This window comes from Triturus cristatus, chromosome 2_2, assembly GCF_964204655.1.
Source record: "Triturus cristatus chromosome 2_2, aTriCri1.1, whole genome shotgun sequence".
Taxonomy (NCBI): Eukaryota; Metazoa; Chordata; class Amphibia; order Caudata; family Salamandridae; genus Triturus; species Triturus cristatus.
The window spans coordinates 955,601,613-955,745,791 of record NC_140582.1 but is presented as its reverse complement, the minus strand read 5'-3'; positions in this window follow the sequence as shown (position 1 = coordinate 955,745,791).

The following is a 144,179-nucleotide window of genomic DNA, read 5'->3' as shown; positions in this document are numbered from 1 at the left end:
GACATAAAACTGTTTACTCTTCCTTTTGAAAGAACAGGTCGTGGAAATCCAAATCGACATTTTGTGTAGAATTTATCTTTACTCTTGTACTTTCGTCGACAGTATTTTCCACACCGATGTCTTTGGAAACGTAAAACTTGCTCTTTTAAGTTTTTTTCTTCTGTGCTTTTAGGTATAGCACATGTTGCATATTCTTCAACGAATGATAAAACTGCATCATCAGAATCTGTTCCAAATTTTGGGGCATCCTTGATCCACAACAGCATATGAATATGAGGAGCACCTCTTGCTTGGTACTCTTTTCTCCAAAAGAAATCCACAACTTCTCCAAGAGGTGGATTTTTTTATTGCAGATGAAGGACATCATAGCCTCAAATCTATGATTGAAATATCTGCAAACATTAACCGGATCCAATGAGCACAATTTTCCTGCTGTCTTGTATTGGATGTTTTCAATATTTGAATTTGCCTCTCGAAGAAAATCCAGTAAATCATCCCAAGCTTACTCAGCACAGCTTAGGGTAAGGAACCATGTAGGAGTTCCTAAATTCCGTAACATACATTTCAATTCTCCATTCATTAGTTCCTCGCTGACAAGCCATCAAATTTATCAATTGAGATTCCAAATGATCATCTCGCTGTTGCACTTTGTTCATAAAATCCTTTGCAGACACAATATGTAGATGTACTCCAGTTTTTAAAATGTGATTTACTGCATAATATAGTGCAGACAAGTCACTTTCAAATAAAAGATGGAACAAGTATGGAATACTTTGACGAAATCTTGGATCTTCTGCATATAACCTTCTAGTCCGATACTCAGAAGCAGGAATCTGTACTGGACGTTCATCATATTGTCCACCTTTTCCGGTAGGAAACAGCTGGGGAAAACAACGAGCTTCCAAGCTCTCCTCCCATACACTCACGGGAGTTCCTTGTGCTTTTTTCATCTGAAAAAGATCAATAGTGTTTCCCATAACTTCTTTAGAATGAAGAGGGTGTATGCTGAAATGTTCATAAATTTATTCTTCTTTTGACTTATCCACTTTTTCAATTTGCCCAGCTGGTATACCTGAGTCTGCTAGTAAAACTTCTTCATCTTCATCCATATCAATTGTTTCATACCATTTAATATTTCTTTTCAAATATAAATTTGCTCTTTGTACTTTTCGTACATCTACCAGCTCCTGCCAAATTTTCTTATTCTTTGTTGGTACTCCATTAACCAGAATAACTAATGGTTCAGTTTCCAATCTATCTGCATCAATTGTTTCCATATTTTTTTTCAATTCCAATGGCAAATAGACAACTCTTCCTTTTAAACCACTTTGTAAATCCGAAGGAGGTAATTTACCTGTTTTTGGCTCCATACGCACTATGGTCTGAAACGGATGGACACATTGAATGAGTATAGACTCATACGTATTTAAATCAGAAAGTTCTGCAGGAATATCAACCAATTCTAAATTATTATGTACAGCTCTGGCTGGCATTCTATTTTCTTCTAACTTGTTATAACAGTATTTACAAATACGCTGATCTTCACCCAAATCAAAACTATTTTCCCGAAATATATATGTTGCAAAATCCTTCCACTTATAATTATCTTCATTTTCACTTTTTTTATACAGATCAACATTTCTTGTTTGAATTTTATAATGGCTTCTCCGGCAACAAATACAAGTAATATTTGGTCTTTCATTAGAGATGATAGCGAATTTTGTCATTTCATCTTCAAAATTTTTACTAACAGTGAGTTCTACATTCTCTTCCACATTTTCCTCAATAACTGTGTCATTTCCTGCACTTTCTTGCTCTGGACCAAAGTAACAAAACTGACTATCATCAGTAACCTTCACTACATCTGATACAGATCCACGGAACAATGCACTATTCTACTCATTTAACTTTAGTGCTGGACTTTTAGCAAAATACAATGTTCTCACAAACTTTCTCATTTCAGTATGATGAACAGCCAGCATCCTAAAATGGTGAAAAACACTTGGGCAAACTTTCCTAGATAGACAAGCAAGAGAATTTCCTTGCAAACCAGTATTCTCTCTCACTCTGCATGGGTCTAGTCTTTGAAGCACCTTAATCTTCTGTTTAACACTCTTTTTACTATATTCTCTTAGGAAGTCACGTAATTTATCAATAGATTCCTGTCGCACAGTGCAAATACTACTACAAATCCAAGTGTACACTGGGGCTTTAGGACGTCTCCCCATAACCTCATCAGCTAACACTTCTTCCTCATTTCTTGGAACCATTTTCTCCTTTTCCATTACACAACCATCTTTAACTTCATAAGCTCGGCCATTGGTGTCAACTGCATGCAACAAACTATTACTTTGAAGATAACTCTCTTCATTAAAAAATGGCTCAGTACTTGAACTATGCTTCCATTCTCCTAAGAACACTTTACAAAAGTTATTTTTTTTCACTACTCTTTTCCTTTTACTAATTTTTCTAATCTACGCATCCTGTTCAAAATTAAAATGAATAGTTTTCGTTTTATTTCCAAAGCCTTAGCAACAATTGTTTCAATATATTTCTTTTTTTTAATAAAATTTGGTTTTCTTCTTATACTTTTTAACATCCTTTAGCAAATTTAACATCACTCTTCTCTGAAACATTTTTCTACGAATGTTTTTAAAATCTATTTTTCGTGTTAAGTCACTCTTTCTTACTTCTGATTCAACATTGGCTTTTCGTATTTTCTGTCGACTCTGTTGTTGTTTTGTACTTGAAACACTATTTGCAGTGGATATATTCTTAACATTTTTTCTTTGTTTGAAGATATTTTTAAAAAAATCCTTAGTCTGCTTACCAGAAGACTTTTTCTTTTTTCCAACACGAGGTTCTTCAACTATTTCTTTTGGTCCAGTTTTCTTCAAATATAGATGTTGTTGCTGTTCTTTTCTCTTTCTTGACTTTATAGGCATCTTTAATAAATTTCACTGTTGTTCAGCAATACCTGAAAGAAACTAAAAAAAAAATACCTTTATGTAATTTGAATACATTACGAATATTTTCCAGAGCTTTTCAAATCCTATCATATGACCTGTCCCTTTCCTACAACTGCAAGTCTGACAGAACAAGAGCAACACGTATCAAATCTCTAACATCAATTCCTGTGTGCACACAGACTCATGGTGTGATTCTAGGCACAGAACAGTATTTCTGGGTGATACCAGTACACCTTAACTTATGGTGAAGGCATACTCCATAATATCTTTCAAGTTCAAGGCACTTAAATATCTTCCTTAACATAAAATGTAAAACACAACTTTTAAAGTAGTAGGAAAACGTACCATGCTATTTTCAAATGTGTTTGCATTTGCCTCTCATTTGTGAGAAAGTGATTTCTGCTGAATGCTAACCATCACAGTTCTTGAAAACAAGCTGCCCCTTTCCTGCGAGTGCAAGTCTAACAGAGCAAGAGCAACACAAATTAAATCTCTGTGAAAAACTTCCTGTGTACAGAAAGACTCATGGTGTGATTCTAGGCACAAAACAGTATTTCTGGGTGATACCAGTACACCTTAACTTATGATGAAGACATACTCGATAATATCTTTCAAGTTCAAGGCACTTAAATATCTTCCTTAACATAAAATGTAAAACACAACTTTTAAAGTGATATGAAAATGTACCATGCTAATTTCAAATGTGTTAGCATTTGCCTCTCATTTGTGAGAAAGTGATTTCTGCTGAATGCTAACCATCACAGTTCTTGAAAACAAGCTGCCCCTTTCCTGCGAGTGCAAGTCTTACAGAGCAAGAGCAACACAAATTCAATCTCTGTGAAAAATTCCTGTGTACAGACAGACTCATGGTGTGATTCTAGGCACAAAACTGTATTTCTGGGTGATACCAGTACACCTTAACTTATGGTGAAGACATACTCCATAATATCTTTCAAGTTCAAGGCACTTAAATATCTTCCTTAACATAAAATGTAAAACACAACTTTTAAAGTGGTAGGAAAATGTACCATGCTATTTTCAAATGTGTTTGCATTTGCTTCTCATTTGTGAAAAAGTGATTTCTGCTGAATGCTAACCATCACAGTTCTTGAAAACAAGCTGCCCCTTTCCTGCGAGTGCAAGTCTAACAGAGCAAGAGCAACACACATTAAATCTCTGGGAAAAATTCCTGTGTACAGACAGACTCATGGTGTGATTCTAGGCACAAACCTCAGCCGAGCACACCATTGGCAGCTCAGCCGAGCACTTCTTTTGCGGTGGTGCCTTCTCCTACTTCTACACCTCTGGATATACGCCCTTCTTTTGGGAGGCTGTATACACAGTGCATGGACTGTCATTCTCTCATTTCTCTGGGTGAGACAAGTATTGATCTCATTGAGAGGAAATTAGAGCAGCACTTATGCACCAGGCCATAGTTTTTTTCATTTTTTCGTTTTTCTCTTCCTCTGTCCCTACATTAACACAAGGGCTCTTTTTAGAGCCACCTAAAATCTAAACACAAAAACTTGTTTTTTAAATCTATTTGTCGATTTTTTTTTTAGGGTGCGCGCACCCTATGATTTTTTTTTAAAAAAAATAATCATTTTTTTCACCCTTTGTGATCCTTCAGGGACTCCCTGACAAAGACTAGGGGGTTAGGAAGTCTCTACCATGCCCCCTTTCCATGTTCTCCACCTTTGTTTTAAATTTAAACACATTTTTAAATGTTTTTTTTTAAATTGCAAGTAAAATGGATTACATTTCCTAAATTTTCTTCCAAGATCTGAAAAAAAGAAAAAAGTATTAATATTCAACAATACATTTTCTTAAGCAGTACATATTTTTTCATATTTATCAAAGCAATTTTTTGCCCTTTTTTGCTGTTTTCAGAATGTATTGAATATCACTGAAAATAGTGATATCAATTGTTTTCATCATTTAACAGCGGGCAAAAAAAAAACAATCTGAAAGATTGTTTAAAAAAAGCCCAGACTTTCTTCTCACTGAAACAGACCTTGATAGAAATGTCACAAATATATTAAAAATACCTTGTAAGAACAATAACTATTTGCAATAAATAACGTCTGTAAATCTTGCTGCTTAAGCACGTACACCAAAATAATATCTGTCAAACAAGTCCACAGTTGTTACCTTTACCTTTCCTTGAGGCCAAATGGTAATTTTAAAATCCTTTGTAAGTGAAATATCCAATGTTAATCCTATAAAATTGAAATAATGGTTTCTTCAGATGCTGGAATTTGTATCTAAAATTTTGGTTTTAGAAAAATTAAGTAACAATTTGGTAAATCTTAAGGCAAATGTTGCTTGAAAATCAATTGAGAATCTTTACACAGTGTCCATCCTTTTTCACATTTAAGATAAACTGTGTAATGACCAGAAGTTATAGAAGGTCCATCATGAAAAATAATTGCAACTGCAACAAATGCTTTACCTGATATAGATAATTGATTTCCTACAAACTTCTTTAGTAAAGTTTCCATTTTAGTTCCATCTGCTCTACAACGTTGCATCATTAAAATTACATACTGTCCATATTTATGTAAAAATAACGTTGATAACATGTCTGATTTACATTGAGAACATTCCATGTTGTGATTTGCATCTTTAACTAATTTACTAAAAGTCACTGTTTTACTCTCTGGTAATGTTAAATATATGAACCTTTCAGAATCAACATTACTGCTGCATGTGTTCATACAGTTTTCACAACAATGTTCCCATTTACATGAGACATCTAATATATTTTCTATTTCTACCCCTTCATCTTCCAGTACCATAAGCATATACATCAAGAATTCCTGTGCATCTTGCTGGACATCTTGTGTAAACTGTGTACATCCAGAACATTCATCTAAAAGATTTCTAACATCAGAAGCACTTTCTATTTAAGTTTTATCATTACTCAGCTTCTCATAAAGGAGACTCAGCAGAGAACAGAATCTTTTTTCATGATTTAGTATTATCTGCTTTTGCAAAATTTGAAGATAAAATACAACATTGAGCACTACATTTGCGTATCAGTTGACACCAGAGCTATTTTCAAAATGACAACCAACAACCTCTTCAACACTGTCCTTTTTCTTTTTGCTTGCAGTCACATCACTCTCTTTTTGTTTTCTCTTCTGTACATCCTCATTACAGATATTCTCAAATCTCCTTTTCCGACAAATAACACGTTTTTCAAACACAGGATACTGACATAAATGAGGAACATAGCTTCTTCTTAATCTATTATACTCCTTTACACAGTTTGCATCAGCACTTACTTTTGAGTCATCAAAGTCTATCATGCATAAACCAGATAATTTTTTCACGCGTGACAAAGCAACATATGCTTCTTTAAACACAGTAGATCCAATGTTTACAAATGCACTATCTATAGTTAATCCTTGAGATTTGTGAATAGTTACTGCATATGCTAGAGAAAATGGAAACTGCTTCCTACGTACATATAAGTCTTTCACCAGCAAGAAACGAACTGAACAACGACAAATGTCTTTAACCTCTTCAATCTGATCAAATTTTTTTTTTTTAATTCAATTCCAACTTTTTTCTGGTAATTAACAAAACCCACAACTTTACCCATAGCTCCGTTCACTAAACCTTTCTCTACATCCAAATTACGTCTTAAAATTACTCGACAGTTCATACATACATAAAGATTCTTTTCTAAACCGGCTGTTTGAGATGTTTTTCTCTAGAGAATCCAATTTACTTGTCAATTTGTTTGTCAATATAATAGTTATTCCTTCATGTTGTATTTTATCCACAGCTTCCAATTTGACAATCTCTTCATTTTCCAATTTCAAAAGTTCTTGATTGAATATAGAGCATTCATGTAGTGTTGGCATTAAGCAGATTACAGTATTTTTTCCAGCAATGTTCTTGTATATTTTCTCTGGAACTATTTGTTCTGTTGGAAACACATTACATAGCAATCGACTCTGTAAAGCTTTTCTGACATGTTCTGTGAGTAGTCCAATTCTGATATCTTTGAGAATACTTGCATAATCCTCATCATTGGTGTGCCGCATATTGGTAATGAGTTCTTTATACTCAAAGTATGTCCAAATATTCACATTACCTATACTTCCTAATGACTTTTTCGTGTCTTCATGTGTAAGGGTTTGAAATACTGGTTGTCCTTTAACTGGAGTAAGCTGCAGAAGATCCCCAAAAACTATAACATGTTTTCCTCCAAATAGCACGTCATAGTTTGTCTTTAGAATTTGCTACATTCTTAAATGCACAAAGGCAAGCATTAAGTTTGATACCATGCTTACTTCATCAATGATGAGAACTTTCATGTTTTCAATACTCTTGCAACTTCAAAACATGCTTCTCCTGTTAGCTTGTGGTATTGTATTTTGTTCTCGTGCTCTACTGGTAACATTAGCAATCGATGGAGGGTAATTCCTTTTATGTTATATGCTGCTAACCCAGTTGGAGCAGTAACAACACAAGACAAAGTTGAATCTGTTTTTTGCTGTAGGTAGCTTCTAATTACTTTAATCAAGAAACTTTTTCCAGTTCCGGCTTGTCCACTCACATACATTCTGATTGGTTGAAACGATGTGCATGAGCACTCTTTATTTTCATGTAGTAATCCGTGATCAATTTTTTTTCTGACTTCCTCATAAATTTGTTGTTGTTCATCATTCAGTTGTTGTTCCATATTTGGTAAGTTTATTAAATCTTCCTGAGCTTGATTCATAGCTGTTTCGACTTCAGTCATGGCTATTGCAGCTTCATTTTCTACGATTGGTTGTCCTAGAGGATCTTGACTGAACGTCCCAGAACTTTGACTGTCTTGAGAACTGTCTCTAGCTACTTCAGCTGCAATTGTTGCTTCTTGTTCAATTTCTTCATTTAACATTTGAACATAAGTTGAGAAAGTACTGCATTCTATGCTATCTTTGCAAGCATTAAATGAATCTTCATAGCTCTGAAAATCTCCAAGTAGTTCGTCCTCTGAACGCCATGGTTTAAACAGCTGTAAAAGTGCCAAGTAGTAAAATTCCTTTTTGTCAGTAGTGTCACAACTCAGCTTCCGGTCATTATTCAAACTTCCCTTTGTTTGTTTTACCAAACATCCTTCCTCACCAGTGACTTTATATTTTCCATTGTTGATGTCTTCTGTGGTATTCCGTTTATAAATGTAGTTCTGCAGCACTTCATATAGACACATGTTCTCAAGATGATGACTTCTTTGCGGGTAATATGTGTCCCACATGTTTGTTCTTAAAATGTCTGTACTTTCAGGTTCGTACTCTGCTAAATATTCAATTTCTCAAACAGATTGCAGTACCCGATTTCTCATTCCTGCAAGGCCTAAACTTACCCAAATTATTCTTCTGGATTTGGAGTACAGACTTGCAGATGATAACCTATCTGAGCATTCGTAGGATCCAATTTCTCGATGCGATAACATCTTTAAACTGAAACTGTATAGCTTTTTACTGACAGTCTTCTCGTGAGAAATCTCTTCCCACATTTCTTTCAATTCTGTTTTCTCAGATTTAGTGATGTAAGATGTGACATACCGAGCAACAGCAATAGAATTGTCAGCTACATACAGTATTTCCATGTTAGCATTCCACATGGATAAAATGACTGGGTTGTAGTCATTTATATATTTTGACTCTTCTTTTCTTCTTAGGTTGTAGGTATTCTTAGGCGATTTTCTTGTAATAGTATGTCGCACAGCTGACATAAAACTGTTTACTCTTCCTTTTGAAAGAACAGGTCGTGGAAATCCAAATCGACATTTTGTGTAGAATTTATCTTTACTCTTGTACTTTCGTCGACAGTATTTTCCACACCGATGTCTTTGGAAACGTAAAACTTGCTCTTTTAAGTTTTTTTCTTCTGTGCTTTTAGGTATAGCACATGTTGCATATTCTTCAACGAATGATAAAACTGCATCATCAGAATCTGTTCCAAATTTTGGGGCATCCTTGATCCACAACAGCATATGAATATGAGGAGCACCTCTTGCTTGGTACTCTTTTCTCCAAAAGAAATCCACAACTTCTCCAAGAGGTGGATTTTTTTATTGCAGATGAAGGACATCATAGCCTCAAATCTATGATTGAAATATCTGCAAACATTAACCGGATCCAATGAGCACAATTCTCCTGCTGTCTTGTATTGGATGTTTTCAATATTTGAATTTGCCTCTCGAAGAAAATCCAGTAAATCATCCCAAGCTTACTCAGCACAGCTTAGGGTAAGGAACCATGTAGGAGTTCCTAAATTCCGTAACATACATTTCAATTCTCCATTCATTAGTTCCTCGCTGACAAGCCATCAAATTTATCAATTGAGATTCCAAATGATCATCTCGCTGTTGCACTTTGTTCATAAAATCCTTTGCAGACACAATATGTAGATGTACTCCAGTTTTTAAAATGTGATTTACTGCATAATATAGTGCAGACAAGTCACTTTCAAATAAAAGATGGAACAAGTATGGAATACCTTGACGAAATCTTGGATCTTCTGCATATAACCTTCTAGTCCGATACTCAGAAGCAGGAATCTGTACTGGACGTTCATCATATTGTCCACCTTTTCCGGTAGGAAACAGCTGGGGAAAACAACGAGCTTCTAAGCTCTCCTCCCATACACTCACGGGAGTTCCTTGTGCTTTTTTCATCTGAAAAAGATCAATAGTGTTTCCCATAACTTCTTTAGAATGAAGAGGGTGTATGCTGAAATGTTCATAAATTTATTCTTCTTTTGACTTATCCACTTTTTCAATTTGCCCAGCTGGTATACCTGAGTCTGCTAGTAAAACTTCTTCATCTTCATCCATATCAATTGTTTCATACCATTTAATATTTCTTTTCAAATATAAATTTGCTCTTTGTACTTTTCGTACATCTACCAGCTCCTGCCAAATTTTCTTATTCTTTGTTGGTACTCCATTAACCAGAATAACTAATGGTTCAGTTTCCAATCTATCTGCATCAATTGTTTCCATATTTTTTTTCAAATCCAATGGCAAATAGACAACTCTTCCTTTTAAACCACTTTGTAAATCCGAAGGAGGTAATTTTACCTGTTTTTGGCTCCATACGCACTATGGTCTGAAACGGATGGACACATTGAATGAGTATAGACTCATACGTATTTAAATCAGAAAGTTCTGCAGGAATATCAACCAATTCTAAATTATTATGTACAGCTCTGGCTGGCATTCTATTTTCTTCTAACTTGTTATAACAGTATTTACAAATACGCTGATCTTCACCCAAATCAAAACTATTTTCCCGAAATATATATGTTGCAAAATCCTTCCACTTATAATTATCTTCATTTTCACTTTTTTTATACAGATCAACATTTCTTGTTTGAATTTTATAATGGCTTCTCCGGCAACAAATACAAGTAATATTTGGTCTTTCATTAGAGATGATAGCGAATTTTGTCATTTCATCTTCAAAATTTTTACTAACAGTGAGTTCTACATTCTCTTCCACATTTTCCTCAATAACTGTGTCATTTCCTGCACTTTCTTGCTCTGGACCAAAGTAACAAAACTGACTATCATCAGTAACCTTCACTACATCTGATACAGATCCACGGAACAATGCACTATTCTACTCATTTAACTTTAGTGCTGGACTTTTAGCAAAATACAATGTTCTCACAAACTTTCTCATTTCAGTATGATGAACAGCCAGCATCCTAAAATGGTGAAAAACACTTGGGCAAACTTTCCTAGATAGACAAGCAAGAGAATTTCCTTGCAAACCAGTATTCTCTCTCACTCTGCATGGGTCTAGTCTTTGAAGCACCTTAATCTTCTGTTTAACACTCTTTTTACTATATTCTCTTAGGAAGTCACGTAATTTATCAATAGATTCCTGTCGCACAGTGCAAATACTACTACAAATCCAAGTGTACACTGGGGCTTTAGGACGTCTCCCCATAACCTCATCAGCTAACACTTCTTCCTCATTTCTTGGAACCATTTTCTCCTTTTCCATTACACAACCATCTTTAACTTCATAAGCTCGGCCATTGGTGTCAACTGCATGCAACAAACTATTACTTTGAAGATAACTCTCTTCATTAAAAAATGGCTCAGTACTTGAACTATGCTTCCATTCTCCTAAGAACACTTTACAAAAGTTATTTTTTTTCACTACTCTTTTCCTTTTACTAATTTTTCTAATCTACGCATCCTGTTCAAAATTAAAATGAATAGTTTTCGTTTTATTTCCAAAGCCTTAGCAACAATTGTTTCAATATATTTCTTTTTTTTAATAAAATTTGGTTTTCTTCTTATACTTTTTAACATCCTTTAGCAAATTTAACATCACTCTTCTCTGAAACATTTTTCTACGAATGTTTTTAAAATCTATTTTTCGTGTTAAGTCACTCTTTCTTACTTCTGATTCAACATTGGCTTTTCGTATTTTCTGTCGACTCTGTTGTTGTTTTGTACTTGAAACACTATTTGCAGTGGATATATTCTTAACATTTTTTCTTTGTTTGAAGATATTTTTAAAAAAATCCTTAGTCTGCTTACCAGAAGACTTTTTCTTTTTTCCAACACGAGGTTCTTCAACTATTTCTTTTGGTCCAGTTTTCTTCAAATATAGATGTTGTTGCTGTTCTTTTCTCTTTCTTGACTTTATAGGCATCTTTAATAAATTTCACTGTTGTTCAGCAATACCTGAAAGAAACTAAAAAAAAAATACCTTTATGTAATTTGAATACATTACGATTATTTTCCAGAACTTTTCAAATCCTATCATATGACCTGTCCCTTTCCTACAACTGCAAGTCTGACAGAACAAGAGCAACACGTATCAAATCTCTAACATCAATTCCTGTGTGCACACAGACTCATGGTGTGATTCTAGGCACAGAACAGTATTTCTGGGTGATACCAGTACACCTTAACTTATGGTGAAGACATACTCCATAATATCTTTCAAGTTCAAGGCACTTAAATATCTTCCTTAACATAAAATGTAAAACACAACTTTTAAAGTAGTAGGAAAACGTACCATGCTATTTTCAAATGTGTTTGCATTTGCCTCTCATTTGTGAGAAAGTGATTTCTGCTGAATGCTAACCATCACAGTTCTTGAAAACAAGCTGCCCCTTTCCTGCGAGTGCAAGTCTAACAGAGCAAGAGCAACACAAATTAAATCTCTGTGAAAAACTTCCTGTGTACAGAAAGACTCATGGTGTGATTCTAGGCACAAAACAGTATTTCTGGGTGATACCAGTACACCTTAACTTATGATGAAGACATACTCGATAATATCTTTCAAGTTCAAGGCACTTAAATATCTTCCTTAACATAAAATGTAAAACACAACTTTTAAAGTGATATGAAAATGTACCATGCTAATTTCAAATGTGTTAGCATTTGCCTCTCATTTGTGAGAAAGTGATTTCTGCTGAATGCTAACCATCACAGTTCTTGAAAACAAGCTGCCCCTTTCCTGCGAGTGCAAGTCTAACAGAGCAAGAGCAACACAAATTCAATCTCTGTGAAAAATTCCTGTGTACAGACAGACTCATGGTGTGATTCTAGGCACAAAACTGTATTTCTGGGTGATACCAGTACACCTTAACTTATGGTGAAGACATACTCCATAATATCTTTCAAGTTCAAGGCACTTAAATATCTTCCTTAACATAAAATGTAAAACACAACTTTTAAAGTGGTAGGAAAATGTACCATGCTATTTTCAAATGTGTTTGCATTTGCTTCACATTTGTGAAAAAGTGATTTCTGCTGAATGCTAACCATCACAGTTCTTGAAAACAAGCTGCCCCTTTCCTGCGAGTGCAAGTCTAACAGAGCAAGAGCAACACACATTAAATCTCTGGGAAAAATTCCTGTGTACAGACAGACTCATGGTGTGATTCTAGGCACAAACCAGTATTTCTGGGTGATACCAGTACACCTTAACTTATGGTGAAGACATACTCCATAATATCTTTCAAGTTCAAGGCACTTAAATATCTTCCTTAACATAAAATGTAAAACACAACTTTTAAAGTGGTAGGAAAATGTACCATGCTAATTTCAAATGTGTTAGCATTTGCCTCTCATTTCTGAGAAAGTGATTTCTGCTGAATGCTACCATCACAGTTCTTGAAAACAAGCTGCCCCTTTCCTGCGAGTGCAAGTCTAACAGAGCAAGAGCAACGCAAATTAAATCTCTGAGAATAATTCCTGTGTGCACACAGACTCATGGTGTGATTCTAGGCACAAAACAGTATTCCTGGGTGATACCAGTACACCTTAACTTATGGTGAAGAGATACTCCATAATATCTGACATGTTGAAGGCAGTTAAATATCTTCCTTAACATAAAATGTAAAACACAACTTTTAAAGTGGTAGGAAAACGTACCATGCTATTTTCAAATGTGTTTGCATTTGCCTCTCATTTGTGAGAAAGTGATTTCTGCTGAATGCTAACCATCACAGTTCTTGAAAACAAGCTGCCCCTTTCCTGCTAGTGCAAGTCTAACAGAGCAAGAGCAACACAAATTAAATCTCTGTGAAAAATTCCTGTGTACAGACAGACTCATGGTTTGATTCTAGGCAAAATAAGTATTTCTGGGTGATACCAGTACACCTTAACTTATGGTGAAGACATACTCCATAATATCTTTCAAGTTCAAGGCACTTAAATATCTTCCTTAACATAAAATGTAAAACACAACTTTTAAAGTGGTAGGAAAATGTACCATGCTAATTTCAAATGTGTTAGCATTTGCCTCTCATTTGTAAGAAAGTGATTTCTGCTGAATGCTAACCATCACAGTTCTTGAAAACAAGCTGCCCCTTTCCTGCGAGTGCAAGTCTAACACAGCAAGAGCAACACAAATTAAATTTCTGAGAAGAATTCCTGTGTGCACACAGACTCATGGTGTGATTCTAGGCACAAAACAGTATTCCTGGGTGATACCAGTACACCTTAACTTATGGTGAAGACATACTCCATAATATCTGACATGTTCAAGGCAGTTAAATATCTTCCTTAACATAAAATGTAAAACACAACTTTTAAAGTGGTAGGAAAACGTACCATGCTATTTTCAAATGTGTTTGCATTTGCCTCTCATTTGTGAGAAAGTGATTTCTGCTGAATGCTAACCATCACAGTTCTTGAAAACAAGCTGCCCCTTTCCTGCGAGTGCAAGTCTAACAGAGCAAGAGCAACACAAATTAAACCTCTGTGAAAAATTCCTGTGTACAGACAGACTCATGGTGTGATTCTAGGCACAAAACAGTATTTCTGGGTGATACCAGTACACCTTCACTTATGGTGAAGACATACTCCATAATATCTTTCAAGTTCAAGGCACTTAAATATCTTCCTTAACATAAAATGTAAAACACAACTTTTAAAGTGGTAAGAAAATGTACCATGTTAATTTCAAAATGTGTTAGCATTTGCCTCTCATTTGTGAGAAAGTGATTTCTGCTGAATGCTAACCATCACAGTTCTTGAAAACAAGCTGCCCCTTTCCTGCGAGTGCAAGTCGAACAGAGCAAGAGCAACACAAATTAAATCTCTGTGAAAAATTCCTGTGTACAGACAGACTCATTGTGTGATTCTAGGCACAAAACAGTATTTCTGGGTGATACCAGTACACCTTAACTTATGGTGAAGACATACTCCATAATATCTGACATGTTCAAGGCACTTAAATATCTTCCTTAACATAAAATGTAAAACACAACTTTATAAGAAAAATCACATTTCTATTATTTATATCCAACTACACCACATACATCCCTCTCAAATTCATAACTCACCTTTAAAAGTAGTTAGTTGAGAAAGAAATGTGCCACTCACACAGCAGATTATCAGAGCCAGAATCTCTGAACTGTACACCTCTCAGCAGAACCAGTAAATGTTTCCCACATTTTTTCAAATGGAATCACACATTTCTATTGGTTGCAAAGTTCAACCCTTATCCAAATGATCCCTTCCCCCAACATGACTTCTGCCTGCTACCATAGCAACAGGTCATGGAACACTGGTGTGAGCAGAGAGGTCAGAAGTTCAGCACACAATGTTTCAAATCCAAAGAGCAAGAGTGCTTGACTTTTCAAACCTAACAGCAAATCCAAACTAATGTTCTGTGGGAACCCATTTTTCAGAACCAATACAAAACATGTTTTTAAAAATTTAAACATACAGCCTAGTTTTTAGTGTTGAATGGTCTGAAACAGCCAATGATTTCTTTTTATTTTGAAAAAAGTATGTAAGCCTCCATTTTACATCTATCTTTCTTTTCATATTGCCATTCTACTGAAAGACACCTTCTGAGTGCATCCAGATCTCCTTGGAAGATGTTCACAGTGTGGATTATAGGTCACAGCTATGTCTTCTGGAGTGAAAAGTTTGCAGAAAAAAGAGGTATTGTGAAAGATCTTGCTTTGCCAAATGTAGACATTAAATGGATTGGTCAGAGAGGGTTAAAGTGGCACCAATTAATGCCTTTGGTGAAAACCTTTCTACATCTCCCACAGCCTAACCTTATTATTGTGCACTGTGGTGGAAATGACCTAGGCACTTTAACTGGGGTAGGTCTGGAAATGCTTATTAAGGACACCTTTGTGCAATTGATGTCACTTTTTCCACAAACTGCCTTTGTATATTCTAATATATGCCAAAGGCAAAAGTGGAACTGGTCCAACCAACATTGTCCGCAGATTGACAAAGCAAGAAAGCACGTCAATAAGTCTGTTTCTGCTTTCCTCAGTGACTATGGTATGGGTTCTATATACCACAACAACTTGCGTTACAACATGCAAGGCATTTATTAGAGGTGACGGTGTACATTTCAATGATGAAGGGAACAGAGTCTTCCTCTTGAACTTTAGACTCTGCATCGGTACTTACTTGTAGGTACCAAAAAAAACACTCAATAAACACAACAGCTCTTTTTAGAGCCACCTAATATCTAAACACTTAATCTTCTTTTTTAAATCTTTTTTTTTTTAAATGTTTGCCGTGCGCACCTCGCGAATTTTAAAAAAAAATTAAAATCTTTTTTTTTGCCCTTCGGGGTCCCACTGTGACCCCCTGACAAACGCTAGGGGATCAGGAACTCCCTACCCTGCCCCCTTTTCACGTTCTCCACCTTTCCTTTTCAGTGCGACAGACAAAATGGCGGTCGACACTTCCTGATTTCGACCGATTCGAATGTTTACAGACATATAACAACCAATCTGAATTTCGCTTGCGCACGTTAGGGTGCGCTCATGGTACGCTTACGGTGCACGCACGGTAGGCGCTTATAGATATTTATATGCTTTTAAATGCTATTTTCTCAGGAACTACTGAACAGATTGACACCAGACCTGCAAAAGGCACTTCCCTGACCTGAGGACTACTTCTCTGCCAAATTTCAAGTAATTCTGTTCAGCCGTTCGGGCTGTACCTTCGACTAAAGGTCCTATGGAAAAATGCATGGGACCCCCCTTTTTTCTCAGCCCCCGCTTGACGAATCACCCCGAGACTTTCAGGGTAGGAGCTGAGCGGAGCGCCCCATTAGTTTTGAAACTTTCGCGAGGATTCGCCAACCGGCGCAAAAGTTATTCAAAATAGAATTTTGAGATTTCCTATGGAAACACGGTCCTAACTATAACTGCCAGTAGATTATATATATATATATATATATATATATATATATATATATATATATATATACCTTTGGCTTGAATCACATTAAAATCTTGTGAAAATCTTCGGATATGCTGTGTCGTTTTTGGGGAGGAGTGCCTCTGTGTACGAGATACACTTGGTGAGACGTTTTATATATATATATATATATATATATATATATATATATATATATATATATATATATAAAACGTCTCACCAAGTGTATCTCGTACACAGAGGCACTCCTCCCCAAAAACGACACAGCATATCCGAAGATTTTCACAAGATTTTAATGTGATTCAAGCCAAAGGTTTTACCCAACGCGTTAACGCGTTTCGACTAACATATCGTCTTGGTCACGGGTAAGTATCTGTTTGATTTCAACAGTTAAATACAGTTACACGAAAAGAAAAGGACAACGGCACTTTGCACGAGTCTGGCATTCATTAACATCAAAAGAGGACTATTGTTAGTGTTCATGCCTGATTGAAATTTTGGCGGCCATCTTTGAATGGTAATGTACTCGTAATGTTGCCGACTACATTCTCAATAAAGTTTATACAATTCATAATTAAGACTTTAGCGGCCATCTTTAAACGGTAACATACTTATAATGTCAACCTTTGTAATTCCATCTTAATAAAGTTATATCTTTCGAAAACAACCGTAACGCGAACAAAATAATGACGAGAACAATTATTAATTCATGTTACTGCAAACATATCAGTATGAGCAATTTACCAATAATCAATTAATCCTCTATTCTCTTTTTTATGTGTCATTCACACATTTTAAATTCATTCAACTTTGTTCTCAGGTTACATTTCCATCGTATTATGGGTCTAAAGCCAGAAGGCACACATCATCATCGTTGTGTCCTACCCAAGTGGGTGAATATTCCCAGACTTAAAATAAATGAATAAAGGAGTGTTCTATCCAAGTGGTTGGCCTGAACTAATATCTGAAAACAAGATATCCCTATAATAATCCTTTTCTACTATACATAATATAATTTTAGTACCAACTTGCATAGTCGATTTGACTATTTCTTCTTAATTCAATAACAAGAGTCTTTCAACTTAAATATTGTATCTTGAAACAAGATCATGCCCAAGTGGGCAACAATTAATTCTATACCGCTTATTCTGACTCTTGTGATTATGCTTCTATTGGCACTTTCAATCTTGATTGTTGCCTCTTTCATCCTTTATTCTACGTCTGGGGTCACCTAATAACAAAACAAAATTCAATCAGACTAGTCCTCTTAAAATTCTAGCGCCGATATTGTCCAACTAAAAGGATTAATACAGATTAAACGTAGAGCAGTTCAGAGCTAAATTACTGGCAGCTTAACAAGAGATAATACATGAGGTTAAGAACATACGCCAAGAAATTAGAAATGGAAATCTGAACATTTCAATTATACAGCAAAGTCTTACAAAACGCCAGTCAGATAAAGGCGGGAACGTTGTTATTTTAAATGTGTATGATTATATACAAGAAGGGTTGAGTCAAGTGAATAATCAAGAGTGCTATGAACAAATATCAATCAGTGCCATAGATGAATCCAATGTCACATTTCACAATATGCTTAAAGAATGGCATTCGAAGGGAATCTTAGAATGGGATGAGTACTCTTTTCTTTTGAACCGTAATCCCAAAATACCCATTCTTTATTTATTACCTAAATTACACAAAAATCCCATCTCACCTCCAGGGAGACCCATTGTCTCTTCGATAGGGTGTCTAACAGAGAATACTTCCAAATACATTGATTTCTTTTTGCGTCCATATGTTCAGACTATGCCATCATACTTACAAGACAGCAAAGACTTCCTTAACAAAATCAAAGAGGTTAGATGGGAGGACAGCTTCCTGCTAATTTCGTTGGATGTTTGCAGTCTATATACCTCTATCCTACATACTGATGGAATAGAGGCTTGCAAACAATTCTTGAATACTAGATCGGTCTCATTTTTGGAACACAGTGAGATGGTGTTAAAAATGATGAAATTTTGTCTGGAGAATAACTTTTTTATCTTTAATGATAAATTTTACAGACAAATACAAGGGACAGCCATGGGCACCTGTTTTGCTCCCAGTTTTGCTAATCTTTTTATGGGCTGCTGGGAGCAGCAGGTGTCCAGAACAAATGAGCTATACCGCAGCCATGTGAAAATATGGCTGCGGTATATTGATGACTTATTCATCATCTGGGATGGCTCACATGAACTAGCTGAGAGTTTCATTTCCAGTCTGAATAAAAATACTAAGAATTTAAAATTGGAAGGAACAATCAATAGTCAGAAAATCCAATTTTTGGACTTAGAAATTGAGGCTGTAAATAAGAAGCTATGTTCTCGCCTGTATCGTAAGATCACTGCAGGTAACACCTTACTACACGCAGATAGTAACCATCCCAAAAATTTAATTCGCAGCATTCCGTATGGGGAATTTCTCCGGGCTCGGAGAAATTGCAGCACGGATGCGGATTTTAAAAATGAAAGCGAGTGCATGACTAAAAGATTTGTTGAAAGAGGGTACAAATTAAATGTGATCTTAGATGCACTCTCGAAGGCAGACCAGTTCACACAATCTGAACTATTGAAATCAAAGAATAAAGTGCAGATGAATGATGTTCAAACTGTGAGATTCATCTCGACCTTTAATTCTAGTTCTCATGAGGTAAGAAGTTGTCTAAATAGACATTGGGGGATTCTAAAAACTGAACCCACATTGGAGGACATTATAGGAGATGCCGCAATTGTCACCTATAGAAAAGCTAACTCTCTAAAAGACAAACTATGCAGTAATGAGGTACCCGGCAAAAGAGGATCTTATTTGGATGTTCAGGGTTTTTTTACATGCATGTCGTGCAAGGCTTGCAAAACCAGTACCAATGTCAAAACAGTGTACTTTCCAGTTTCTGACAGCAATAGACGCATTGAAAAACATTTAACATGCTTGTCAGATTATTGTGTCTATGTGTTGGTATGCCCATGCCCCAAGAAGTATGTGGGCAGCACTATGTTTGCTGCTAAGAAACGCATCTTGGAGCATATGAGGGCAATTCAAAATAAGGATAAATTGTCCCCCATTGCCAGGCACTTTGAGGAGTTCCACAAAAGTAACCGTAATCTTTTAAAGTTTTTTGTCTTAGACCGAATCTTGCCCTCCATGAGGGGAGGCGATAGAATTCGCAAATTACGCCAACTTGAGTCTAGGTACATTATGGAACTCGATACCAAGATTCCAGTAGGTTTAAATTCAGAGGAAGAACTGTCCTGGCACTTAGGCGACTGAGTTTAACATGTGTTAATTAGGAAACTGTAAGTCCTTTCAGAATTGGGATGTACATTTTAACTGTTATGGCTATCATTTTTCCTGAAACCCCAATGGTTTTGTAAGACTTTGCTGTATAATTGAAATGTTCAGATTTCCATTTCTAATTTCTTGGCGTATGTTCTTAACCTCATGTATTATCTCTTGTTAAGCTGCCAGTAATTTAGCTCTGAACTGCTCTACGTTTAATCTGTATTAATCCTTTAAGTTGGACAATATCGGCGCTAGAATTTTAAGAGGACTAGTCTGATTGAATTTTGTTTTGTTATTAGGTGACCCCAGACGTAGAATAAAGGATGAAAGAGGCAACAATCAAGATTGAAAGTGCCAATAGAAGCATAATCACAAGAGTCAGAATAAGCGGTATAGAATTAATTGTTGCCCACTTGGGCATGATCTTGTTTCAAGATACAATATTTAAGTTGAAAGACTCTTGTTATTGAATTAAGAAGAAATAGTCAAATCGACTATGCAAGTTGGTACTAAAATTATATTATGTATAGTAGAAAAGGATTATTATAGGGATATCTTGTTTTCAGATATTAGTTCAGGCCAACCACTTGGATAGAACACTCCTTTATTCATTTATTTTAAGTCTGGGAATATTCACCCACTTGGGTAGGACACAACGATGATGATGTGTGCCTTCTGGCTTTAGACCCATAATACGATGGAAATGTAACCTGAGAACAAAGTTGAATGAATTTAAAATGTGTGAATGACACATAAAAAAGAGAATAGAGGATTAATTGATTATTGGTAAATTGCTCATACTGATATGTTTGCAGTAACATGAATTAATAATTGTTCTCGTCATTATTTTGTTCGCGTTACGGTTGTTTTCGAAAGATATAACTTTATTAAGATGGAATTACAAAGGTTGACATTATAAGTATGTTACCGTTTAAAGATGGCCGCTAAAGTCTTAATTATGAATTGTATAAACTTTATTGAGAATGTAGTCGGCAACATTACGAGTACATTACCATTCAAAGATGGCCGCCAAAATTTCAATCAGGCATGAACACTAACAATAGTCCTCTTTTGATGTTAATGAATGCCAGACTCGTGCAAAGTGCCGTTGTCCTTTTCTTTTCGTGTAACTGTATTTAACTGTTGAAATCAAACAGATACTTACCCGTGACCAAGACGATATGTTCGTCGAAACGCGTTAACGCGTTGGGTAAAACCTTTGGCTTGAAGCACATTAAAATCTTGTGAAGGAACTTCGGATATGCTGTGTCGTTTTTGGGGAGGAGTGCCTCTGTGTACGAGATACACTTGGTGAGACGTTTTATGGTAACAGGATTTCCTCGGACCCTGTTTTGTGCACCGCCGCAATTGTGTCCCGGAGGACTGAGGAAGTGGAAAGTGATATATATATATATATATATATATACACACACACACACATTTCTATATGATTACACGGGGAGGCAAATGTGATTTCTACATGCTTCACGGCCCGGCTGATTCTACGTTGCGGTTGGGGCGTTGGGGACCGGAGAGAACTTTCAACACTATATTTGCATGACCATCAGCTGCTACACGCCCCCCCCCTCAATCCTACCTGGCACACAGCAGCGTTTACTGGACAAACATTGAATCCTGCCTTCGCGCACACTTCGTGCTGCATTCTGGAAATTGCAGTCTCCCATTAGACCGCATTAGACCCAGCCCAGCAGGTGTAGCTGATCCCCCGTTATTGGGAGCGCCAAAGAACTTTAAGAGGAGGGGGAAGTTGGTCACGAGGTACCAGCAGCACTGAAGAAGGCAATCATGCTGAAATACATTTGCACGCTGTACCAGTGAATAAAGAGGTTCCCTGAGGCAATCCCCACTGTGCACTTGAGCTTTTTCTTCCCGGAGGTGCTTCTTGGTGATATTTTTCGTGGCTGCCAACAACGCGAATCAAGGACCTGCTCTTCAAAGTGTCCTGGGTCTGTTGGCAATTGACTGTGTGACAATCAAGGGATTGATTTACCCAGGACCACCACGACAACGAACCACGCCTGTGGCTGCTGTTTCGGCAGTCCGTGATTACACGGGGAGGCAAGTGTGATTTCTACATGCTTCACGGCCCGGCTGATTCCACGTTCCAGTTGGGGCGTTGGGGACCGGCGGGACCTTTCAACATTATATTTGCATGGCCATCAGCTGCTACACGGCCCCCCTCAATCTTACCTGGCACACAACAGCGTTCACTAGACAAACATTGAATCCTGCTTTCGCGCACACTTCGTGCTGCATTCTGGGAATTGCAGTCTCCCATTGGATCGTATTAGACGCAGCGCAGCAGGTGTAGCTGATCCCCCGTTATTGGGAGCGCCAAAGAACTTTAAGAGGAGGGGGAAGTTGGTCACGAGGTACCAGCAGCACTGAAGAAGGCAATCATGCCGAAATGCATTTGCACACTGTACCAGTGAATAAAGAGGTTCCCTGAGGCAATCCCGGCTGTGTCCTTGAGCTTTTTCTTCCCAGAGGGGCTTCTTGGTGATATTATCTAGTTAGTGATATTATAGTTAGGACCGTGTTTCCATAGGAAATACGCAACATTCGATTTGGAATAACTTTGGCGCCGGTTGACGAATCCTTGTGAAATGTTCAAAATAGGTGGGGCGCTCCGCTCCGCTCCTACCCTGAAAGTCTCGGGGGGATTCGTCAAGCGGGAGCTGAGAAAAAAGGGGGGTCCCAAAACGCGTTTTCCCCATGCAATTTTCCATAGGGACCTTTAGTCCAAGGTACAGCCCGAACGGCTGAACAGAATTACTTGAAATTTGGCAGAGAGGTAGTCCTCAGCTCAGAGATGTGCCTTTTGCATATATGGTGTCAATCTGTTCAGAAGTTCCTGAGAAAATCAAAAGTAAAATCACATACATATCTGGGCGGAGCCTAACCACACATCTCATCCTGAGATCTGATTGGCTGTCAGCACTTCATCCAAGAAGTGTTGGCAGCCATCTTGGGACCAATATACATGATAGCACCTCATTAAAAAGCATTGCAGTTAATAGAAGGTTTTAAGACTTTAGTTACATTATAAATCATTTGTTGATGGTACCATACTCATTTTAGGAATTGTGGTATGTTCTAAGGTGATTTCACCATGTGAAAAAGCCTTCTGCTGGGATATCATGATTGAGAGAAAAATATTTTCTCATGCTTTTCCCACAGAGGTTTGGAAGGTGATCTATAAGCTAAACTGAGAGCTTATTTTCTGTAAATTCACATTATCTTTCTCAGTCATGTGAGAATGAAGTCTGACATTCTCAGTAAAACATGTACATCCAACAAGGGCAGAGACTGTCAGTTGATTCTTTTGTGTTCTACTGCAGCTTCCCAGAGTGTTCCAAAGAACAACTAGAGCGCTAACAGTCCTACTTATGATAAACGTATGGCACACCTGAAGCCATCTTGATTGGATTAAAGTGGTAACTCTTAAAACATTTAATATAAAAAGGAACAAAATGAGGGGGTTCATTTTTCCATAGAAAGTATGATTAGTGCTGCAGAAAGAAAAATTAGGGCACATTTTGAGTGACCTCTCAAATCCTCTTCTATTTCATTAAAAAATTCTGACACGCAGACTGAAACATGCACTTTCAATACCAGCAGCAGACTTCCCTGGTGAGCAGTAGCTTTACTACAGTGATCTAATGAGCAAAAAGAGTGCTAACATTCTGAATTTATGGCAAATGTGTGACACATCTGAATGCCTTCTCGATGGAATCAAAGTAAAAAACTGAAAGTATTTCCTACTGAGGAGACTGCAGTAAATGAGGAAATTAGGAAACTTCATAACAAATAAGTCTCCCAAGATTGCCACCAGAGACAAAAGAGCCCAAATGTAGCCCAAATATCACCCAGATGTAGCCCAAGTATAGCCCAATGACAGAATGTCCCAGAGGGATGTATGACGTTACAACGCATACTTTTACAACGCATGCACTTACAACGCAATTTTTACAACGCAACATCTACTACAACGCATTCCATTACATCGCATGACACTACAACGCATTTTTAAAAACTACCTTTACAACGCATTCCATTACATCGCATACTACCTTTACAACGCATACAATTACAATGCATAATATTACATTGCATTTAAGGTAAGTATTGGATAGTATAGGGGTAAAAATTACTATTCTAACTCCAGGGGGTGCAACAGTAGGGTAAGTGTTGGATAGTATAGGGGTAAAAATTACTATTCTAACTCCAGGGGGTGCAACAGTAGGGTAAGTGTTGGATAGTATAGGGGTAAAAATTACTATTCTAACTCCAGGGGGGTGCAACAGTAGGGTAAGTGTTGGATAGTATAGGGGAAAAAATTACTATTCTAACTCCAGGGGGTGCAACAGTAGGGTAAGTGTTGGATAGTATAGGGGTAAAAATTACTATTCTAAATCCAGGGGGTGCAACAGTAGGGTAAGTGTTGGATAGTGTAGTGTAATATTATGCATTGTAATGGTATGCGTTGTAAAGGTAGTATGCGATGTAATGGAATGTGTTGTAAAGGTAGTTTTTAAAAATGCGTTGTAGTGTCATGCGATGTAATGGAATGCGTTGTAGTGGATGTTGCGTTGTAAAAAATGCGTTGTGAGTGTAGTGCGTTGTAAAAGTTGCGTTGTAAAGGTTGTTCCCCGTCCCAGAGTGTTCTTAAAAACAACTAGAGAGCTTACTGTCTTCATTATGACAAAAGTATGGCACACCTGAAGCCATCTTGATTGGAATAAACTGGTAACACAAAACATCTAATTTAAAAAGGAACACAATGAGGGGGTTCATTTTTCCATAGAAATTATGATTAATGCTGAAGAAAGAAAAATGAGGGCACATTTTGAGTGACTTCTCAAATCCTCTTCTATTTCATTAAAAAATTCTGACATGCAGACTGAAACATGCACTTTTAATATCAGGAGCAGACTTCCATGGTGAACAGTAGTTTTACTACAGTGATCTAATGAGCAACTAGAGTGCTAACATTCAGAATTTATGGCAAATGTGTGACATATCTGAATACCTTCATGATGGAATCAAAGTAAAAAACTGAAAGCATTTCCTACTGAAGAGACTGCAGTACATGAGGAAATTAGGAAACTTCATAACAAATAAATCTCCCAAGATGGCCACCGGAGACAAAAGAGCCCAAATGTAGCCCAAAATCACCCAGATGTAGCCCAAATATAGCCCAATGACAGAAGTGTACAAAACACTTATCATTTTGTGTTTTTGCAGTTTCATATAGTGCAGACTTGTCAGGTATTGGAGTGCTTTACATGAGCATTGGTTACATCACACAAGAACAAATTCATTTTGGTTGTAGACATAGGGAGATTAAGTGATTTGACCAGAATGACAGAATGTCGAGCTGAAGCAGAAACTCCAACCTGGTTCCCCAGTTGCAAAGTCTGCAGTTCTGGAAGTAACACCACATCCTCTCCCCTAAGTGCAACATTTAATCAAGTGGTCAACTGGATAAAAAAACATAAAGATAACAAATAATTTAAAAGTGCTTTGTCGCTATTTGAAAACTCAGAAAATATGTCCTTATTTTAGTCTTTTAGAGCACTAACCATAATTTTGATGCAAATAAGACCCTCTCATATATGTAATTTCTAAAGGAAATGCTCTAGGTAATACAGTTTTGATTACATCAAGATGACGTCAGGCGTTCCACACTTTTGTAATAAATATAGAATGTTAGCAATCTAGTTGTTCATTAGGATACGGTTGAGAGGCAGAGGCCAGGGGCACGGACTCTGAAAATTGAAGGCAGGTAGGAGGGTGCAAAGGCAACAATTTAACCACACTGAGCAGGCAGGAAGGGCAGTGGCAGCACAACAGACTATGGAGGGCAGTGGAAAGGGGGGCAGGGGCAACAAACCAACAATAGAGGACTTGCAAGAGAGGCTGTGGCAATGTAATAGACCATTGTGGGCAGAAGGAAGAGGCAATGGTAGTACAACCATACATGCCAACAGACCCGATTCAGCCAGGAAACGTCCAATGTTTTTAAGCTCAAATGGGCTTTATTTGATCTGTCTCCTGTCTACAATCTCCTCTTTTTTAATGTAACTCAAAGGGGAAAATCAATACCCTAGTTTTTTTTCAAAATCTCCCTCTTACCAAGTTCAAAATGTTCGCAAGTATGGTACATTGGATCATGGAAGGAAATGGGGTAGGGACATGGACTTGGATAACAGAGGACAGGAGGGACATGGAGAGGTGCACCAAACTGACTCTGCAGGGCTGGCATCAGGGTTTGCAGTAGCACAATACACCACACAGGGCATGCGGGAAGGGAGTGCAGCACAACAATCCATAGAAAGCAAGAGGGAGGGGACAGGACCATGCACATGGACAACAGAGAACATAGGGGCAAGAGGCAATGGTAGCTAGCTGACCACAATGGACAGACAGGAGAGAAATCTGCAGCATAACAGACCATAAAGGGCAGGAGGGACGGATCAGGGGCATTACAATGGAACAGACAAGCCAGGAGGGAGGAAGTAGGGGTCTGCACAGAGGGCTGGGGGTAAGGGGGCAGGGCAGAAGCAGCAAGATAACCATGGAGATCAGGCAGGATGGGCACTAGAAGCAAGACACACCATGAAGAGCAAGAGTGAGACTGTGATGGCATACACACAGACCATGGAAGGAAGGTGGGAGGGGGTCAGGGGCAGCTAACTGACCACACAGGGAAGGTGGGAGGGGCCATGGCAGCACAGAAGACCATGCATGGCAAGTGGGAGGGTTAGTGGCAGCACAATGGCTATGATGGGCAAGAAGGAGGGTGCAGGGGCATGCACAAAGGACGATGGAGGATAGAAGGGAGGGTCAGGACCTGTGCAAAGACAAGAAAGCTCAGAGGAAGGGACCTCACAACAGACCACACGGGGAAGGCAGGAGGAGCAGTTGCAGCACAACAGACCAGGGAGGGCAGAAGGGTGTGGCAGTACAATGGACCATGTAGGACAGGAGGAAGAGGATAGGGGCATGGCATGTGGACAGGCAGGGTGGAGGTGGCAGGGACAGGTTACAGTCATCTGACAATGCTAGGCAGGTGGGAGGGGAGTGGCAGCTCAACAGAACACTCAGAGTAGATAGGAGTGGCAGGTCCATGGAACATGGTGGGCAAAAAGGATGGAGCAGGGGCATGCACAAAGACATCAGAGGGCAGGGGGAAGGAGAATAGGGGCAGCAAGCTAAGCACAGAGTTTAAGCAGGAGGTCAATGATGGGGCATAGAATTGGGCAATGGAGGGCAGGAGGAGTGGACTGGTACATCATACTAAATTGAGGGCAGTGGCAGCACATCAGACCATGCATGGCAGGAGGGAGGAGGCTAGTCCATGGATTCACACAACAGAGGATAGGGAGGAGGGGGATGGGGCAGCAAGCTAACTGTTCAGAGAAGGCGGGTATTAGGAACTTTATTGTTTTTAAAACGCGTGTGTCTGTGCGAACTACTTAAAATATGAACAAGTATGCAGCATAATCTCACTTTTATTCAGAAAGAAGAGGACGTTTGTGACTGTGACTCCGGGCTCACTTGGCAGAAACACCCCCTGACCCTCCACCCCCTATCGCAAAATGTAATGCCCGTGAAAAGGGTAGGAGCGTTATATAGAACATAGTCCTGAGAGCACGATTGAAAATGAAAACTAGATATAGTGTATGGTATAAACTATGCACCAAAAAGTGTGATATAAGATGAACCGGGCGTGATATAATATGCAATACATTGTGCGCAGTGACAGATTCATTGGAGAGCGCGAGATAGCACAGGCACTAGCGCGTGCTATGCGATATGCGCCTTGGAGTGTAATATGCACAGGGCAGTGTTGTGTAACCTAACTAGTCTCTAAAGTTGTAATATAAAATATGTGCTGAGGAGTGTAACGTTGCATATGCACTGTGACAAAGATATGGATCCCAGATTGTAATATGTATGGCATAGCGCTGTGCGTTATAACATAGGCATCGAGGAAGGCACGTTAGATGGGGCAATATAACCCGTGCGAAGACAAGTGTGACATCACATATTCACGGGGTGGTGTTACAGTGCACATGGGCTAGAGAGTGTCTTAGCATATGCACTAGCTAGTGGAATACAACACAGAGGTGTGTGGCACTCGGCAGGCAATGGTGGGTGTAATACAGCATTGGGCTCTGCCAGGAGCGCGCTGTGACTCTCAAGTGATGTTCGTCCCCTTTCCAGAGAGTAAAATAAAAAGTATTACACATCCGGCAGTGGATGTGTGTTTTATTAACCGTGAGGAGGGTTTCTTGCATAGTTTTGGTCGAATTTTCGTCGAATCCCCTTTGAATGGCTTGGTGTGCGTGTGTATTAAATGTGCCCGTCAATAGCTACCCATGTTTGTATAAAAAAACGACAAGGGTGTCTACCGGGATTAGGCACGGTAGGGCATCAGACATGTCAGAGCTTCACTAGTGGTGTAAATACATTCCACGTGGATTCATTGTATGCATAGTCGCCTTTTAATGAATATCACGCAAATCGTCATGGTGATAGGTACGTACGGTTTGTCCAGCATGTCCTAGGTGTGTCTATAAATATATATTTTTTAAAAATAGTGGCCGGCCCTGGGGATTGGGGTCCCTGGGGCCGATTAAGGCCTTGGGAGGGGGGCCACGCGGTGCCCTTCCAAATTATTTTTTCTCAAAAAAACATAATTAGGAGACAGGCCCTGGGGGATGGGGTCATCAGGGCCAATAAATTAGAATAAGAAGGGGAACCACACAGCCTCCCTTCTTAAAAAAATGGCATCGTGCCGGAGGCCACGCCCCCTCCTTGCAGCACTCTGCAAACGCGCCCCCTGGCGAGTTGTAAGTTGGGGAATTAATTCCTCTTCAATACTGAGGGTCCCTGAGGGCCAACTTGCCCAACAGGCATCTCCAGTATGCGCCGGGGAGCTGTGCTGCAGACAGGTTTCTGAGGCCAAGCCCCTTTTTACAATTCTCTGCAACGCAGCTCTGTGGCGCTCACTGGAGGTACCTAGTGGTCTAGTTTGACCTTATGGACCCTTAGGATTCAAGGGGACTTAATCTTTTAACTTAGAACAGCCACAGGGCGCGTTTACACAGTGGTGAAGGGAGGGGACGGGGCCTGAGGTGACGTGTGCAAACACGCACTATGGCACGTTTTAAATTGGGGATATAATTTCCCTTCAATCCTGAGGGCCCCTGGGGGCTAACTAGCCCACCAAGTGCGTCCATTAAGCGCCACTGAGCTGCATTGCAGAGAGGTGGTCCAGGCCATGCCACTTTTTACACCTCTCTGCAACACAGCTCTGTGGCACTTACTGGAGGTACCTAGTGGGCTAGTTGGACCCTAGGGACCCTCAGGATTCAAATGAACTTAATCTCCCAACTAAAAACGGACACAGGGCATGTTTACACAGTGGTGAAGGGAGGGGACGGGGCCTGAGTTAACGTGTGCAAAAACGCCCTGTGGCCCGTTTTAAGAGGTAGTTTTAATCCCCCTGCCCTATTATATACTAGGGGCTTACAGAGGAGGTCATGCTAATCAGAGGGGGACCCCAACGCATAATGTTCCCTAGTGTATGTAGGTGTTTTCACTGTATTCTAAGTGTCTTTTAACATAGCACTGGCTCTAGGACTGGTTAGTCAGACTCAGTTACCACCAGTATCCGTCTGAAAAAGTTGAGGGTACAGGATGATTTTACAACAAGGCTTCTTTCTGCTCTTCTTTTTGTTCTTTCTGCATGTTATCCTTCTTCCTGCACTTTTCTTCGTCTTTGAGGACTTCTGTTGCTTCTTTCTGCACTTCTTTTTTTTCTTTCTGTGCATTTTTTCTTCTTTCTTCACATGTCCTATCTCTGTAGGCATAGTTAGAAATTAGCATTTAAAAAACCTTTGAAATTCACAGAAAAAAACATAGGTTTCAGGCACGTTATAGTTAGGAATTAGCATTTAACAAACCTCAGAAATTCACTGAAAAAACCATAGGTTTCAGGGGCGTTATAGTTAGCTGGACTTTTCACTTGTACAAAACCATTGAAATTCCCCCGTTATAGTTAGTTCAGCTAACTATAACTCGCTCACCCGCAATGCACTGCTGATGACGTCACATATTACATCACTCATGACATGGTCAGTGACATCACTCATGACATCACTGATGACATCTCAAATGACATCACTGATGACATCATCCTTGTGATCGAGTGGCAGACCTCCTCTCACCCTAATATAACCTTTGATACACACATTCAAAAATAGAGACTCAAATTTTCAAAACAATGGACATACCAATACCAGTTACAACAACCTCTTCAGTAATTCTAAGATCCACATACACATCCACTCATTCACCAACAGTCCTATACAGTCACTCATTCATGTACTCACTCATCATATGTACTCATACACCTATACATCCTGTTACACAATGCCACTCATCCATAGAGTTACTCACACACATAGTCACTCATGCTAATAAAGAATCAAACATGCATTTACTTGCATATACAGTTATACACACACCACCACACTTACTTCTACGGAAACTTACACATACTTAGTCTTTTAAACAATCACTTATAGAAACACATACTTATTCATACAGGAACTCTTTCAATCTCTCACTCTCACATATAATCACTTATATACACCCATAGTCACATATACTAGTTTAAAACATATGTAGTTACTCATAAAGACACTATTGAGACAGTCATTCACTCACTAACACACCCATACACACACTCATCCACCCATAGACTCCTGCACACATGCTGTCTTCAACACATACAAACAGTGAGTCACTCATTCATGCACCTATGCACTACGTAATACCCCCCACCGAACCATGCAGACACTCAGACTGATACTCAAAAAACCAACTAATAACCTATATAGACACCCATGTAGCTACTCACCAACCCATGCAGCCACTTATACACAAAGTGAGAGACTGATACAGATATTTACATATTTAAACATTACTCACTAAGCCATGTATTTACTATGATACACTTAATCAGTCAGTTACACAATCAATTTTTCAAAAACAAATCATCCATTTAGACACTTATATACCCATTTATTCTTCCATCGACCTTGAGATATACATATATAAAACATCTTTAATTTTCAGAAAAACACACATTCACTAGATGATGTCATCAGTGATGTCATTTGAGATGTCATCAGTGATGTCATGAGTGATGTCACTGACCATGTCATGAGTGATGTAATATGTGACGTCATCAGCAGTGCATTGCGGGCGCGCGAGTTATAGTTAGTTGAACTAACTATAACGGGGGAATTTCAATGGTTTTGTACAAGTGAAAAGTCCAGCTAACTATAACGCCCCTGAAACCTATGGTTTTTTCAGTGAATTTCTGAGGTTTTTTAAATGCTAATTCCCAACTATAACGTGCCTGAAACCTATGTTTTTTTCTGTGAATATATATATATATATATATATATATATATATATTAAAGCTTCAGGGTGCCCACAGGCAAGGTTGCACTCATCCAGCAGCACTACAGTTTCAAGCGGGTAAAGGACATCACCGCATGCCGGTCTGCAGCTCTCATGTCTCGATTATAAGCCTGACGCGTTTCTGAGCCTTCGCTCGTCTTCAGAGGCTCGACTTGAGTTTCTGGCGCTTTGACACTCCCACTATTTAAACAATTAATCGCCCTGAGATGGGCAGACTCCTATGAGCTTAAACGCACTGCTTTGTGGGACTGATAGTCCGTGTCTTTTCCCTGTATGGGTGCGTCTCATTCTGCCATTTCACAGCCCTGGATGGGCCCCGGGATGCAGGTGTCCATTAATCCCTCGGCTGCTGCCTCACTTCAGAGGCTCGGCGAATTCCGGCCCCCGTGACCCCCATTTTGTCTCGGGGGGGTGCAAACCTTCGCGGCTGGGATGCCGCGTGTAAATTAAAGCTCCAGGGTGCCCACAGGCAAGGTTGCACTCATCCAGCAGCACTACAGTTTCAAGCGGGTAAAGGACATCACCGCATGCCGGTCTGCAGCTCTCATGTCTCGATTATAAGCCTGACGCGTTTCTGAGCCTTCGCTCGTCTTCAGAGGCTCGACTTGAGTTTCTGGCGCTTTGACACTCCCACTATTTAAACAATTAATCGCCCTCAGATGGGCAGACTCCTATGAGCTTAAACGCACTGCTTTGTGGGACTGATAGTCCGTGTCTTTTCCCTGTATGGGTGCGTCTCATTCTGCCATTTCACAGCCCTGGATGGGCCCCGGGATGCAGGTGTCCATTTTTACTATATGTTCAAAACTTTATTTGATATATTTCTTTTCCATGTTTTTGGATCCGCGCACCCTATGCGCACCATTCTCGATCCCTACGCATTAGCATCCACGCATGGCAATACGACCGGTACGTGACTCTCAGCCTATACGCGACACGTTCGATATACATGATGCGGGAGGTGCGCGGATCCTGCGAAATTCAATTCAATTCAATTCAAAAACTTTATTCGATCATTGATTAATAATCATAAAAGTACATACGTACATAAGCATTAAAACATGAGGATATAGCAGGTTTTAAGTTAATCACATATCGGAAAAAAGAGTGCTTTTCCTCAGACGTATCGATTTTAAAATATATACAGCAGTAAAAAAACAGATGTCCTGTGAATTAAGTCCAAATAAAAGCCCCATGGCCGAAACAATATTGAATACATTATATTTTTTTAAAAGCGGTTTCAGATATACTTTTCGAAGGTGGAGATAAAGAGGGTATAACAATAAAAAATGCTCCGTACTTTGCTTTGTGGTCCCATCACACGGACAGGGGGCAGTAGTATAAGTCTTCATTACAGGGTACGCAACAAGCAAATGAACAATCCCCATCCGTAGTCTTGTCAATACATATTGGTGGGATCGAATAGTAACCATTTTAAGGTATCCGGAGAGCCCCATTTCTTCCTTAGTGTGTCTGTCATAAAAAACATGTGAGGAGAACAGAGCAGAAGCTGCGTTACGCCTCACCATGCTATTCCTCAGAAATTCATGTTTAATCTCACTCTTCGTAATATCTAAAACACAAGAAGGGTTATCACGCACCGTGAGATTAAAAACATCATTAAATGTTCGGGTAATATAGTTAAGCCAGGGGATGCGGGAACATTTGTCCATGTAGAGACAATCTAAAATAATCTTTCTTGTAAAACCAGTCTGTTCCTTGGCCCATATAGATCTCCATACTAACAGGGGTCTTAATCTGATCAAGTCAGATAGAAATTCTAGACCAACCTCCTGATGGATCAGCTTTGTTGATGCAGAAGATGGTAAACACAGGAGTTTTTTAACAAATTTGTTTTCCTCAACCTGGAGCATGTTGTTATTACAATGGCCCCACACTCCTGAACCATATAGGGCCAGAGCAACACATTTATGGCGATATAAGTACAACATGTCTGGTATCCGTCTTGAGCCTAGCTTGGATGCAAACCTGAATATGCCAAAAAAACACTTGGCCATTTTGGCTCTCACATTAATCATTTCAGGTGTCCACATCCCCCCACTATTAAAAGTGATACCCAGATAACAGAATTTGTCCACCACTTTTATAGTTTGGTCCATAACTGTGAAGGACCTTAGGTTTTTAATTTTCTTCCCACAGGGCATTATAAAAGTTTTTGAATTATTAATTTTTAATTTTCTCCCATTAATAAAATCTGCAAATTTATTCATAAGTTTTTGCAACCCTAGAGGGGTTTGTGAGAGCAGAACCGCGTCATCCGCATAAAGCAGTATTGGGATGGACAGGCCGCCAGCAGTCGGTGCATCTGCACTGGTGGACCGTAGTTCCGACTCGATTGCATTAATAAAAAGGGAGAAAAGAAGAGGTGCAAGGACGCATCCCTGCCTAATTCCGGAACCTATTTTAACACTGGGTGTACACTCCCCCGATTGCCCGTATCGTATCTTAGCTGTCAGATTCCTGTAAAGTTGGGCCAAGAAATAGATGATATCCTGTGGGGCTCCCATGTCCAACAAGGTTGACCACAGAAGACCATGGTCAACCAAGTCAAAGGCACTGGACAGGTCGGCAAAGCAAAGAAACAACGAGCCTTGTTTGGCCCGTGTATATTTGCTTATAATAAGGTCTAAATTAATGCACTGTTCTATAGTGCCCAACCCCTTTCGGAATCCGTACTGGGAATCCGCAAGGATCCCTTTATCTTCTACCCATTCCTCTAGGCGACTCAGTAATACCCTGCTCATAATTTTTAGAGAAGCAGTGAGAAGAGAAATCGGGCGGTAGTTTTTTGCCTCACCCCTCTCCCCTTTTTTATACACCGGAATAATGATTGATTCCCCCCAAGTCTGTGGGGCCGCAATCATTGCAGCGGCATTAAAAACCTTTGTTAACAATGGGCTCCATATGGAAATTTCGGCTTTATAAAGGTCAACGGGTACCCCATCAGGGCCCGGCGCCTTTCCCCCCTTACTGACCCGGATGGCAGCATCCACCTCAGAGACTGTGATATTGAGAGGTATGGGGATAAAAGCCAGGGTTTCACTATCCCCCCCTACAGCTAGTCCTTCAGGGTTAAAAATACTAGTAAAATGAGTCACCCATTGTTCCTCAGATACCTGGGCAGACATTACCGGGACTTCTTCATTTCGGAGGAAGGGACTATTGACAGTGGACCAGAACAGCTTGGTATCCTTAAGATCCACTGCCTTAGTCAGGTTGTTCCAAGCCTCTTCCCTTAGTTCCTGTTTCCTATCCCTCAGCTGAATTGAGTATTCCCTTCTGAGGGTTTTAACTGCTTCCTTATCTCTGGGTTTACCCTTAAGAGCCACTTTGAGTCTTTGTAGGGATTTAGTACATTCCCTGTTGAACCAGCCCCCGTTAATCCTGGGGCCCTTTGGTTTTCTTCCCGTTAAGATTTCTGCAATGTTTTTATTAATGATATCGAAACTAGCTAGAATATCAGCATTATCCTTTTCGGGTTCGAGACAGCATTCCACCTCATCTATACAGGCAGACACAATGGTACATAGTAAATGTTCCTCATTTTGCCTACCCCATTTAATTCTAGGGCCATTGGGTCTATGTGGGACTATATCTGTCACTGTACCATGTACCGCCTTTACTTTATCCCCCCACAAGGAGAGATACATTGTTAGACAGTTATAATCGCTTAGGGCTGGGTCTAGTATTACGGGTAAGGAGCACAAAGCTGTAATACTGGAAGAGACAATGAGGTAGTCGATAACCGTGGCACAATTCCTACCAATAAAGGTTGGCACCGAATTACCCTCACTGTCCACGCCAGGTAACATAATGCATAAATCCATTTTAAGCATAAAAGTGTTTAGGGATTCCCCATAAACCGAGTGTATAAAGTGGATCTGGTCTTCCCCCCCCTCATCCCCATACCCACACACCCTTTTGCCAACAAATGGGCACATGTGAATGTTGAAATCTCCGCCCCACAAAATATCAAAAGACACATCACTGCGCCCATATAACCTTTCCACCTCCACTTCAAGTTCATCAACCATATCTGTTTTGGAGTGGTTAAAGGTATTGTTGTAGTGATTAATAACTAAAACATTTCGCCCATTCCTGTTTTGTAACCACAGCAACTGAGAGTGCAGACCGACGGTCCGGTGGATTTTTACTCGAACCGGCAACCTCACAGAGAGCAATATCACCATTCCACCACTGGCTCTCCCCATGTTGGATGGCTGAGCATGGCAATTATAGGCAACATACCCATCCAGATAGACATCTTCGGCCGCCCAAGTCTCCTGGAGACATAAGATATCAAATTGGGTTATAAATTCTAACCATCCTAGACAATCTATCTTGTTATTCCATCCAGCAATATTCCAACTCGCCATCTTATATCCCCGTTCTATTAGACTAACAGCCTCAATGGATGGTGGGTGTAAGGTGTGGACATGGGTTGCCTCCCCTGGCATGGGGTCATCGGATAGTAGGGTCGGACTTATACTTCCATTGGCCGGGGTAAGAGTATCTGAGTTACAGTAAAGCTGTCCCGAATTACATGTATTACCCCCAGAGCTGCAAGTAGCATTGTACCCATTGGGTGGGTTATTATCAGTTGAGCCTTTTTCCCCCGTACCTACACCCGTGTCTCCCCCTGTGTCTCCACAGAATACCATCACCCCCTCCCCTGTGGCTCGATGGCATCAGTCACAGTCTTCCAGGCCACTAAGGACGTCAAACCTGTTGGTGGTATCTAGGGGTGTAAAAGATATGAGATGATCCATTCTCCTGTGTGTTAGGGAGTTATACCTTGGGCCTATAGTATTCCACCCATACAGATCTACAGCTATAGGTGGTTGCTTATCGTTAAATATAGGGCCGTTATTGTAGACAGGTGGACGATATGGGTTTGAGGGCATTTGCCTCAATAACGGGGGTGGGGGGGCTCGCTGTGATTGATGATTAGGTGGGAACACCACTGAGCGAGGATAAAAATATGTTAGGGGGCGGGGGGTAATAGATTTACTACTGGGATCAGACGGCCAGTTAAGTATAAAATGGACGGCATTCGGATCTCTAAAATTAATGACCACTATGTCTCCCTCAATGTCTTTAGATCTTCCTTCCAGCCAAGGAAGGCGGCGGACATGGATAATTTCTCCATTGATATTATTTGCAATAGGTCTGTGTAGACTTAACCAATGCGATATTTTATTTTTTAACTGGGCATAGCCCTCCCGTTTGTTCTTCTCCAGCTCTGGTACCCCAGTAAGGACTACTACAAAGGGCACAGCTTCTGGTGGAAGTTCTGGAAGGGGGCCCTTGTTATAATTACCTCGAGCCGGCCGCTCAATTCCTCCTTCTCTATTTATATTCCCTAGGGTTTGACCAAGATTATTCCGCTGTCCATTAGTCGTTACAGCCAGGGATAATGTGGGTTTACTGTTAGGTCCAACAGGCTTACTCCCTGATATACTTCCACTCATATTATTTGATAATTGACGCTGAATGGTAGTCTGATCAGCAGTGGGAATAGTAGTTATAGTAGAGATACCTGATGAAGAGGGTACAATTGGAGCTTGTATAGGCAGGTTAGGCAACACTTTATTAGTCACTATCTTAATTCCCAGTTCATGTTCTATCTTCCCAAGTCTGTCTTCTAATTTACTAAGTCTATCTACGATAGCCAGAGAATAGATCCTCATTATAGACTCTATGCTATCGATCAGGGCCCTATTTGCAGGTTCCTGTAGCGTCACCACCGTAGGGGGGCTGTCGGCGGTGGAGATGACAGGATCAATAAGGGGAGTTACACATGGATGTGTAGGTGATATTACTATCCTTCCTTTATCTGTTAATTTAACCCGTCCTCCCCTAGTACTGTCATCCTTTTTAATGCCAAAGTCTGCATGATTAATTTTCCTCTTTGGAAGGTCAGATTTATTTTTACGCCTTTTTGTCGGAGGAGGGCCATAGGTTTTAACTGGCGTGACTTTTTTTACCCTACTATTAACTACTTTTGTTTGTTTAGGGATAGGGGTAATTTGTGCTTTGGTTATAACGATAGATTTAGTTGTACTGGGAGTGGTAACAATGGTTGACAAATTACTAGTAGTGCCTAAGGGTTCTAATTCACTCGTAAGTATTCCCTCTCTAAATATTAGAGGGATGCTATCCTGCGAGGGAGTGCAGGTTCTTTCAGTAAGAGTTCCATCCCCCGTAGAGCTAATTAATACTGGTGACACCGGGAATGATCTATTCTTTAGGCTTTCAATCGACCGCCGTCGTTCAGCCCGAAGTTCCTCAAGGGTGGGGGGGGTTGGAGAATCCAAGAGGGTTTTCTTGAAGTACTTGTCTAATTTCCCATTTACCAGACTCACCGGCTTCTCAGGGCCAGGTAACTCCGGGGTTAGTATTTCAATAGACATAATGATAAATAATATAATGTACCCCCCAAACACTTACACAATAGTCCTATGATGGTCAGTACTCGGGCAGGGATTCTGGCCCAGTCCAGTCTCTGTGGGTCTATGAGGGTCTTAGAGGGTCCGCCCTTAGTCCGGGCTTTGTCCCGGGTGATGTCCCGCACACGCGTCCCGCTGATGCGTAATATCTTTTGGTCTTATGCTGTCCGTGGATAGAGGGGGCGGAGTCACGGGAAGAGGCGGCAGGTGTGCTCGATGGACCACGCACAGCCTGCTGGGCCTCGCAGTCCCGTCCTCTTGCACAGCAGCTCTCCCCGCAATTAGCAATGCCCAACGGGGCTCCCAGCATACAGGATCAGAGAAGCCAATGCCCAGCGGGGCTCCCAAAGGCAGCAGGCGAAACAGGTCAAGGACTCCTATACGAGCGGCTCCCGTGAAGCGGGGGCCGCGAGGAGTTATCAGCGGTCAGCAGGGGGCGGAGACACGGGAAGAGGCGGCAGGTGTGCTCGATGGACCACGCACAGCCTGCTGGGCCTCGCAGTCCCGTCCTCTTGCACAGCAGCTCTCCCCGCAATTAGCAATGCCCAACGGGGCTCCCAGCATACAGGATCAGAGAAGCCAATGCCCAGCGGGGCTCCCAAAGGCAGCAGGCGAAACAGGTCAAGGACTCCTATACGAGCGGCTCCCGCGAAGCGGGGGCCGCGAGGAGTTATCAGCGGTCAGCAGGGGGCGGAGACACGGGAAGAGGCGGCAGGTGTGCTCGATGGACCACGCACAGCCTGCTGGGCCTCGCAGTCCCGTCCTCTTGCACAGCAGCTCTCCCCGCAATTAGCAATGCCCAACGGGGCTCCCAGCATACAGGATCAGAGAAGCCAATGCCCAGCGGGGCTCCCAAAGGCAGCAGGCGAAACAGGTCAAGGACTCCTATACGAGCGGCACCCGCGAAGCGGGGGCCGCGAGGAGTTATCAGCGGTCAGCAGGGGGCGGAGACACGGGAAGAGGCGGCAGGTGTGCTCGATGGACCACGCACAGCCTGCTGGGCCTCGCAGTCCCGTCCTCTTGCACAGCAGCTCTCCCCGCAATTAGCAATGCCCAACGGGGCTCCCAGCATACAGGATCAGAGAAGCCAATGCCCAGCGGGGCTCCCAAAGGCAGCAGGCGAAACAGGTCAAGGACTCCTATACGAGCGAAATATTTAACATTTAAAAAAACATATATATGTATTTCATGTGAATATTAATTAAAGACAAACTCTAAACTAGTCTTAAAAGTAATATATTTTTACATGTAATCCTATATTTTTTTTAAATTCAATTTCTGGGATGCGCGCTGGGTGCGTGATGCGTAAGCGCAGGGTGCGCGGATCCCATGTGACCTGCAAAAAAAGAGATTTGATTGGTTCATTACACTTCCTGTTCTAACTATTTAAAGACCCCACCCAATTCAATCATTCTTCTTTCACCTTCTTTGGAGGAGCATCTCTTTGCAGAGAAGAAGATTTTTTAGACTAAGTTTACACTTCGCTCCAACTTTTTTCAACTAAAAATGGCTTCAGGGCAGCAGGCATCACCTGCATCTCCTCATTCATCTGAGGATGAATTTTTGGAGGAGGCACCACCCACACCACGTTTTTCCTCTGTGGTGTGGAATTTTTTTACGTATCCTGAGGGGCAAACTAAAACCAATGCCACCTTGGTCACGTGCAAGATTTGCAAAAGAGTGCTGTCGCGAGGGGATCCTAACAAGAAATACTCATGCAGCACGGCAAGTATGATGAAGCACCTGAGGACCCTTCATCCGAACAATCTTGCACGAGAAGAGTGCAAATGGATGAGAAACACTCCTGCTCCTGCACCTTCCACCTCATCGCAGCAGAGCACTTCAAGAGTGCATCCATCAGCCCAAAACTTGGACATCCATCCTCAATTTCAATTTTTAAAAGTGCTCTGCACTAAGTGCAATGCGACTTTGTGCTACGGTGAGCAGTCGATCGATCTGATCTGCCGCCGGCAAGAAAGTCACAATTGCTAGGTTTTTTTTTTTGTCCCCTGAAGTTCATTGTTTGGTTCCTCCTGTATTTTTTTTTTCCAGAAAAACCACAAAAAAAAAATCACAAAATTGTTAGAAAACCCCCAAACAATATATAAAAGAAGAAAGAAGAAAAAAAAAAGTTCTAAGAACTAACTTTCCTGTTTTTAAAAAAAGAGCTACATTTCTTTGTTTGTGTGTGAAAGTTTAGATGAATGTATGTGTAGTACGTAATTGACTGAATGAATGCATTAGTAGCGTATGGTGAATGTATAAGTGCAGAACTATGAGGAAGTGCTGAAGCATCACACAGTATCCTCTTTAACTGCAGTGTGCTGTAGTACTTCCGAAGCACAGGGATGCAACATATGTACATAAATATGTTGCAAATCTATGCTTCTCTCTGCACGGCTGCTTAAACTGCAGCCATGTGGTGACACAGGCACCCTTGCACCATAGTGCAAGGATATCTGTGTCATATGCTGTTTGTTTTTCTGCAGGACGACACACCTTCCTGCACAAAAACAATGAGAAAATGCATTTTTCTCCTTCAATGTATGCTGAACATTTCAGCATGCATTGAAGATATAACAATGTGGAGAAATGAAAACAATTCTCCTTGTTGTGCTTTCCTACACCAATTTTAGAATGGTGCAGCATTCACACATATCGAGATTTATGATTTCTGATCAATCTAAACATGTGTCTTGTTCTATGAGTATTCAGTGCAATCATGCACAACAACACTTATAGAACACCCTTTCAACGCAAAGTGGTGTGCATAATGAGGTTGTATTTACACAGAGTGCCTTTTTCTCTCTTTGTAAATATGAAAGAGTGTCTTGCGCAATAACTATGTTACAAAAAGTGACATATTTCCGGTTTTAAGATTCCTTGCGAATGATAGAAGGTAAGCACAGAGTTTTGTCTGCAAAGATGTTCAAAGAAGAATGATTTAAATGATTGCGGTCCTTCAATAGGTCCAATGGGAAATATTATGAACCCCTCAAATCTCTTTTTTTGCAGGTCACATGATATGTGATTATGGTCAGATTTCAAAACTACATAGGTATAAACAGTGTGTTTTTAGAAACGTGTTTCAACTTTGTAGCTTCTTGCAGACCTCCTCAGTCTACATATTGAGACTTAGTTAAACTTACCTTCACAATAATAGGAATAAAAAATGGTATACATTTTTCTCAGATTTTCATTGCAATCTAAATTCATATACATTGCTTATTTTTAAATTTGGATCTGTGAAAAAAAATGATAACATGTAATAATATTTTTTTTACAACACAGCATAATTTCCACAAAGTAATTGTTTGCCTTTTTTGCTGTTCTCAGAATATATAGAATTTCACTAGACATAGTGATTTCAATCGTACTCATCACTTAACAGCGGGCAAAAAAAACAATCAGAAAGATTGTTAAAAAAAACCCAACATGCTATTCTCAGTAAAATACCACAAGATATAAATCACACATATATAAAATGCTTATGGCTAACAAAATTTTATAAGTTTAACTTACAAAAACTGTAAATGTTGTCGCTTAAAAATATTCACCGAATCTAAGGATGAATTTTTGGAGGAGGCACCACGCCCACAACGTTTTTCTTCAGTGGTGTGGGAATTTTTTACTTTTTTCCGAGGGGCAAACAAAGACACACCTTGGTCACGTGCAAGATTTGCAAAAGAGTGCTGTCGCGAGGGGATCCTAACAAGAAATACTCGTGCGGCACGGCAAGTATGATGAAGCACCTAAGGACCCTTCATCCGAACAATCTTGCACGAGAAGAGTGCAAACGGATGAGAAACACTCCTGCTCCTGCGCCTTTCTGAGTTTCTTTTCTTTTTCGTTTTTTTTCTGCCATGATTTCTCTATTTTAGCGTTGAAAAACAGTATCTGTAAAAAAGAATCACAAATAAATGTATATTAATAACTTTCAAATGTATACTATTCCATTACTGTACAAACACATTTTATATAAAAACTGACTAAGAAACTATAGCCCTGAACCACAAGTGTGACAATGGTTAAAACACTACATGCATAGTGCATACTACTTTGAAGCAGTTCATGCCCTGAAGCCTACCTCACTAAAAGACTACATGCTAACTGACTGAAAGATTACAGTACTATAAGGAAACACACTGGGTGAGCAACAGGGTGTTTGCTAGAAGTGTATGAATACTGACTGGCGAATTTAAGGTGTGAAAGACAACTGTGTAGGTGGTTAAGAGGACTGCATACATAGTGGATAGGCGTTTGAAGCAGTCCATGTGCTAAGGCCTGGCTCACTGCATGAGTACTTGGGTACTGACTGAATGATTAGAGTACAGCAAGGAGAGTGCCTGGGTGAATTTATAAGTGGTTGGCTTTTGGCACAGTGAATGGATTAGTACTTGGTACTGAATGGGTCGCTAGAGGAGTGCAAAGGGAGTGACAGGATGTTTGTTGGACTGTATGGATACTGACTAGGGAATTGAAGGTGTGAAAGACAAGTGTATAGTATGTTAGAAGACTGCATGCATACTGCATAGACATTTGAAGCAGTCTGTGTGGTAATGTATGGTTCACAACATGAGTACTTGGAAACTGACTTAATCATCAGACTACTGCTAGGACAGTGCCTGGGTGAAACGTTTAAATTTTCAGTTCTGGCGCAGTGAAGAGAATAGTAGATGCTACTGCAGTTTAGTGTCAAACCCTGACTCATTTTATCAATGCATAAGCAAAGACTAGCTTCTAATGCTACTAAAACTTGACAACATGACCGGTTTTAAAACAGTTATCTGTCAGCAAATACACGATGTTCCCAAATGCTTCTCTCACAATCCTTACCCAAATGCACACAGACTCACAGTGTGATTTTAGACAAGCAACACTATCCTAGGAGTTTACCAAAACTCATTCACCACAGTGGAAGTGGTAGGGGAACTGCACACAATCTACATATTTCAGAACTGCACTTTTGTGTCAAAGCCTGACTCATTTAATCAAAGCATAAGCAAAAACTGCCTTCTAATGCTACAAAAACTTGACAAGAAAGGTTTTAAAACAGTTATCTGTCAGCAAATACACGATGTTACCAAATGCTTCTCTCACAGTGGTTCCCAAATGCACACAGACTCACTGTGTGATTCTAGACAAGCAACACTATCCCTAGCAGCTTACCAAAACTCATTCACTACTGTGCAAGGGGTAAGGAGACTACACACAATCTACATATTAAAGTACATCACATTAGTCTCAAAGCATGACTCATTTTATCAATGCATAAGCAAAGACTGGCTTCTAATGCTACTAAAACTTGACAACATGACACGTTTTAAAACAGTTATCTGTCAGCAAATACACGATGTTTACCAAATGCTTCTCTCACAGTGGTTCCGAAATGCACACAGACTCACTGTGTGATTCTAGACAAACAACACTATCCCTTGCACTATACCAAAACACATTTCTTCATCTAGCAGGAGTACTACATTTTAGTGTAGAAACATAACTCATTTCACAAATTCATACACAATGACTGGTTTCTAATTCTACCAAAATATAAAAACAGCACAGTTATCTGTCTGCAAACACATAAAAAACACAAATGCTGATCACAGAATGGTTTCTACATGCACACACACTGTCAATAAGATTGTAGAGAAAAAAAGTACTCCCTACACTTTAGCAGGAGAAATACATTAGTCTGATTAAAATTAAAATAGTATACATACATCCCCTCACAATTAAATAACTCACCTTTCAAGTTGTTTTGTAGATTAAGAAGTATAGTCACACACCAGATATCAGTCACACACCAGATTTTCTTATACAGAAACTCTACACTGTGCACCTCTCAGCAGAACCAAAGAATGGCAAAGTTTCCCTCTCATTTCCCACACATATACATGTAAACATCAAATCACATTCCTTCCCACATAAATTCAAAAGCAAACACACATTTCTATTAGTTAAACATTTCAACCCTTTCCAAATGACATCAATTTGAACCCTTCCCCCAATCTGCCTTCTGCCCGTCACCATAGAAACAGATCATGGAACACTGTACTGAACACACAGGTCACAAGTTCAGCACACAATGTTGCTAATCAAGACAGCGAGTGTGCTTGACTTTTCAACGTATCAGCTTGTCATATATAATGTTCCTTACAATCAGTTTTTGTTAACCAATAAGAATCATGCGTTTAAAAAACAGAAATATACACCCTACCTTTCAGTGTAGAAGGTTGTCAAACAACCAATGATTTCTTGTCTTTTTTCAAAACTGCATCTTAGCCACCATTTTAGAAACATCTTACTTTCCAAACTGCCATTTCATTTACAAAGACCATCTGAGTGCATCCAGACCTCCTTTCAAGATGCTTAGAGTGTGGATTGTGGGACACAGCTATATTTTCTGGAGCCACAGGCATGCAGAAAACAAAGGCATTCACAAAGACCTAGGCTTGCCAAATGTAGACATTAAATGGATTGGACAGAGAGGGTTAAAGTGGCACCAACTGATGCCATTGGTGAAATCCTTCATGCATATCCAACACCCTGACCTCATAATAGTGCACTGTAGTGGCAATGACCTAGGCACTTTGACTGGGGTAGGTCTGGAAATCCTTATGAAGGACACCTTTGCAGAACTGATTTCACTTTTCCCCAAAACTGCCTTTGTGTATTCAAACATATGCCAAAGGCAGAAATGGAACTGGTCCAATCATTTTTGTCCACAAATTGAGAAAGCTAGAAAACATGTGAATAAATCTGTTTCTGCTTTTCTCCGAGACTATAGAATGGGGTCCATTTACAATAACAATCTGCGCTTTCATATGCAAGAGATGTATAGGAGAGATGGAGTACACTTTACTGATGAAGGAAACAGAGTCTTCCTCAACAACTTTAGACTCTGTATAGGTACTTACCTATAAGTACCAAAAACTCTCAATGAACACAACGGCTCTTTTTAGAGCCACTCAAGAACAAAACACTTAAGCTTGATCTTTATCTCCCAAAAATGTCTTTTTTTTTTCCTTGGATCCGCACACCCAACGCAAGAGAATCCGTGCACCCAATGCGTTAGGATGCGCACACCCTGCGCGCATTTCAACGTTTAAAAAAAAAAAAAGGGGGGCCCCAGAGGGTCCTTCTGGGACCCCCTAAGCACCTCTAGAGGGTCAGAGTATTTCCACTCTGCCCCATTTACATGTTTTACACGCTTATTCCCCTTGCTTCTTCAGCCTCGCTTCTACCGAGGCAGAAAATGGCCGCCAACAGTTCCTGGTTTCGAATGTAGACAGACACTCGACAGCCAATTAGCATTCAGCACGCGATCGGGAGGGTGCGCGCCCAGTTCGGGGGAGGATGCGCTTACGGTGCGGGTAGGGTGAGCGGATCATACCCGGCCATAGATATCACTAACTTTTTTAGCCTAATTTTCACAGGAACTACTGAACAGATTCACACCATTTATGCAAAAGGCACGAGTCTGAACTGAGGACTACCTCTTTGCCAAATTTGGTGTCATTCCGTTCAGCGGTTCAGGCTGTAGCTGCGACAACAGATCCTATGGGAAATTGCATGGGGAAAACGCTTTTTGGGACCCCCCTTTTTTCTCGGCCCCCGCTTGACGAATCGCCACGAAACTTTCAGGGTAGGAGCGGAGCGGAGCTGGCCAAAAGTTTAGAAAAGTTTGCGAAGATTCGTCAACCGGCGCCAGACTTATTGGGAATAGAATGTTGCGGATTTCCTATGGAAAATACGTCCTAACTATAACTATCTACTGGCGACCGCCAGTAGATAATATATATATATCTATATATCTATTACCTACTGGCAGTCGCCAGTAGGTAGTTATAGTTAGGACCAAGTTTCCATAGGAAAAGCATTTTTTGATTTGGTTATAACTTTGGAGTCGTTTGACGAATCTTTACGAAATTTTCCCCCAAAATTACTTTTTTTTAGATCAGCTCCTATCTTGAAAGTTTGGGGGTGATTTGTCATGGGGGCTGAGAAAAAAGGGGGGTCCCAAAACATGTTTTCTCCATGCAATTTCCATAGGAAACTTTAGACAAGGATACAGGTCAAACTGCTGAACGGAATAGCGCCAAATTTGGCAGGGAGAAAGGTCTTGGTCCAGAAAGCATGCTTCTTTTTAAATGGTGTAAATCCATTCAGTAGTTTTTGAGAAATATTAAAAATTACAGATATTGATATTTGAGAATTCTGACATCTGATTGGCTGAGGCGTTACGAGCAAGAGCTTGCAGCTCATTGGCTGTGAACGGTTGAAACTAGGAAGTGTTGGCAGCCATGCTGTGACTCAGTTGAAAGGAGTAGGGGAAAAAAGAGAATAATTGTATAAGAGGCTATAGTAGGAACACTGTGGACTTAGTTTAAGCAGTCTGTATGGTGCAGATGCAGGGAGATTGAATTTTGCATAGGCCGTGGAAATCACGTCTGCAGAAAAACGGTGCGCGTTATTGTGGCAAGGTTGCGTTGTCTCTGGATATGCCATCTGGAAAACAACACGCCGTATTGCGGCAAGCAATGTGTAGGGTGCACACGTATGTAGTGTGAATGTTGCGAGGGCCGTGGAACTCACGTCTGCAAAACAATAATGCGCGGAATTGCGGCACTGTTCAGTAGGCTTGTGGAAATCATATCCGGAAAACAACAATGCGCCGTACTGCGGCCTTCCTTTAATATAATGCGCAGTAATGTTTACTTATAATGCAGTGTTCACTTTTTATCACGGATAGTGTCACTTGGTTGGCTGAGGTGTTCCAACAATGAGCCTCATGTTCATTGGCTGCGAACCATTGAAAGTAGAAGTGTTGCTAGCCATTCCCTCCCCCTCCGCGGAGTAGCAAGGACATCTGATTGGCTCACATGTTCCAAGCAGGACCTTCCAGAGCTTAATGTTCATTGGCTGCAAACCATTGAAAGTAGAAGTGTTGCCAGCTATTCCCTTCGCCTCCGCGGAGTAGCAGGGACATCTGGTTGGCTGACGTGTTCTAAGCAGTACTTTCCCAAGTTTAATGTTCATTGGCTGTAAACCATTGCAAGTTGAAGTGTTGTCAGTGATTCCCTCCCCCTTCGTGGAGTATCAGGGACATTTTATTGGCTAAAGGGTTTCGAGTACAAGTTTGATCCTTATTGGCTAGGAACGGGTCACTGTTGTCAGCCATTTAGTGACGCACTTCAAAGGAGTACGGGAAAAAAAAGTAGTGGAGGGTAGGAACACTATTCACTATGTACAGTGGTCACAAGGTGGTGGACAGGGACTGTGAAGGTAAAAATAGTTTTTTATATTATTTAAGGGCCATTTATATAATTTGCGTGGGGCCTATAAATCACGGCGGGAAAATAACAGAGTGTGTTGCGGTCTTCTTTTTATTAAGTTCGCGGGTGGGATACTTCCGAGGAGCACTATTTAATTAGAATGTGGTGTTTACTTTTCTAACGGGGAGGTGTGGTTTCGCTGCAAAAATTTCAGTCTAGGTTCGAAACTGTTTTTATTAAGCAATCACAAATATACTTGCTTAGGAAAGTGACGCTGTATATATCAGAGGGGCGTCATATCAAAACGCAATTCATAAAATATCCCTTAAGCGTGGCCACACCCTGCCTTTTTTTGTCGCCTATAGTTTGTAAAAGTATTGCCCCATACTCTTGTTAATATAAAAGGGCATCAGTTACTTTTAGATGAAGTAGAAAGGAAGTGCTACAAGAAACACTCCCGCACTACATCATCTCAGGTCACAACAACAATAAGAAGTAAAAAACAGTTAAACACAAATGACGTCATATTACATAGAAATGTACGCTTGATCAAAATATTAAATGAAGCACTATGTATAAAAAAAAGTTTTTAGCAACTACTATTTTATACAACATTAGCAGTGTTTCAAACTGTGAGGTAGTAAGTTATCAACGGAAATAACTGTAGTATATGTTGTAAATTTCTCGCAGAGATAGATCTCCAACCCCTTTGAACTACTATAGTTACAGTATTAAAATATACAGGGTTAGTTTATAGTATTCCACAGGAGAACAAGACTAAGGACCACAAGAAAAAAAAATCAAAATCTTTACAATTTCTATTCTGTAGAACTCTGGAAAGGTCTGTCATTGTGCTTAGAGGTCGCTCACTGCTCCACTAAGAGATCACGTACTCCTTTAAGAACGTATACAATAGTAGTATAATATACACTACTATTGGTATATATTCTATAGGGAGAAGGACAATAGGAACCAAAACAGAGAAACAGAGAAATACCAAAATATCATTCAGAAATGTAGGGTTTATCAAAGGCATTCAGTAAGAAATTATCTATGCAAACAATCATTTTTTAAAGTGCAATTCCCCCAAAAATTCTCACTGTAAAAATATTTGATCAAGTAAGTTATAAAAGGTCAGTAAGCTGTATTTCAGATGGTTTACTCCTGGCGCCAACAAATCTCCAGCTCTTGTTGTCTGAAAAAATCACACTGTACTACAATATACAGAGTGTCACTGATGCCAGACAATAGGAAAAGGAAAATCAAGTAATGAACACAAAACAAGATGAGTAACAAAATATTTTCCAACGGTGAAAATGTTCAACGCTTCTTTTCTCTGGGACTTCAAAATATTTCGTCTTCGCGTCGACGGATCATGAACTCCACCGAGGTCAGTATGAATGTGAATATTACAATACTCACACTATCTGATTCCCGGGGGGAAACAGAGTAAGAACCAGAATCTGCTGACGTTACATATAAATCTTTAGTCTTCGCGCCCACGGGTCGCCAACACCTCTGAGGACAAGTATAGTGTCAATATAATAATATACAAAGTCACACTATTTGAGCTCAAAGGAGCAAGAAAAGGAACAATGTTTTCTCTATTCTGTCTGTTTCTGAGTACAAGCTACTGACGTTACATGTATATGGCAAAAACAATCAATAATACTTTTTTCTAAATACAAATCTTTAAATAATTACAAATAGCTACGTATTATAAATATCTGCTATGCCATAATCAAACAACTTACAACTCAGTAATATGTTTTGTAGTCGCAAAAGAAGAATCCAGCTCTAGAAAACGAAACCTGCATCACAGAATGGACACGCGTAAATAACTCGCAAAAACAAAACTAATCGATCAATGGGTGTGGTTTATATACTTTTTGGTTATTGAGTAGTCTATGGAAGGAACATGCGGCTCCGCCCATTTAGATGTCCCATTTTACACTTGACACGTGCTCACGTTTTCACTGTTTAATTTGTGCAAGTGTTGGGAAAAGTTACAAAATGTGAAGAGGTAAAGGTTTCGATTTCGATCCTCACACGAATAAGCTCCTTAATATGGACATACATTGGAGAGCTTAAAAAATGTTACCAGGCAAACCGTGTCATTTCCATTCTCTTGACTAAAAACTAGGGGTGGGTGGAATTTGCGAAATTGACTTTCGCAAATTATCGCGAAATTGTGCAAAATCTCCGCGAGCATGCGGAACTTTCGCAAAGATGCGGAGATTGCTTTTCCCACCCGTTCGCGATGTGTTTTTGCGTGCTTGCGGTGAAATATATCTCCAACTTGGCCAATGCGGTCGCTAATGGGCGCGGCCATCTTGCTCGCAATGCTTATTTCCTGTTCGCGATCACAATGACGTGTTCGCGATCGCAAATTAGCGCGGGATAGCGCGACCGGCTACCAACAATCCAGCATCTTGTAGCGCACGTGAACGGATAGGAAAACTCATCGGCGAATGCAGGGACCCGGTAGGTCGCAACTGCGCACGCGAGAATGCATTTTTAAAGCACGAACAAGAAAAATACTTGTCAAAATATCACAAACATCCGCGAGCGGAACGAAATTTACCACCCAGGCCAACTAAAACATCTATTAATTGCCATAATTGTAAATAGAAGATATAAAAAAAATATCGTTCAGAATAGAAGAAAAAAAAATATGTGCTAACATTTCTCATCTCTATGGTTTTAAATGCACATTTCACTCATATAAAACCAAAGAAATTTGCCCGTTATAGTTAGTTGAGCTAAGTATAACTTGTGTCCCCGCAATGCGCTGCTGATGACGTCACATATTACATCACTCCTGACATGCTCAGTGACATCACTGATGACATCACTGATAACATCTCAAATGACATCACTGATGACATAATTCACGTGATCATCTGATGCAGTTCTTCAGAACCAAATAACACCATTCTTACACTCACTCAAAAGTACATACCACTAATAGGGAAACCATGCTCATTCAAATAGCAGTTACTACATGCCTGCTTACTGATTTATAGGTCACACCCACCCACAAATTCATACAGTGTGTTATACACACAGTCATTCATCAATACAGCCAATAATATATCCACTCATACACCTATATAAATACTCACACACTGCTACTTACCCTAACAGTTAATCTAAAACATAGTGAGTCACCCAAAGAATTCTTTCCAATGCCATTTACTTTTTTTACACAGTTATACACACATCACATCACTCATTCATACACATATGTACAGTGTTTAACAATTATTGACATAACTACATACTTATCCATGGACCCACTGTCACAATCACTTGTTGTCACATATAGTAACTTCTATACTCTAATTCTGTAAAATACTGCCTTTAACCCCTTCGACGCTCATGACGGAACGGTTCCGTCATGAGCGTCGGTTGAGCTGTGCTCATGACGGAACCGTTCCGTCATGAGCCCGCCCGCGCAAGCAGCAGTCAGCACCGCGGGGGAATCCGCCCCGCATGGAAGGGGTTAAATATGTAATTACTTACACAAATATCAGTAACACATCGTTGCATTTACCAACAAATCTATATATACATTCAGTCACCAATACAGTCCTTAGCTCATACACTCATAAATGTGTACATGCACAGAATTATTCAGTCACACATCCATGCAAGGAGTCACACACCCACCCACACATACAGACACTTTAGCACATAAACATGTTCTAATGCAACAAATCATTCTTGAATATACATTAGCATATAAACATAAAACATTATTTAACTTTTTAGAAACACACAGTCTTTGGATGATGTCATCAGTGATGTCACTGAGCATGTCATGAGTGATGTAATATGTGACATCATCTGCAGTGCATTGCGGGGGCCTAATTTATACTTAGCTCAACTAACTATAACGGGCAAATTTCTCTGGTTTTATATGAATGAAATGTGCAACTAACTATAACATCACTGAAACCTATGTTTTTTTCAGTGAATATAAATATATATTAGCTACTGGCGGTCACCAGTAGTTAGTAATATTGCTTGACAAATCCTCACAAAATTTTCGGAAAAGTTCCTCTTTTTTGTTCAGCTGCTTTGTTGAAAGTTTGTGGGTGATCGATCAAGCGGGGGCTAAGAAAAAAGGGGAGTCCCAAAACGTGTTTCCCCTTGTTATGTCTATTTGGATTTTTCAGTTTTTTTAACACAACTACAGCCCAAACTGATGAACAGAATGACACCAAATTTGGCAGAAAGCCAGATGTTGGTTCAAAAAGCATGCCTTTTATGATTTCGTTTAAATCCATTCCGTAGTTTCAGAGATATTTAAGTTTAAAAAATATTGCTATTTGGGAGCCCAAAAGCCTACTGAAACCCTACTGAAATTTGATTATCTGCCAACACTTCAAACAGGAAGTGTTGACAGCTTTCTTGGGACTCGGTTGAACAGAGTACCACAAAAAATGTTAAGAAAAGAAAAGGGGCAGTGTCGAAACAACCTGATCTCCCAGGCCTCTTGGGGGTGTGGTCCTGCAGTGCCAAAAAAACATTATTTTAAAACTTTGGTGGGATTCATGGATTTGGGCACATTTTTAAAAAAGATTGAAGCAAAATGCATAATGCATAATGCATAATTAGACATAATGCAGGGGGACATGCAAATCCCCTGCAGAACCACGGGCCTCCACATCCCCAGGGCTTTAATCAAACACAATTCGGAGGGTCACGCAGACCCCCCACAGTCTCCTCCAGGGGCTTTAATTAGACATAATATGGGGGATGTGTGGACGCCCCGGTAGCCCCCGGGGCCGCCACCTCCCAGAGGCTTTAATAAGCACATAATGTGGGGGCCATGCGTATACCCCCTTCAGCCCCGGGGGCCATCACCTCCTCAGGGCAATAGAAAGAAAGGAGGGGGACACGCAGTCCCCCTCCTAGAGCCAACATGGCCCTGGGGACCTCCAACTCCAAGGCTTGCTATGGCTTGGCGGGAGCTTTACCACTCTCGCCAAGCCATAGCGAACTCTGTTCCACTTCTGGTAAGCGACAGCCGAAAAAATGCTCATGCTTACTAGAAGCAGAGCAGCATTGCTTTTGGACAGAGGGAGCTGCATGTTCAGCAGCTCCCTCAGTCCCAAAGCAATGACTGCTTATTCAGGAGGTAGGGAGCCAGCAGGGACCACAGGGACCTTAAGGCTCCCCCCACAGTTCCCAACAAAGTGTTTGGGTGGCCTTGGTGGCACCAGGGCACACAGACTAGAGGCCCGGGAGAGAGGGGCTACGCTGCCCCCTCTCATTATGAATATTACTTTTTTAATTAAAAAAAAGAGGCAGGGAAGGGGTCCCAGGTCCCAAATTGGTCTGGGAGGGGGGTTGCTCTGCCCCCACTCTTTTTTTTAAGTTTGGGCCCCGTGGGATGGGGTCCCCAGGGCCAATGTCAGGGAGGGGCCTGGACAGCCTGCCTCCACATTGAAAATAGGGCTGGCCCCATGGGATGGTGTCCCTGGGGCCCAAAATGGCCCAGGGAAGTGGGCCATGCGCCACTTAAAAAAAGTTTTTCAAACAACTGCCAAGTTGCCAGAGGCCCACCCCTTTCTCTGCCACTCTGCAAACGTACCTCCTGGCACTCTACTGATTGGGGATTAAATTCTACTTTACTCCTGAGGGCCTCGGACTAAAGTGGACTTCTTTCCCAACTAGTAATGCACCAGGAGGTGTGTTTGCAGAGTGGTGGAAGGAGGGGGTGTGGCTTCTAACAACCTCTTAGCAATCCAGCTGTGTGGGACTTACTGGAGGTAACAAGAGAGGTAGTTGGCCCCCAAGGACCCTCCGTAGTAAAGTGGAATTCATCCCCCAACCAGTAGTGTGCCAGGAGGTTTGTTTGCAGAGTGATGGGAAAAGAGGGCGTGGCCTCTGAAGACATCTCAGCAATCCCTCCCTGTCAGACATACTTGAGGTAAGAGGAGGGATAGTGGGCCCCCAAGGACCCTCTGTAGCCAAGGAGATTCTATCCCTCAACCATCAGTGACCCAGAAGGCACATTTTCAGAAGGGTGGAGAAAGGGGGCATGGCCTCTGAAGACCTCTAAGCAATCACGCTGTGCGGTACTTACTGGAAGCAACAGGAGCAATTGTTGGCCACCAAGGATGCCCTTCTTTGTGAACGGAAAAGACAAGTCAGTGATGTTACTTGCCATGCCCCTTACAACACCGCAGAAGTCAAAACCTCTAACTAGAAATATTGGGAAATGTTAAGACAGTGAAAATACTGGGGTCATTTGGAATGGGAAGAACATCTCTTCCTCAAATGCAGTCACCCTTGAAATCTGGTGCTATACCTATTACTGAAACTACACAAAGATGCATCCAGGCTCCCAGGGAAACCCATTGGGTCCCTGCTTTAAAACACTTCCACATACATAGACCACAATCTTAGACCATTTTTATCATAGCACTACCAGCAAATATAAAAGACACCATACAATTTTTTACTCTGATTAAGAACATACACTGGGAAATGGCTATTTTCTACTAACTCTGGATGTTAGCAGCCTCTATACCAGCATTAGGCATGACTTGGGCATTCAGGCAGTCCGACATTTTTTAAGAGCACGATCCATCTCATTATTGTTCCACACAGAGATGTTATTGGATATGATCCTGAATTGTCTTACTAACAATTTTTTCATGTTTGATACCCAGATATACAAACAGCTGCAGGGTACTGCAATGGGTATCTGTTTCACCCCTAGTTAAGCCAATCTGTTTATGGGCTGGTGGGAGGAACAGGTGGCCATGCAGCTGGAAAACTTTGAAGACAAGGTGATCATGTGGATCAGATTTATTGATGATATTTTTGTTATCTGGAAAGGAGACTGCCTCTAACGTTGTTTCCAACCTGAACACCAACACACACAACATTCAAATCACCGCACAAATCAGGGCTTGGGCAGGCGGAAGAGGGACAGAAAAATGTATCTTTCATGAAATCTTCTAGATATTTTGACGTGTGCAAGTTAGAGTAGAAGGAACTGAACTCACGTGTTATGAGATCCGATGGATTGGATAATGATTCAGAGGCATCTTGGACAGCTGCAATTGCCAGTCTGGCTTCCCTCTGTTGAAGTTGCAGGGTGAGAAGCCTGCCCACTTTTTTGTCTTATTTGCAATTTTTCTTTTTAATCCACAGGGGTACCTTCTCCGCCACCAGAGTGTAGGCTATGCTTAGCTCAAACTGTAGTGACTTGATTTCTACTTTTAGGGCCAATCTGTTATGTTCTGCAGTTTTCCCGCTGCTCATAGGATCTGCTTTGAAGTAGGGCTTTTGAGTTTTAGATATTCTGTAAGCCATGATTTTTTTTTTTTTCATTTGTCATCAGGCATTCTGAATTTTGACATGCCCATACACCATGTACATATTTTAGGCGTTCCTATTCAGAGATCTAAAGAGAGAACGATTGTGGCATGCCCACCTTGATCTCACAGGCTCAGATCTTTGAAAATACAACTGCAGTAGTCAGGAAGAAGTCCATTCTGAATTCCGATCCATGGGCGGGAGAGATGTAGGTATGGTCTCTTCCCCTAAGGCACAACATGTACCAAGGATCATGTGGGGAGAAATCAGACATTACATCACTAAGGACAGCACAGTCCTGAGTGTGGCGAAGGTCAGGTCGGCCCGTTTTATTTGAGGGGGGTCCAGTGCCATATTTCAGGCCTCTCCAATGAAGATGGGGTAGGAGCCTAAGTCAGTAAGAAGGCCAGTGAACTTCATTAAACTACTTTGTTTAGTTTCTATTGGGGCATAGATGGATCCAACTACAAAAGTGGAATCAGAGATCCACATTCGGGCAAAGAAGCACCGACCATGTATGTCAATCCAAGTTTCCAGGACCCTTACTAGCATCAACTTAGGAATGTGTATGACCACTATGTTCTTTCCTAATTGTGGGTGTAGGACCAGCAGCTACCTGGGGCTGGAGGGGGGGGGGGTCATCTGAACCTAAGGCAGCAATCACCTTGTCCACCCAGGTGTGTTTAAATTTGTTGATTCCAGTGCAGAAAGATCTGCTTCCAGGAACAAGACAATATCTGGTCATTCTGTTCCTAGAAAGGTCAGGGTATTTTTTTGTTTAATGAAGTGGGTCATGCCATTGATACTGAGACAATGTGATCAAGTCTGCGAGAAAGTATTGTGTCATGATTAAGAGACGGACAATAAGAAGAGTGTAGACATCTGCAGATTAGAAACAAGCAAGTATGCAGTTCAAGGCCCGGATGAAGGGCCGATCCAGCAAACTTTGAGTGGGGTAGCAGAGGGCACCAGCATGTTGGCCCGGCCTCATCTAGTAAGTAGAGAAACACCCTAGGTTACTGGAGGGAAAGCCACAGGGGGCTTCACATATGGAAGCCAAAGAAAATGTGTTTCTGCAGTCGTCATGGTTTCAGGGGACAGCAGGACTTATCCGTGTCTGTATGAGGTAAGCCAGCCACTCACTGGCTGTACTCTCTGGCGTGGCCCTTCTGCAGGATGGATTGAGCACAGGGAGGTTTGGGATTACCTTGGAAGAAGATTGGAAAGTGTCCATGTTCCTTAATTGGGTTCCCTCCTGTTCCAGCCAAAGTTCAAGCTCTGCCGGGTTGTGAAATTCTCTGAGGGCAGCCGTTCACCATGACAATTATAAGCGCTCGGTCTAATACACCAAACAGCATGTCGGGTTTTATGATAGTGGGATGCAAAGCAAGGAATTACTTGAGAGTAATGTGAGTTTCATAGGAGAAATCAGCAGAAATGGTGATCTTTGCAGGTATAGCGACCATGCCGCCTAGTCTCAGATGCCCCATGTGTGTTGAAACCAAAGTAGATTAGCTATAATCAGCAGCAGAGTGGTGCAGGCAGAGGCTGCCATCTGGTAGACACGTTGAAACTCCAGGGACAGTGTGAAAGTTCAGCCAGTTAGCTCCGGAAGAAATGCTTGAAGGACCCTGAAGATCCAGATGTTATTAATGCGGCTCCTGTTTTCAAGTCTGTAAGCTTCTTTTGAGTGCTCCTGAGTTTTGTACTCTGTTACATACTCCATGTTGTTACCTCTGTCACTCTGAGGTCAAAGTCGCCCAGACATTAATCGATTGAATCCAGTCCATGGTGCAGATGCAACATCTCACCCTTGGTGGTCTTGAGTTCCTTTTTGATTCTGATGTGAAGTGTTCTACCATTGCGATTGTGGATTGAATACATTTGAGCTTGCCATTATTGAGTCAAGTGTCACACCAGAGGTTAGGGTCAGCAGGCTGTTAAGGTCTGGCGCATTCTGCGAAGGCTAGGTGGAGCTGAGCCGCCGAGTCAGAGAAGGCAAGACAGTGTTTCGTATCAGCAGCTATGCAAAGCGTATAGTGCCAGACCATGTCATGGTGTCACAATGATTGATTTCACACTTATTGAAAGCCCACCAGTGGGAAGTAAGCATGTAGTAGAGGAGTAGGTTGCTGCAATAAGCTCTAGGAGGGCAGTGAATGTTCCAGAAAGAAATAACCATTGTATACCCAGTTCCATATGGGACACAGCAGATATGCCAAGGATGGTAAACCGTCATATAAGAAGATGGTATATCCAAAGAATAGAATGCTCCCCTGTTTAGCCAGTAAAGTGCTGCGATAGGGGCTTTAGTGGTACAGAATTAGGCAAGGGGAGAGCAAAAAGTCACACCGTGGAGAAACAGAAGCATCAGAATGCCCGAGTATATATATATAATTGCTGCTTACCACCCTTAGAGCCAGGAGAGGAGACCCACCATGATGGAGGAAATCAAGGATGGCTGGTAGCCTGTGGAAGGTAAGAGGCAGCAGATGGCAAAAACGAAAGGGCCCAGGAGACGGTATGCCGGTACTTAGTGGAATGGCAGCACCAGCACCTCTCAGGCTAGGGCAGGGTCCTATTCTGTCATTCTCCAAAGACAGGTCTGTCACTGCAATGAGGCAGGTTGGGAGCTACAGAGTTTTGTGAGAAGAGAGGAGTGACGAGTGTCAGAGATCTTCTAGTGCAGTATTTTAAGAAAAAGAGACCCGGGCTGCAGCTTGCCAGTCATCCACCACATGTCAGCACAAGCACCTCCCTGGACGCAATGCCGCTCAGGGAAAGCCGCATCTGATGCTGCCTTTCAGAGTGCAGGCGTCCGTATGTCGCACTGGAAGGCCACACCCAGGGCTCTGCGCCCAATACTTAATAAACCCAAGAATCTTGGCAAGTGCACGGTCCCTGGGGTAGAAGCACTCTGTCGGCACCCCCAAGAGAATTTTAAGGGGGAGGGTCAGGCCATCTAAGGAACAGACTACCGACACTGCACTAGGGAGCGTCCATCTTCATCATTGGTTGGCTCTGGCCCCTGGGATTTTTCTCTGAATGGATGTCATCAGAAGCACTTGCCTTACACACACTTATGGTGTCCCCAAAGATAGGACTAGTATGATTGTCTCACATCCAATCAATGAAGAGAACCCTCAGCATTAGTTCATTATGCACTCTATGCCATCAGTAAGCACACCTTGCAGACCTCCTGCTGCAGTCTGTGAAGTCCTTTACAAAATGCCTTGCAGACTCTTGTGCATCCTGACTGCTCTGTGCCATTCTGGCTATGCTATGCTCTGTGCTTCTGGAGTTAGTCTGTGCACCCTACAATCTCACTTTATAAGGGAGGGAGATTTAAACACACAACACAGGTGTCCACGAAGGTCACAAAGAAAAAGAATGGGCCCACCCACACCGACCAATGCCTCCGGTCAGGTGAACGTTATAGACCGTTTGGTAAAATATAAATATTACCCCGAGTGCAAAATTGAGCAATTGAGCAGGGTAATTTTGGTGAGCTAGAGGAGTGCTGAATTAAGTTTGATTAAGTTAGAGCTGGTGCTAGCTCCCAACTCCTCAGCAACTGCAATTTGCGATGCACTCCTTAAGGTAACTTGGCCTAACATAATGCTTTCTAGGTTTTAATGTTGAATAGAGGGTTATGTTAAAAATATTTAAATAAAAGCATACATTAGTGAACAAGCTTAGTTGTCTATCACCAATGAGATGATGTTATAAACATACAGCACAATACATTTGATGCATCACATTGAGTTTCCAAATGCCTCATTTCACGCTGTGGCATGATCAGGGACCAGTGTCAACTGTTAAGAAAGAGGAAAAATAGTTAGGGCATGCTTTTTTTAGGACAAAGTGTTCTTACTCCTACACATTGCATGCGTTTCTTTGTGGAGGGACTTATTCCTGTCCAAGGGATTTATTGTTTCTGTTTGATAGTTGTTTTTCAAATATTCTAGCTCCATCTTGGAATATGCAAAGTTTTTATGCAATACTTTGCTGTGCATTCGTGTGGCGAATTTAGTCAGATCTCCTTTATATCTGAATACCTTCGTTTGTATCACCTTTGAGGAGAAAACATCTTTCACATCTGAATTACACAGTTTTGTTTTGCATGAGAAATATACTTCAAGAGCAAGGTTTACATTTATTTCCTAAAAGTGGAAATAATCCATTACGTTTAACGAAATATCTTTTGAAGATAGGCATACTTAAAGTTTACATTGATTTTCTCAAACTCAACCCACTTCATGAACTTGAAATGAATATAGTTTGAACAAAGCAATCATTACAAGAATTGTAGGCACGCGGTGTAACCTTGAGAGCTAAGAACTGCAAGAATACCTGTTCTTTAACATCCTGTTTATCCCTTTCATACTTCACTCAAGGTTGGAAGCTGCAAGAGCCGACAACTCTAAAAGAAAAGTGCTAAGGACTCCTCAGATCGAATACAGCACACATCTTCTGTCTGGATTCATAGAACAGCCAAATAAAAGATAAAAAGTATGCGATTTCGTAATTAGTGGTTTTTATGTTAAGAATGTAGTCTTGCCTTTGTTTATTAAATGAGCAAGGCTGAGCTATTAGATTTTTATCAATGCCACAATAGAAGTTCATAAACTCCCAAAGTGCGAGGACCTTTAATTATAAAGAAACTATGCAATACTCAATGAAGTACAATGCATTGTGTACCTTCAACTTACTCTAAATGTTGGAAATATGAAAATGAAGACAATGGAACTGACTTCAATCGATGCAGTCATTTCTTCTACTCGTATTGTTAACGTAATTGGGTTCAACTGTTTACACTTTGCAAATTATGGGCCTGGCGATTCACAGGGCTTGATCCATTCTTTGGGGTGGGGGGAATGCATTGATACAGAAGGAGTTAAGTCTTCAATTTTGAAGCGTTTGGAGTCAGACCCGTTTTATATACCATTGCTAAACTACAGCACATATGACTAATGTGAAATTTGGATTCAGGACAAGAGGATCATAGCAAGGTTTATGTTCGTAACATATCTAAACAATAACAGTTCTCTCACAGTCGTACATGCAACCCTTTCCATTCTACAATGTTATTCTAGTAGGAGAACCACTCTCTCCAGGTCATTATGAACACTATTCCCAGTTTTGAATCTTTCGTTAATAAATCATTGTTTCCAGATGTGTTAATCGAATTAGTTCAATAGAAGCCAATTAAGACTACCAAGGATGTATAAGGTTCCCATAGTAAAGTTCGGTAGTGACTATTGTGTCCGTAATGACCCGGACAGAGCTGGTCACCCTACCTTACATCTGGTTACACAAACATATCTGGACACTCTGCTCACTCAGAATAGATCTCTGTATCCAAAGAACACACCCCTGGTGGATATCAGTTTCAGCATTATGAAGGGCCTCTGGGGAGAGATGCAGCCAAGCTGTTCCTGGAGCTGCCACTGGTCCGCTCGTCCTTCCTGGCTTATGCAGTGTGCATGCTTTCACTGAATTTAGTCCTCGAGTCTTTCTCCCAGAAGGCATCAGAGTGGGTCACTGAGGTCATTCATACCTGTATTGGGCGGCAGTGCTCATTGGTGAACCTCTGCTTCCAAGTGAAGGGAACACCAAAATTAATAAGGACCTCTGAGAAATGGTATTACGGTTTCCGCCAACAGGTTCACAGCACAAAGCAAGGACTTTAATCTACTTGCTGTTGGCAAGGCAGCCAGTGAAATAAAACCATATCCAGAAAAATGTCATCTCGGATTCCCGATTCTTTTGTTGTTGAATTGTTGAATTGCTTTATACGATAATTAATATCATAAAAGCTTCTGCATCCATAAGATCAATATTATACAATTAAAAAATAAACTTTTTTTTTTTTTGGGGGTATTTAAAAGAAATTTTAAAAGATTAAAAGACAGACTGTAGCGCAAATAATTAAAACAGTAATTAATGAAAGGGAAGATTCCCAATAGTAAACAGATTTCTCGTTTCAATAGGTGGTCTAGTATGCACAATTCATCCCCTCTACCCTCTTGCAAGAGTAAGAGTTACAAGATCGTTATATAGCAGCATCATACATTTAGACAGCTTTGGTAATAGCTTTTGCACGAATGATCCAGGCACAGCCCAGAAATTTAGCAACTCCACACACAAAAGCAGGCCTGGATGCATCAGATCTCAAAATGCGAAGTGCAACTTGGTACTTCTTAGTTCCCAGCTGAACACAGATCGGTTTTAGCCATTTGTTCCTAGGCTGACAATAGACCGGGCATACAAATAGGTAATGGGCTATGGTTTCTTGCTTATCATTACAACACGGGCAGCTTGGTGAAAGGTTTTTGGATGGATCCCTTTGAGCAACTGTAGCATTTAGATATAGGGACCCAAACCGAAAAAGCTTATACAACTTCCTGTCCATGGGAACTCTAATAAAATCAAAATAAGGTTCCAATTGGCCAACTTGTTTGTGAAAAAGAAAATCCTCAGTTAGTTTCCCAAGCCTCGGGTGAAGTAGGAGCCGTTGATGTACCCAGTTCCAGTAGATCTTTTTTAGTTCTGCCTTTGGCAGATGTACTTGGTTCTCCCACGCATCAGCTAGGCCCAGAGACAATAAGAGTTCCTTAAGCTCTCTTAACCATTTTACCCTTTTGCCAGTGTCCAGAGTGATCAGTTCGCTAAGACCTGCCGCATAGTGGGATAACTCGGGGGTAGATCTTAGTCTAGCCCAGTACAATAGGGGGCGTAATCTAACTATCTCGCTCAGCCTGTGTCTCCCCATGTCGAGATACAAAGGTGTTAATGGAGTGCATGGGGGGCGGCGACTCTGGGGCATATCAACAACAACCGATGATAATTATCTCTAAGCGCACTTAGCGCTAGGATAATTATCGCCGGCTAGCGTGAATTTTTATCGGTGAGATAGTGTGCTATTAGCAACGCTTATCTCAATAGCGATAAAAATCCTCACGCTAACAGGCTAACGTGAGATTATCGCTGGAAACCCAGCGATAATCTCACGTTACCTTGTTGATAGGGACAGGCAAACTTAGCCATGATATCCTCCTTCCATAGGATATCATGGCTAAGTCTGAAAAATACTTGACGTAAAAAAGCAGCGTTTACCGCGGTTAGCGCTGCTTTTTTTGTCTCTAACAGGGTTAGCGGCATTCTTGATAATAGGAGAAATGTCGCTTGGCGACATTTCTCCTATTATTTTACTCTGGAACGCCCCCTTTGCATCTCATTAGAGATGCAAGAGGAAGCGTAGAATAAAAGGGTGCTAACATGCAAATTTGTATGTTAGCACCCTGTTGTTGATAGGGCGCTAGTTTTATCTCTCCTTTTTTGGCTTTTAAAGCCAAAAAAGCAGAGATAAAGCCCTTGTTGATATGCCCCCAAGTCTCTTAGGAACTTGCTCTCCGACCTTTGGATCTCTGTTGTTTGTTCAAACCCTCAGAGTTCCGCACCGTAGGATGCCGAACTCACGGCTTTGCTCTCATATACAACCAGGACAGAGGAGACCAATCTAGAGGAAGACAAACGCTGCTCTCTCAGAATTGCCCCCGCTGCCCTTTTGTGGTTTAGTAGCATCTTGCTCAGATGGGGCCCCCCATGAAATCTTATCCGACAGCCTTATCCCCAGGTAATCAAAGGAGTGGACTTGCTCAAGATATAAACCATTAAGAGCAAGTTTAGGTCTAAACTGTTTCCCAGGATTAAAAGCCATAAATTTTGTTTTTGAGATGTTAATAGTGAGGCCCCTTGATGTACAAAAAGCCTGGAAACGAGTAAGTAACGTTTGAAGACCCATGGGGGAATTTCGAAATTAGGAGAGTATCGTCCGCAAAGAGAAGCGTAGCAATTTGTTTCCTCGCCAGTGTTTGGGCATCTGCTGGAATTTGGCTCAGAAAATCCACCACACCTTTCATAAAAAGAGAAAATAGTGTGGGGGCCAAGACACAGCCCTGGCGGATGCCTCTCCTTACTGGAATACTCTCTGTAATCTGTCCTTGATCACCCCATCTTATCCTAGCAGAGGTATCGTCATGGAGGCGAACTAAAAGGGCTAAGATGTAAGGAGGGATTCCCATTTCCTATAAAACAGACCACAGCTTCGCTCGTGGATCAAGATCGAATGCCGTCTTAAGGTCAATAAATGCAAGGTATAGGCTCCCCTTAGCAATGACTACCACTTTCCAATAAAGTAAGAGTAGTAGGAAAACTTGGTCTATGGTGCTAGTGGCTTTCCTAAAACCTGCTTGGCATTCAGATAGGATTCCCCCCTCCTCCATCCAGTAATGAATCCTATTAAGAAGGGTTCTCCCAGCCACTTTTTGCATGCAATCTACAAGGCTGATGGGCCTATAGTTAGCAGGGTCTTGACGATCACCTTTTTTAAAGATAGGGATAACTTCAGTTTGATTCCAAGAGGGGGGAACTTCGCCACCCTCTAGCAAATTATTAATCAAGAGCTGGATATATTTAGCCCATTTTTTGGGATCCAAAAGAAACAGGTCGCCCGGAATGCCATCGGGTCCCGCCGCTTTAGCGGGCACCACACTATTGATGGCACTTACGACCTCATCAATGCTAAAGGGAGTTATAGGATCTGTAATAGGTGGGTGCAGGCTATCCCAACCAAATATTGGTTCCCCCTCTAATGCTTCAGCATAGAGTTTTGAGAAATGGTCCCTCCAAATCTGACTCCCTATATGGTTTGGGATGGAAACAGTGCCTGCCCTATTTTTAGTATTAATTAGGGACCAAAAGGAAGTGGAGTTTCTCTCTGTTGCCGCTGCTTTCTGATTATCCCAATGGGCCTCTTCCCAGGCTCGTTTGGCTAGTGTCAAGGATAAGTTATAATCCTTCCTCTCTAGTTTGACCCTACTGGTGTTTTTCTCTTTGACAGCTGCTATTAGGGCTTTTCTTTTCTCTTTGCAAGACTCTGTGTACCAGGGATTAGGATTGCTTTTTAGGGGTTTCTTGTTTTCCTATACTGCAACTTCCTACAAACTGCGCTCCAATCAAGCGAATGGTTTCCTGGTGGATTATGGGGATCTTATCCCTCTCCTGGGTTGAGGCCAAAGCTGCCTCAAGGTCTCCCTTTTTTTCTTCTAATATTGAGGAGATAAGGTTGATCTTTTGTTCGTCTCCCGCCATCCTAGGCCACATCAACCATCTACCACAATTGGATGGTATTACCTCTTTAGTGGAAAATGAATCCACTCTGCATGCGGATTGGTTTGGGAGAAGAACTGTCCAGCGATTCCGCAATGTTAGGGATAGGGGGTTATGGTCACTATCTACGGTGGGGCTTACCACCATATCGACTACATCTTCCCAGAGGTGTAGATCCACCAGGATGTAGTCGATACGAGATGGGCATGTCAATTTATTAAAAGTATTGGCCCCCTTTTGGTCTGACGAGGTTCTACCGTTCACGGCTCTTAGGCCATGTTCCAAAGCAAGGGCATTTGTTTGCGTGACAATCTCTGTCCATTTTTTGATTGGGGCCAAAGATAGGGGTGGCACTCCCCATTTATGGTCTTCTACAGATAGGTCCAAGAGATCCTCATTGCTCAGGGGCTCAAAAGTACAATTGAAGTCCCCGGCTATGATGGTTTTTGAGGTAGGTGAACAGTTAGATACAAGATGATCCAATTCGCTCAAGATTGTCGACGACCTACCGCTCACTGTACCCCTAATATAAACATTAAAAAGATCAAGTAATTCCCCTTTTTTTGGGGCCTTCAGGGATAACCACATGATATCGTGACTATTGCTTTCTTGGACAGAAACAGACCACCCTAGGTCTAAGTTAATCCATACTAGGAGACCTCCAGAGGGTCTTCCCTTCCCGCTAGATATTGCGGGAATAAAGTAGGTGGCGAAACCTGAGATAAAGAGAGCTTCCATACTCCATGTCTCCTGGAAAACACAGACATCGTGCGTACCCACGAACTCAACCCATGATGGTGTGGTCATGTTTTTCTTAAGGCCTGCTATATTCCAGGACAATATTTTCAATTGGTTCGTCAAACAAGGAGTTGGAATAGCGAGGTTAGTTATATTAGACTGAACTTGTGGTGTTAAAAGAGGTGGAAAGATTGGATTACATAGGAGAGATGTACCTTGGCCAATGAGACTAGGACAACTTGTATTCTGAGCTAAGAGGGGTACAAGGAGTCAATCATTAGTATCTAAAGAAGATATGGTTCTTCCCTTTAATAAAGTATTGTGTGGTGTCATAGAACATCGCCTAAACTGAATTCGAGAGGGATCTGGAGAGGAAGTTCTATATTCCAATGTAACCAAATTGTCAACCAATGTGGCATCCATCAGGGTTAATTCAATCATGTCCGTGTTGGAATTAGGGGTAGGGCATCTCTTGGCTTTCACAATGTCTTCCATAATAACGGAACGACACCCTCGGACATGACGTATCCAGTGAATCGATTTATTAATTAACCAGTCACTGGATTCGTGATGGGCCTGGATGGTAATTTTTGGGACATTAGTCATGAGAACAATGTTTGAGTGTCTCTGATCGGGCCCAATTTGGTCACAATCTAGAGAGGATCTGGGAGTCTTCTGGGTCCCTGTATTCAATAGTCTAGGCTTAAAACTTCGGTAGAAACTATCCCCCCAAGTAGGGGTGGCAATACGGTCTTTGTATAATATCTTATGGGGTCCTCCGTCCCCCCTTGGATATTGTATCAAAGTCCCTTCCCCAGTTACAGTGTTTTTTCTAAAACCCCCACTAGTGGGAGCCAGATCATTATCGCTAGTGGGTTTTGGTCCGCCTATGGTGTGGTGGAATTTCTCAGGGCGTTTAGATGGAGTAGAGTCTAAGAGGTCCATCAATAGTCCCTTTATGCTCATAACCTCTCCTCTGAGTTCCTTAATCACCCTTTCTAGTTCCCCTATAGTATGGTTACAGGGGCAGCAATGACCCGGCCTAATAGGCACCTGAACAGGAAGCAGGGAGGTGGTATCATGGTAATCGCTATTTGTAGCTAGGGGGGCAAATCTATTGGAACAAATAACATTGGGGTTAGGTTCGCTGGATATCTCTTCCTCTAACTGGTCAACACTCTCCTTATTTTCATGGAGTTCCACAGACACAACCCGCTTTGTCCCACCCTGTTTGGATTTATAGAATAGATGGGGTATCACTATATTTTTCTGAGGGGGTGCTGTGGAATTTCTAATGGGTTCTACCACATTAGGATTAGGGGCATTGTCTAATATGCTTTCACACTCTTGAATGACCGTGTCAATTCTGTCCATCACGCAATTAGCTGCAGCACTTTTGGCCGATTTCTTTTGCCTCTTTTTCTTGCTTTGGATAGGGGTAGGACCATTTGGGCCAACCATTCCCTCCATTAGTTTCCTCTTCCCCATCGGAACTAAACAGTACCCCCCAGCGGCCCCACCGAACAAATGCTATACACTTTCAGCTAAATAAAGGAATGAAATGCTAGTCCCTACAGCCCCCGCAGAATACAAGACCCAGCTTCTAGAACGCTCACACGATTTTTCACTGTACTTCTAGGTCGGATAAAACGAGAGGACAATACCAGATGGAATGAAAGTCCAGGCCCAGCCCAGCATCAGCCTGCCTCCGACGGCCTCAGACGGTCCGCCCTTTGCCCGGGCTTAGCCCTGCGCTGCCCACGCGCGTCCCGCGTGGCGGGAAATGGGGGCTGCTAATGGCAACCCCTGTACTCAAGGGGCGGGACCGTCAAAGCAGGCACTGCCCCTCAGGCTCCTGGGCCTTATGGTCCGGTCTGCTGTGGCCGCTGTTGACCCTGGCGTTGTGGCGCTGCGTCTCCCGTGAAGCGGGAGTCGCGAGGTTGGTTTTAGAGACCCCGGTACTCAAGGGGCAGGACCGTCAAAGCAGGCACTGCCCCTCAGGCTCCTGGGGCTTGTGGTCCGGTCTGCTGTGGCCGCTGTTGACCCTGGCGTTGTGGCGCTGCGTCTCCCCGATTCGTAGATGTGTCCTACAGCATGAACCTAGGTCTAGCGAATATTGGGGAGAACGTAGGCATGTGCCTGAATAACAAATATCCAACCCCTTTTTGCATTTGAGTGTCCATTGAAACTACGGTGTCCCCTTTGTCGGCAATATTTAAGTGGTAGATTTCTTTGCGTGTATTTCGAAAAAATTAAGCTGTCTTTGATGGACGTTATATTTCTTCCGTTTTTCATCAAAGTTGATGTAATGCAAATCTGTTCAAATCAAACTCTCAGAAAGGTCAACAATTTTATGGTTTGAAGGGGGTGTGATGTTAGATTTCTCTTAAAGGTCAGTTTATTTGACTTGTTGCTGAGACCTGTGGTAAAGTTGATTGTTTTGGCAACATTTTAACGGCAAGTGTTACTCTTAATTTCCTCCTAAATTTATTACTATAGTTTAGGTTTCAAATTATGAATGAGGTGCCTTTTTGCAGTATCATTTCTGTTTAGTTGATAAAACATATATTAACATGTATCGTCCCGGGTTTTCCTATTGCAGAATTGCAGTGTTTTTCTGCTTAACAAACTGGATTTTCTCTTTCTAAAAATAGTTTATCTGACTACTACCTGTTGTGCTGTTCCAATCTTCAACGTAACATAGCTTTGCTTCATCTTCCGTACTACTAGTCTATTCTGATGCGTGTTCATCATGTTCATTTCTTGCCTACCTTTCTATATATTTTTAGGCTTAAGAATAAACGTGATTATTTTTCTAATAAATATTATTTCTTGAAAATGTGTGAATTTAACTGTATTCCTGTTTTATAAACATCTAGACCCAGATGTACTAATATTTTGAGTCAGGGTTACATCACTTTTTTGACACAGCCCAAACGCAAAATGTATTTCGGGATTTAATGAGCCACACAAAGTCAAATTTGCATGGCTTAGTAAAAAAACTTACACAAGGCAGCACATAACATCTTGGAGATGATCCATGGGTGGAGAATGGGAGTTCCCATGCATCCACCCCTAGATTTTGATGAAAACCCAGATTTACTTTAGTCTGTAAATCTAGGCTGTCCCACAATCGTATGACTAATCATGATAAGAACTATTTTTTTTCTTCGTCATGTTATTTTTTCTTTGCATGTGTGTTGCATTCTGCAGCACTCATACAAAAAGAAAAAAGACTCTAAGAATAATTTTTGGGCAGCAAATATACCTTTCTGTGCAAAACCTATTCTGACTACAATGCAGGGAACTTGCGTCATAGCACAAAAATGCCTGGGTTGGCGCTAAACTGCCACAAGTGTGCCAGCACAAGGAGAGACTTTGTAAATATGGTGTGTAAGTTCCTGTTATCTCACGTTTATGCAAATCAGCACAAGTTCCTTTGCTGTGTTGAGTTTTATTAAATTCGGACTTTGGTTTCCCGTAAGGCCCTCGTTCAAAGGTCTGTAGAACACTTCATACCTATTTTCAAACCATTATCAGCACTGAAACGTTTCTACACCACTTCAATAGTTTAATCACTAATTCTAGGACATTTTCTAATGGTGGCTTTTAAAGGCAGTTGAAGATGCCAGGAAAAAAGTCTGGTAACAGGGAGGAGAGCTATAGGTTTCTGAGAGATAGCTTACTGGGGTACCCCATTCAAGTGGACAAAGTCAGTCACCCCAAGAAGATGCAATCTAGGAGACAAGGAATCCCAGCGGCCCTCTCTGCCAGGAACTGGTTCACAGCTCATAGAATTAGGCGGTGTCTTAATAGCTGCCTTGTGAGAGAGTTTGGTCTCATGGACACTAATGCTAGTCTTAAAACAATCTCTAGAAATTTCAAACATCCCAGTACTTGATTGAAATACTTGGTCAAAGAGTCCTCTAATCTAGCAAAATGAGTTCTGTGATGGTCATGGTCCATTAACCCCCTGAACCCTCATTGTTGGTTCCAGGAGAAACAGTGCTACTCCTTGAGGAGAGGTTAAGTTTCTTATAGGGCAGTCAAAGAGACTCCTTTTCTTAGCAGGATGAGATCCTGTTAAGTTATCAGCTTTCATGCTGCTTTTCTTTCCTTAGAGGGCATCTTAGAGATATCAACAGAAACAGAGGAGCCATCCCTTTTACCCTTCTGACTGTCCCCAGGCAAGTCTAACAAGACCAAAACACAGGTCTCAAGAGGAATTAATTTAGACATCAAGTTAACTTGCAAATCACTATTTTCTCTCCTAACTGGAGACCTCATGATAGCACCCAACTTTCCTTCAATCGTATCAATTTCATGATCGATACCCTCCATAGCATTGGTTAGAAAAGATTCAATTGAACAAGTGAATGGTAGTCCTCACCACTCAATGCTGATGCTTTCATTTTTGCCATAGCATTTTAGCAGATGATGTAGCGTATTACAGGAAACCACTGCCAAGAAGGGTTACCTGGCCTACTCTCCTTCAAGTGCAAAAGGCTCACCCTTGGCCCAGTGTACAGTCGGGTGCACCTGCACATGTGAGCTGGGGTTCTTAAGTATCGCTGATGCCTCACTCAAAATGTGGTGCAGTGTGGCCCATGTAGTTTGTCCCCTCTGGTCAGCCTCATACAACCAAAAAGCGCATCTTGTGCAGCAGGTGTCTAGGGGCCCTAAGTAGCACTGGTATCCTACTCAGGCCTGGGTGCAGTGTAGGCCATGTAGTTTCTTCCTTCTGGCCAGGATCAAACAACAAAGTAGCACATCCCACGAAGCGGGTGTCTGGGTGCCTCAAATAGTGTTGGTACCTCATTCAGGCCATGGTGCAGTATGGGTCATGTAGTTTCTCACCTCTGGTTAGCCTCAAACAATAAGAAGCATTATGTGTCATTGATGACACTAGAAAAAAGAGAGCAGCTAAGCTTTTTCCCACATGGTTCATAACAGCATTAAATGAGATTTTACTAAGTAAGAACTATTTCCAGTTTCTCACTGATTTTAACTTTAAAAAAATGGTGTGACCTTGGGAGATATATTCATCCCAGATCTGGTGAACCTATTCCCAGGTGACTATGAAGAAAGAATAGTCTTTCTATCCTCCTATCCCTTTCATAGTAACTTCACCATATGTGTTTTCATGGTTTGGGAGTGATAAAGAAAAGCCAGAGCAGTTGTATACCTTACTAAACTCACTCTCAGAGGATATTCAGGTTACTTGCCTTGATCTGATGGTCAAGTTGAAGATAATACACTATATACATCACTTTTCAAAAAAGAGACTGGCCTAACTCTTTACTTGAGTATAGAAGTCATCACCCAAGAAGTCTTAGAGACAACTTACCTTTTGGGCAATTTCTCAAGAATTGTATCCGAAAGATTGACTATTTCAAGGAATCAAATACCCTCATAACAAAACTAATAAAAAAGAGGCTACCAAAAAAGATAGGCCAAGCAGGAAAGAAAAATAATTTGGTACTTTCCTAGGGATGAACTATTAGAACCGGAGGCCCGCACCAACAGAAATGACTGCCTTATTTCTGTAAATACTTTCAGCACAGCCAGCAGTGCAGTCAAAAGTATTGTGCACAAACATTGGGACATAATTCAGGATATTCCCAAACCAATGTTTTCATTCAAACTAGGTTTGAATATTAAAGAGCTTGCAGAAGCAGAACTTCATAAATTCAAAACTACCACACTTTTTAAAAAAAATTCAATGTTCACTTTAAATTTATCGACTGCCTGGAAGCTAGGGTGTCTATATGGCTTCCTCATAGATGCCCCTTGGAAGTAATTGGTGATTAGAATACTGGGGGAGCAATACACCTCCACAAATATTATTTTACATAAGAGTGGTGATATGACAGATACTACTATTGTGTTTTGCTTTTCTTGTGGATTGTGATCTATATTAGCAATAGGGAGAAAGGTCTTGTTGTCTCTTATTTAGTGAATAGGTCTCTGATTGATTTGATATATACTACAAGATGATTATCTTTCATTGGGACTAAAAGTTAACTTAAGAGGGTTGATGTTTGAGCTCTTTTGTTTACATAAAATGTTGTGTCCCATAAAATATATTGACATTTTGGAGTGGATCTCTTACAATTATCCAGGTGTAGACAGTTTCTTTTATGACTGTTATGCTTGAGCTATTTTTATTTGCTACACCCATTGCCAGCTCTAGTAGGTAATGCACCCATGCGATTTGATTTTGGTATAGTTGATACTTTCACCACTTTTTGATGAGGATAATATGAGAGTAGCTATATCTAAAAAGGTGGATACCTTGAATACTCTCTTCATCTATTTATCATATATATGAAACAATTCTTGCTAAACTTGTGTAGATTGATGTTCCTTTAAAAAATATTATTTATTAATTTTCCACTTTTTTTCTCTCTGCTCAGTGGCTTTGTTTTATCAGGTATTGACTTTGCAAAGATTGATACCTAGTGATTGCAAAGCTGTCCCAAGACAGCGGATGCTCTGACTCTTCAGAAAATTGATATTTGACAACGCAACATGACGTTACTCTCACATTGTTTACGTACAGCTACTTAATAGCTGTTTGGATGCATTATGGGTTTTGACATTGCTGTATAGGCTAGAAAACATGACCCTCCAAGGTGAATTCGATTTTTAAGGTACTGCTTGTTTCTGTGTTAACTGTGACTTCAGTATAGAAAAAGCAACAGTACGTTTGGGGTATATGTTGGATACAAGATGTTCCAGCAAGATAATCTTTAAACAACTGTTGACTCATTTTCATTTCATAAGGCTTTATTCGAACAATAAGTAAGTTCATAAAAGCACACAATACAGCAGAAATTTGTTATAAATACAGAGGCAGAAAAATTCATCAAGATAAAAAACATTTAAAAAAGCATACTTTTCCTAGCATTAATGGATTTAAGAAGGAAAGTAGCCGTATAAAAACATACTACCGGATGATGTAAATTAAAAAGTAGACACATACAGTCACGTATAGTTCTGACTTCAAATTTTAAAAACAGGGGTTTCAGATAAGCTATCCGGAAGTGTTTATACAATTGACAAAGCAGAAGAAAGTGCACAGTGCTTTGGGAAGTGGAGTTATCACATGAACATGGACCAACAGGATGTAAATTCATAATCGGGAAGGCAACAAGGTTGTGGACAACTCCCATTCTAAATCTGGTCAACACAAACCGATGTGCCTTCCAAGTTATTTGAGACAGATAGGGTTGAAAGCCCACAACTTCATTTAAATCATGATAAAAAGTATAAGATGAAAGATTAGAGCTGTTCTGATGTCTCTTAATTGCAGCCTGTTGTAAAAAACACTGCTTGAGATCAGTTCTAGACAACATATCTGCCCCGTGATGATCCGCTAGGATGTCGATGTTAAAGACCACCCGAAAGCTATCGATAGCATACTTCAACCACGGAATCCTTGTAAAATGGTCCAAAGTAAGACAGTCAGAGATGATAGCTCTACACAAGGAAGTCTCTTCTTTAATCCAAATGGAGCGCCATAGGAGCAAAGGTCTAAGGGGGGTCAAATCGGAGAGATGGCAAATACCCAATTCGTTATGCACTAAGGTGTTCGAGACAGAGCTTGGCAGACACAAAAGTTTTTTCAAAAATACGTTCTCTTCAACCTGAAGAGAACCTGCCGGGGCATAGCCCCATATGCCTGCTCCGTACAATGCAATTGAGACACACCGTGACTGATATATTTTCAGCATGTCGCTTATCCGCCTATCTCCTAATTTGGTAGCCATAGTAAAAATACCAAAGGCACTCCTGGCCATTTTAGACCGTACATTCTTAAGTTCAATTGCCCAGGTGTTTTTATTTGAAAAAGTAACCCCCAAATATGAAAAATTATCAACAACCTGGACCTTTTGACCCTCTATGAAAAAAGAGGGTTGTTTCTTTCCAATCCTATGGCCGCATTCCATAACATAGGTTTTGGATTTGTTTAAAACTAGCTTTCTGCTTTTGATAAATTGCATGAAACCATCAAACAACAATTGAAGACCGTATGGTGTACGTGAAATTAAAACCGCGTCATCCGCGTAGAGTAACACAGGAACATATTCATTATTAATTTTGGGGGCATCCACTGCCAGAGATTTAAGGAAGGATTCAATTTCATTGATAAAAAGAATGAAAAGCAATGGGGCTAGCACACAACCCTGGCGAATTCCACGCCCAATCTCAAACATAGGTGTACATTCGCCTTGTGACCCAAAACGGACACAGGCTCTTAATTTAGAATATAGGCGTGCAAGAAAGAAGATAATACCCTCTGGGGCCCCCATTTCTAACAGCTTTTCCCAAAGAATGCCGTGGTCCACCAGATCAAAGGCACTGCTGAGATCCGCAAAGCAAAGGTAAATAGTGCCAATCTTTGCCAGGGTATACTTACCAACCAGCAGTTCTAAATTTAAACATTGCTCTATCATTCCGCGACCCTTCCTAAAGCCAAACTGGCTCTCGGCTAAGATGCCATTTTCTTCGACCCATTCCTCCAATCTCACCATGAGCACTCGGCTCATGACTTTAACAGAAGAGTCCAACAGGGAGATTGGTCGGTAATTCTTGGCTTCCCCGCGATTACCTTTCTTGAATATTGGGATTAAAATGGATTCTTCCCATGTCGGGGGCATCTTATTTCTGACAGCTGCGTTAAAGATATTAGTAAGCAGAGGCCCCCAGATTTCTGGGACCAATTTATACACATCAATTGGGACCCCGTCTGGGCCTTGTGCTTCCCCCCCCTTACTGTCCCGTATACTGTCTAAAACCTCTTAAACCGTAAAATTTAATGGGATATGCGGCCATTGTTTCCCTGAAATTTGCGCTCCACCGTCAGGCTGGAAAATTTTAGAAAAATGCGTAATCCAATCTGCCTGCATTACATAGGAGGTTAGTTCTGGAATTTTGTCATCTTTGAGAAATGGGGAGTTGACAGTTTTCCAGAATAGGGAACAATTATTCAATTCAGCTGCCATGGACAAATTTTCCCAGGCCTCTTGCCGAAGTCCCCTTTCCTATTTTTAAGGGTTTCGTTGTATCAGGCTCTTAGATCAATGACCAGTCCCTTATCTCTGGGTTTGACAGATAGAGCAGATTTCAGCTCCCTCAAGGCCGAGGTGCAAGCTGAATTAAACCAGCCCCGCGGTTGGTCCTCTTTATGTTTACGGGTACCTGTGAGTTTTAGGTTAATGGCCGCATTAATACTAATAAAATGTTCAATTGAGGAAGAAGTACATAAATTATCTTCGAGAATCGCGGTAATATGTACCAGGGAACTGGTTATGATGGAATCATACGTAATGTCTGCCTTATCCCCCTTCCACCTGAGTCTTGTACCATTAGGGCGCTCAGCCTCTATACTATTAATAGTACGGCCGGGGATACTAACATCATCCTTTTCCCACAACTTAGCCTTTACTACCAGGCAGTTGTGGTCACTTAATTGAATATCTATTACCTTTGGGGCCGTGAGCAAGACCTCCAGGCCCGTGGAAATCCAGATAAAATCTATTAAAGAGTTCATACCCCGGCCTGAAAAGGTGGGACAAGTATCCCCTTGTGCATTTTTCTCGTTATCCATGATGTACATATTATATGAGGCGAGGAAATTATTTAGGGCATCTCCATAATAATTGTGTTTAAAATGGAGAATCCCATCCTCATGAGTGTCCACTAATCCGCAAACATTAGCCTCAGAGAAAGGGCAGGTGGTAATATTAAAATCCCCTACCAGGAGCAAATCAAAGACTTCATTGGAGTCCTTATACAACTCTTCTAGTGCTTTGGAAAGGTCTTTGACCGGCTGATCCCTGGAGTCATTAAAACAATTATTGTAAAAATTGATTAAAAGAATGTTCCTACCTCCTTTTATTTGCAGCCATAAAATCTGGGAATAAACCCCAACTTGTACATATTTGATAACTGATAAAGGGGCTTTAACTGAAATCAAAACAAGTAGACCTCCGTTGGCTCTACCTGAAACCGAGCCAATAGCAGGAAGCTGGTATGAGTTAAAACCACTATAACCTTTAAAATCAGTACACCAAGTTTCCTGTAAACAAATAATGTCAAAGAGATCCAAGAATTCCATCCACCCCAGACTATCTGTTTTTGATCGGATCCCAGCAATATTCCAACTAACAATGTAACACTCAGGTGAGGTGTGGGTACCTGTCCCCAAATTTATACCAAAGCTATCCTGTTGAGAAGGGGCAACATTTAAAATCTCGTCTTCTGACACAGGGTTACCCGGTATATTTCCCATTACGGCTGGGGGCAGACAGACTACAGGGATTTCCGCCACCAACCCTGATAAACAAATTTTCGGGCCAATTGTCGACAAGCCTAGGTTCCCTGGAGGTTCTTCTGTAGGACCTGGGGTGGCACCCTTCTCCTGTCAATCATTTTGGTCCAATCCACTCAGACATTGATAACGGTTAGCAGTAGCTACCTCGGTGTTTATCAGACTAAGGCCCTCGTCTCCCGTCATTATCCCTCCCCTCCGCTGCAATGGGAGGTGCTCAATATGTTGCCTATAGAAAAAGCCAAGGGGACGGAGTACGATACCCTGGTCAGTGCTGGGACGGGACGTGGCGCGAATCAGAGCTGTCGTTGCTAGGTGAGGGTTACTAAAATTTATGATAACACAATCACCAGGAATGTTTTTGGGGGACATTCCAATCCAATTTGTTCTGGTGGTAACCAGGATCTGATCCGCCATAGCCACAGGAAAACCGCATTCACGGTTGAGCCAAGCCACAGTTTTATTCTTAAGGGAATCATGGGATTCCACAGTACAATAAGGCCCGTCCTGTCTGATAGCTGGCACATTGGTCAAAACTGCCACATAAGGTGCGCAGTCGGGTGGCAGATTAGGTTGGGGGAGGCAATTATCATTAAACCTCCCTCTTCTTAAAGACCTATTCGTGTTCCCCGTATCATGAGTAATTATATTAGTCGGGGCACCGTTAGCTGGAGTAGCACTAGATGTATCCCCGGGGGCGCATTGTGTGGCATTACCAGCAAACCCCCGCCGATCATTACTTGGAATAATCCCTTTAGTTGACTGAGTGGGAGAAATAGAACCAATGCAGGTTTGACCGGAACTTTTTAAGGTTTTAGATTGTTGCACCTGTTGGCCCATTAAATCCCCGGTCTCCCCCACCACAACGATCGATGGGGAGCTGTTATGGGATTTAAATCCCTGTTGCACCAGTTCACCCAATCTGTTCACTTCCCTGGATACAGCCTCGAGTTTATCTAAGAGCGGTATGATAATTTTGTCTAGCTTGCTATCAATCATACCGATTAACATGTCGAGCTGAGCTGGTGCTAGTATCATTTGGGTAGGGTTATCTCCATTGTCTAGACAGGTATGCTCAGGGGAGCCAGCATTAGTGACCGTGTTCTTTTTGCTTTTGCGGCCCCCCTTTTTGGGTTGAACATATCTGTTAACATGTAAACCTGATCTTAGCACTCTATGTGTTTTAGGGGGTACAGGGGTTGAAACTACAGTAACATTAGGAGACTTGCTAATATCAGAATCCATGGGCAAATCGATATCAGGCAAGGAAACCGGAGTAGAATCTGTTACACAAACACCCACCCTCGATGGAGAAACTGTAGGTGCCGATGCTTGGCTGTCATCAAATGAATGGATCTCGGCCGAAACTAATTGGCTTGTAGTCTCAGGACCACGATTGCTGGTCAGACCTAGGGATAGTCTGCGTTCCTTGTTGATTTTGTCTACGACTTTGACTAAATAATTATCAAGTGTAGACACAGTTGAACGAGGGGTCCCAGTCGTTTTAAACATGCTGCCCAAAAATGAAAATCAAAATAATATAATAAAATTTCTAAAACAATAGCACCCGTTTAAAATAGCACTTACTATGAAATGATACCACCAATATAAAAGTTAGATACAAATTAAAAGTTGTTATATACCGTGGTGAAATGCCTTGGAATTGAATGCTTATTAGCTAATACTATATTCCTAAGACCTTTATGTGCAGGGAACAGAAGCCAACTACACACCACAGGAACACGTATATAACATATGAGGGCACGTACCTAAATATTGTAACACAACACCTCAAAATCCACAACATACAGCGAGGTGTCGTTGAGCCACAATAAAATTAAAGCACCCTGATTACTTCAGTGTATTTAGCGAAGTCCAGATGTTAACAACTAAGGGGGGTAGCCCAGCCCGGCCTCTTCCGGCCCCGGACGGCCACAGACGGTCCCGCCCTTGTCCCGGGCTTCTCCAGGCGCCGACCCGCGCGCGATCCCGCGACGCGGAGGGAGCCTCTGAATAAGTAGCGCCTCCGGGCGCGTAGTCCGGCGGAAGTGGGCGGGGCAAAGGGGAATGCTGGGGCTTGTGGTTCGACCCTGCTGCAGCCTCAGGTGGCGCGAGGCGGCAGGGGAACCAGGCGTCCACACGGCGTCCACACGATGCTGAAGTTAAAGGCAAGTGCCCCAGGAGCCAGGTAAAAGCTGTGCAGAGACCGCGCTTGCTGGCCTCAAAGCGTTGACCCCACCGCTCCACCGAGGGAGCCTCTGAATAAGTAGCACCTCCGGGCGCGTAGTCCGGCGGAAGTGGGCGGGGCAAAGGGGAATGCTGGGGCTTGTGGTTCGACCCTGCTGCAGCCTCAGGTGGCGCGAGGCGGCAGGGGAACCAGGCGTCCACACGGCGTCCACACGATGCTGAAGTTAAAGGCAAGTGCCCCAGGAGCCAGGTAAAAGCTGCGCAGAGACCGCGCTTGCTGGTCTCAAAGCGTTGACTCATAAAAGGAAGAAACGAATAGAGGCTTTTGTATTATATTGTGTCTTAGACCGATGTTGGGATATGTTCTATATGGAGCTTGTTTTTGTTGGTACATCATAGATCTGAACAAATACCTGCCGTATTACAAACTTTGGGTAACAAATGAACTGAGTTTTGGGAACATCTTGGCTGGTACAGACCACTAACCATGCCATATGGATAAGCACTGTATCGCTACTTTTCCAATATCACTATTGGGGATGGACCTGCAATCCAGTACGAAGCACACATTGCAGGTTCAGATATTGTTCTGAATATTGAAACATTTGTAGAACAAGAAACCTTGTTTATATGAATTAATCACTTTTTGTGGTGGATATTTCATTGTCATTTATTTTTTGTTTAAGCAGATTATCACATCTTAACCATTTATATATGTGGATCCGATGTACTCCGATATCAATGAAATAGACTTTGTCCCCAGACATTGAGAAAGTCTTCTTCTTTTTGGATTGTGCACATTTGAGGCAAACTGTTGGTAAGTTACACCTCGTGGAGTGAGACTCATGACTCAAACTACATTATTCTGAGAAAGATGTTTTTTGTTCATGGTCATTGATTTGTGTGTTTTTTCTGCAAAGAAGGATTGCCTGTTTCAAACCACAATGCCTTTCGAATAAAATTGGGATTTTCATATTTTTGAATGACTTATGTGTTGGTAAGTGACATGTTCTCATATTGTAGTTTTAATCATATGTTTGTGAATTCATATTCTGATTGTCAAATTTTGGAATAGTTTCCCCAGGCTTAGTATAAAATAAAAGAAAGATTTTTTTACATCCTTTGAGATTTGGTTAGAATTTTCGTACTTTTTGAATGAACTATGCCCTTTTTCATATGGATTTGTACTAAGAAAGAGTTATGAAGTTATGCATTAATACTTTGGTGGGTATTTCCCCCAAAAATATGTTGTTAAATTCAAACAGGAGGACAAGGGGAGATAGAATACCGTTTTAGGTTCAAATAGAAGGTCATTGACGATGCTGTCAACAAACATTGTAGCATATTGTTTTCTTAGCTTTCTTTTCACTTATTACACAATTGATTTTGTTTCTAGATTATGTACAACATTTTTTGGAACTATTTTACTGATTAATTGAAGTTTTTCATATAGTATTTGTACACATATTTTTCACATGTTAGGACTTACTTGAAAAATGTTTTAATGTTTGTGCATCGATTATTCGATTATTTATATGATATTGTAATTACAGGTGTTAATTTATTTGCAGATATGTGTAATGTATTGTTCGTGTTATATATTTTTTTACAGCCCTGAAGAAGTCCCTTTATGGTGGGACAAAAGTTGTTGGCTGTATTTGTGTGTTCGCTATAAGAAACGACTAATAGAGAAAAAAAGTCTATGGATATACAGATCAGGATTTTGCCTCATTTTTGGGATTTTGTTGTTTTCTTTCTCCCTGATACATTGGTTTCTGTTCAAATATTTTTCCTTCTATCTTTACTTGTGTGAATGTATGTATTCTGTGTATCATCATCTCACTTATAAGTTTGCCAAAATGCAATGCGCCCAAACCCTTCCATGGTAATCAACAGGGAGCACAAGTATTTTTCTAGTTCACTTGTAGGTTATATTTCATTGAACTACAACTGTCAATGAACATATCCTGAAAGATTTTTTTCAGTTAAATAATTAGGACAATATTATCTTTTTTATGCTCACTTGAGGTTCCACAATTGGTGAACGAAGTTTGCACGAAGTCTGACCTATTCAATTGGCAGCCTCTGGGAAGGAGCAGCAGCAATGGTAAGTTCCCTCAAGACTACACTTAATTGCATCACAATGTCATTTTCATAAAAATGAGAATTGTTAATGTGGCCCTTTTCTTCTCCTTTTTAGCATTTACAACTAATATTGCATTAAAGCCAAAGTAGTGTGAATTTGATTTTGTGATGTTTTGAACTCCCAATTCTTCTGAGTGGCGTACGACTGATGCATCCTTCTTAAGTAGGCCCACATAAATACATACAAAAAGGTAGCTCAGAATATAATGTGTATTTTTATTGAATTAATGAAAGCATATCGGATTCATTTTTGACCCTCGAAACGAAGGTACGGGTGGATACAGATGACTCGTCCATATTTTTTGCATTTCCATACGCTGTGATATTTCTAAGAGAAATGGGATTGCCCATATATAATTGGCCCACATACGTCTGTGCTTTTTTGACTATCTTCTAACTTAACTGATGCAAACTAAGATTGAGGGAGGATGATACAAGCAGCACAGACCTCCTCCATTACAATGAAAACTAATATTGACTAATAGGAGATGATACTTTGTGTGGTTTTATCCTCAATAGTGATTTTTGGAGAGTTTTTCTATGCTATACCTATAAAAATATAGCGAACTGAAACCCTACATATTGCAATTAACTTTCCTTGGATTTTCATATGTATGCTATGGGTTTGCGACACCCTGCCAGGTCATCGGTATTTAGCTATTTTTGATTAAAGCTCCCTTCTTTGGAGTAAGATAAATGTCTTTTCTCTGTGAAAGCAGGATCTTCATTTCATAAAGTCCATATTGCATGCAGGTTTTAGTTTCAGATGGATTTTGACTTTTGTTTAAAGTAAATATGTGAGCGGTAAGGTCCTACGTTTTAGGTAGGATTGCGCCCCACCTCTTCACCTTTGATGATACATTAGGATAATTGTTTGTCGTTTCATTTTTGCAGGCTGCTACCTCTTTGTCTTGATAAAGACCCCACTCCTAACTCATAGTATAAGGGGTCAAAACATCGACGTATACATGAGATGACTTAAGTAGCAAAGTATACAGTTGTTCATCTTGGACTCATTCCAGTCTTTGATTTGTGAACATTAACTGCTTTTCAAGCAGCATTGAGATTTTAAAAGCACAGCAATCACTATTTGTCACTTTTTGCCACCAAACACTGTTGCCTTCCTATAGAGCACTGTTGGAGATGGCCCTTTTTGCAGGGTCATCCCTGAACATTTTGCTTCTTCCTCCTATTTTTTCCTGACCTGTTTGTGTTGGTTTTAGGACTCTGGGCACTTTACCACTGCCAATCAGTGCTAGAGTGCATATGCTCTCTGTGAAAAATGTGTTATGGATTGGTGTTTCCATGAGTGGCCTATTTGATTTATGTGTCAGTCCCTAGTAAAGTGTACTGCACGTGCCAGGGCCCCTAAATCACATGCTGTTGGTGGGCTGCAGCACTGGATTGTGCCACCCAATCAAACAGCCCGTAAAGTGTAACTGTGACCTGCCATTGCAAAGCCTGTGTGCAGTCTGGGACTGCCATGTGCACTTGGCAAGTGCGCACACTTGACAGTCCCTAAAGCTTCCCTTTTCTACATGTTAGTCAGCCCTAAGGTATGCCCTAGGTACCCCCATGGGCAGGGGGCATTGTATGTGAAAGGTAGGACATGCCCTGGTGTGTGTGGCATGACCTGATAGTGAATTACAGCCTATTTCGTTTTTCACTATTACAAGGCTACCTGTCCCCATAGGCCATAATGGGCAGTTTGATTATAACATCTTATAATCCTAACTGACCCAGGGAACATGGTAGAAAAACGAATTTAGTATGCCTGAACTCAGAATGATAAAATACATCTTGTACTGAAGTGGGTTTTAATGTTCTGTGTTTGAAAATACCACTTTTAGAAAGTAGGTATTTTCTTACCTAACCATCCAGCCTGCCTCTGTTAGTTGTGTATTGTCTGTCTGGTTTGTGAGTTACAGGAGCTGGGGAGACTCCAGGAGACAGGGTGAGTAGGCACAGGGCTGAATAGACCTAGCTACATGTAGAGTGGTGGGAGGAGTAGCACATGGGCCTGAATAGGGCTGTGCCGGCCTTCCACAATGTAGGCTCCACCTCCTGTGGTGTGTCTGAGGACCCTGGCCAACACTGACAAAGGAAGAAGGTGCACACTGGCAGAATGCACCCAGAACTGGTTTGAACTAGGTACAGGACCCTCTTCTTTCAGAGGACAAAGGATTTTCTAGTATAAATATTGGGGCCCAGACCCCAAGACTTTAGAACTCTTTTGGGATCAAGAAGACTGCCAAGAAGAAGAGCTATAGAAGCTGTGAGGAGGAACTACCACTTTGCTGTGTGCTTTGCTGTGTTGGCTTGCAGTGACTGCTTCTGTCTTGGGCAGTGAAAGGACTGGACTGAACTTTCTGCAATCTACTTTTGTGAGTTACTCCAAGGGCTTGAGGTAGAGCTTGCCCCCTGTTCAAAAAGTCTCAGGAACAGCAAAGACCTCAAGCTCGACGTCGTCTACGACGCCACTGCCGACTCTGTGTCCTGAAGGCACACTAGAGGGCACCGCTGCACCGCAACCCTGGTCTCACTGACAATGCCTACTGATGGCGCCACCGAGCCGCTGCTCGCACCGCGACCTGTGATCATCACACTTCGCACCACCTCGCTTCACGACGACACCTTGCTATCCCCGACACCGCCGCTCCATGCCGGAATCGAAGCCACTGCTTGCAACGTGGTTTGAGGGCAATGCTCGTAAAGCTACATAACGCACTGCCCTCATCCTGCACCGCAGCCTTGGCCTACCGACACCGGTGCCATCGACTCCAGCTCGTCAGCCGACGACAGTGCTTCAGCAACGATGACTCCGCTGCTTGCATCGTGACCCGCCAGCACCGTGACAAGCACCGCCTTCATCTCACACCGCGACCCTGGTCTCACTGACGAAGCCACCTGACGCCGCCACCTAGCCGCTGCTCGCATGCCGACGCCAGCGCTCCTGACAAAGAGGAGGTCGATCTGCAAGGCATGTGACTTCGAGGGCCATGACAACTCCTGCACCGACCTCCAGAACCGACGCCTGCAGACGCCATGTTCTCAGAAGCTCAACGAGAGGTCATCAACGCCCTGCATTTCTGAAAGGTACTGTTTTGCGGGCCTTCCCGACACCGTAGCTGGCCCGTGACGTCGCGGTTAGCCAGAACTGTTTGGATTTGTTTGCTCATGACGCCGTGATAGCCCCGGACGGAGCTATCGACATCAAGGAACTGTTTTTCAAGATTATTTTGAAAACAGAAGATTTTTAAGTACTGTATTGTGGATTTTTATCGTTTTGGTCTTGTCTTAAGTATATAAAAATATTGGATATTTTTCTAAACTGGTGTGGTGTCCTTTTGTAGTGCTTACACTGTATTACTGTTGGTTATGTGCAAATGCTTTACACACTGCCTCTAAGATAAGCCTGACTGCTCGTGCCTAGCTACCAAGGGGGTGAGCAAGGGTTATTTTAGGAGTGTAACTCCCTTATCCTGACTAGGAAGAAGGGTCCCTATTTGGACAAAGGTGCATGCCCTTGACAACTAGAGACCCCTATTTCTAACATTGGTTGTCAGCGGTGAGGATAGGACTTGTGTTTGCACTTGACTTACAGTGATTGGTGTGCACTACTACCATATCGCAAACCATTACATACCACGTTCTGTTATTTTTGTATTGTCTATTTTTGCCTTTCCATTGGTTTGGAACTTGAACATTTCAGTACAACATGCCTGAATCAATTGCATCATCTGTTGCATCCTCGGAAGAGGCCTTTGAGGAGGAGAGGTTAGAAACCTACACTGTAGAGTAAATGAAGGCGATCTGCAAAAACCTCAAAATCCAAATCAAGGGCCTCACCAGAAAAGAGGAGCTACAAAAGGCACTGAGGGGCTGGGTAGCAGCCAGATATGCTAGTGAGCTGTCTGGGGATCTTGGCATGGAGGCAGAGGAGCCTATTCCATGGGTGGATGTGCTTTTGGGAGGGGGGGCACCCTCTAAACCGGGCAGCAGTGCCTTGTCCCCAGAGGAGCTGGAGAACAGGCGGGAAGCGAGGAGAGCATAACATTAAGATGCAACAGCTGGACTAGGAAGCCAGTAGGGCTAGGCCCAGCCTAGATGGTGGCAGTAAAAATATAGTGTCCAGTACTGAGGGTGAGGTACACGCACACACAGATTTGGGGCCCTGCTTCAAGGAGAGGGTTGACATACACTAGGGGGTTCAGGATTGTGAGGTTACTCCAGTGGTACGCAGTGTCCCTGAGGTGTATTGGGGAACTGGCCCAGGGGATCATATTCCTGGTAGTGGGAGAGACACCGTACTGACTCTAGATGAGAGGTGCAGGGAGAGGGGTTCCCCCATGATAGAAGCCCTGGTAAGTGAGTATGGAGACCAGCCAGAAGAGTATAGGTTGAGGGACAGCAACCGTCAGACACTGTCTCACCAGTCTTGTGAGAATTATGTGGGGTACTTTTCTGAGGCACTGGATGGTTGGGTGAAAGGTAGTTTGGTTAACACCTGTGTGGGGCTGTGTGATTCAATTGCTGGAGAGCATATTTTAGGTCCCTGTTTTCCAGAGCTATGCTAACACCTGGTTTATTGTGAGTTCTCTGACCCGAGGGAGCTTGCACTGGAGGCAGACCTTTTGGTGGATTCCAGATGGTCTGGAGAAGCATCTGGGGGTGACCTTGAAGGAAGTGGCTTAGGTATTCCCCAACCGATGGTGGTGGGAAAGGTTCGTGGTAGCCCAGATAGGTCCCGGTATCATGGGTAGGGTGTGGGGACTCATGTCCTGTCTTCATGGAGAAGGAGTGGGAATGGGCTGTGGCCCAAGGTGGCCGAAACCCGGTCCCAGAGCCTGGGTGGTTCCATGAGGGGACACCAGGTGTGAAGCCTAGGCTGTACTGGAAGGCCCCCCATTGAGGGGATCCCCTATTGTCTGGGGAACTGGGGGGACTGCTGTAACGAGTATCCCACCGGTTCCGGTGTCTGGCAGTGCTACTCCAGTTGGGAGGGTGCATGAGTCCTGACAAAAGGGTGAGGGGAGGATGCCGTCCCCAGTGGAAGGACCAGTGGGTCAGGGGTTGCCCGCTCAAAGGTCAGAGAACTCCAGGACTGACCCTGGTGAGACCACTTCTGGCCTGGGGGGGGTCTTCATGCTCTGTCAGGTAGACAGGGGGCTGGAGACCTGCGCCAGACCCTGGGTTGGAGGACCAGGTTCAGGGTGTCCCTCCTGACCTGTAGGAAGGGGCAAATGCTAACAGCACCACTACCAGTTTGTCTTCTGGGGGTGCCGCTCCACGTGTGAGGGTACACAGCCCCAGGGAGGAGGACCGGGTGTTGGAGAGTCTACCCCAGTCCCTTGTTCAGCCTTAGGGTACAGACCCTGGGCTGGTGTACCAGTTGCAAGATAGCACCCCTGAACTGGTGGGCGAATTGTGTCAGACACCTGCCACAATTCTGGAAGGGGGTGCCGCTCCAGGTAAGAGAGCCCCAGGGAGGAGGATAGGGTGTGGGAGAGCCCAACCCAGTCTCCTGTCCAGCCGCAGGGTACAGACCCTGGGCTGGTGGGTCAGTGGCAGGATGTCATCCCTAGCCTGACAACAGGGAGAGTGGACAAAGGGTGCCAGGCACCTGGGGCTACCGCCCCCCACTCTCTGATGCCACAGAGGTTAGAGAGCCCTGTGAGGCCTAAGGCCTGGGTCTCCCCACTGACAACGGTCAGTAGCCACTGTGGCTTGCTGTCCTGGTGGACAAAGTTGCCCCTGGGAGGGGGACAGGAGTTACACCTCGTGGGTGGACTGGGCCACACCATTGGTTTGGTCATGTGATTACTGTTGGCCTGTTAGGACACATCTGTGAGCAAAGTAAGTTTAGGTGCTGCACAGATGGGGTTTACAGGTGAGGAGAAGGGTTCCGCATGGGTCAGCTTAGTGGGCCCTGAGAGCATGGATAGAGGGATCTAACTGGGTTCAGGGAGGCATAGAACGGGAATAAAACCCTGCTGTTGCGAGCCAGGTTCCATGTTCTATTGCCCCAAGCAGGGAAGTCTATCGAGGTATGGATTGGTCTACCCTGCTCGGGTAGACCAAGGGGGTGAGCAGGGGTTATTTTAGGAGTGTAACTCCCTTATCCTGACTAGGAAGAAGCGTCCCTATTTGTACAAAGGTGCAAGTCCTTGCCAACTAGAGACCCCCATTTCTAACAAGCACCTATCTATCATTACTTATCTTAACATAATATTGTCAAAATAGTGATTAAAATACTGTGTATTCAGTACATATGTTTGTGCATAATGTATGTTGTATCCACACATTACTTTCGAGGGAGCCACTGCATTTTGATTCTAGCTAAATGTTCAGATTTCCAAAAATCCCGGCTTTCCTCATATTGATTTCATTTTCATCTTACCTGGGCAGAATGGATGGTTCGCATGGGAAAAAAACAGACAGAGACTATGAGTATTTGCTTTATTGTTATGAGACACTGGATTCCTTACACACCAAGTGTGTACCTACACAATATTCACACTGGTATTTTAAAGGCTAGATTTAAAACTGATTAAGCGCACAACAAATGTAATTATATTCTCACATATATCAGAACAATAGTAGCAAACATAACTTAACAGAATATAAAAATGATAAAAGCAGGCAGCATAGTACATTGTGAAGATCGCTATGTTATCTAACCCTAGCTCATAAACATGTTAGTATAAAAAGGCTGTCAATAATGAGAATTCAGTATTTAAATGCATGTCTCCTTGACAAGGCTGAATGGGTTCCCAGTGGCATCATTTGTTATCCATGAGTGGTCTTGGCACAGTTACATGGAGAACTGCTCTGCACTATTCATTCTAGGGTCTGAAGTTAACTCTTCAAGATGGCTGTGTGTGATTATTTTATATCATTCACACAATTTATTCTAGTAGAAATCAACTTTGTGATGCATGATATTCGATGGGAAGAAAAAGTACTAAAAGGCACTTACAAATTCATGCAAAACCACTATGTCTTTCTGTAAGCATTAGACATTAAAATGAATATATGAATGTATAAAGTAGAAGCATAAAATCAGAAAATATGGTAAATGTAGCGTACATTGTTACATGATAGCAAACATAAATGCATACGAGCTAGTCAATGGTTGCAAATAAATCATCAAGTATTGCTCCTGAGGCCACAATGAGCATATGAATAAATGCACAGTATTAAGGGTACTAACAGTTGTCTAAGGATAAACATGAGACATCCCCAGACTGACTGTAAGCGTTCGAGGAAATATGTGAATATATTTAATCACACTGAAGCTGATTATATTTTTCCAGTACCAACCCCTTCCAGGGGAGCCTGTGTAGGGTTAGCGTGGTAGCTGGCCCCAGGTTTGCCACATTTCCTTTGTCCACCTGGCTTTTAGGATCATCGCGCTCTGGCGCTGGTGACGGTAACCTTGCCACCTCAGTCGAGGGCTATTTAAAACGCAGCATGGTCCATCCACGCAGCGGACATGTGCAGTGGGCATGCGGCTGGTTCACTGAAGTCAAGCCTGTCTGCACCCATCCACGCCCAGATCGTGCCGCTTTCCGGAAACTCTGCCCATTTCAACTCAGAGAAAGGGAACATAATCACTATTTCAGGTAGCAAACTTCGCTCCCTTAACACTATTAAACAAGGCTGTACCTGTGTAGACCCCACTCAGCTGAATCTAGGGCATAACACTCCGTGTAGCAACTGTGGATATCATATCCCCCTCATTGAGCCATCGCAAACACCCAGACCACTCGTACTGAAAGCAGTCCCTATAAGACCTTGTAAAAAATCCTCTGTGCACTTGTTAATGCGTGCTCACTTGTTAAACATGCTCAACATCTAGTGGAACATATAGAGAGCCATTAGCTAGGCATCATTTTTGTCATAGAAATGTGGGCAAACGATTCTTCTAGTCCAGATCACTCCAATGCAATCTCCCCAGGGTATTTCATTTCTAGACTCAACAGACCTGGAAAAAGGGGTGGGGAGTTAGGGATTGTTTACAAAAACTGCTTCAAGACCAAATTAGATCCTACGTCCAACCTGGAGTGTGAAGCACTCTATTACTGTTTGGATTTGGCCGACAATCACTCCTTCAGAGGACTACTTCTTTACCAACCTCCAGGCCACAGATGTAGTTTTCTCTAATCTATAAATACACTTCTTGAGCTCGGGCCTGCTATAGTGACTGCACTATTCTAGGCAATTGTAACTTTCATATGGTGCTCCCAGATGACAAATATACAGCGGCTATCTTAGAGATCATGAATGCCGTATGCCTTCCTCAACTCCAGTACCAGCCCACCCATTCACCTGGTCATACTATTTTTTCCATTAACCAGCTTATAAATATCAAAAAACTTCCTTCCTCTTAAATGGTCAGACCACAGTGCTGTTACTTTTGAATTAAATATCCACTTTTCTACTCAAAACAAAAACGTTGACACTAACCCTACCTGCTACCGGTTTTGGAATAAAGTTGACTATAATGTACTGCTGCAACAACTCTCTCAGGCTGAGCCCTTACCGTCGCCTGACCCAGATTAGACCACATTTGAATACGCAGAGTGGTTAAGCTCTGCTTTTTCTGAAGCTGCCCAATCAAAAATGTCAACCCAGACAGAAAGAAACGCTCTCTGCCTTGGTTTACAGGGGCTCTCTATCTAGAAAAGCTACATTTCAGAAGGCAGGAGAGGAAATGGAGGTCCAAATATGACTCATATGATAAAGACTTTCAGAATATAAGGACCTACTTGAAAAAAACACTTTCTTTACCCACCAAATTGAATCCTCTAAAAAAACTCAGTGGGGAATCTATTTAAGGTAAGTAAACTAAACTACCTGGGAAAAAAGGACCCAACAATAGTCAAAGTGACCACCAAGGCAGAGAGATCTTCACCCCAGAGTATTGCACAAGATCCTGGCAAAGATCCTGACAGAAATCCTGGCATTGACTGCCAAACTTCTGTACCGCAGTTGCATCCATTTCTGTGCTGAGAGCTAATACCGAGTAAATTCTGAGAGAAGAGAAGCTAAGCGAAGCTGATGTGTGTTTTCCTTTCAAGGGAATATTCTTTCTTGGCCAAAGTCTGATGATTATAGCTTCTATCTATAAACAGGTGTGCATTGCACTGAATCCTAAGGAAAACTGTATGCGGCTACTCCTTTCTATCATAGTATAGCGCAAAAAAATAGTCTTTAGGGTGTTATATTGTCGATGACATTCCAACCTTATTGGAACTGTTAATGTTATTCTCGTTGTTAGTGACATCCTTCAGTTCTATTCTCTTAGACCTGTCATTCTTAGGGTGAAGCTTTTGCCTGTTACCTCCTGTTTGCTGATTCTCTTTATGTTAGCCTTAGGACTTTGAGCACTGCCCCAATGCTAACCAGTGCTAAAGTGCATATGCTTCTCCCCTAAATATGTTTATGATTGGTGTACACCTGGTTGCCATAACTAATTTGCTGGTAATTTCCTTGTAAAGAGGTATACCTTAAACTCATGACCTGTAAGTTAAATGCTACTAGTGGGCTGAAACACTGATTGTGCCACCCACACAAGTAGCCTTTCAAACCTGCCTCAGGCCTGCCATTGCAGGACCTGTGTTTGCAGTTTACTGCCACTGCAACTTGGCATTTAAAATGACTTACCAAGTCCCAAACTCCTGTTTTATTGCATATCAGTAATGCCTGTAAGATCATTGTGCTTGATCCCCAGCAGGCTATGGTGAGCTCCCAAAGTGCTGGTACCTTTCTCAAGACCAAGCGTCCTGGAAAGTTGGAAAACACTGCAGCGCTGATGGAAATCCTCTCATTGCGACCCTGCCGGGTTGCCCTGACAACCAGAGCTGTGCCCGCATCGATGGCTCAGCCGCCCTCCCCTGGGAGCAGGATTACCGCTTCATGCAGATGCTGGCAGCTTCGAGGTAAAGGGCCGGATAAGTGAATCTGCTTCTGGGTAGCGGACCGCTGAGTCTGCTCCAACGACAGCCCGGCGTAGCCCCCGCTGCTTAATGAAAGAGCATTTGTAAGGAGGCTGGGTGTGACACAGACGTACTGATCTCCTGAGTCCGACCGTAAACCTGATAAATTCAAGAGATGTGAGCATTTCGCTGTGCGCTCCCACATTGAGAAAGTTGTTTGATTTGCACTGACACTACCGTAAAGAATCTGAAAGCAGAAACCATGTCTTAGAGCATTGCGTTTACTTTATGAATGGGACTTGATAACTTGGGAACTGTTTGGATTTTAATCATTTCTGCCTTGTTTTATTCACAATATAATAAACTATCAGGCACATGCTCCAAGCTAGGATTTTGCGAGTCCTTAATTGCGAATATTAAGGATTCGCAATTAAGAACTCACAAAATCCTATGCATGTAGGAATCACTATAATAATAGCGATTCCTACACATTCCTTATTTGCTAGTCGCAAATTGCGAGTCGCAAATAAGGAATAGCTTCCCATTCATTCCCAGGCCCGCAGGAAAGAATGGGAAATTGCGCATGCAATTTCAAGGGTGCAAGGGTGTCAAAAGGACACCCTGTTGCACCCCTGAAATTGATCCGTGCACATATTTTGCGCACACACATGTCCCAAGGACATGTGTGTGTGTAACCTACAACTTTGAAAAATACACTTTAGTGCATTTTTCATAGTTTTTGCTATTTACCATGTGGTATAATTCCACGGTAAATACCAGGCCCAAATAGCGAAATCGCTATTTTTAAAGGCATCTTGCATTGCATTTAAGGAATCGCAATTTGCGATTCTTTCAATGCAATCGCAATTGAAGAAAACGCAAAAATCTGCGATTTCTTACATTGCGAGTGGTAAGTTGTTTCATGCACCGCAAAAGCTATTTTTGCGATCGCAAACGTACGATTTTTGCGAATCGCACCGTTTGCGATCGCAAAAAGCTTTGATGCATGTGCCTGTATATCGCTAAACCTGTTGGGAGTCTTTTTTGAAATATTCATTGTGTTACTGTGTTGCACAAATACTTTCCACATTGACTCTTTTGATAAGCCTGCCTGATCTGCGCCAAGCTACAGGAGAGTGAGCACAGGTTATCTTAGTTGTGCATCTAGCTTACCCCTGTTAAGAGTGGTGGGTTGTGCCTGATGTTGGTGTATACCTTGGCCAACAAGAAACCCCATTTGTAACATGTTCTAATTATATTTTGTGTGGTAATTATACATGTGCTAAGCAGCTCGATGAGACTGTTGAAATGAAACACATTTCAATATAAAGTATCTTTTTTAGTGCAGTACTTGTGTGTGATATCCGAATGAACAAAATTAGGTTTGAATTACCACTGCGTCTCTGACACATTTTTTAAGGGTATGTTGGTATCCCATAAAGCACGGACACCACATCAAGAAGTATGTTGAACAGGGTTGCGTGGGGCTACAACAATCTTCATACTCAATTGATGGTGACCTGAACCAGCTTCAGGCATCCCTAGGTGGGAAGCTCAAACCTTGTAGAACTAAGCCAAAGCCTTAGTTTACACAAGATCCCAAGTAAAAAGCAATCATATGACAACAGTGCTGATAGGTACAGACTATTCATCATTTAAGTAGTATGACCAGAATGATCACAGCTGCAAGCGCTTTAAAAATCTGCAAAGGAAGGTAAAAAAAGAATAAGACCAAAATGTTGATACACTTCTGAAAATAGTTTTTAAAACAGTTAATGATCCAGAACCTATTTTCTAAAACACAGTAGCAACACCACTTGAGTTCGAAAACAACACTAAGAAAATCAGTAAATGAGCTGCACACTGTGTTCTAAAGGTGTTTTATCTCTGTATGAAAGTCAAAAATGTACTGCACAAGTTATAGAAACTTCTCTTTAACCCCTTGTGTCCGAACTCCACCCACTCAATAAAACGGCCGCACAGGGCGAACATACAGGCAGCACGGAAATGGTTAAGCTAAGATTGCTAACAGTGTATTCATTTTATCAAGGCTCATATAGTGTAAATGAAGCCTGGGCAAGAAGGGAATATCGGAAGCCCTTACTGAAGCAGTCACCCCACAAAAGTTTGCGGTCTTTTACACAGTACACAGATAAACATAACCTTGACACAACCCACAACTTAAGACCTCAGTTCTGAAACAACATAATTGTTGAGAAGGGTAGGATGTGACGGAATAACTTTTGCAGGTACACCTAACAGCTGGCAAGCAAGGGCATGCACGAAAGTCACAATGGCAGTGTATTGTGATAGTGTCACATTGCAGTGAAGGTCCTTCAGGATTAATACATTATGATATGCTAATAAGGACAGAGGCTCCACTAAATAAGGAAGGGCATTGGAATTGAGTCTCATTGACGTATAAGATCTGTATTGGCTATAGGTGTATATGTAATGTTGTGCATTATTCTTCGTGGCAGTTTTTGCCTTCAGGTAGTACTTTCCTGTAAGGATGAGATGCAAATCCAGAAGAGAATTCCCAGCACCACCAAACCACTTTATCTGTCCCACTCCAATATAAATAATCCAGGGCAAACAATGTTCAGGGGAAAGGAGAAGTGGACAATAGAGAAAAGAAATTCAGCATTCCCTGCTAACACGATCCCTCTGGATATGCACTCCTCTGCACTGCTCAACTTGGCTTTATCTGGTATACATCTATGAAAAATAAGGGAGACAGGTGACAATTGCTAAACGCATGAAGGGTACTAGTTCTATTAATTATGTTGTATCAAGTGATTACCAATTAACTTCCCTCTTTCTACTGCTTAATTATGAACTACATGTGAGTGTATAACATAAAACCTAGAAAAGGAAATACATTACAACGTAATGCCTTACACATTGAGCTGATGTAAAAGCCCCTATAGACACTGTAAGGAGCACCAATATTGAGAAAATGCCTTGCTTCCGAAATCTTAATAAAAGTCTTGTAAAGTCAAACACGAAATTTATAAGAAAATGCCACACCATATGCTTTGGGATCAAGTATCATAATTACAAGAAAAAGATACAGCAAATAACTTGGTTTTAATACAGTCTCTTGTCTGTTTCAATATCTGGAAAGTCAGAGTATCTCAGAAAAGTATGATTTCCAGGCAGCAAAGATCCTTGAAGAGTACGTACTTCATTGTAACTTGTAATTATGCGTGCATCTCACCAATAAGTAGAATTGTTCCACTGTTGAAAACTGCTGGTTTCTTTCCTTTCTCTTTATTGCAGGTCCTTATTATCAAACAAAGAGTAATGAGTGACAGAGAGAAACATACCAACTCCAGGGCTCCTACAACGTAAGTAACTAATAGCAAGAAAAAAGGCTGAACTCAGAGTGCTGTCTGAAAAAAATTACGCTGGAAAAACAAAACTAGGAATCCTTGGTAAGTATTTCTGGTAAGAATTTGGGTAAGTACAATGAACATTCTATGAATAGGAGACAAAAGTTTGAGTTCCGTGCTCACACTTAATCCTCTTGAGCAGGACGCTGAAACTACTAAGTTTGAAGTCTTCCAGGGTGGGTGTGGCTGGTCGCTGCACACTGCATGGGTGCTAAGCACAACTAGGCCATGTCCTAAGTAACGTGGTCTAAGTGACAGCAGCCACGACAGTATATACCACCCTATAGAAATTTGTCATTTCCACACATAAAAGTGTGAAGTGGATATGATGAGCAGATGCAAACATAGTCCCAGGTATCAACTGCATTAAGTTTATGTTTATTAATTTTATAAAGTAAAACTATCACTCCCACAGGGAGTATCCTGGCACTGAAACCTTCAAGATCTGAACTGAAAAAGCTTGCCGGTCTAGAAAAAGCCTTCAGAATTATTACAGTTTTTTTGGAAGAGACTTCAGACCCTTTCTGAAAATAAGATTATTTGGTTCCTTCTTAAAATGTTCTGAAATGCATCTTTTTGCATCAGCAAATGAGAAACTGTGGCCGCCCAAAGATACACGTTGAACCTGGGGGGACTACTAAAAATGCTTAAATTCATGATCTCAGAGAGCATGTTGGCTGATAATTCTTGAAATGGCCCCTAATAGCTGGTTTACTTATCGGACATAAAACATTAAAAAACAATACACTCTGACTGGGAATCATGCTGAGAATCAGAGCTTGTGAATCTCTAGTCCCTGTAGTATGCAGTCCAGAAGAGCAAGATAAATTGCATTACACTAGTTTGACGGAAATAGATGCATTGATGATCTGCAATTTGTGAAGAAAAGGAAAACAGCCTAACAGCTTTTCCAAAGTTCATACGTAAATAGACAAGAATTGACAACAAGACTTTATATGTTCTGCCAGTGGAAAATTGACATCTTCCTTTACTACTAGATTTTTCACATATGGGACTGGTGCTAGTCTAGGGCCATGAAAAGTGGGTCAATAGGGAGGATTCCAAATTGAGTTCATTTATAAGGGACAGTGATTTTTTTTGTGATCCTGCATCCATTTATTAACCTGGCTCTGGCACTTTGAGAATTGATGGGCCATAATTCCCAGATCCTTAAAGATTTTTTGTGCAGATTTGGTATCATCAACGCAGCAAATGGAGCTCTATAAAAACTGAGTAATAGGGGTGATAAGATTTCTCCCTGAGGAACTGCTCAACTCATTGGATGATTTGAAGATGGAATCTCTCCCATGTTTACCACTAAGTACCTCTCTAACTAAAAGTCATGAAGCCATTCCCATGCCAAGCCTTCACTACTGATGGTCCTTACGTAGTCCCGTAGAATCTGATGGTTCATGGTATCAAAGACGACAGAGAGGTAGCTATATTGTCATCTGTATGTCTCCACAGATCATCTAAGATCATCACAGTCTCAGTATTACCGCCTGGTCTGCCATCTGGTCTAAAACCTGCCTGCAGAGGGTCTAATAATTCACTATTTTCTGCAAAGGCTGATAATTGTACAAAGACTGCTCTTTACAACAGTTTTGGATAGAAAAGGCTAAAGAGGGATAGGATGATAGTTGGAAAAATCATCTGGATCTATTGACGGTTTCTTCAGTAAAGTTCAACAACTGCACATTTAAATTCTTACGGTACTCAGCATGCCTGTACCGAAGTATTGATAATAGATATGGGGCATAGGCAGTCCTTCTGAAGTAGTTCCTAAAACATCTTCGAAGGCAGAGGATCCTTAATTGACATTGTCGTTCTCAAAGACCGGATCAGCTTCACAAATGTTGGTTCTGATAAGGGATCAACCCGTTTTAGATGACTAGTTTTAGTGTTCTGTAGCTACGTCAAAATAGCTAGGCAAGATGCCCCTATGAGGTATAATAAAATCTATGATGGCTGAAACCTTCTTAATAAAATGTTCAGCCCTTAGGTTACATTTTACCTAAGAAGTTTTCATATTCACCGAAAGAAAAACATCTAAGTTCCTGGAAGAGGTAAACATTGCTACTGACATATTATGTGCAGATTAGATGTGATATTTTAATTTAGCATTTTGAATTATTGTATAAAAAATTCAGTCTCTGCCAAGGTATTTTACTGGCAGAGTCATAGTTTCTTCATCAGTGCCACTCTTTAGACTGCAGTTCTTGGTGCAAGGAGTTCATTTCCTTTTGAAAACCAGTTAAACGAAGATCAAGTCTGTATGGTTTTGCCGATAATGCGAGGTGCTAATGCATATAAGATTTCCATTAATTCTTTTGTAATATTTATTTAAAGTAATCAGTAGATTTTAACTAAGTAGTCAGAGAATTTGATGAAAGAACCGGCTATTGTATCCCAAAACATTGACTTTTAGTTGCACGCCTATATTTTCTATTCTTGGTACGTCATCCCACTCTGCTTTTTGTAAGACTGACAAAGGAAGGGAATCATGAAATAGCTTGTCCAAGGCAAAGGATATGCTGTAAAGATGATATACTTTGGGCTAAAAGGACAAATAATAGCAAGTTCACGATCTTTTATATGTGAGGGACTTGGGGGAATCATACATAATTTAAAAGACCTAATGAATCTGAGAACAGTTTAACACCACCGTTTTCAAAATGGGCACTAGCATAATAACGCTAAGTAATGTAAGTTCAGTCTCTAGGAGCACTGATGTAAATATAACTATAGCTTCTGAACCACTCTAGGTGGAGGTGTATAATCAGATACAATACACCATGACTGTTCAGGAGAAGTCTGGACTTTCATTGTTCATTTTTACAAATCAGGGATACCATTTGCAGTTAATATCATACACTTTAGATGTTTTTTTAAAAATATGATAGCGACCTATTCCTCAACTTTTTTCTATGTCCAAATACAGATGAACTATGTACAGAGAATAGAGCTTTACTGATGTCCCCTGATTCTCTGAAAGCCATGCCTCAGTGTTGCACAGCATATACAATTTCAGGTTTGCAATTATGTCATGAATGTCTAATTGATGCTTTACAGATGAGCAAGCATTAAGGTTCCCCACAAGTGAGAGTGAAAGCAAGCTTTTGGGGACAAAATGCTTAGCTGCTAATTTGATCTACTAGTCTAGTCTCTGTAAAACATCCTGCTGAATTGTCACTTCAGGAGAAAAGGCTATAGATTTGTTCAGGGCCATACAGTACCTCGCCTCTCCTGGTATTAAGGACCTGGCCTTTTGCATGTCTCTGGACTGTCGTAAATTGACATTCTTAGGCCTACATATTCCCAGCAACTAGCATGCTAACAAAATGGACGCAGATCGCAGAGCAATGACACCCAAAAGTGCAAAGTGGTGAATATTCCTCATCACAGCCTATATATGACTGACCTTCAGAAAAAGTGCAAATAAAGGAAGGCACAAACGTAAAACATTTAGCCCGCAGCACTAATAAATCAAATTATAATTCCAAAGAAACTACAACTAAATTCACTGTAATTAACAACACTAAGTATGGATTTAAAAATGGCACAAGTGGCAAAAGTTACAATTTAAGATCAGGATGCGGACGGACATGCTGCAGTCTGCCCTAAGTAGGGTTCCCCTACCCTACATATTCCCACCCTTTCTCCCAAAAACTATGGTGCTATACAAAATGGTCACAGCTAGATGGAAGAATAAGGGCCCCCAAAATTGCAAAGTGGAGAATACGCTGGTGAATACTAATCATCAATCACATCCTTCATTGGAATAATCCCCAGAAAACATGCAAATACAGGAAGGGCCAGAAGTACGACCCTTTTTTGTGCTCGCAAATGGGAGATCGGCCCGTTTGCGCCCGCAAAAAAGGGTAAATGCATGTACAAAAGCTATTTTGCAAGTCACTGACTCGCAAAATGGCGTTCGCGACTCGTGCTATTAGGAAGAGGAGTCTCTTCCTAATAGCGAGACTCACTGCCATGTACTAATATTTTGCAATGGCATTTGTGACCGCTAAATACTCGCATTTTACCAGCTACTTTTAGTAGGTGGTAAACAACTCGCAAACAGGAAGGGGGCCCCAGGAGACCCCTTCCCCTTTGTGAGTGAGTGAAAAAATATTTTTTAAGAGCAGGCAGTGGTCCCAGCTGCACTCAAACAATTAAACAAAAAAGTGTTTAAATGCATCCCGATTTCCTTTAAGGAAAACAGGCATTTAAAAACAACTACTTTATTTAAAAAGCAGTCCCAGACATGGTGATCTGCTGACCCCAGTAGGCCACCATCCCTGGGAAAGCTAGCAATTCCCAATGGGGTCGCAAATTGCGCTTGTCTCTTAAATATTGATGAAGCATGCAATTTGCGACCCCATTGGGAATCGCTAACAGTGACTGTGACACTGTTGCACATTGCATTTTGCGAGTCGCAAAGGGACGTAATTTGCAAGTTGCAAAATGTGAGGGTCGTACATCTGGCCCTAAAACCCTTTTCCCCATGCACCACTATATCAATTTAAACTCTGAAAGGAATGCAGTTAAAAACAATACTAGGTACAGAATTAATTAAAAATGGCAAATATAACTAAAGTGGCAACATCATACATATAACTGTGATCGTCAGCTGGAGAAAAAGCGTGTCCCTTCTATTGGGCGTGCAGTGAGAAGATTATAGATCATGCCCTTTTTAGCAAGGTATGGCTGACTTGAAGTAAGATTGCAATGTGCAAAGAATGCATTTTCAATAAGGAGTGGGCGTGACACCATATGAGATTTAAGTATCTGCGGAGCCCAGGGTAACTGGGTAATCACAAAACATGTGCCTAAACCTGTTATTGAAGTAGTGAATACACGTTTTGTATACTATTTTTATAGCATATTCATTTAGATTGAGTTGATGTGCTTAGATAAGGTTTGAAAACTTTCTGTGACAGAAAATGTACTGCAATACTTCTATAGCCATCTTACTAATTAATACACATAGGAGCTTCCTTCTCATAATAAGCATGCACTGATTCAAAGAAAAGCATACATTAAAACAGGAAGAGCTCTCCTCTTAAATTTCACAGGAGCATAGATTTAATGAATTCCTCCACTTCACAACTGTTGGTTTTAGTCTACTTTATACATTCCACCACAACACTATTCATGGTTTCCACCAAGCCATTCATTTGTGAGTGGCAAAATGAGCCCCTTAAGTGCTTCACCGCTGACTATCAAAAACACTTCCATTTCATGATTCATGATGAGGACTTAAAAGAAATTCAGTTAAATTCCTATTGTGATGCACCATCATCATGTCTTTCTGCAATGCATTTATATCATACTTTTTTGACATAACTTACAACACTATTTGCACAAAGTGTGGAGATTTACATCAGATCGCAAAACTTAATTTGCGCTGGTAAAGAGTCCTCAAAGTGGATCTAGTGCTCCTTTGCATTGACACTCATCAAGGGGGCACACAATGGGTGGTAGGTACATGGGTGCTACTATACACCCCATTGTTTTTGACGCAAAGCCCTAGCTACCTACATTTGTAGAGACATGGCTTTCCACCAAAAAATAATGCCTCTGGTGTTTAACAGCTAAAATTATTTTCTAAAGCTTTCAGGCTTTGCATGTGGGCTGCAATTTACAGTACACATTCAAAGTGGGAAACTTTAAAGGTTTGTCTAGGCATAGTATTTTGTACTTCTAGTACAAATCCTATGCTAGACATGACACAGGCACTGTTGCACTATTGTGTGAAGATGTGTGCATAACACTAGGCAGCCTGATTGTGTGCCAGTGCTAGGAAAACAGCAGGATGTTTTTTCCATATCTTATATATGGTGCTGTGCTGCTCTCTCCCTCTCACACAACACAGCACACCAACTTTGCTGTGGTTGCCGGGCTATGTTGCATGCATTCATAAATATATTCCTATTTGTGGTAAGTATAGCAAGTCCATATATAGGATCAGGTCTATTTTCTGCGGGACCAGAGGTGTTTAAAAGTAATCCACATATTCGTTAGAAAGGATCGGCCACAACCCAACTTTACTTGAAGCATATGATGAACTACTAAATGAACCATTTTAATTCATTTCATTAATGGTCCAGGCTCTTCCTCATTTCCAAACCGGTAAGTGTGTGGTTATTTTTAGGAGCTAATAGAATTTATACATTTATAAGAAACGCAACACCCAGGCACATAATTTGTTAAACAGTTTGTTGTATGAAAGAAGGTACATAGACGGTAACTTCGTTATCACCAATTGTATATTCACAATTGTATTACACAAACAGGAGCCACCGCCATACTCTCACCTGGTGGTCCACCAACTGCCACCAGATGAACCCTCAAGCAAGAGACCAGCTATGGCAACACATCATGACATTTTAAGAGTTGGTGATTCTACCAACTCTATTCACAGAATATAACATATTATCTCTTTGGTTTTTTTACAACCAAACATACTGAGCAATCCCCCACCTCCTTAGCACACTAAATTACCCCGAAAAAATACCTTAAACAAGAACTAAAACATTTAAAAAAAACAATAAAAGAGGAGCATAAGGGCGCCCCTTTATCTAAATGTCCATGGTAAATACTTTTCACGTGTGACCTAGGCAACCCCACACTTGTGGAACCCCTTTTAGAGGCTGACAAATCCACCTTTTCCACAATGCTAGTTGTGCTAGGCACACCTTGAACTTTTACAAACTTACTGACATTGCACCAATACCAACCCCAGGACAATAATAGCATTCCCACACACCTTTTTGACTGGAATTGGGTCAATATATGCACCTCCCCATTCCTCACAAAATTTGCTTACCTTGTTCTGTACAGCTTTAGACAACCATGCAGGATACAAATGAGACATGGATTGACGCCCTGGAAGCAACTCAAAAGGAGACACTTTGGTGAGAGAATCTGGAGTGGTGCGATAAAACTCCAATATAGATTTAATGAATTCCTCCACTTCACAACTGTTGGTTTTAGTCCACTTTATACATTCCACCACAACTCTATTCATTCTTTCCACCAAGCCATTCATTTGTGAGTGGCAAAATGACCTCCTTAAGTGCTTCACTTGTGCCTCTCTCAAAAACACTTCCACTTCATGATTCACAAATTGGACACCAAGGTCTGACACTAACGGTTCTGGGAATCCTTCCCTCATAAAAATGTCTTTCAGCAACCACACACCATTGTTCCAGTTGGAGATGCAAAGAAACAAACCCCAGGCCACTTGCTACGGTAGTTCAGTAATACAAAAGTGTAATGCAAATGATATGGAAGAAAATTAAATGACCCGACTAAATCAATGCCTATCTTCATCCACAGCTTCTCGGGTAAGAGAATGAGCTGTAAAGATGGGGTAGTTATCTTGTACCTCTTCTCAGCCATACTGCATACCAAACACTCTTTTGCAGCCAAGTCAATATCTTTATCCATAGACGGCCACTAATAGGGGGTCCTGCTCCATCTTTTTGTCATCGTGGAGCCCAAATGCCCTTTATGTGTTTGACAAACCAGCAATGCTCATATGGAAAATGGCGGCACACATTTATCACAACTCATTACCACACCATACTCCATCTCAAAAATGTGCTGCAATTTTGCAGAACAGTTAGGTTTCAGGAGACAAGTTTCTTCCTTTAGGCCATCCATTTACAATGTATTCCTTGATTTCTTTTCAACACCTTGTCATCATACTTAGTCTTTCTCGACTCACCAAACGCTTTGATCTCAACAGCATCCACACTTGCAATAAAGCAGTTGTCCTTGTCCTTTTCAAGGTCAACAGTATTCACATCATTGACCGGTAATCTAGAGAGAAGATCAGCTGTAACATTAAAATCTTACTGAAGTAGCTTAGTGGTAAGCCAAGCTATTCGAGTAGTGGCATACTTGACTTTGTCCTCACTCAGCATGTACCCGAGTGGCTCATGATCAGTCTGAATCACAAACCTTCTATCCCAGACATAACTCCTGAACTTTTTCCTCACTTAGTTACATGACAGCACTTCCTTTTTAATCACAAAATATTTCAATTCCGGTTCACGTAAGACCATCACTAAATGTAACCTCACTGTCATTCAAACACTGAGTCAACACCGCCCCCAAACCATAGTTGCTAGCTTCCACAATTATAGTGCAAGGCACACTAGGATCATATGCACTGAGTTTTTTCACATTTGTTACTTCTATTTTAACCTTGCCAAACGTGTCCTGACACACATTGCACCATACAAACAGAACCTTAATTTTCAACATGTTGGAAAGCATCTTCATTTTGGTGGCATAGTCTGAGTTGAACCTGGAATACAACTTTGCACAACCCAATGAACAAGCTTAATTACTCCTTGCTCTTGTGACAGGGGCATTCAACTGCTTAAACCAAACCAGGCCTTGGACTAAAACCTTCACTCCACACCAGGTGTCCTAGAAACTCTATATCCTTCTTCCAAATCTCACATCTTTCTTTCTTCACAACCAAGCCATTTTTATACAAAATGTGGAGTAAAGCCCTCAGGATTTTGTTGTGATCCTCCAAATGTATGGCAAACATAAACATATTGTCTTGAAAGATGGGGACACCCTTCACACTTCCCAAAAGTTGTTGCATAATCCTTTGAAAACCCGAGGCAGCAGAAGCCAAGCCAAACAGCATTCTAAAAAAAAATGGAAAGTGCCAAAAGGTGAGTTGAAAGCCATGTAATAGTGGGATGTTTCTCCCAACATCACCTGATGGTATGCTGATGCCAGATAATCTTTTTAAACCACCCAGCACACCTAAGTTCTTCTAGAAGATCCCCAACCAGAATTCACCCAAAATTAAGGCTCCTCAGATCAATGCACAAACACATGTTCCTATTGCATTTGCGGGCTACAAACAGAGGAGATAACCACAGACCGGATTCAATGGGCTCGATGACACCTCTCTGCTGCAAGCTATCCAAATCTCTTTTGAAGTCATCCCTAAGGCTGACTGGCTCTGACCTAACTGTGTGCTTCACAGATATGGCATCCCTTTTAACCTTAATCCTGTGTTTGAAACCAATAATCTTCCCTAGATCACTTGAGAAAATGCTTGTAAACTCATCAACGAATGATAACGAAGAGGACAAATCCTTGATAACCAAAACCTGTTTACTAGTGCCTGGTTTGAGTGCCATCCTAAATAGGCCCTGGTGGAACCACCATGTAAATCTTGCCTTGAATCCGGTTTCCTTTAAATTCTAAAACATCTTCAATAAACCCCTAAAGCTCTATCTTCCTCCCCTCATACAATACAGGAGCTCTATCTGGAGGAAACAACACTCTGTCACCCCATGCCTTTAGCTACAAGTCAGACATGATTATAGAGATGCGAGCAACAGAATCCACCAACAGGTGGAAAGTCTTACCCCCAATTCCAACAAAAGCATACAGATCTATGCAACTGTTTGGATCTTCAGCTACAATTTTATCTTCAGTCACTACCACAATCATGTCTTGAAATTCTTTGACAATGTGTTGTTTGCTCATCATCTCATCTTCCATTACGCAACTGACTTCGGAAGATCTAGTTCCGACTGATGAACTTTAGTGAAATGGACAATCTTCCCACACGTGCGGCAAATCACACTCCTGGCAGGGCATCCTTTGCTTTCCTTAGTATGAGGAGGGTTCCAACACCTGTTAATGTTAATGTTAGGCAGACTTATAAAGCGCACTATCACCCCACGGGCATACTGGCGCTGATGTACACTAATTCAAGCCATGTATATAAGTTGTAGTGAAGATCGTACCTACTAATAAATAGAGGGCCTAAATAGCACCGTTAGGATGGAGCCAGGTCTTCAATATCTTTCTAAATTGCAGAAGATCATCCATTTGTCTGAGGATAGTTGGGAGTGCATTCCACAGCCGAGCGGCTGTAGAACTAAAAGCTCTTCCTCCCAGTTTTATTCTTTTAAACTTAGGTACTTTAACTAGTTTAGCTGAGGATGATCGCAAGCTTCTGGTAGGAACATATCATTTAAACGTACTCAGCAAAGGTTTTGGCCCTAAACAATGTAAGGCTTTAAAAATAATACAGAGAGATTTAAACTGGATCCTTTGTAGCACGGGGAGCCAGTGAAGTTCACTGAGAGCCACGGAGGCTGACGAACGCCGTTGTTTCATAAGGGCTAGTTTGGCCACAATTATCTGACTTCTCTGAGGTCTCTTGATCAGGTATTTTGAGCCTCCAGCAGAAGGGCTTTTCAATAATCCAGCTGGCTCAAAACCATGCTCCTCACTATCTGTGCCCTAGTTGAAATTGGAAGCATTGGGAGGATCTTCCTTAGCACTCTTATAAGGGAAGAATTAGTCCTTACCGTTTTATTTACTTGAGGTTCTAAACTCAACCTATCATTAATTATTACTCCCAGATTACGTACAGCCTCGGATGGTATCAATGGCTTATCCACTGGGATTGGCCAGAAATTTGCCGGGAGCTGATGTGGAATTTGCTGGGCTCCACAGCATACAATCTCAGTCTTATCACTGTTAAATTGCAGAAAGTTATTTTTTAGCCAGCATGCAATATCCCGCATTCATGCATAAAAACTTTCCAGTGACAGTGATTGGTCCCCCTCCAGTGACAAGATGAGCTGAGTATCATCTGCATAGTTCACCAGGCTGACATTGTGGGACTTAATCACAGAGATCAGGGGACTCATGTAGATGTTAAACAGTGTTGGACTGATCGCCGATCCCTGAGGTACCCCATACTGAATGTTGGTGAAATCTGATTGATATGGGGTGAGTGCTACTGCCTGTTGTCTATTTGACAGGTAAGATTGAAACCATTTTAAGGCCTTGCCCGTTAATCCAACCTCATTAAGCGTTGTCAAAAGAATTTTGTGGTTTACCGTATCGAATGCGGCAGACAGCTCTAATAGAATCAGTATGACTGATTGCCCCTTGTCTACTTGCATTCACAATTCATCCAGGACTGTCACCAAGGCAGTCTCTGTTCTATGTCCCGGCCAGAAGCCAAATTGTACATCCTCTAACTTGTTGTTATTTTTCAGAAACTGTGACAATGTTTTGCTGACCCAACATTCTATGATCTTCACGTGATAGGGTAGAAGGAGATCGGTCTATAATTTTTTGGACACACAGGGTCAAGTGTAGCTTTTTTCAGAAGTGTTATTATCACTTGTTTCCAGCAGGCCGGTACTACCCCGCTGCTCAGTGATTGTCCACAGATCTGACAGAGCAGCGGGAAGAGTTCTGCACCTACTTCTTTCTAGATCCTGTGTGGTAGATTAAACTCCTCCTCTAAAGGTATCCCAAAATGGTCAAGAGTTACCAATTTACCCCTACCTCCCCATTCCTCCTTCTGACTTAACGGTGGTGGCCCCTCGTTCGTAATACTAAGGTCCTCCACCTTGTCTACATCGCCCAATCTTAAGCCATCAATAATTTTACTGATCTTTTCCTCAAAGAAAATCGCTAAAATATCACAGAGATCATGTATAGTGGTAATCTTATTTTTTGTACAGTCACGGTTAACAAGATCCTTCTCTATTTTAAAAACACTTCTAGTACTATTGGATGCTTTTAAAATATTATCTGCATAGTACTATGCTTTTACTATGAAGATTTCTTTTTTATAGTTACTTGTTATTTTTTTCAGGGCGATTTTACCCTCATCGACATACTTTTTTCTCCACTTTCGTTCTGCCTGTTTAAAGCCCTTTTAATTTTTTTTTAGCTTTTCGTTGTACAAAGGGGCAGACAGTCTACCTAATTTTTTATGGTTTTTTTATAGGGGCGATCTGATCTAACTTCTTACCTATTTGTTCACAGAGTAGCATGTAGTTTTCATCCACCTGTTTACTTATATCTAGAGGACTTTGCGCAGAAAATACCGGAGATAGTTTTGCTTTTTTCAGAAGTCCTTTCCAGTCCCTGCCGCAATGATTATTTTCCTTAGTTGTGGCGGAATCATTCCTTCTAGGATTAACTACCAAGAGCTTAATCAGATAGTGATCAAACCAATCTACAGGTAGAATATCCTCTAATTCAATAAAATCTTCCCCAGAGAAGATTCAATCCAGTGTATATCCTCCCCTGTGTGTAGGTTCTGTTACCCACAGTTGCAAATTCAAATTCTCACAGGATTGGAAAAGGTTTCTGAAGGCTGGGTCTAAATTCCCATTGAGTCATAAATTAAAATCCCCTAAAATAAGTAATCTAGGATGGGTAAGTGCCATGTTACTAAAAATATCAATAAGTTCCAGTTGCTGGAAGCCGACAGAACCAGGCGGTCTGTAGCATACTATTCCAGTCAGTAGATGTCCTTCATGGTCTTTCATGGTCCTAAAACATATGTTAGTGAATTTAAAGAAATTTCTCTCAGGACCTTTGCTGTCTCCACATACTGATTGACTGGCTGAAATAGCACTAAAATGTTCCTTTACCGGGGGTGTCACATTGAGCTCTTCAATGGATAACTGTGCTAATTCGACACTCTTAGCCACTTTAACTACGTCGAGCAACAAAGGGTTGCCCATGGTTAAAATCTTTTGTTGTATATGCCTGTCTGAGCAATGAACTGATCACTTACTAATTGGTCATGAAAATCACCAAATTGACATTGTGCACAAAGTTTCCTTAACACATTAATATATGTATCAACATTTCATTCTGCAATTGCACCCATTTAAAGAACTTGTGACGTGTCACAACCAGGCTAGGTTGCACAGCAAATATTTAACCCATTTCTTTACCACCTCTTGATAACCATCCAATTCTTCACCCGGGGATCAAATCAGGAAGATGCTTGAAAACTTTCCGTCCCTCAAATCTTAAAGAATGCAAAAGCAGGTATTTATTTACCTTTCTGGTCTGAAACATGAATCACCAATAGCACCAAGATAAGTCTCAAATGCGTCAAGCTACTGTCTCCACAGAATATTAGAATTGCCTTTCGTTTCCAGAAAGAGAAGAGAAGCAGAAGATTCACAGATTGTAAATAATGGGGAAACACAGTAAAATAAATATGCTTCTTAAGCTCCAACAGGAAGCATAAAAAACTATTTGACTCCAATTCACTCTATTTCGCAATAATATAAATGTAATGTAAAAGTGTGTGCCTCCGTTGGAATTTCCAAGACTAAAACACTCGGAGACTCAATGTCACTGAATGAACTTGCAACACTATTGTAGAGCTGGAGTTGGAACGAGGAGTGCGTGTCACCGATGCAGATGAAACTTGTAAACCGCACCAAACTGAAGGAGCTGGTAACATGTATCTAGAGCTGGAGAATGAACAAGGTGTGCGTGTCACTAATGGAACTTGCAACACACTTGTAGAGTAGGAGATGGAATGAGATGTGCATACCACTGATGTAGTCCAAATTTATAAACCACACAAAGATTAAAATCAAAACTAGACTGGTCAGCATGTCACTGAAATATGACACGCCAGCTGAAATCAACATGCAAGATGGAGAACTGGAGCACTGACTTGCAGAGTAGAATTTTTACCTTCTACCTAAGATGGCAGACGTCTGATGACCTCAACGAGAAAGAATATGTAGTAGAGATAGCCACATAAATCATTTAACTGCATCCACACTGCAGCGTAACCTACGCCTGCAACACCAAGAGTCGCTAAATCCTTTTTGGTTTCCAACCTGGTGACTCTAGGCCATAAAAATATTGCATATATAAGCAACAGGAACGGGTCGCTTTTCAAACATACAAACACCTCCAACCTACTTTTTAGGAGCTGCTGCCTGGAAAACCATCAGGTTTTTTAAAAGAACCCTCACTCACCTACCTAGTAGGTGACATGCCTCATCATTGGGTTCCCACCCTGGTCACCAAATGCTTCCAAGGTGTGCTTCAACGCCTGATTACAGCAGAGCTGGTACTTATTGGGGGTGAAATAGTGAGCGCAATGGGCTCAAGTGAGGTGAGAAGTAAAAATTGTCTCAATACTCTCAAGTTTCTGTACTTAATTTAATGTTTTGAGTATGTAGACTGTAACTTCGTTATCACAAATTGTTTATTCACAATTGTAGTACACAAATCTGAGCCACCACCTTACTGTCAACTGGACGGTCCACCAACTGCCACAAGTCGAACCCTCAAGCAGGAGCTCAACTATGGCAACACATCATGACATTCTAAGAGATGGTGATTCTACCAACTCTTAGCACAGAACATAACAGTGATTCAATGAGAAAATTAAACTCTTGAATATAAACATCAGGAGCTAATGTATCAAATCCCTACCTATATCAGACTAAATATCCAAATACTTTCTACTGGAATGTTATCACATCATTACCCGTAATTTTGTTAAAAAAACTTTAAAAATGCAAGGGAATAAATAGGCTTTGTGTTGGGTGACCAAAACTACTGGCAATAATTCATGATTTTGCAAATTGATGTAGGTAGTGGTGGTTATAGTGGTGAAAAAAAAATGTTTCTTTATACTTTTCAACATTACGATAAGTATCTTTGTTGTCGAGTGAAGCATAAGTGTTAATGCAATCTAGGGCTTCTTAATCATTTTAATGTCCCATGCACTTGCATGACAATGTCATCCAATGAACAGAAAGGCACATGTGATATTTGCACATTGTCTATTGGCCTGCATTGATCTGCATTGGTCTTGGATTTACTACACATTACAGCAGCAATCTTATAGGTGTGCACAGCTGTCCTCGCAGCCAAACTGAACATTGTACCCTTTTCTTGGACCAGTGGTAACTTATCCTGTAGGAAAACCACCTTTTCCTAAAGCTGTTTAGGTTTTATTAATTATACTTTGAACCTCTGAATCCCTTTAAGCACCAATTAGGTAAGTCTACTATAGAACTTTGTACACAGACAGCACAATCCAGGAAGTAAAAAATCTGTTTTCTTCAGGACTAACTACAGAGTGTGAATATCAATTATATGTGCAGTGTGAGTCTGTAGTGTCTGAAGTCACCATCTTAGAAGCCTTCTTGCACTGCAGCAAATGGTTTTGCAGAGGTGTCCATATGGAAAATGCTCTTATACTCTTTTAAATGTGAGGAGTGGATGATTTTGCCTGTTGATATTGTAAAGCATATTTTGTTCTGAATGTAGGATGATAATCAAATTGTATATCAACTGATTTCTGAATGTAGGCCCACTGGTCACAGCGCAAGTGTAGTGCAGAAGCATTTGTCATGGTGGATTTGGTAGCTCTTGCAAAAGTAGGTACAGAAGAATCTGCTATAATTTGCTTTCATTTGGAAATGGACAAAACATTCAAAATGGCCATCTGTGCAAGCATTCGAATTTTGTCAATAGGAGTGAATCAATTATCCGCAGCTGAATATGAATAACAATTCAGGGGTCATCTGTTCTTCATTGTGTAGAGCATACCTGTAGCATGAAGTGCTGAGAACAAACCCATTCATTAGGGGCCAGAAGTAGAGACAAGTTTGTTGAGATGTTCTTTTGTTTCCATGGACATGAACGTTCTTTGAAGTGATGTCATGTCTTAGTTCTGTGGACAACAGTTTTTCCTAGAACTGCTGGAAGTTAACATGTAAAGAACATACTGAGAAAATAAAGGAACTGGAACTACCAGAATATGTCTGGTAATTACTATAATTTTTGGCGACGAAAGACTCACGCTAGTTGCGCAGGGGACAACTGTGAATAATTAACCACCACCTCTGGAAAAGTGTTGTATAAAGATTATCAAGGCAAATGAAAGAAGGCGCTATGATTTCAGCTGAACTGTAAGTTAGTTAATCCTTTAACCTGAAAGAGAGAAGATTTTTTAAGGATAATAGCTGCAGTTAGTGTTTACTTCAGCACTACGAGATTTAAAGACTTGATTTTCAAAACAGAAGATTGAGATAACTTCCATCTTTAAACACGTCTAATTGTTCCTTTACTGTGCACGTATAATTGTTTACTGTAACTTATCATCGGGTCTATTTGGCACATTTTTTTTGCATGTAATTAAATCATCTAAATCATCCAAACCAATGAGAGACGATGCACGCTGTTTACTTTTGAAATGTGACATGCGCTAATGAGAGATACGTGCTAAACATCATCATCGTGTGCAACACGGATATTTTCTGTCAGTTTACATAGAAGGAGGACTATTCTGTCTTCGGATACTTCCTGTTAGTCTACATAGAAAGAGGACTATCCTGCCTTCATACAATCTACATGAAAAGAAGACTGATATTTATAACAGATTCAACAGGCACATATATAACTGTATTATATAATTAATGGACATTATTGCATTTTATTATTTTAGAGAATTATTTTAACTTATGTTAGTTTGTTGTATACATTCTTGATGGGAATTTATTATTGTGGATTATTATTTTGAGTGAAAGAAATGGCAGAACAAAGTATGTCAGCTCCGCCTACTTTTTTACCCCTTCCTGGAGAGCCACTTATCCCTTGGAAAAGATGGAAAAATATATTTTTCACGTACATGTTGGCAATTGGGGGGATAAATATGGTCCTGTGAGAAGACAAGCCATATTGCTTCATCATTTAGGGACTGAAGGTCGCAGAATTTATGATGATTTACCGGAAGTATCTTTAGGAATGGGTGATGGTCAGCCTATAAATGTTTACGAAATGTCTATACAGTTGTTAGAGAAACATTTCACACCTTTTTTTCTAGAATACAAGGTCACGATGAGGATGTTATGACTTATGTGTCTACGTTGCATGGTTTAGCTGGGACGTGTGAGTTTCAAGGGTTATCAGAAAGCCTTATTCGGGATCAGATAGTACGTTGTACAAATAATAGAAAAGTAAAGGAAAGACTTTTGTCTATGGATCCCACATTAGAGGAATGAGGTGTGGATGAAAGAAATTGATTTGAATAAACCAGTTGTCAAGAATTTTGACAAAAGAATCTTCAGTGGTTGATGTAAGAGAGATTAAATTAAATTCAAAACCTAAATCTTCACAACCTGTAGAAAGCAAACTAATTGAGAAGAGAAATATAATATGTTCTAGACGGGGAGCTCCGGGGCAGATTGCTTCCAGTCTTGCGTGTGCGTCGAGAGGCATGACTTGTAGACTTTGTGGTAGGAAAGGTCATTTGGCGAAAGCTTGCAGATCAAAGGGAAGATTATAAAATTCCTATGTAAAACTAGTAGAAGTTATGGAAGAAAATTGTGGACCTGTAGAAGAAAATGCAAATTGACGAGGTATAAAAAAAAGAAAGTTCTGAACCACTACAAAAACCTTACTGTACTATTTTATTAGGTACTGCTCGAGGTAATGTACTGGTAGACTCAGGAAGTCTTTTTACTATCATTTCTAGGGAAACCTACATGGATGTTGTACAAGGAAAATTGGAAGAGTTGTTGCCTACTGATGTGAAAGCAGTGGGTTATGGTGGAAGAAAAATTTATATTATTGGGGTGACATGGATGAATTTTTTTTTTAAAGAAATGGTGTCCATGGTAGTATATATGTTGGGTTATGTTAAATCCTTTTATAGCGCGAAATAGCTACTCCAAAGAGTGTCCCAGCGCGGAACCAAGCGGAAATTCAACATAAGGCCAGCAATTACGGAAACAAGTGAGTTTTAATAGTTTCTTAAAAAGGAGCGGATCTTGAGTGTTGCGCAAGAGAAATGGAAGAGCATTCCAAGCCTGAGAGGCTCTAACAGCAAGAGGGCCGCCCCCCAATTTGTAGCGGGAGAAGCGCAGTACTATAGCCAACAGAAGAGCCGAAGAATGCAGTAATCTAGAAGGGACATGGAAGGAGAACCGTTTCTGCAGATAAATGGGACCCTGATCGTAAAGTGCCTGGTGAGCAATTACCAATGATTTAAATTTGACCCTCTCCACCACGGGCAACCAATGCAGGGCGCGAAGATGAACACGCACACTGCTTCTTATAGCGATTCCCAGAAGCAGCCTGGCGACCGCATTCTGGTTCACCTGCAGTTTATTCATAGAGTAGCCAGGGATGCCAACATACAGGGCATTAGCATAATCCAAGCGAGACAAAACTAACGCCCGAATACCCGTTTCTTTGGCAGACCTAGGGAGGAGAGGGAGAAAACTCCTGAGTGTTTTGAGAAGACCAAAACAGCAGCCTGAAATCTTGTTCACCTGAACAGAGAAGGAGAGGTCATCCTCAAACCATACTCCTAGATTTTTTACGGATTTCCCATTAGACGAAGGAAGGGGAAATCCAGGAGGCCAAATCCTACTTCTGAAGTCCAGGGGAAAGTTGCCATAAAGAAGGATCTCAGATTTGTCTTCGTTACACTTGAGTTGAGCCCTAGCGAGCCACCCAAATACCGAAGACAAACACTTCTGCACAGGCAGTACTGAGTCTGCATCCTTACCCCATGTGAAGAGGAGCTGGGTGTCATCAGCATATGCTATCACCTTAGCCCCGAGCTCCTCGGCCAAAAAGATCAAAGGAGTAACATAGATGTTAAAAAAGAAGGGGGCTAAGGGAAGACCCCTGAGGAACACCTATAGTAACCTCCTGCAAAGAGAAGGCAGCCGGTGGCAGCCAAACCTGTTGAACCCGCCCTTCCAAGAAAGATCTCAGCCAAGCCAAAGCCAAACCAGAGACACCGATCTCCGTGAGGCTGGTGAGCTGCGGAGTGCGTGACCGTGTCGAACGCAGCCAACAGATTGAGCATAACCAAAGCTGCTCTGCCACCAGCGTCTAAGCAATCACGGATGGCTTCAGAGATCTCAACCAGCGCTGTCCCCGTACTGTAGGCGGCCCGAAACCCAGACTGCGCTGGATGCAAAGCCTCAGATTTTTCCACAAAATCGGTGAGTTGTCTGGTAACCACCTTCTCACAGACTTTGGCTAACCTGGGAAGAAGAGAGATTGGGCGGTAATTCCCAGGAAGCAGGGGGTCGAGAGTAGACTTCTTCAGCAAAGGAAGAATTTTGGCCTGTTTCCACTCCAACGGAACCAGAGATTCGCCAAGGGAGGCGTTAATAATAGCATTATTATATGCATAAATATATGTTACTGATGAAGGATCTAATCTTTTGGGGTGGTGTCATCAACATGATTTAAACATTGTTCTCAATCCCAATGCAGATGAACCTGTAATGGCAATAGATCTTGGAGAAATTAAAGTTTTACCTAAAGATTATATTGATTCTAAGTGGAATGAAGAGTTGTTTAAATCTTTTCCTAATGTTTTTACAGATAAATTAGGAAAATTGGAAGGTTTTACGTATAAGATAATATTGAAAAAAAAATGCTGTTCCAGTAGTCCATAAAGCCTATACCTTTCCTTATGAGAGAGCCTCTTCAACAAGAACTTGATAAACTTCTAAAAGAAAAAATTATAGAACGGATGGAGTCATCAGAATGGCTTTCTCCGATTGTGATCGCCCCTAAACCTGGAAATAAGATGCGTCTCTGCATTGACTTGCGTGATTTCAATAGGAATATTTGGGTAGATCGACATCCTCTACCTAATATTAATCAAATGTTGAGTGTGATGGGGGAAGAAAGTGTGTTTAGTGTTCGCGATATGTCTGCAGATTACAATCAGGTGAACCTACATTCAGAGTCTAGACCATTAACTTCTTTCGTAACTCCTCTTGGCGCTTACCGTTATTGTCGTATGCCTCAGCCTCTGCAGTTTTTCAGAGAGTGATGCAGAAGATTTTTAATGGAATGGAAAATGTCTTGTCTTTTCAAGAGGATGTATTGGTGGTGGGAAAGTCAGATGAGGCACATGATGATATGGTGAATGAAGTTTTGAAGAGAATGGAGAAGTATGGTTTGACAGTCAAAAAAGAAAAATGTCATTTACGAAAAGAAAATGTGTCTTATCTAGGACATGATATCTCAGCAAAAGGTATTAAACCAAAGAAGAGTATTATCAAAGCTGTTATGGATACACCTCGACCTAAAGATAAGGATCAATTTAAGTCTTTTTTAGGACTTGCTGAGTACTGTTCTAAATTTATCCCTAATTTTGCCAATTTATAGAACCAAGGAGGATCTTATTAAAGAAAGGAGTGGAGTATGTGTGGGGAACAGGTTGTGAGTCTACATTTGCTTCTGTCAGGAAATCACTTGCGACAGCTCCAACATTAGGACATTTAGATGTTACAAAAAAGACCATGGTGACAACTGATGCTAGTAATGTGTGATTAAGAGATGTTTTGACACATAAGGTACTAGGTGAAGAAAAGATCATTGGTTTCACTTCAAGGAGATTGCAAGGTGCTAAATTGTCTTATTCAGCAATTGAAAAAGAAGCCCTAGCTTTTTGTTGGGGTTTTAGATATTATCTTTGGGGTTTGCCATTCACACTTAGGACTGATCATAAACCGTTGTTGCATGTATTCAAATGTGGCAGAGGGCTGGAAGGTAGCGTTACTCCGCGCATTTCTAGGTGGCTGTTATCTGTTTCTGATCTAAATTTTGATGTGGAATTTGTTAGGGGAAACTCTAATGTTGTGGCAGATTGTTTATCCCGTTTACCAGTAAGTGAGGAGGAAGATGTTTTTCTAATGGATACATTTGATGTCAGTCCAGTAGATGAAGAGTAAGCTTTGTCGGAAGTAGAATGGAGTGGTGCTGTCAATAATGATGAAGAATACAAGCAATTGAAGAGCCTAATTAGCGATGGTTGGGAAGGCACTCTTAATGAGTCTCTTAAACTATATCTTGTAGTGAAGGAATAATTGTGCATTCTTGGAAATAAAGTTTATCGTTGTAATCGTATTGTACCACCTAAAGTACTGAGAGGTAGGATTATGAGAATTCTCCAGGAGGGAAATTTAGGAAGAAGTTTAACTAAGAAAAGATTGAGACAGTCCCTTTGGTGGCCAAATTTGGACAGTGAAGTTGAAAGTGTGGTTAGTGACTGTGTTGCTTGTAGCAATAGTGACAAATGCAAGATAGTGAGACAGCCACCATTAGCATGTGTAGATTTTCCCACTTGTCCATGGGAAAGATTAGCGAAAGACTTCCTTGGTCCAGTGGATAAGCTGGGCGTGAGAGATAGGTTTTTGGCAGTTTTGGTGGATTGCCACAGTACGTAGTTTATGGTTAAATCTATGAAAGACACTTCTAGTGAAAGTGTAGTTGAGTTTTAGAAAGGAGCATTCTTGGAAGAAGGAATTCCCGAGATATTGTTTTCTGATAATGGTGTACAATTGATTTCCACGACCATGACAAGTTTTCTTGAAGGTCTTGGTATCAAGCATGAAAAAGTTGCGTTATTTAGATCGCAAGCTAATGGATTAGTTGAAAGGGTCAACAAAATAATTATGGAGAGTATCCAGTTGTCTTTGGCCAACGAGCTTGAGTGGAAATCTGAGTTGTGTAAGATGATTCGGGCTCATAGAATTATGCCACATTCTACAACAGGTGTGTCTCCATTTGTGGCTCTCAAGGGAAGAGAACACGCAACGAAGGAATCACCTATGTGGTTATGTTAGAAAGATCAAGTGTGGGTTGATCGTGATTGTATGTTGGCAAAAGGGATGGAGTCTCAAATACGTAACAAAGTAATTTATGATAAAAGAAAGGCAGTCAAAGATTTGGATATCAATCGTGGTGATTAGGTGGCTGTAAGGAAGTTTGGTTTTGTAAGAAAAGGTGAGAGTAAGTTTTGTAGACCAAAGAGAGTAGTTGATGTTAAAAAATCTGTTGTTCAATTGAGTGACAGAAAGTACTGGAGTAAAGGTAGTCTTTGTAAAGTCAAGGATCCTGGTGATACTGCTCAATTCTAATGTATAGGATCCTTATTATACAAGGAGCTAAGAAGTCCTTTTAAGTCAAGCATCCTGGTGATACTGCTCAATTCTAATGCATAGGATCCTAATTATACTATTCAAATGTTTTTTTTGTAGCAGTTCAAATCAATGTTGTATTAATGAAATGTATTATTGTTATGTTCATTCTTCATTTATTGTATAAGGGGGGAGATATGTGGAGATGTTCTTTTGTTTCCATGGACATGAAAGTTCTTTGAAGTGATGTCATGTCTTAGTTCTAATTAGGCAGATCACTCTTTGCATTCCCTGTGATTGGATGCAAATGCAGGGAATGTGGCCTGCCAGGAACAGCAGACCATCAGCCGTATTTCTGCATTCTCTCATAGGAATTTATTTTAAAGTTACACATGTTCCTTAAAGGAGATGGGGCTACTTTTACAAACAGGCATTTGCAATGCAATTGGTCTCGCCTTTGGGACCTTATATGTATTTAGCTATGCAGCACATTAGACTGGGTGCTGAAACATCTACTGTTCTTTAACATGGAGGGAAAGTAAGCACCAAACTGCATAACATACCAGGTATGGGAACACATGGAGTGAAAAATTGCCTTTCAGCGGGAAATTGTATAGTCCAACGCTCTGTCTTTAATATAAAATCAGGGCCTTCGTGGTCATATCACTGAAAATACAAGATTTGAAAAAAATATTATTGTCTACGGGTGCTCATGTAAGACAATTTCTATGGACTGGAATTTAGAGAATGCTAAAGTGATTCTGGTATTTTACTGACCTTTGCTGGTCATTTTCTATCAAGCAAGTTAAATAGAGGCAGTTGCCACAAAAATAAAAAATAAAAATTCCCTAAGCAGAAAGTAATTCTGGTATTGTAGTGACTTCTACTGGTCGTTTTCTATCAAGACAGTTAAATAGAGGCAGTTGAACAAGCAGAAGGCAATTCTGGAATTTTACTGAGCTCTACTGGTCGTTTTCTATCAAGACAGTTAAATAGAGGCAGTTGAACATAAAAAAAAGTCCCTAAGCAGAAGCAGACAAGTCCTAGGGTTGATCTCCAGAGCCCACAAAGTACATACACATATAAGTATATACTAAAGTATATACAAGAGGTCTTGAATGCTCGACCTAAAAAGTGGAGCTTAGGGCAGAACACTGAGGTACCCTATCACACATATTTTTAAAATCTGCTGAAAAACGGAGGAAGGTGTACAGTTTGCTTCCTGTCTGATAAAAAGATTTGGGACACTTTATTGTCTTTTTGTTAATGCCAGTTTCTCTCAGTTGGTCCAGCAAAATTTCATGACAGACAGTATCAAATGCAGCCATGACATTCAGCAAAATGACTACTGCTGCACCCATGGAATGTTTCCCAAGTTGCAATGTATAATAGCACAGGGCAAGTAGTTGTGCTATGTTACATTTCTTTACAAAGCCACGCAAGGCAGCGCAAATCGCCCCTTACTTGACTTTGCAAACATTACTGAAGCCTTTGTGTTGTCCTTGCATAGCGACAATGCAAAAGCTTGTTAAATCTGGGCCCATATTTTTTGAATCGACATCCAATGCATGGGACTGGCTGGAGAAATACAGAGGGTGACAGATTTCACATGGTGGATGATAACCCGCCCCCAAAGCAGCAGCGTCAGTCCTGTTGCAAAACAACAGCACCCATCTCGACTTGACAGAGTGGAAGTGGAAAATAATAATTGTTAGTCATTGGAAGAGCCACAACATTCAGAGCTCCAGCCGAGTTGCTCCCAAGCGAGAGCACCACAGATCACTCAAACTTGGGCACAGCAACGGAGGGAAGTCAAAATTCCAGCCTAATGCCCCTGATGGCAGATGATTTATGATGCGACAGAAGTAGTGGTGTTGGTGTTGAACCTACCCTGGCTCACGACAGCTCAATTGATGTAATTACCGGGTTGTCACAATTGGAGAGTACGGTAGGGAGAGGTTTGCATTACATGTCTTGACAACAGGATGGGGCAGGCAACAAAAGGTCAACAATCAGCAATGAGTCACCGCCATTGAACCCCTGTTCCCCAATGGAAATGGAGGGATACAGAATTAGTATGAATTTAAAAGAGTTCACTGAACAGGTGACCGATGCCATTCTGACCTTTGAAGATGGAGTTTTGGATTGTTATTATGGATATCTGTTCTCTGACTGGGTACATGCAATCAGACAGATGATGGTGGTGAGCAGCAGAATGAAGAACAGTTAAGACTCACCATCCTAATAAGGAAGTGGGGGACTCACACATCGAAGACATCTTGGGTATGGACTGGAATGATGAAAGCATATCTGCAATGGGGAGTGGGATGATGGGAGCATATCTGCTGTGGCATACAACATAAACAAGTATACGTTACTCACTTGGAATATTTGTGGCATGGGTTCAATGAGCAAGAAATATACGATCCTGGCATACTTAATGCGTAGGGTAGTTGTGCATTGGTCAGCACACATAGAGAGAGGGGAAAGCCTCTCTGGATTGTTTTTGTGCCGGAAGGTACCCATCCTGTACAAACATGATCCTGCCTACAACACAAGCACCCTTGCACCATGGTTCAAGGTACCTGCTTTGGCACTAGGCTACCAAAATGGTTACACCAGAGGGGGAAAGAACAGGAATGTGCTGTATTGGATAAATATGGCACATTCCTCTCCTTTTCCTGTAACTTGCTATGGTGCCCTGTGGCCCAAAGCTCATAAATACGCCCTAGTGTTCACTGATATGGATCTGTATCTGTGGACACACACATAAATTCAAATGGCACCTGAGCTCTGACCCATATCCATCTGGATGTATGCAGAGCTTTAAGCCTACTGTTGCCAGGAGTTCATCTTAGGGGGGTGTTGTCTTTCTTGCCTGACTTCCAAGCAGTTGCCTGATCCTGGACGGGGACTGATACAAGATGCTATGGTGGGCAATGATACGCCTTGAGCAGTCAGGAGGAGGAGCGAACTATGCAGAACTAGTTCTGCCCCTTCAGTTCAGATTTCCATCACTCACTGATAAAAGGCAGGACATATTGACTTTGCTGGTGCTTGTTCTTTTTGTACCTGTATTTAATATTTAATAAAGTATTAAATTATAAATTAGTTTGAACACTTATCTGTTTTTTTCCTATATCATATGGGATGAGCAATCTAACAGATGATCTAAAAGTGCTTTATAACATTGCTGGGCTGACGGCAAAGGCATCACTTTTGTTTTTACTGATAATGAAATACAAGCATTTGCAATGCAATTGGTCTCGCATTTTGGAGCTATTGACATTGCAAATGGGAGTGTTTTCTATTTATGTTCTTTTGTTTGCAGTGGAGTGACTATTTAAAGAAACATGTGCACACTATACTAAGTTATAAGCTTATATAGCAACTGCACAGTCAAGCTATGGCTATGGTAATGTAAAGGGTTGTGAATGGATTAATAAAAATACAAAAAAAGGATATAAAAATGAAGGATCGAATGCATAGCGGTGACAGGGACTATCTAATTTGTAATAAAAATACACATAAAAAAAAGCTCACACACAGAATGTGTAACCCACAAAATTCAGGAAAGTGGCTGGCAACAGCGTGGTGACAGACATGTGCTAGAGCTAATCTGTTTTCACTAGGACAGCACCTTTATTATGCAAACTAAGGTGACACTAATAAGTTCACAGTAATAACTGTGGAATTGGAGATAGTGTGTGACTCTCTGAAACATTCCCACAGATCATTTTGGAAAGCTAACCAATATATATATATATATATATATATATTTTTCTAATCCTAGTTTCCCTGTGGCTGTGTTCACATTTGTAATGTTCTAAAGCATAGATGCAGAGTAAATCCCTCTCATTTAGGCTGAAGACTATAATACATATTTCATAAATACTTCATTTTATAAAAATGCTCTGCGGTGCACACGTACTTAATAACATATTGAAACAAATTTGCTAATTGTTAAGTGGCGCTTATATTTAGTTTTTTATTTATTTATATTTGCTTATTGTATAATGTTGCCTTGACGCATATTTCGTTATGGAACTACGGTGGCATTGGACACTTAATGAAAGTGAGATCTTCGAAAAATAATATACACTGTAAGGTTATGAAGAGGATAAGAAACTTAACTTTAAACATATATTTTGTATGTTTGCACTGCTGGTTGCCAAATGCAGTAGGTATGCACATGTAAAATGATCTGTAAGCTATGGTTAGGCTATATAGTTTTAGGTTTAAACCTATAATAACTGATAAAACCCCACCGAAAGGAAAATAGCCATTACCAGTGTAAACATATAAACACTGAAAAACACCTTTGCAACCATAAACTAAGTGCCATTCAAAGAAAGGAAAAGATGAGTAAAATAGTCATTTTTATTTCTTCCTGAAGGGGACAATACAATGTAACTTTGTTATACAAGGTAGCATCAAGAAAGAATGAGCTAACATTAATCTGCTTGAGTTTTGTTGTTAAGGGATGTCACTAAAACATTGTCTCTTCTTCCTTCTGCTTTTTCAGTTTTGTGGTCTTTGGTCTAAAGATGCAGTGCTTAGATGCATGTTTTAGGCCTTATTTAGTTATTTTATAAACTGTAGAGAATCAGGAAATATCAAAATCATATTTTACATCTTGGCTACATTTGATTTCACTGATAGGTAAAATAGCTGGTTTCATAAGAATCGTTCCTAATATGTATCATCATATTTACTCACAGACAGAGAATGGGTGAAATCCTTTCATACATCAGCCCCCTTTTCTAGTGAGTCAGTATTGATTGTAAGTGTATTGCCAAACACCCCAGGCTTTAAACATTCAATGCAAGATGTAGTGACAGGTATATGTGAAAAGAATGTTGTCACCAAGCATCTGAGATAGTGGTGAAAACATGACACGAGATGTTTGGTAAACATGGAACACAGTGTCATATGGAATGCTGCTGAAAAAGTTCCTACCAAGTTTAATAAAGTTTGGAATGATATTGTTTGTATTTGCAGTAATTCAGCTACATATATGAAAAAGTTGTATCATGGCCTGTCAAAATCAATACCTGTACTGAAGTGCTTCCCTGAAAGAGATCCTTGTCACTTGCTGAATGGCATGCTGAAAGCATCTTTACAATTTTCAGAGATAATGAAGAATGCTATTAACTTTGTAGTCCATTCTGGTGCAGTATAAATGTATTTGGACCTTACATACCCTGTGCACAAGCTATCTATACACATGCACTATCAGTGCAGAAGGCAAGCATTAATTAAAATTAAATTAAAATTCCAGAAAAAACTCTTTCTGTTGTTTTTAATGGCACGAAAATGTGTAACCACTAATAACCACTGTTTCCTTAAGGTACTGAAAAGACTGAAAAAACCCCACCAGAATTTACCAAAAATAGAAACTGAAAACAGGAAAGCCGATCTATGGTTAATGTTGAGAGGCCTACCAATGAGCATGCAAAAAACATGTGGAGTTACATGGGTGCACGAAAGTTAGAAATAACTGGAAATGTACACGACAAAAAGGTTTCATGGTTATTTCAGAATAGAAAGGTACTTATTCATAAAGCCTTTATGAGATTGCTGGTGTTCGCTATGTCATGAACAATGTTGAAAGCTCAATTTACAATGTGCAAAGGTGTCTATGCATAGAGCAGTACAGCAGAGGAGCACAATTAAAGGATCCCATTACGCTGCAGACAGCTTGGCATAAAAGTAATCATATAGCAACCACAACATAAATTGCAGGGCAACTAGCAAATGCATGTCTATGATTTACTTTTTCAGTTGGGCAGAGAATACAGGTAGGTTTTATTCAAAGTTATTTATGTCTGGCATTCCTTCATGGAATCCAGCACTCACAGGTGCTATGAACCCTTCCCATGGGCAGGATGGAGGGGGTGCCACAAGCATGGTCCTGAGGAAAGGGTAATAAGAGGGGTCAAGCAAGCCCGGGCAGGCAATGGCCTCTGGTCTAAAAGCAGAGACCAGGGAACACCACAAGGTAACATGCTCATGACCCTTCTACAGACCCAGTGTCTCTTGTGACAGGAGCTGCTGCCCCCGAGGATAAAAGACGCTCTGCCAGACTGTATTTACCAGCCGCCTCACTTCTGTATCCTGTTGACATTCCCGGGACTGAAATCTGAGAAGGACACCCAGGGCTGTCTGAAAGAAGCAGAAAAAAAGTACATGTACCATGGAAAGAAGCCCAAAGCAAGCCCAGCCTCCAAACCCACAAAGGTGATGGACATTAAAGATATAAGTTTGCTTTTAAAAAACTAGAAAGGAATTGTTTTGTTCTGTTTGCTTTAAGAGAAGAAGTAGACTCTTCTCAGCATTTTGCAAAACCAGATCACTTTGCTTGTGCGCAAGACTGAAAGCTTACTTGAAAAGGACGTTTCACAGCTCCAAGTCTCTGGGGTCATGGTGGTGTTGCAGCAGAGCACATGTGAGCTGTCTGCTGCAACGCGAATGGCAAGATATTAAGGTTTTTTTGTCAGCATACAGAGCACTGCAACAACAGTAAACACGCCTTGCTGTTTTATAAAAATTGATTTAAGCATTAAGAGATTTCCTCCATGTGAATGCAGAGATGGAAAAAAAAACTTGCAGTGCATGGCTGCGATGGTGTGAGCTGAAGTATGCAGCGTCTCACCCTGTAGCCTCACGTGCAGAGGAAGTGTTTATGGGTTTGCAGGAGTAGCTGGGCCTTTGTTTAAAGTTAAATGAATGAGGAGCGAGTGTGTTTGAGAGCCAGAAAGAGAGAATATGATTCACAAACACAAGAATGCACAGCTCACAAGTTTCCGAGTTACACAAAGGCAGCTCATCCAGTCCAGTACATGTTTTTTGTTTACATTCGGGCATCTCACCCTATAGCCTTGTGTGCAGCGGGTGTGTTTATCTGCTTGCAGGAATAGCGGCACCTTTGTTTGAAGTTAAATGTGAGCAGAAAGGCATTTACCTGTGCCGGAAACCACAACTAAAACCAGTGCTCACCTAATAAACAAGCATTGGTAATGAAATAGGACTCGCATTTACGCGAGACCTGTTGCATTGAAAACGGGAGTGCGGCCGGGTGTGAGCAGGCACGAGCATGACTGGGAGTGCACGAGAGAGGTGCGGGGGGCCCCAAGAATTCACGTACTGCGGGAGGGGGGTAGGGAGGGACGGGAAGAAAGTAGTCTGTGCAGTAAAGGGGCCAGTGGCCATGTAAGGATACAAATGACTGACATGGCTGTCATGGGGAGGGACAAACAAGCTTAAAACCAATTGGAAGGCAGCATTTATAACCTAAGCCAATGAAGAAGATGGGCCGGAGAGTGGGTGGAGCTTCCACACTATAGTGTATACTGCATGCCTCGCAAAGTAATGGCAGCACATTCATGCTGCAACGCTAGGCGAGACCTAAAAAAGCAAAGATGTTTCCCATTTGTGAAAACGGCAGAGGGGGGCAGGCAGGGGTCACCTGGACCACTGCATGCCCCCCTAATGAAATCTAACACCACTCACAGATGAGGAGTGTCCCAAAGGTACACCTTCCTTTTTGTAGTTACCGCCTAGTTGGAGATGTCAGTAGCTGAACATTGGCTTACAACCACAATTTTAGTTGCAAATAGTTGATACATGCCAAACTAAATTGCAATTAGAAGCAGCTCCCCTTTTAGGCTCATTTGCCCTTGCAAACTCTATAATATTTCAATTCGCTGGGTGTGCAATCACAAAATGGTTTTGTACATCTGGCCCTAGATTTTTTCGTAGACTTGGATTAGCAAATATTTCATAGCTAGCATTTCTGTTTTTAACCCAAGGAAATAGCTCAATGTGCATCCATCCAATTCTTTTCAGAATAGGTGGACGTCATCAAATGATACAAAGACTTTACTGGCCCAGCATAACGCCTTAAGCATAACAAATTACAGTAGGGTTTATAATATTCTTAATATATTTGGGGGTTGCAAGCTAGAACATGTCTATATGAAATATGGCACCAATCCTTTGTCATCCTGCATAGAGATACACTCTGGTGCATAACTCTAAATAAAGCTCATACGTTCAAAACCACGATCTTTGTGAATTTTGTATATTCATTTTATTAATACTCTAAAAAAGATTCCACTCTATAGACACAACCATCCTGTGTTTTTTTACGTGTATGCCACTTAATCAGGGCTGTTTAAAATATAAAAAGAATACATATTCTGATACATTGTAAATACAATAGATCCCACGATATTGGTTTGAAACCTCATAAATGCATACCCTATAGTATTTTAAATCCGAAACTTTTCATCCATCAGATATTGTTGTGACAGTGTATTTCGAAGAATGAATTTTTATAAGGCTCGTTTCACAGTAGAAAATTACATACACAAATTGTCACCTTTATTAAGTTGATAAAACCCTCCTCTCAATACTTCTTACCCTCTCTTAAAGAAGGTTCATGATATTTCTTTGTTACTGTGCTATTGAATTCTTGGGAGTTCATGATAAAACCATATAATAATCATGTAATTGCCAGGGATTTATCAGTATCCTAATTCATTCTAAAAAATACTAGAAAATATAGAATCGTATGCCAATTATAATCACTTACTCACATTTTTTCAATATCTGTTGTTTCTCAAATAAGGAAAGCAGAAACAGCTTGCATCATTTCACCGTGAACCTGAAATCCTATAAAATGCCAATGAAGTTTACTTTTGGGCACCAAGAAGTAGTACAGCAATGGGAAGTCACAACAACTCCCTGTGTGAGCTCCTATACTGAACTGCTAATTGCCCATATAGCTGACCCAAAGTTAACGGCATGTTTAATTGTCCTTTATTTCTTAAAAATTTCAAAGATAGTATTGAAAAACAGACTTTGTTTTTAAGTATAAAGACGTCCTGTTTGTATACTGATGCTAGGGTTGCCACATTTCCCTGAAAAAAATAGCCACCATATGGTGACAATTCAAGATTCTACAAAGGCCCCGACTTGACTCTTAAGTAGAACTCTATATAAACCATATCGGTTTATTTTTTCAGGCCCTTTCTGTCTTTGTTTCCCAGTCCGGGGTCATTACTGCAGCTGTAAAACACATGTTAAAGTGTCTTCTTCTAACATTAACTCGTTAAAGTTAAGTATTGATAAGGGGGAAAATGCTGACTTTAGGTGATTTTTCCAATTTTTTCACTGGCACAGACATTAAAATGCCAGTCATGCCAGCGTAAAACAGGACCAGTGGCAACCCTAAATGCTGCACTCAGCATACATACAGATGACCCAAGATTAACGCCATGCTAAATTTGTCCTATCATTTATATAATATGAGCAAAGTAGCATATCAAAAAGCAGTCCTGTTTCAAAGCATAGAAGGGTGTCCTCTCTATTTTAAATTTTAAATGTATTTATATAGTGGTTACAACCCCCTGACAAGGCATCGGAACGCTTTTTTAGTGAGTATCTTGCTATTCCGTATCAGCAATTAGTAGGTTAGTACATTTTTTCTTCTTGTTCGTTAGTTGCGTTAGGTTTGTGATCTTGATTTAATGTGTGTTTAGTAGAGTTTCGGGTAGGAATGGAATGATAGGATTTGGAAGTGGGAGTTTGGAGTAGGGATAGAATGATAGAAATGGATTTGAAAAGGGGAAGTAGTAAGGGCCGGATTCACAAAAGTAATCGAAGACAAAATCCTAACTTCACAACTTTCGGTATTCAAAAAGGCATTTAGGAGTGGATTTTGTCACAGTTAAATTTAGGTTTTAGTCTTAAGTTAAACTTAAGACCAAAACCGAAGTTTAACTGAGACAAAATCAAAAATTTAAGACTTTCAGTATTCACAAAGGGCACTGTGAGAAAACTTGATTTGACCACTCATTCACTTGAGTATTCATTGATAGTTTCACAACCATGGTAATTCTCTGATTTGACCTCCTTAGATATTTTTAGAGTTCTTCCTAGATCATCAGGCCAGATGCAGAGGTGGACATAGTTTTTCTAGTCGCCACAGGTGAGTAAATCAGTTTTGAAGGTATTCAATTTCAGGTAGCTCCATGTCATCCATTGGTCAATGGCCGGGAGGCACTTGAAGAGTTTTGATGTTTTAATGTCCTTTGGGCTTTCCAATTTCAGGAGTATCTGCATGTCATCTACATAGCTATAGCAGGTGATGTTAAATCCATTGATCCAATATTTTTTTCATTTAAAAAAAATGATATATTTACCTTCGATTTTTTATACAACAATGTTTTTTATTCAATATTTTTGCACTTAGCATGCTGTAGATAGGATGTCAATATTCTGGACATCGATATTCTCAACACGATATTCTGGTAGGTCGATATTGTTGTCGTCAATATTATGTCAGTCATCTCGTCAATATATCGGTACCATTGCTGGAGATGTTTTTGAAATGGATTACCATTGGCAACAAATTTGTCTTTGAAACGCGTCTGCACTTTTCCTTCCATTGAGGGAATGACAACTTATGAATATAAGCAGGGTTGAGGGATATTTAGCATTGACCTAACCCCAACTGCTCTTATGTTTGTTCCCAATGGCTAGCATCCCTCTAAGGACATCATGAACTATATACAATGGGATTGATTTATGTTTGATGTTCTTGAAACAAACGACTGGTGCAATATTTTGAAATTATTTGCATGTATTATTTGTAAAGTTGAGTGTATAGTGTGCTGTTTTTCATGTTCACAATTTATCGTCTTGCATTTGTATGAGACAAATAGCGTTTTCTCAATTTCAGACTTATATGAAATTAAAAAATGACACAATGAAATGATGAAGTAATGTTAAAATAAATAACCAGGACAAATGAAATTATATATTGGCCCTTCGTCTGTTTAAGAAGATAGCAGCACAAACAATGGCAGATAGGTTCCTTCTCCTACTACTTTAACTAGGCCCTTTCTAGCTACTAATATATACGCCTACCCCCTTTATACGACTGTTAAGGGTGGATGATCACCCACGAGGGTTCTCTGATAAAAAAACAAATAGATTCAATCAGAGATTTTCTAGGTACAGGTTTGCCCACCAGCCACCCTGTTAATGAAATATCTTAAAGGGATACACTTTCATTTTCCGAAGAGCCTATACAGAATCTGATCTCCACCCCTTTCCTTTCTTCAATTTCATTAAGCACTTCAGCCAAACAGCAGAACAAAAAAACACATCTGTCTTCGCAAAAAACATATACGGACAGAATTGCATGGGTATTTTTTCACTTGAGCATTTGAAAGCAGGTACCACCCCTTGGGGTCTGCAAGTTAACAACATCCAAGTAATCTTTACAGAGGATCCTGAATATAAGAAAGGGTTCAGTTTTATAAGTACGAAATGTAGCCGTAATCTAATGGTACATACAATTGAGACGGCGCAAAGAATCCGCAAAAAGAAGCAGAAGAGCTAGAAACCCAGATCCAGGCAATTAAGCATAACCATACTGTAGCGGAGGCCAAGGCATTACTGGAACAAAGAAATTCTCACTTTCAAAGATAATACCATCAACTTCAAATCAGCGAAATTTGAGAAAGACACCAAAACATTTAATATAAAGACCGTTTATCATTATTTGAAAGACGACTTCTACACAAAAGCCAATTACCCCCGAGCCCTGTCAAGGGAGATAAAAAAACAGGTTTCTAACTTTCTCTGAGTCATCATCATTGGATTCAATGTGGGACTCTGACCCCAGGGACGGTACTTCTAAAAGACAAAACTCTTTTTTAGATAAAGGTGAGCAAAAGACCAGGGTGCGCTTCAAACAGCAGCCATGGAAAATGAGAACAAGGCGCCAGTTCAACAAAACATCCATTGTTAATTTGTCTAAAAAACGACTAAGGATGAGGAATCAGTCTCAGAACTAAGCCTTAAGTTTGTTCCAAGTAAATTTACGGATTTCACAAGACTTAGGATTGAAGCAATTGAATTCTTTGGCAAGATCCGACTAAAGGCTTTTTTTGATGGGAAGCAAAGTATGAGAAGTAGCGAAATTTGTTCCTCCTACTCACAATATCCCCAAAGAAATTACGTCTTTTGAACTAGTGGTCCTTTCATCTATCAGTCAACTGGAAGGAAAAAAGAAGTGTATGAAAAATAACCAAACTCGGCAGCAACAAAAAGCCATTCACGACTTAAAAAATGATGACTCAATTGTCATCAAGCCCGCCGATAAAGGCGAGGCTCTTGTAATCTGGCCCAAAGAAATGTACCTGACGGATGGTAGAAGTCAAGTCCACAACCAAGAGTGGTACAGACAAATTAGAGAAGACCCGCCACGTCAGATTGAGGACATAATTACAAGTCAAGTCAAGTCAAGAAAGTCTTTATTTCGAATATTTCATCTTAAAAGACATAGATAAAAAATACATTTAAAAAATATGCGATAGTTTACATCATTTCCATAAAAACCATTTATAAATACATAGCTCTTTAAAAACAGGAATAAAAAGGTATTAAATGGTTAGAGAACACAACTTGAATTAGTTAAAACAGACTCCAAGAGAGTAAAAATTGCTATAATACTGTAGTAGGAGGCAGAGTGTTACAAGAAGTATGACTACTCCGTAGTAGCCAAGCCCATCTAATGTATTTAGCTAAACCAATAACCACAAGGGAAGATGTATCCGTCTTAAGAATCCTTTTGGCAGCCTGGGCAGATCTTACACCTAGTTCACGACACACAGGCCACAACCAAACTCTTCTAGGTCGGTCATATACCGGACAGACAAATAGAAAGTGATCATCTGATTCGACTAAATTCTTACAGTTTGGGCATTTGTCATTGCCGTTAATAGACCAACCAGAAGTGAAAGAGCATAATGGGAGGGACCCTATTCTGAATTGATGATACAGTTTCCGGTCCAGCTTCTTAGTTATTACATCCCAGTATGCCTCAAGAGTGGGTTGATCCTTAATAGACAGGTAACATGTTGTCAAAGAGTTGGCAGTCAAGGAGGAATGACGTTTATGCTGTGACCAAAACCAGTAGGAATCCCTGAAGACTTTTTTAGGGGGAAAAACGGCCGTCACAGGGTTAAACCACAGATCGCCCATACCCATATCTATCAGAATAGATTTAATTTCTGTTAACCAGCTAATTCTATGGGAGCCCCCCATGTCTTTTACCTCCAGCAGTGCCCTTGCATAAAGAGATAACTCCGGGGTGGTCCATAGGCGACGCCAAAACGCCAAAGGCCTATATAATTACAAAGATACTCAAAGAGGGTTTGGAACAAGGAATTTTGGGACCCAACAAATTTGAATTTCTGAATAAAAAACACTCAAGGACCCTAATCATTTATTTCTTACCTAAAATTCACAATCGGCTTATGGAATCACCCAAGAGACCGATTGTTTCCGTTTATGACTCCTTGATGGAACCGGTCTCCAAGTAAGTGGACATTTTTTTGAAGCAATTTGTGGAAGAAGTCCCATCATATCTTAGGGACACAACAGACTTTATCAACAAAATAGGACAAGAATTCAACCACATACAACATTGGATGGTGTCGTTTGATGTTGTCTCGCTATATACACTGATCCCTCAAGAAGCGGCCTTGCAGGCCATTGAATTTTATTTGGAAACCAGAACAAGGCCAAATAGAGTTCCAACAGATGTCATACTTCAACTTGCTGAAATAGCACTTAAGAAAAATGATTTCAAGTTTGAGGATACATTCTTCATTCAAACAAAGGGGACTGCAATCGGATACCCCTTCGCTCCATATTCGAAGACAAATTTGTTGCCAATGGTAATCCATTTAAAAAACATCTCCACCAATGGTACCCATATATTGACGACATCTGGTGCCTTTGGAATGGTTCGGCAGGCGATTTAGAAACTTTCACAGATAGCTCAACACTAGGCATGAGGTCATCAAATTCAGTATTACCAAAAGTAAAACAAACTTGACCTTTCTTGATGTGGAAGTCACATCTCATGATAATAAATTGGTGACCATTTTACATAGAAAACCAACTGACAAAAACACAGTCCTCGATTACATGAGCTCTCATCCAAGAAAATTAAAGGACAACCTCCCATTTGGACAATTACTGAGAATTTGAGAAATTGCTCAGGTAACGAAGATTTTGAGATTCACGCCACAGCATTCTGTGAACAACTGAATATAGGGGTACCCAAAAAATTGCTTAAACATGCTAATTAAAAGAGCATGGTATATATCACATGAAGATCTCTTCACGAAAAAACAGCTCTTGGACAAATTGGTCTGTGTGTCGACCTTCGGTCCGCACACCAATGAATTCCGCCAAATTATTCTGAAGAATTGGCACCTTCTTCAAAATTCGGAATGTCCCTTCCAACGACCACTATTCGCTATGAAAAAGAATTGGTCAATGCATTGTAAAAGCAGATATGACCATGTCTTGTCAAAAGAAAGACTTAAGAGCACAATGGAAATTAAAACCTATTGAGGGACACCACAAGTGTGGTAACTGCTCGGTTTGCAAATCCACAGTGGAAAGAACTGAATTCACACACAATACTTGTGGTGTATTCAGTTATATGTCCGTGTCCCACAATATATATCTCGGAAAAACCAATCAGCAAGTGAACCAACAAATAGTGCAGCACCGCTCAAGGATTAAAAAACAAGCACTGACAGCCTCAATGGTTGCCATTTTGCAGAAAAGAAACATAGCGAAAAAGAATTCAAATGGACTATGCTACCAGCAATTAAGCTGAACCCTCAAGGGGGTGATGTTGAAACAGCCTTGTTGCACAAGGAAGCGTAGCTTATACTAAAATTCAACAGCACAATGAAAGGCTTGAATGAAATGTCTAAACTGTCCAGGACGTAAAAACTTGCCTAGTAAATACTACTACTCCCAGCATGCAACACAACGCATGCCAATGGGTAAGCGGTCAATTAAATATGCGTGATGAAATATTACTGGAAATGCAGAATGTCCATTTTCCACCTAAGAAGTTGCGAAAGTACCTACAATACTCATATCTAAAAACCACAAAGAGTGTTGGCCCGTCAGAATCACTGCAACACCCAGAAATCACTTTGCATATCATCTCGAAAAAGGTGACTTAATAGTCAACCAAAACTGGAAGTCACTCCCTGTTGAAAGAAGATCGGTGATAATCGAAGTCCTCTAAACTCAATAAGTAACTCCATGGTATGCAGCCGCGCAACACAGAGATAAACTGAAAAGATGCGATAAATATTACAAGTTTGCCTTACTTTTTCGAGAAAGAAATCAACCGGCAGCAGATGGGATCCTCCACGCACCTGCAACCCGTGTACAAAGAAAGAAAGATACACAGGCGGATTTAAGTAAGATGTTGTATGAACTGAAAAGTAACTTTGAGGCTTACTCACAAAATCAATTTAATGCTTAATGGTTTCTTTTTCACTCCCTATAGCGTTTCGACCAAACAGAGAAGTGACTTGCTTTGATAATACCGGAGATGAAGATCCTGTCAGTCTAGTAGCAAAAGAGTCCACACTAACCAGGTACCGTGCGGGGAGTCAGGAGCACACGTGAACCAATATGGCCACCGCGCCTTGAGCTCCGTCCTCACCTGCTTCGCCAACGAGTTTATTCTGACGAAAGGGGCATTGTTAAACATTTGTTTTTGCCCCCAGCTGTTCCGTTGTGGTTGCGCAGTGTTTGGCTCAATTTCGGAGGTCTGGTGCCTCCGTGGGAAGTGCGGTAGGCGTTTTTTTGTTTCTCCTCACAGAGGACTCTTGCTCTCCTCAGCATTCTCCAGCAGCCTTCCACACAGAGGAGGCAGACTTTACCCACTGGGCACCTCCTCTCTTTAGAAGCCTCAGCCCTTCTTAAAGGGGTTTTCGTCCTGCCTCTTGTTTGCCACATCTTTGCTTTTTGGGAAGGATTAAAGGGATTTTTGTCCTTTCAGTCTCTATTGCAGCTTATTGTCACAGTGTACTAAGTTATTTTTGAGCTGATTTTCTGAATACTGTTTTGTTTTTTAATATCCTGCCAAGGCTCCTTACCGCACTGCAGACTTTGGTTATTTGTAGTGTAATTAATTTTTCTCTTCCTATTGTTTGCTCCCTGTTTTACCAGTATGGAGTCCAAAATGGGGCCAAATAAACGCAAACAAGCTGTCTCACCTCCTCCTGCCAAAGCTATTGACCCCCAAGCTGATTCATTGGCAAAACGTTTGGAGTAAATTCAAGCTATTCATACCAACACGGACACAATTTCCTCAGGTATCAAAAATATTCACAGAGATATGGCTTCCTTATCATTGAGAGTTGCTGACAATGAGATTAGAATTTGTGATAATACTGCAGCCATTGCATCTATGGCTCCACTTCCTACTCAGGTTGCTTTTCCCCAACATTCCCTACTTGATTTGGAAACTAGAAATAGACAATACAATTTATGCATATTTAATGTTCCTGAAGGAGTTGAAGGTCAGAGTTGTCGTCTTTTCTTGGAAAATCTTCTCCCTAAACTGTTAAATATTAACTTCCCAGAGCGCTTTGAGATGGATAAAGCCCACAGAATACCTTCAATTCGTAAACCTCATCAAGTCAAACCATGAAAAATCATTTTTAAAGTTCTGAGCCATCACTATCTTCTTCTTGTACAAAAGGCTGTCCGAGAGATCCCTTCTCTCCTAATTGAAGGAAACAAAGTCTTTATTCATCAGGATTTTGCAAAAGAGACTGTTCAAATACGACTTCAATTTTCAGATTTGCGACCTCGTTTGCGAGAATCTGGCTACAAATATTGTCTTTTTGACCCTGCGGCTATGCACATTTGGAAAAATGACATTTCTAAGTCTTTCTCAGCTACTGCTGATTTAATAAGATTCTTGGATCAACATCATCCTGCTGTTATGGACTCTCAGCCTTCCGTTTCTGCCGGCTGATAATAATATTATTTTTTCTACCCCATCACTGTAGGTTGTTACTCACTTTATTTGCAGGTGCATATTAATGGTGGTTTTTCTTGCTTCGTACCTCCGTCTCCAATGTTCTATTGGTATGAGGTCTCGGTGACTGACCTCGCTTCATGTTGTTTGTCTTGTTTTGTCCTTTTTATATGGGCTACTGTCTTTCTCTTTTTCTCTCCTGTTACTTTTCTTAATTATAGAACAATATGTCTAGACCACAAAAGTTAATTGTTGCTTCATTAAATGTGAAGGGTCTCAGACACCCAGTTAAGCGACGTAACATTTTAGAATATCTACACAAGTCTAAGGTAGATATTTGTTTTGTTTAAGAAACTCATGTTAATGACAAAATATTGCATACTATGTCTGAAGGTTGGGTAGGGCTTATAGTTTCCTCTCCTGCTGCAAAATGTAAAAATGGAGTAGCTATATTTTTCTCACACAAAGCTCGTGCACACATTTTGTCACATCACCATGATGCAGATGGTAGATTTGTTGCTGCTCAAGTTCGCATTGACAACCTCACTTTAAATTTGGTTAATATTTATGCTCCTACCTCTGATAACCCTGCCTTTTGGTCCTATGTCTCTGCTGAAGTACTTAAAATAGGCAAGCGTCCCTTATAATGGGTGGTGATTTTAATCTTACCAGAGATCCTTTTTGGACAGGTCTTCCGTTTTTAAGTTCCGGCCTAGCAAGGCTTTCTTTGGTCTAAAATCCTTCCTTTCTGTTAAGAAATTGGTCGATTTTTGGAGATTGGAACACCCTACTGACAAAGATTTTACTTTTTATTCTAATGCTCACTCCTCTTTTTCTAGAATTGATTACTTATCGTCCTCACGTAATTTATGTCACATGATTAGTGATTCAGTTATACACCCTATTACGGTTTCAGACCATGCTTTAATTTATTTTTCTTTGTCTATTTCCAATCCCCAAATTCCTAATAAAAGATGGAGAATGAACTCTTAACCCAACCAATTAAAAAAAAATGGCCTCAGCTATTACTGATTATTTTTTTAACAATAAGTCTTGGGACACCTCCAAAATTATACATTGGGATGCTTTAAAAGCTTACATCCATGGAGTTTCAATTTCTATTATGGCACACAAAAATAAATCTTTTTATTCCCACCTCAACAAATTAGAGACACAGTTTGCATCAGTGGAAAGACTTTTTATTACATCTAGAGATCCACAATATAAATCCCAACTTCAGAAATACCACTATGAAGATAATTGTATGCTTAGTAAACAAGCAGGTTTACTTATTTCAAAAGAAATATCTAATTTTCATTTTAATTCCAACAAATCTGGTCACCTGCCAGCTAACTATCTGCGCCTCAAGCGTGACAGAGTTCAAATTCCAGCCATCAAAATGAATGATGGTACATTGGTGATGGAGGTTGAAGATGTACTGAAAGAGTTCCTTTCCTTCTACTCTTCTTTATATCACAAACATCTTGTCCCTCACAACAAGGTTATTAATGATTTTCTTAATTCCTGTTGATTGCCTCAGATTTCTGATAATGATAGAGCAACCTTAGACAACCCTATTGACATTAAAGACATTTTTGCAGCAAATTAATGCATTAAATTAAAAAAAAAATCCCGGCCTGGATGGAATTTCGGCTGAATTCTATAAATGATAAAAGGACCAACTATCCCCTTTTTTACTTTCCCTTTTTATGGAGTTTCAGTGTACTTCCATGATGGGGGGATCTTTTAATGAAGCCACTATAATTGTTCTTCCCAGGCCTAATAAAGATCATACCTTAGTCTCAAATTTTCAGCCCATCTCTTTAATCAATCAGGACTGTAAAATATATGCAAAAAATTTAGCAAATAGATTAACACCCCTACTATCCAATATTATACACCCTGATTAACCTGGCTTTGTGAAAGGTAGACTATCCGTTCATAATACCCGGTTGCTCTGTTATACATTATCCCTTGCCAAATTGTCCAGTGGTCCAATTGGTGTAATGGCCTTAGATGCAGAAAAGGCAATTTATAAGTTTAATTGGCAATTTTTATTTAACCCCTTCAGCGCGGCGCGGATTTCCGCGCCACGCTGAAGGTTCTGAGCGCGGGCGGGGCCATGACGGAACGGTTCCGTCATAAGCACAGCCCAACCGACGTGCATGATGGAACCGTTCCGTCATCGGCGTCGAAGGGGTTAAATCTTTAGAAGCATTCTGTTTTGGTCCTATTGTTATCAATATGATTAAGGCATTGTATTCAGCCCCCTCAGCCTATATTCTAGTCAATGGTTTGTGCTCCTCCCCATTTCGGCTGTATAGAGGCACTCGGCAGGGATGTCCTCTTTCCCCTTTAATTTTTCTTATTGCAATCGAGCCCCTCTTACGTTCCCTTCGTAATAGTGATACTTATACCTGTGTTGTTTTGAAAGATACTACCATTAAACTTTCTGCTTGCGCTGATGATGTGTTATTATATGTTACTGACCCTCTTACCTCTAGACCTGTTATTCTTGATATCATTCATAAATATGCTGAGATTTCTGGTTACTCCCTGAATAATAATAAGACAGAATTTTTTCCATTAAATGACTTTTGTAATTCTACAATGTTGGAGAATACTGATATAATTTGGTCTCCAAAAAAACTCAAATATTTAGGGATAATTTTTACTGGTTCGGTTAAAGATAGAGTTGAAACCAATTGTTCTGCTATTTAAACTAATACCAAAGAGAAACTTGATAGATGGTCCAATCTACATCTAAACTGGTGAGGACGCATTGCAGCAATTAAAATGTCTATAACTCCACAAATTCTATATCTATTTTCTATGTTACCCTTCTCCTTCCCGTCCACTTTGTATGCTAAATTATATAAGTTATTTACTAAATTCCTCTGGAATAATAAGCCCACACACATTAGTCTTAAGACTTTACAACTGCCCAAAGGTGAAGGTGGGGTTGGTCTTCCAGATTTAAAAAAATATAATTTTGCATTCCTTATGGCACATTGTTCTTTATGGTTCCATACTGCCCCCCCTTCTAATGCACCTAAATGGCTTATCCTGGAAAAGAATATTTTGGCTTCATACCCTTTAATTGCGTTTCTCACCATGGCCAATGGCTCTTTTTGTAAGTGTTCTCCTATTCTTGCCAACTCTAAAATTGCCCTTCTATCATTTGATAGTAGTTTTTCTATTACTCTGTCTTCCACTAAAAAGGTTTCTCTTTGGTCCAATCCTAAACTCCAATATCATAAGCATATTTATTTCTGGAAATTATGGGTTACTGCTGTTATTTTATTTGTTGCAGACATATGTCAATATGATATGTTTTACTCATTTGATGTTATTCAAGCTAATTACAATCTGCCCTTGTCTGAGCTACCCAAATATACATTACTATGTAATATGATTCTTAATGCTTACCCGCAACTGCTTTCTATGTCTCAGTCCTCTGGTATTGAATTTTGTATTTCTGTGTTCAGCCGTTCAGGACATATAGCCTCTAAAGTATATAAAAACTTACCACTTGAAAGTCCTCCTTCTCACATTTGAATCAAAAATGGTCACCACACTTAAATCTTCATTCACCTAGCATAACCTGGAAGGACATTTGGAATTCCAACACGGCTAATTATCTTCCGGCTACCCTTATACAAAACTAATATTTACCTGCTTTATCAATGCTTTTGGATTCCAGACAAATTATTTCAAGCTAAACTTCTAGATACTCCAAACTGTTGGCACTGTCAATCTGTAACTGGTGACCTACAACATTTATTTTTCATTTGTTCTATTATTCATCAGTTTTTATTAGAAATATGGCATATTATTACCCAGATACTTAAGATCCAAAAATCCCTATCATTTCATGTTCTAATTCTCAAATCCTCCCTTTTTAAATCCATATTATCCCCTATTGATTGTAAATTGTTGGATTTCCTTATTTCCACTGCAATCAAATCTATTACCTGTAACTGGAAAGACGCTACTTCACTTTCTGTTAATGCATGGTGGGAATGGATTATTTTTCTTAGAAGTGGGCAATGCTTTTTTCCACACTCTCATAAATATTCCTCTTCTTCTAGGTCTAGTATGTGGTCCATGCTAGACTCCTATATAATTACATGTTCTGCAATTTAGAATACTTATTTCAATTTGTATTAATTGATCTTTGCTTACTGTAGCCCTTTTTGTTGTTTATATTTTTATTTATATCTCGTATGTACATTTTTAATGCTGGTATAGGTATTCTATTTCATTATGCATGACTGTTTTTTAATTCTTTTTTCTTATATTGTAATTTGTTCCAGTACTATACGGTTCGGTATTATTCTTTGTTTTGTGTTTCATATTTATGAAAAATTCCTTCAATAAAACATTTTGAACACAAAACAAATACCCAGGTACCGTGCAAGATTAAAGATAATCCCACATAAGAGATATTGGAAAGGGGACGACTATGTTTATAATAGCAACGTCAAAGCCCTGAAGAGAATTTCACGAGTGTCACTGGGAATTGAAAAGCATCAGCACTTTTCCTTCCAGTGAGGAAATTACAACTTATGAATACAAGCAGTGTTGAGGGATATTTAGCATTGACTTAAACCCAACCGCTCTTATGTTCGTTTCCAATGGCTAGCATGTGTTAGGTCCTGGTTGTAGAGTTCCACGTGGAACCTTTGTGTGGAGGTTCGAGGGGAGTTCAAGAAGCCAGAGAGAGGGAGACGGTTGAGGAGGAGAGATGAGGAGGGAGCTGGCACTTTGCATGTCCGTGTGTCCTGCTGCCTAAATAAAGAAGTAACTCACCTTATGGACTCATCACTTCTTTTCACTGGCGACAATTTGCCAGCAGGACGTCCACGCGTGCAATGACGGAGCTCTGGACGACGGAGCCCTGGAGATCGTCAAGATAAGCGGCTTCCGAGTGTCCCACGACGATTTGAAGCATCCGGACTGCATTGATGCCACAGTAGCGGTGTGTATCTCCACAACTTTGAGGTATGTGGCGGCAATAAAGAAAGCGAATGAATCCTCGCGCTCACATCCGCGCGCCCCTCCTCGATCTCTGCGTATGACGTATACGCTTCAACCGGAACTTCCAGCGCATTTACTCGTTGCTTAGCAACGCGCGCTTAAGCAAAACTTGCATACTTTAAACGAGCAAGAGCGCATTTCTGATACAGCGATGCGCACGCTAACATTTTGAAGAGACTATCTACATACTTCAATTTGTTTTTAATAAAATAAGGAGAAAAACAATAATAAATAAACAATACTGCCACCGAAACCATCAATTTTCGATTATCATTGCATACAACTACATTTTATCCACTCTCTACAAGATACTTTTAGCTCCCAACCATCTCCTTTTTAATCATTTAATTGCTCACGCAAACAACTGCTAATAAAATGCAACAATCTATATCTGCTCCTCCAGCATTTTCTCCAAGCTCATCTTCTCCTGAATTAGACTGGGAGAAATGGAAAGAAAGCTTTGAGGCATATCTCGACGCTCTTGATGGCGATTCCTTCACACAAAAGAGGAAATTTTCGATTTTAAGGCACTGTCTTGGATCTGAAGGTCGCACCATTCTTAAACATACTTCAAAAGTGGTAGTTTTTTTAAGCGCAGACGAAGGAAGCGGAGATGAAGCTCATGGTGCGGAAGATCCTTATTCTACAGCTATCAAATCTCTAGATAACAGATTCAAAGCATGCAAGAACATAACACTAGAAAGACATAAATTTAGAAAAAGAGCACAACTTTCTGGTGAATCTGCTACCACTTATGTTGGCGCATTGCGTATTTTAGCAGAATCGTGTGATTATAAAAATGTAGAAGACGAAATGATTAGGGACCAGTTGGTAGAAAAGACCAATAGTAAAAAGGTTCAAGAAGCTCTTTTAAATAAGCCTAATTTGTCCCTACAGAAGGCGCTCGAAATAGCCACAAGGATTGAAAGTACTTCTTCTCATTTAGAACAAATGTCCATATCCAGTTCAGAGAGTCAAGCGCAAGCAGTCTCTTCACTGAAAACCAAACCAAACTCATTCTCAAAAGATAAAACGCAAAGAGAAAAAGGATGGACAACGTAACACTGATAAAAATTCCAGAGCTAATAAACGTTGGGAGTGTTACTGTTGCGGTAGCAGTTCCCACCTGGGCAATGCCAGGTTTTGTACTGCTCTCAATAAAATCTGCAGCAAATGTCAAAAGAAGGGACATTTTGCAAGTGCTTGCAGATCTAATAGCAAGACGTCTTTGAGCCAACCCAACACGTCATCCACAAAAAAAGTCATGAACATTGAACAATCCTCGGACACATCGTCTTCTAGTGAAGAAGAACAGATTTGTGCACTGTTTGATGCCCAAAATGCGGATGTCATTGCTATAATTGAGTCAGAGGCTAAACGACCCATATGTATACTAACTGTAAATGGTGTCAACATCAAAGTACTGGCCGATTCTGGATCTCCATTCACTTTAATCTCAGTCAAAATTTGGGAAGAACTGTTCGAAGCTAAAGGCCATGTTTTGAGACATTCGTTAGTAAAACCTATAGCGTATGGTGGTAAAAACATAAATGTTATAGGTGAATTTGATGCTAACTTATGTTTTAAGGGTAATAACGCTAGTACGATCGTGTATGTTGCTAAAGATGACACATGTCTCTTGAGTTGGAAAGACCAAGGTAATCTGGGAATTGTGTTAGATCCAAATGACCCTGAACAAGTAATATTAATAAAAGACTTAGGGCCTCATGTAGGTAGCGAAATACCGGTCGGTAACGGCCGATTTTCGGTAAATATGCCGTTACCAACCGGTATTCAGACAAGTGAGATGTAGGAGTCCAAAAACCACTTTTCGGTAAATATGAGGTGGTAAATACCGATTCATAGTTACCGAATTCTAAAATACCGATTCATATTTACCGAATACACATTTAACGAATCGGTAAATATGAAGTGGTAAATATGAAGTGGTAAAAATTTAAAATGACATGTAGGAGCAGTCGGTAATTAAGAAATCCAGGAAAATCGGTAAATAAGAGTCGGTAATTAACACGGATGGAAAGCAGGTGGTAACCATCAACAATGCACATAAGCAATCCCAAAATGCAACAGCGTGGACAACATGGCCGCCATGTACGTCATTGCAAGGCGCCTACGTCTACAGGCAGCAGGACTGAGGGTGTGGCGACGGGAGGAACAAATCTACAGACAGCGCATCACACTATTCCAGCTGACTGATGCAGAGATACATGAGAGGTACAGGCTACACCCCGAAACCATCATGGACCTGATAAGGGACCTGCACCCACTCCTGGACCAGCCAACAAGAAGGGCGCACGCCATACCACCACATGTGCAGGTGCTCTGCAGCCTACATCTACTGGCATCCGGCAGTTATCAGGTGGTGACAGCTGCGGTGGGTGGTGTATCCCAGAGTTGCCTGTCCCGTTTCTTCAGGAAGTTCCTGGATGCAATGATGCAGAGAATGCACCACTACATAAGCTTCCCAAACACACAGGCTGCACTGCAGAAAACAAAAACAGACTTTTATCACATGGCACAGTTCCCCCATGTCATCGGCTGTATTGATGGTACACACATCCCAATCTGTCCACCAGCTGATACAGAGCACATCTACAGGAACAGGAAGTCCACCCACTCCATCAATGTGCAGGTGATCTGTGATGCAGGGAACATCATCACAGATATTGTTGCAAAGTTTCCTGGGAGCACCCACGACTCTTACATCTTCCAGAATAGTGGGATCTACACACGACTGAGTGCCGGAGAATTCCGAGAGGGATACCTGCTGGGTAAGTAACAGTGACGCCCCTTGAAACCTGCAAATCAGAGTGTATAGAGGCATGTACCTGATGGTTCCCTTTTACTCATCCAGGCGACAGTGCATATGCATGCCGTTCATTCATCCTCACTCCCTACCTACACCCAGCAACCCAGAGTGAGAGACGATACAACGTGGCCCACAAAACAACACGCAATGTGGTGGAGCGCACGTTTGGACTACTGAAGAGCAGGTTCCGCTGCCTCCACAAGAGCGGAGGCGCACGCCAGTACAAACCCATCACCTGCTGCAAGATAATTGCCACTTGTGCAATGCTGCACAACCTTGCCACGAAAAAAGGTACAGATGTGGAACTAACATATTTTGAGGACAACGAGGATGAGTCAGGCCAGCCAGAGGGCAGCGCAGCTAGAGTGCCAACTGCAATCGATGGGAGAGAGAGACGGGCAGAGATCACATGCAACTATTTCTGAGTAAGTGAGGGGACACAGCGAGTTGTGAGAAGTCATGACGTAGTTTAATGTGGCACCACGCCATGAACACATGAACAGGCCAATCTGGCAATATGCCATCTATACAATGAGTATGTCCAGGGTTACGTCACCCAATGGCAAGTGGATAAGCAGGGCCACATCAATGTTTGCGCATACGCGCTGCAGTGGTGGATTGCACGGCCTGTGCATCCTCACTAGAGCCAACCCCAAGCCGCCTGCTGCTCCTGCGTGCTTCGGGGACGGGGGGTGTGATGCTGCTGCTGGTGTCGATGCTCTCCGCAGCATCCCCTGCAGCAGTTGTCGACGCCTGACTAGTCAATAGCACCCCTAGTGCACTTGTCACCTGCACCATCCCCCGAGACAGGTCGCTGCAGCACTGTGTTAGGCCCTCCTGCATCGTCACAGAGCGCCGGCAAAGTAGGGAAGTCGCAGTTGCCAGACGGTTGAGTGCCCTGCTGGTAGTGTCCCTTCTCTGGCGTTCCCGGCGCCGTGCTTCGATGTCAGCATCTAATTTGCTGCACAACTGCTGGATTGACTGGGACATGTCCCGAATGCCCGCAGCCATGCCGCCAATGTTTGTGTCCATGTTGACTAAGCTTGTCTTCATCACCCGCATGTGCCTCTGGACTGACATAACTGCCTTTGATTGCAGGCGCTGTTGCTTCAACATTTGGCCCTCGAGCCCCAAGAAGACACCATGGCCGTCAGTGGGTGCTGGTGGACTCTGGACACGCGACCTGCGGCGCCCTCTTGCTCCCGTCTGTGCTGCCTGTGAGGTGTGGGGCACAGTGGGATGGCTCCCTTCCTGGGGCCCGGTGCGGTCTTCTGGGCCCATGCTGTCGTCTGACGAGGTGTCTAAGGCTCGTAGCCTGGCTGCTGGACGCCTCCTCATTCTCACACCTGCAAGCGGAGATGTGGCCGGTGAATCGAACATGAGTGGCGATGCTGGCTCTGGTGGTGGTGATGCTGGCTCTCGGTGAGGTGATGCTGGCTCTGTGTGCGGCGAGGCTGGCTGCGTAGGTGGTGCGGCTGCAAGTGGGCCTGCTCCCTGGTCTGAACTCGTGCTGGCTAGAGGTGATTTTTGTGGCCGGTGTGCCGTCTCCCCTGCAGCATGCCCTGTACTGCATGATGTCACATCTGTGGACAGAAAAACAACATTGGCTCAGTGTCCCCGAAGGGCTGCATTGCAAGCGTCACAATAAATCATTTCACATTCCAATCTGTCCTCTGTCTCCTTGTGCCTCGAGTGCGTGACATGCCTTGTTGCCCTGTAACATTTACGTCATGGTTAGTGTTGCCCTGACTACATCTCCCGGAATGCATTGCCTGTCTGCACTGACACGTGTGGACTGCAGTGTGATTCTCGTTTCACAATGGGGGATGTGGGATAGGGGTAGGGGAGGCTACATTGCTGTGCTTTCGTCTTACCTTGGTGTGTTGCGGCTCTGGCAGAGCTGTCGGCGTCCCCAAGACCCACGACGCTCTCTTGCTCGAGTGTGGCCGCCACCAGCTCCTCCAGTTCGGTGAGGGCAGGTGCCCTGTTGGTTCCACCTCCGGTCTGGCTGGCCTCCTTCTGGATGTCGCCCATCTTCCTCTTGGTCACAATCCTCAGGTCATACCAGCGCTTTTTGAGGACCTCAATGTCCCTGTGGGTCACTCCCACAGCATTGACCTGCGCCTGGATGGCCAGCCATATGTTGTGCTTTTCGGCCTCAGGCACTTGCAGGGATTGCCTCCCAAACAGCTTCTGGTGCTGCTTCACCACCTCCTCCACCAGCACCTGGAGTTCCTTGGGGCTGAATTTGAGCTTCCTCCTCCTTTCCCCTCCGTCTTTCTGTGTTCTCTGGCTGGACATGCTGTTCGTTTCCCGCTCGCACATGCAACTGCTCCCTGCCTCTCCTCTGCACTCCAAGCCTCTCCAGGGTCGGCTAATTATGTACACCTGCCTGGGTGTGGCCACTTCGGCTAATTGTGTACACCTGCCTGGGTGTGGGCAGTTCCTGGTTGGGTGGGCTGTCGTTGCACAGGATTAGCTGTTTCGTCAAGTCATGTGATGTTATTTACCGAATCCGTACGTACCGATTCGGTATTTTCCGATTCGGTAGATACCACCTCGGTATTTTCCGATTCGGTAGATACCACCTCGGTATTTACCGATTCGGTGGATACCACCTCGGTATTTACCGATTCGGTGAATTCCGATTCGTATTTACCGACTGTTACCGAATCGGTAACTGTTACCGAATTTTTACCTACATATAACTTACCGGTTCTAATTTACCGATTCGGTACGGCTCGGTATTTAAGAACCGGTAAAATTTATTTACCTACATGAGGCCCTTAGTTCTGGTACATGCACTTACGGATGAAACATGGGTGAATACTCATCCTGAGATTTTTAATGATAAACTAGGGTTAATTAAAGGTTTCAAACACAAAATTAAGCTAATTGAGGGAAGCAAACCTGTGGTGCATAAAGTTGGGAGAGTACCATTGGCCCTACGTGAAGCTCTCAAAAAAGAACTTGACAAACTCTGCGCGAGTGATGTCATCGAGCCCATAGAATCTTCGGATTGGGTTTCCCCCCATAGTTTTGGCGCGTAAGGCCAATGGTTCTCTTCGCATGTGTGTGGACCTTCGAGAGTTAAACCAAAACATTTGGATAGATCAGCATCCCTTACCAAACATTACCGAAATGACTAGCACCCTCAAGAATGGGAAAAAGTTCAGTTTGTTAGACATGACCTCAGCCTACCACCAAGTTGAGTTGCATCCTGATTCACGGCATTACACTGCTTTCATCACCCCTGAAGGATTGTTCCAATTTAAACGTATGCCATTCGGTCTTGCATCCGCTTCGGCGGTTTTCCAAAGAATTGTTGAAAGTATGTTTAAGAACATTCCTGGGGTGATGGCGTTTCAGGATGACGTTTTGGTTTATGGTTCGGATCAAAAACAACATGATGAGACGTTGTCTAAAGTACTCAATACTTTAAAAGAAAAAGGTGTTACCTTGAGTGTGAGCAAATGTAAAATGGATGTAGCTTCTGTGGATTATTTGGGGTATAGGTTATCTGAAAAAGGGATCGAACCAAAAGATAGCCTAATCAAAGCCATAGAAAATTTCAGTATTCCAATTGACAAAGATCAATTGAGATCTTTCATGGGACTCATCGAGTTTTATGCTAGGTTCGTTCCTAATTGCTCATCCAAAACTTTTCACATGAGGAATCTTCTTAAGAAAAGTGTCATTTTCAAATGGTGCGAGGAATGCAACAAGGAATTTCAGATGATTAAACATGAGGTTGCTCATGCTATTCCTCTGAAACCTTTTGACATTAATGATAGGACCATATTAATGACAGATGCCAGTAAGAAAGGTCTTGGCGCTGTATTAATGCAGCGCAGGGATGGAAGGGAGGATGTTGTAGCCTTCGCTTCAAGAAGTCTTAAGGGTGCAGAAGGAACATACTCGGTAATAGAGCGCAAAGCTTTAGCTTGTTGGTGGGGAATTGTTCACTTTAAGTACTATTTATGGGGCTCTAAATTTACTGTGAGGGTTGATCACAAACCCTTAGTACAACTCTTCACTACTAAAGGAGGGGAGAGGGCAACACCCCGTATTGCGAAATGGCAATATAGACTGTTGGAACATTTGATGTGGAGTACGTTCCAGGAAAAAGGAACATAGTGGCGGATTGCCTGTCTAGGTTGCCAAATAGTGAGAACATAAAAGAAATAGAAGAGGTGGAGGAAGGAGATGTATTTTGTTTTGCCATTTTTAATCCATGTAGTGCAATTTCAGAAGAAGAATGGAGAGAGGCTTATGCCGGGGATGTGGACATCAAGGAGGTAATGAACACGATTCACACGGGATGGAATAATGGATTATCTCTTGGTGATTCTATTGGTAAATTCAAACATGTTTTTGATGAGCTGTCAATCATAAATGGTTTGTTATTTCGTTCCACTTCTCTGGTAGTTCCGACAGCTATGAGGAATAAGGTTCTTACCCTGGCTCATGAAGGACATATAGGAATACGTGCTATGAAGAGAAGGATTAGGGAGCAATTCTGGTGGCCGGGTCTTGACAAACATATTGAACATTTTGTCAGGGATTGTATGCAGTGTGCTGTCAGCGACAAAACTCAAATTACTGTCCCCAGTCCGGATCAGGCTGTAGAAGTTCCTTCAAAACCGTGGTCCAAATTGGCCATTGATCTCATAGGTCCCTTAAAGTTGTCGGATCATGGTGTGTCAGAGTATGGTATCGTGGTCATGGATTATTACAGCCGTTGGCCAGAATTAAAGTTTGTGAAGGTTCCCACATCTTCTTGTATTATAGAATTCTTAGAGTTTCTTTTTGCAAGAGACGGTGTTCCTGATGAAATTGTTTCTGACAATGGTGGCCAGTTCACCTCTTCGGAGTTTGGGGAGTTTTTAAAATTCATAGACATAAAACATACCAAGACTTCTCTTTATCACCCTAGGAGTAATGGCCTGGTGGAAAGGTTTAATAGGGTGATTAAGGACAACATTCAACTCTCTAAGGCTAGCCGTCTTGATTGTAAAAAAGAACTTAAGAACCTGTTATGGGCTGTACACACCACTCCAAACTTGGATACAGGAGTTTCTCCTTTTGTTTTACTCAGGGGTCGGATTCCCTCTTCTAAAATGTTGAGAGGATGGATGGGGGTGTTTATCGTGCCTATAACAAAATTACAAGAGGTTGA